Below are 144,179 nucleotides of genomic sequence, written 5' to 3'. Positions count from 1 at the left end.
CAAACTAAACACTCAATAAGTGGTTATTGTAGTTCCATAAATTTGAAGTAAAAGATGAGTACATTTGCATTGATTACACTCGTAACATAAGTGAATTGATTTGATCTATACCAAGTTTTGACAAAGTTCTATGCTACTAACCTATGATGAAACCAATTTGCTCCAAATGAAGCTACTCGTGCACTTGTCTCAAAGCTCTTGTGGTCAATGATGATGGGATCTAATGGTGTAAATACTTATTTCATTAGGAATATTTGATAATTTAAATTTTAGCTTTTAATTGCATTTACTAGTTTATATTTGGTGTAAAATATATTTTGATTAGCATTGATTATTTGTGTAAGTAAAGTTATTGTACACAATAAGAAGTCTTTCATCAAGAAAAGCAAGGATATAGTTTTATTCTAAATTTTTTTATTTAATTTTAAAATTAGATTTGGTGTAAATATGTTTTGATTTAGCATTGAACATTTGTGTACGTTTACAATAAAAACACTACATAGGAGCAAGGACACCCTTTACAAATGGGTATTTACAACTTGCTTTTTCATGCACGCAATCCAAAGCTTGTCAAATGTACTTTTGATTAAAACAAATTTACTATACGTAACCACCATGATGATATAGCATGGTCTAAAGAGGTTGATAATTTTGACCTGCCTTGTAGTCGACAAAACTAAACACGCATCCATGCAAACATAATAATAGATAAGCAAATAAGCCAACATAGTGTGTCTTCCATGTTGATAATAAAGCCTTTCCATAGCTACTTTACAATTTGGTCCCTTTCTTCTGTGAAAAAAAGCATTTCAATTTGGCATTAGAGTAATCATTATCCTACCAGAGAAAAGTAATGCGTTGAACATTATCATGAAGGTGACATTTTGAACCATATTTTTAAGAATAATCCCTAGTCAAAAGATTTCAAAAACGTGGCATCAAGCCCTTGCGTATTACTTTTTAAACCCTTGACTTCCTCGTCTTCATGTGGAGCCAACAAGTTAAAAGATAAATATATAGACTTGTACTTCCGTTGCATCGGATATTATGATATCTTACCTTGAGTATTAGTTTCTTATTTTTCTTGATTCTCTTAAGAAACACATTTTTTAAACATGTTTTGTAAAAGAATTATGATTTTTTATTGTAATGAAAGTTACCTTGCATTGCTGGTGTTATGTCTTGTGTGAATCTTATAAGAGAAATCCTTAAATACACCATTAGTGGTTTGAGTTTTCTTAAACCATGACCTTGGTGTGTATCTCATAAGGAGATGTTTGTAGGGACTTATGGCTTGTTTCATTTGATATGCACAAGTTCCTAGATTTCCAAGTTTTAGTTCTCATGTTTAGAAATATTATTTTTGAACACTCTATGACGTTCAACATAGTTGTGGACTTACCTCTTGCATGTCTCAAAATTACAAACAAGGATTCATTACTTTCGCCATTCCCTAAAGAATATTTATAATGCTCAATTGCTCAAACAAATGTTTAAAAGCTAAGATGCGTGAGGGGCCAAAAGAGGTGAACCTTGATGGGGAGAAGAGAGATCCACGATTTAAACACAAACCTAGGAAATCAATAAATGCCACCTCATGAAAAAGCATTCTTCTATAGGCTCCTTGTTGCCAGCTTGCACATAGTCTAATTGTGAGGGGTTGGTTAAGCGTGGCTTTAGATGTTGCCCACTTCTTGGCCCCTCTGTCCTAAGGGCTTGAGTAGGTGATAAGGTGTTTGAGAGTAAGAATGAGCTTATTCTTAAAGTCTCATTAGCAATCATGTATCCTTGTATTGATGATATAGAACTACAAATAATATCCTTTTTTCATAGTTTATATACTTTACATACAAAAAGAATGCAATGGCTTTTTCATAATTGATAGAAGTTGGGCCACCCTTAAAAGCATTGACAAATGCCACCTCATGAAAAAGCATTCTTCTATGGTCTCTTTATTGCCATAATGTTAGATTACACATAGTCTAATTGTGAGGGGTGGGTTAAGCATGGCTTTAGATGCTGCCCACTTCTTGGCCCCTCTATCCTAAGGGCTTGAATAGTTGATAAGGTGTTTGATGGTTTCTTTATTGCCATAATGTTAGATTACACATAGTCTAATTGTGAGGGGTGGGTTAAGCATGGCTTTAGATGTTGCCCACTTCTTGGCCCCTCTATCCTAAGGGCTTGAATAGCTGATAGGGTGTTTGAGAGTAAGAATGGTCTCCTTATTGCCATAATGCTAGATTACACATAGTCTAGTCACTCATGCAAGGAGACACGTCAAAAGTAGCCCAAGAAGGACAATTGATAATGACATCTGACCTTATGTCACATAGGGTTAAAGATTTCTATTGTTGTAAGTTGTAAGGTGAGAGATGGCCACTTTCCATCTATAAAACGAGCCTTTCTCTGCCTTTTAAATAAAGAAAGAAGCAATGAAGGTGTCGTGTAGCCTGTAATGGCATGTGGGAGCTCAATAGGATGCGGAACCCGAACGCCGGAGTGCATCCAGGGTCTAGGGGTGAGGGCACCCAAGTCATAGCATTTGGGTGGCTGGGCAAGCTTATGGGTGGGCAGGCCCCTATAAGTGCATGATAGTGTGGAGTTATCCACACTATCCTTAAGGTTGGGTGGTGACCAGAGATTGGAGCCCTTCTCGGCTATGGCAGAGGCTATGGGAATGTGACATTGGTATGAGAGTTGGCATAGTCCTCTCTCTTGCTCTCCTTCGCACATGATCGAGGTCCGAAAGAGGCACCTGAGTTAGAGCATTTGGGCGGTCGGTTAAGCTTATGGGTGGGTAGGCCCCTATAAGTGCATGAGAGTGTGGAGTTATCCACACTATCCTCTACGATTGGGCGGTGACTAGAGCTCGGAGCCCTTCTCGGCTATGGCACAGGCTATGGGAATGTGACATTGGTATAAGAGCCAGTGTAGTCCTTTCTCTCGCTCTCCTTTGCACATGATTGAGCTCTACAAGAGATAAGCCTTATCTTATCTTGTTTTTGAATGGTTCCTTCTCTCTCATATTCTTCTCCTCTGCAGGCTGTGTGTGGGATATGTAATGGAAACTACAGGTAGCATGGGACCTTATCAGAGTTGTGAACGGCTCCCTCTCACCCTTTGTAGACATCGCCATGTACAAAATGCCCCTCCAGGAGGCTGAATCACCAACCTCTTTGCATGGATTGTTTCTTCTTGCTACACATGGCTGGGGCCAACACAACTCCACTGGTGTCTAATGTCCACCACTATCGGCAACTTCAATCACTTTACCAAACGACGACGACGGATGAGGTGCCTGATATCAATGAATGGTACTTTGGTAGAATAGCGCTATGAAAGTGCGTTCACAAACGACTTCAATCCATGGATTGTGTGAATTCACAACTAAGATACTTGGATCACCATGATTTGTAGCTCAAATGCAAAAGTCAATGCAATTTATGGATACAATCAATGTACACGATCCATTGAGCTTGATGCAGAGCAGCAAGTTCAGCCATGCTAGGCAAAGCAAGGTGCGGGCCAGGGTAGTAGGGGCTGAATGCCCATGTGCAGGGGCACTATCACTCTGGCTTATGTAGAGCTTTCTTGAGAAGCAATGGCCAAATCACCACCTATAATTGTGCTGAACTAAGAGCTTCTAGAAAGATCCTTGCAAGTGCAAATGATATTGATGTATGCATCGTCTGAAATGAGACAATAGGAGGCTAGAGCTATGTTACACCGTTAGGCTTGTGGTATTTCATGCATCGTAGTTTGTTGATTACCAGTCTGCTATGGTTATGTTTGTGAACGTTGTTTTTACAAACATATGTTCGCATAATTGCATTGGGCATACATCAACAAGTTGTCCTATTTAAGGTAAACCACTTGCGAAGTTGCCATTGCTCTTTGGTGTTCGGTGAATCTACTCTGTAAGCTAACTTGGAGATGTTAGGTTAGTGATTTAAAAGTTTTGTAACTTTTTATAAGTTATAGGAGTTGTAGGACTCCACTAACTTTTTTTATTAGGAGTTGTAGGACTCCACTAACTTTTTATGTTATAGGAGTTGTATAACTTTTTATAAGTTATAGGAGTTGTATAACATTTTATAAGTTATAGGAGTTGTAGGACTCCACTAACTTTTTATGTTGGCACACACGGGTATCAATCTCTACTACTCGAGTTGATTGATATGGTTTGTCGGGCCCAAGAAATGTGCTCTCGTTAGGTCTAATTTATGGTTCTTTTTAACCATACTTGTTTGGAGATGATTCTCTAACAAGTTTATCCATCTTGACTAGTTGGTTAAGACAATAGTTGACGCAACTAAAATGTGCTTTGTATCTGTTTACAAAATTCATTGTAATGTGATTGAGACCAAAGTGGCCCATGGTTTTTGTCTCCCCAGTTAACAAGAAAGCATCTCTGGGTACATTAACAATAGTGGCATTGTGTCATTTAGCAACTGTGGTGTTATGCTAATTGACAACCAGAGTGTTCTTCGCTTGGTCCGTAGAGATGTAAGCCCTCATGCATGGTGTAGGACGCATGCCCTTGTGCATGGGTTCTCTTGGCAAGAATTCCATTTCTCCATTTGTACATGCTTTAGAGATTCTTAATAGAGCTCGAGATATATCTAGCATGGTTGTGTGTATGCATGGGTACATGCATACAATTCTCCTGTGAATATATAGAATGTGATGTTGTAATTACCGAGTATATATGGATGCACATGCTTGTAGATACGTGTTTGCACATTACTTGTGGGTAGTCATAGTACTACTAAACACATGTGCACACGCTCAGATTGGATTCATGGCAGTAGCTACCATAAACTTGGTGCTCATAGTGGTCTTATGCTTGTTAGAGATATCTTATATCTAGACAACAAATAAGCATCTTCGGAGTATAGCACAGTGTTTTGTTGTTTGACAACCGTAGTGTTGTGTTAATTAACAACCAGAGTGTTGTAAACTTGGCCCATAGAGATGCAAGCGCTGGTGCCTGTGGTCCATAGAGACTCATGCCCTCTTGCATGGCTTCTCACACACCAAACAGTTTATGTTTCACAAGAAACGTGAAATATGTTCAAAATTTGAACATGGACCCAATGTGGAACAAATCTTTTTTTACAAGGATGTCTGGGTCAAGTAGATTTAAAGATTCATGGTGATCTTAAATTCGGGGGTTCATAGTAATCCCAGGATCGAAATCAGAGGATTTTAAGTATATATAACCCAAATATCAGGACATTAACTATTTGGGGTTCATTGTGCTTAAGTTGAGTATGTAGTTTCTTCAGTTTAGGTGAAACACGGTTAGATTCTATCTGTTTGATAAATTTGGGAATTACATAACATGTAATGTCATCTTGGGAAATATCAGTGAATTTCCTCGTGTTTGTTTTGGAACTCCATAAAATTTCCTCGTGTTCGTTTTGGAACTCCATAAAATTTCCTCGTGTTCGTTTTGGAACTCCATAAAATTTGGAATCCAAGTGGTTGGAGTTACATGTAGCCCAAGATTTATCAGATTAATCTATAAATATACTCTGGAGTGAGAATTGTAGAATTTAGAGATTATAATTTTAATCTCCTAAACGGTGAACACATGGTTAAAATTTGTGCCTTATACAAATGGTGATATTTTGCATCACTCTTGGGTCTGGGGATGTGGAATCATCCAACCAAAAGAAAGAAGGTTCATTTTTTTTGTGTCACAATAGTTTTTGTGATCATTTAGTGGTATGGGACATTAATTGCTCTATGTAAAGCCTTGAGACCTTGGTGGTATGGGACCCCAAGGCAAACACTAGAAATAGACTTTCTTGGCTTTTGATTTTTGTAGTGTGTACTCACTTTTTGTAGTGTGTAGTCACTTTTTGTAGGTTATGTCTGCACAATCTACATTATGTTGGTAGGATTGGCGAGCCATTATTGGTTGTAGTCATTGTCTACTATGTCTAGGTTTTGTGAGAAGAAGAGTGAGCATGGATCCGGAGTGATCAAATGAATCTCTTAGGTTATATACTGAGATGGAGTGCTTAGGGGTGGACCCTTCATGCCCACTTGACCTTGTGTCGAATGGGGGTGATCAAAATTATCGACGGGGAAAAAAGTGATAGTATATTTTAACCGATATTGGGTGTTGACTTCCATAGATAAAGCCTATGCTCAAGTATGCCAGGTCGCCATGAGGTGAATCTACAAAATATTTGAGGCACATTCTTGAGGGACTTTGCTATTTTTATTCACACTGAAAGTTGAGTCTACAGCTACTATCATGACCTTGGAAGACTCATAGCTAGATACTGAATCGTAGAGTTCAGAGATTGACATGGTTATTAATTCGATGTCATTGAATCCACAAGGATTGGGTGCTAAAATGCCCCTAACTTTGTGTCGTAGAGCCAAAGGTTTTAATTCAATTGAGGTGAGCACTTCATAGTAGTAAGTGGCTCAAAACCAGTCTTGACACAAGAGAGTATATCCATATAGTACAGAATTACTCAACCAAATCGAGGGAAAGTTTTGGCATTTTGATTAGACAAAGTAAAGTGTATGTCATTCCTCTTTATTTGTCCAAGAAAAGCAAACTTGTACATGTTTATGTTTTGTGATATGTTTATGAAGTGTGTACGAGGAACATTATTCTTTGTTGGTCATCAATTTACAGTTGGGTAGTATATTGCCACCTACTAGTAGGTAGTGCATTGCCTTTGTAATGAAGAGAAAACAAATAAATTTTATACGTCAAAATTCATATTGGTATTGACTGGATTGAAACGATGTAGGGGAGAAGAAAGCTTGAGCTCTGGCAAGCACACACACACTCACAAAACCCTAAAAGAGAACACACAAGGTGAGAGGCTGAAATCTTCTTTTTCTTCACACAACACTCAACACACCATATACAAAGATAAGAGTACACACAATATGAAAAGGTACTCAACCAAATACATACTAGGGTTCTCTATAGTGTGAACCCAACTAAATGAGCTAGCGCTATAACTATGCTAGTCTCTAGAATGGCTGTCACACAGCGTGTCATCCCACTGGCCGCATATCACCCATAATCTCACCAACCATGCCAGTGGTGTCAAAACCTTCTCTCTGACAAAATGGTAGTGGACCTCTATATGCTTCGTGCAAGCATGAAAAACTGGGTTCCTGTATACTACTAATGTTGTCAGCAGAAAATGACAACTTATCTATCCACTGATAGACCCAAATCTGCAACAAGTAGCTTTCTCAACCAAGCTACCTCACATGCTGCCATAGCAGCACCTATGTACTCGGCCTCTGTACTGGATAGAGCAACCCCATAGGCTGCTTCTTGCTGCTCCAAGTCACAGCAGCACTCCCCAAAGAAAACATGAAGCCACTAGTAGATCTTCTATATGAGATACTACCAGCCCAATCAGCATTTGTGTACCCATGTACACATATCTCTGTCCCAGTTTCATAAAATAGTCCACAATGCAAAGGAGACCTCACATACCTCAGTATGCGTCTCAATGCATCCAAATGCGGCTTTCGAGGAACCTGTATAAACTGACTCACCAACCCAACAGCATAGCTCAAATATGGCCTGGTGATCGTCATGTAGATCAAGCTTCCTATTATGCACCTATACATAGTAGGATCCTCCAAAATCTCTCATGAATCTGCACTCAACTTGCCATTCTGATCCAATGGCACTGAGATAGGCTTACAGCCTGTCATACCATACTTGGACACAACATGTCCAAGCCATACTGTCTCTGCAGTAATCCAATACCATGTGGTGACCTAATCACCTCAATGCCCAAGAAATATCTGAGCTCCCCCAGATCCTTCATCTCAAACTTCTGTCTAAGCAAGATCTTTACATCAAAGATCTCTGCATCATGGTCCCCCGTAATAATGATCAGGTCATCTACATAGATGACAACAAGCACAACCCCTCTATCACTGTGTCTCACATACAACGAGAAATCTGCATTGGCTACATGAAAGCCAATAGTGACAATATATTCAGAAATCTTGTCAGACCATGCTCTTGGTGCTTGTTTTAAGCCATACAAGGTTTTCTTCAACCTGCAAATATGCTCGGGGTGACTCAACTAGGTGGCTGCAACATATACACCTCATCCTGCAAAATCCCCATGCAAGAATGCATTCTTTACATCCATCTAATGTAAAGACCATTGCTTTGACGCAGCCACTGCTATCACAACTCTCACTGTTGCCATCTTGGCAACTCGCCTGAAAGTTTCCTCATAATCAATGCCATATGTCTACGCATATCCTTTGGCTACCAATCTAGCCTTGTACCTGCTTATGCTTCCATCACTGTTATGTTTTACTTTGTACACCCACTTGCATCCAATGGCTTTCTTGCCTTCAAGCAATTGCACTAAATCCCAAGTCTCATTTCCATGTAGTGCATCCATCTCCTCATCCATAGCTTTCTCCTAACACACATTTCCAATAGCCTCATCAATGCATGTGGGCTCTACAAGCTATATAACTTTTGCCATGTATGCATAGTGATGTGCCACATAACCATCATAGGTAAACCTCTGCACAGGATTCTTCACTCTCCCATTGCAACTTTGCATTCATGGCTTCCATAGCCTTCTTTACACCAGGTGTTCTCATAGCTAGTATCCCAAGGTCCTCATCAAGGCTCATATCTGAGCCACTAGACTCTCCATCAACATGAGAATGCCCTGTAGAAATGTTAGGCATACTAAGGGGCTCAACCACTTTCTCTTTGCCTTTATGCGATGTACTAATCACATTTGCAGGACTGGTATTATGACGCAGCCTGCCACTCCATGGTCTAAAAACTGAACCACTAGATGAGGACTCTCCTGGTCCCCACACTCAAAGACTGTGATTGCTGACTTGCATTCTGTGCAACCACATTTCCACTCACATCATCCCCAACAGCTTCTTTTTCAATAGCATACCAGCTGATCATCTCATAAAAAACAACATCCCTGCTTACCCTCAACTCACGTGTAGCAGGGTTATAACACCTTTATCCCTTTTGCTCAAGGGAATACCCAATAAACACCCATTTTTCAGCTTTTGGATCGAGCTTGGTTCTCAGCTCATCTGGCACATGCACATATGCAATGCATCCAAAGACTTTCAGATGAGACGAATCAGGTTTTTTGCCAGTAAACCTCTCCTCTGGAGTTACATCATGTATGGCTGCAGTTGGAGTCATGTTCATGATGTAAACTGCTGTAGAAACAGGCTTAGCCCAATAGTTATGCGGCATATTCTTCTCTTCCATCAATGCTCGCGTAATCTCAACAATGTGCCTGTTTTTCCGCTCAGCAACTCCATTTTGCTACGGAGTGTATTTGCATGTAAACTGTCTCTGAATACCATTCTTCTGTACAAATTCAGAGAACTCATTGGAGAAGTACTCTCCCCCTCCATATGACCTTAAGCACTTTACATGTTTCCTTGTTTGCTTTTCAACCATAACTCTGAAATTCTGAAAATGAGTGAACACCTCCCTCTTCTCCTTCATGAAGTATACCCACACTTTCCTTGTGTGGTCTCATCAATAAATGTCACATAATACCTGCAGTCTTCCATAGACATGGTCTTCGTAGGACCCCATACATCTGAATGCACAACATCTAGTGCATTTCTCACATTTTTGTCACGTGGAAACACATGCTTTGTTTGCTTTCCAAATTGGCATGCTTCACATATTTTCTGCATACCTTCACCTTTATTTAAACTTTGGCAGCCCTGTCACAATTCCTTTATTCTGCATAGACTTCATTCTTTGCACATTCACATGTCCAATTGCAGCACTCACTTCAGGCATGTTTACATTCAATGTAAACATTCTGCCCACTCTGTTGCCTTTTGCAACCAACCTGCACTTGTCTTTAAAGTCTTCAACATAATAACCATCAGGGTTAAACCGAACCTGCAAACCCTTATCAATCATCTGGCCAACTGAAACCAGATTCTTTGTTATGTTCGGAACATGAAGTACATCTACAGGGTACTTCACTTTGCCATCCTACATAGACAATGGCACATCTCCAACATGGGCAATTGGATGAGTAGTGTCATCCCTTGTTTCCACAAAACCTGGTCTTTCAAGGTTTTTTATCTCCTTGAACCACTCCCCATGACTTGTCATGTGGTTCAAAGCACCTGAATCAACGTACCATACATCATCGTTATGTGCCGCTTTAACATTTTCAGACATGGCATTAACGACATGTTGCATAACAAACAACCTTTCATTATCCTGATTGTTTCTGCTCGAGGATGCATAGTTATTTTCAATTTTCCATTTTGCATGTTAGCCTGCTTCTTATAACAATCTGCCTGCACATGTCCAGGCTTACCACAATAAAAGCATCCACGTGTATCATTATATTGCCTTTGCCAATTTCCACGATCTCTTTGACTCCCCCTGCCTCTGAATTGGCCTCTTCCACCTGCGTGTTGTTGTTGTGAATTCTGGGACTGTTGTTGTTGCTGCTGTCTGCTGGCCATAATTCTGATTACCTGCTCGACCACCTCCTTGGCCGCGTCCATGGCCTCCTCTACCTCATCCTCTTCCTGAACTTGTGTAGAAGGCCTATTGCTCTGAATTGTTTTTGATTTGTGGTGGGTAAAGACTGTTGGTCTTCACCCAAGCTCTTCTCTTCTATAATCAACATAGACACCAAATCTGTGAAATTGGGAATGTTTTCCCGAGTCTGAATAGAGGTCTTGAACACCTTGTATTGTGGCGCGAGACCACGTAGACAGACTTCCACCTTATCACCGTCATCATCTACTGAAACGCCAATAGATGCAAGGGATTCCACAATACCCTTGATTTAGTCATTCACATACATACTCTTTTTCTCCACAGTATGAAGTTCATTCTTCAACTGTATCTTTCATGCCTTGGTATTCGTTTAATGAAGTTTTACCAAGGTGTCCCACACCTCCTTGGGGGACTTGGCATCCTGTATGTGCCCAATCATGGTGTCATGTGTATACTGATAGAGAGCCAATACATAACTTTTCTAGCTCCTTGGTTCCAATCCTTGAACTCTTTCACATCTGCAGTTGGATCGATCTCTGGTATCTCTGGTGCCTCTTCATGCACATTCTATGTAGTCCCAGCAGTAACCCTTTTCCATCAGGAAATTTGTCAACCTGAACCTCCAAGCATGGAAATTGTTCTTGTCAAGCTTCTCAGCAACAATCTGGTTTATGCCATCATTTGACATCTTGCCAAACACACAAATTTACCAGAAACATCACTCTGGTTTGTCCTGCACAAATTGCTGTATTTTCTGCTGCGGTATTGTACTACACTCAAATGTCAGAACTAGTGGCCTCAATGTGCATACATACACCCAATGGCAACTCTTTGACCTCCTTGCAGCACACACAATGTCTGCACAACCAATCTATCTTCCTGCAGTTCTTAAAACAGAGTTCTGCATAGAATCAATGACTTACCCACAGTGCCTGCTTTCCGAAAAACGGAGGTCCTAACGCGCCCGAAACGTGTTTTTGGCTCGAAAATTTTTACCTGATAGGACCTTATAGTTTCCCTATAGCTTTACTCCCGCGAAGAAAGCTCCTCAATCAGAGATTGTTTGCCGGTGCCTCCTGTAGAGCTCCCGACAAGGGTGTAGTCTCGCCAACACAAATAGGGAAGAGTAGATGAAGCTCTTACCCTCGTACCGCTTCTTGTACTTCTCTTGCTTGCAGCTCAGCCCATAGCTTGAACCAGGCTCTGATACCATGAAAAGATGCAGGGGAGAAGAGAGCTTGAGCTCTTGCAAGCACACACACACTCACAAAACCCTAAAAGAGAACACACAAGGTGAGAGGCTAAAAATCTTCTTTTTCTTCACACAACGCTCAACACACCATATACAAAGAAGAGTACACACAATATGAAAAGGTACTCAACCAAATATATACTAGGGTTCTCTATAGTGTGAACCCAACTAAATGAGCTGGCGCTATAACTATGCCAGTCTCTAGAATGGCTGTCACACAGCCTGTCATCCCACTAGCTGCATATCGCCCATGATCTCACCAACCATGCTAGTGGTGTAAGTGTGGGGCCTACTCCCCAGGCGGGTCATTAGTGTCCACCGCCTCACTAGATGAGCTCGATATCTCAACATGGATGTCGTGTTATTTATGTCAGAGCAGTCTCAAAGTACAGAGATTGATTTTGTTTATCTATCAGTGTAAGGTGTGTTGGAGGCATACCTAATCCACATATCATAGCATATGTGGATTAGGTACAATATTGTTTCACCTAGTAGAAGTGTCGAGTGCGATCACACTTGTAGAGGTGTGTCTGGATGGTGCTATTAGCTTTTGGATGTGACCATAGATAGCCCATAAACATGTCCGTAGAGACATGGTTGGCCGTAGAGACATAGATATGTATTTCCAAGTAAGCAAGGTAGTTGCAGGAGTAAACATGTGGATAGACATGTATCTACGTGTGGGCTAGGAGTGGTACTCTCATTGGTGCACATCTCTTGATTTTCTAGTAGTGCTAGACATTATACATCACATAGACACTGCCTATGTGAAAGTCATCTTCATTTGCAAGATGTGTAAATTGTTCTTGGAAGAACGCAATAACTTTTGTAGAGAGGAAAGTGTAGATTTCCTTAGACTATGTGTAAGGTCAATTGTACTTTATGACATTATAGAAAATTTTACTAAAGACTTGTAACAATTACGTAAATTTGTTGAATTAAAGTTCGTGTGGTTTTTAACCCACAAGAGAAAAACATATTTGATGTCGTAGAATATGCAAAGGATTCCTTGAATGTTAGAGCACATTCATTATGAAGTTCTTGAGGATTTGAGAACTTCTTGTGTATACTATAGGCATGTTGTTATTCAATGCCTTAGTAACAATTTTTGTTTTATTGATATCTTTTATAGTTGCAAGTGGCAACTATGGTTTGTTGTTCCAGATAAAACATGAGTGTTTCATGTTTCCTTGGTCATAGTACTTAAGGAAAATATGTGTCGCTTGTCTTTCTTTCCTTGTCGACTTTCAGATTTTTTTTCACATACAAAAACTCTTCTTGAAGTGAAAAGTAAATAGGTTGACAAAGATTCTTTTTCGAACTAAAAAGATGTGAAAACATCTGAGCTCACTAGGCTCTTTATCAAACATCTCTAGTACAAATTATATGGCCTCAGATATAGTGTTGGATGGAGATAAGAGGTTTGATATTCTTTTTTGAAGGGAAATCTTCAAAATTTGGATATTACTTTGAGTATATGGCCGATGATCCGGAGTTTGCTGGTCAAGTCAACCAAGTTCTAGAGAATATTCTTGTGCATATGGCAGTAAAAGAAATCAGGTTGAGAGGAGTACCTGTTACCTGTTGAATTTGGTTTTTGCTATTCAAACTAGATTTATTCCATTCAGGTTGTTGCATGGATTCTAGTCTACATCTCCTGTATCTGTAGAGCTATAAAAGGAGAACATTCAACTCTTTGGTAGCATAACCTAGTAGCATAGTCTACAAAATTAAGTTACCAAAGAGCTCTTGAGTATATCTAGTTTTTCATGTCAGTGGTATGTGAAAACAATGTATCACCAAGGCAATGTAGTTCGTCTTAAAGTTGTAGTTGAGTCCTTGGAGTTACCACACTTCCACATGAACCAAGGAGAATTCTTAGGTTCAAAGATTGGAACACGAGGTTTACGATGTACTGATAAGAAATTGTTAAGTTGAAGGATAGGTTAGAAAAGGTCTCAAGTGAGAACATAAAAGATTTATTTTTATTTTAAAAGTGTTGTTCTCCTTAAAATTGAATTTATGCATAAATAGATGCATAAATGGATTTTTATAAAAGTGTTATTTCTCACTGAAGTTGTTCTTATGCATAAATAGATGCGTAAAGAATCTTTCTATAAAAAATAAGAATTCTCTTACATTCTATAAATAGATGTGATATGAATCAGATAGATGAGAATTAATAGAGAATGGATGTGATGAGAATAGAAGTGATGAGAATGAGAGGTAAATAGATGTGATGAGATGTGATGTGAATCAGATAAATGTGAATAAATAGATGAGATGTGATGTCATGTGAATCAGGATTTAGTCAACGCAAGGCCACCTAGGGTTCCACGAGTTGAGGATAAACCTAGGGATAGAAGTAGTGTCACATGCTATGAATGTCAAGAGAAGGGGCACTATCACACTGAGTGTCCAAAATTGAGGAAAAGAGAGGATAAAAGTTTAGCACTTTTAGAGGAAACATGCTCAGAAGAAGAAGAGGAAACATTGATGCCATTAATGGCAAAAAGGGGTCGTAAAACTAGAGCCAAGAAGAAGAAGAACAAGAAGATAAATCTGAAGAAGAGGAGAAAAATAAGACGAAGAAGAAGTCGTCTAGGAGAAAAATTGGACAATCTGACTTTCCTCTTGGACAAGGATCTCTTAGTTATGACCTCTTAACAGATCTTAGGGAGAAAACGGCAAAAATCACATTTGGGCAGCTTTTGGCACTCTCTCCAAGGCTCAGAAAGGAATGGGGTAAGTTGGCTAGCACAAGGGAATCTAAGAAAAAGAAGAAGAGGGATAATGGGACTCCTATGGCTCAAAAGGTGGATATTGATGTAGGAGATGATGTGCCTGTGATTGATATCATCATTGAGGGGCAAACAATTTCTAATGCATACATTGATGGAGGTTGTGAGGTCCCTCTCCCCACCACGCAAACGAATTCAGGGGTGCTAGCAGCAGAAATAGCACTTCTTGTGTGGGGCAGGGTTCCACACTTGGGGCCTCGCCCAACGGATATCCGGACAAGAGACTAATCCGTCGATTCTTCCAAAACCGAACCCGAAAAAACTTCCCTTGCCCGAAAAGCACGTGCGATTCCTCCAGGATAACTTTTCTCTAACATAGTTAAAAGCCTTAACTAATTGAACTGATCTGACCGAACCCGTAAGTCCCATAATCAAATTAGGGAAAAGATTGTACTTGGATCATAGAGACCAACGCTTTTCTCCTCATTGAGAGGCACAGCCATTGATTCTTTTCCATAGAACAATTTTTGTCCGAGATTTACTTCATCTATCGACCCAGAACAGAATTGAGTCTCAATTTAGGGATCCATCAGTCTAGCCTAACCCCATCCAGTCCCATGGGTTAGCCAACCGCCCAACCACTATAGTGATGGGATCCAATTAAGAATTTGGTTAGGTTATCCCGGGTACCAGGGAAAAGAGTTCCCAGGCCCCCTAGCCAGATATTCATGCAAACTTAAAACTAGTCACACTACTTACACACCCAATATGAAATTGCCTTTTTCACAGATTCAACAGTCTTTAAAACAATCATTTAATGAAACCATAGTGTCACTGATCATAATCCTCTAATTATCCAGTTGAATCCTTATTTCCAAACATTCCTTCATCGGTGTACCTATGGCATCATTGGCAACCAGAACGCTCACCCCCTGTCCACTCAGGGGCCCTTTCGATAGTTCCTAGCTCATAATAACTGGCAAGTATTCACTTTAACAAAAATGGAGTCTCCGTTGAAGATTAGCAAGATCAACCACCAACAGATCCATATAAAAGAGCCATGGACTCATCCGTTTTGAGGACCAGCAAGGTCAATCAACCCGATCCATGCCCGAATTCAAAAAACAACTCTTACTCCTTGTTCCAATATCTTCCCCGACGTACGTGTGGGTATCTTCGGTGACCCAGAGCCCGAGCACCATGGTCAACACCCTCTAGGATCCTTCGCAGGTCACCTAGCGCTTCACTCATAGGAAGGCCGCTTCCTTGGTCCCCCATCCCCACTGTACCGGAAGCTCACCATTTAAATCAAACCGAGGCTGATCAAGACCTCGGCCGACCTTGCTACGCGAGACGTCCTCCGTTGACTCTCCGTCAGCAACTGTAACTTTAACAGATAGGTCTCCACGACCTCGTTCACAAGACGGTCAAAATGCTTCCCCAGCATTCTTGACATAAAACAATCATTTAAAAACAGATTTCACATACAAATACAGTTCTAACAATATTTCCATCTTTTCTCATCACTCCACATCCTTTCACATTAGTCCGCATCTTTTCTCATCTTCCCACAATTTTTTTTTCTTCATCGATCCCTATCACATCACATCATTCCCACATCAAATCACATCCAATCGCATCATCCACACATCAATCCACATCATCCATACATCCATCCACATCAATCCACATTATCCATACATCCATCCACATCAATCCACATCATCCATACATCCATCTACATCAATCCACATTATCCACACATCCATCCACATCTTCCATACATCCATCCACATCAATCCACACGTCAATCCACATCATCCATCCACATCAATCCACATTATCTACACATCAATCCACATCATTCATACATCCATTCACGTCAATCCACATTATCCACACATTAACCCACATCATCCATACATCCATCCACATCAATCCACATCATCCATCCACATCAATTCACATTATCCACACATCAATCCACATCATCCATACATCCATTCACGTCAATCCACATTATCCACACATCAACCCACATCATCCATATATCCATCCACATCAATCCACATCATCCATACATCCATTCACGTCAATCCACATTATCCACACATCAATCCACATCAATCATACATCCATTCACGTCAATCCACATTACCCACACATCAATCCACATTACCCACACATTAATCCACATTATCCACACATAAATCCACATCATCCATGCATCCATTCACGTCAATCCACATTATCCACACATCAATCCACATTCATTTCATAAGTATTTCCATTCTCATCTAATCACATCTTTTTCTATCTCATCACTTATTTTCTTATTTATCCTCATCAGATCTCATCGACTTGCATCTACCCATACATCTCATCACTTCACATACATTAACATCTATCCAGTTTACATCGCATCTTATCACATCCATTTCACATCACATCTCATTCATTCACATCCCGATTCACATGCTAACACATTCATTCACATCCCTTATCGTTCATTCACATCCTGATTCACATCACATCACATCCATTCACATCTCGATTCACATGTTATCACATTCATTCACATCCTATATCATTCATTCACATCCCAATTCACATGCTAATGCATTCATTCACATCCTATATCATTCATTTACATCTTGATTCACATGACATCACATCCCTTATCATTCATTCACATCATGATTCACATGCTATCACATTCATTCACATCCTATATCATTCATTCACATCTCGATTCACATGCTAACACATTCATTCACATCCTATATCATTCATTTACATCCTGATTCACATGCTAACACATTCATTCACATCCTAGATTATCCTTCCTGTTAACATGCACAAATTTACAAAACTCAAAAGCTTCTTTTAACTCCATTGCCCTTTTATACAATTCTTGGAGATTAGGACTCCTTGCCTTATATTCTCCTTTCATTTGTCGGATGACCAATTGAGAATCCCCTTTAACCTCTACCTCTTTAATTCCATCTTTTATGCAATCTTCTAATCCCCAAATTAATGCATTGTACTCAGCCACATTATTTGATATAGCCTTTGGAAATTCCCTACCTTGGCCCATACCTCTTTTCCTTCTGGATCAAATAAAACTATCCCCCCAGCCCCACATTGCATGGAAGGGCTAAAGGCTCCATCAAAATGTATAGTGAAAGCAGTTGGTGGTGTCTCCAAATCTTCATATACTTCTTCCTTTGTTCTTGTTTCTTCTTCCTCTTCCTTCCTTGTAAGCAAATCTGCAAGAGAGGCCCTAGTGGTGTTTTCTATAATAATAAAAGTGAAAGAGAATTCTTGAAGCTCACAAATCCACTTTGCAAACTTCCCTCGTGCAGGATTGGGTTTGCGGACCAAGAATTGTAAAGAAGGTTGAGATGTGAGGAAGAAAAAAGGGTGAGGTAACAAGTATGATGACCTGAACTTCTTTACTACAAAAACAAGAGACAAACCACCTTTCTCCATTTCACCATACCTCTCCTTGGCATCAGTGAGTTGTCGGCTTGCATAATACACTGGTTGCATATGCCCTTGCTCTCCCTTTTGCAAGAGTATAGCACCCACCGAATATGATAAGACACTTGGGCCCACATAAAAGTCCTCCCCCCACCTAGGAGGCTGCACAATTGGACTTTGACTCATGCATTCCTTGAGCAAACAAAAAGATTGAATTTGATCGGGCCCCCATTGGAAAGAAACATTCTTCTTTGCCAACAGATTTATAGGATACATCTTCTCAGAGAACATGTCAACAAAGCGTTGGTAATACTTTGTTTTACCCAAAATCCTCCTTACCTCCCTTACATTGGTAGGTGGTGGGAGGCCCACAATTGCCTGCACCTTCTCAGGATCCATCTCTATGCCTTCTTTTGAGATAACATGTCCCAAGAGAACTACCTTCCTTCATGCCAACAAGCGGCATTTTCCAGGATTAAGACACCCTTTTGCATCATCAATACTTTGCAAGGCCAACCTCAACTTTTCCAAGTGATCCATGTGGCTTGAATAAATGCAAAAATCATCCAAAAAGACCCTTATAAACTTTCCAAAGTGAGGTGCAAATACCTGACTCATGAAGCGTTGAAAAGTTGCTGGTGCATTGTCAAGCCAAATGGCATCACCCTATAGGCATACACTCCCCAAGGGGTTATAAATGAGGTTTTCCTTTGATCTTCTTCACAAATCCGGATTTGAAAGTATCCAGAGTATCCATCACACACTGAATACAACTCATGACCTGCACAAAATCTCATCATGAAAGGGTAGAGAATAATAATCCCTCTTTATGCATGCATTCAGAGGGCAAAAGTCCACACACACACACACAATTTTCCATCCTTTTTGGGAGTGACTACAACTAGGGAAATCCACTCTGAATTCTCTACTGGAAAAATAAATCCAAGCAAATTAGTTACCTCATTCTTAAGCACCTCCACTTGCACTACTCCCAAATGCCTTAGCCGCCGCTGTACCACTGGCTTACTTTGGGGCTTGAGATCAATCTTGTGCTCTACTAGTGAAACTTGGCATACTAGACCACAAAAACTGCACTTCCCTCTCTTTGCATGAAACCTCAATTTTCACATAGCCTCTTGCCTTTCATCTCCTTCATGATTCAAGCTAGAGGGTAAGGGTTAACATTGCTCAGCGGACAATCGTAAAGATTTACCTATGGTCCCCAAAGTATTTCCACATGCTCATTACCGCTAAAACCATTGGTACCTCCAAAGGAGGGCGGCAATAAGGCAAGGGCTACCTTGAGAAGTCACAGGCCTTCCAAGATAATAACTCCTTATCCCGCTTATCATGAATCATCAAAGAGTTCCAAAATTGGGTTAAGCATGAGGAGCTAATGCTAAATGAGACATTCATATGTAAAGAGAGTGTTTGAATAAGGGTTTGAAGATAAGAGAATTGCAATGCTAAATGAGACATTCATATGTAAAGAGAGTGTTTGAATAAGGGTTTGAAGATAAGAGAATTGCAATGACACAAAATGCTCAATTGAGGAGGCTTCATTCATTTTTTTGAAAGGGAGAGGAGGGCTCCTTTTATAGGTGGAGAATCACCCTCTCTTCCATTGTTACAAATTATAACATAAAAATCTTCAACCCTTCAGTGACATAAGGGTAGATGTCACCATCAAATGTCCTCTTAGGCTAAGTCTTCTATTAAATTGAAGACTTTTTGACTTTGAAAGTGTGATGAGATAATAGCCAAGTCTAAGTGGCATGTAGGTAGAGATCCCACTTACACATGGTGGAATTCTCCTCTTCCATGTAGGCATTCTAGAAGAATCTTTCCCAATTATGCACCTACACACACTCCTCCACATGCCTTCCACACTCCCCAACTTGTAGCCTTATGGTGAATACTATATTAATAATACAATTAAAATCCATGTGAGCATGAAGGCCCACTTTTATTTTCCACATCACTAGTCTATCTACCATACGAAAGTATTTATCAAGCATACTTGTGGCATTTACAATGTGTGCACCCTAAATCAAGTAAAACCATTATATTTGAAGATAGAATGCTATTATCAGGGTAGCCGCCAAGCTGCCGCATCACCATACCGTTATTCCATTATGGGCGCCGCAATCTTCTTGGACAAGCTTCCACCTTATTACCATTGAGAAACCATCAAAATATGTACAAAATTGAAAATGAAAGATATCAATTTTTGATGTCACAGTACTGCAGGTTGATGTTAAAGGAAGAGGCCAAAAAAATAAAGCTAGCTTTGAAAATGAAAGGTAGGGTGGTAGAAGAAGTGCAAAGGCTAGAGAAAAAGCATGAAGTTTTCAAGATCGAATTGCACAAGGATGATGCAAACGTTGGAAAATACAATTTGCATGTGAAAGACGAACCGTATGTATGTGTCTAGATTTTTTATATAGAGAATCCAAGAAGAAGCCTTATCTTGCATGCAAGCACTTGTACTTCATATATTTGTGTGTTCTTGGCTTGAGCCAAAAAGAGAATATGTTCATCCACCAACTTATCCTTTCTAACTTGGAGCTCTACAAAGCCTTGTCTCGTAGAAGAACTTACCCTAATTTAGACCATTAAATGCATGGAATTTCACATGCCAATGTTTGACATTTCACGTCCTATAGTATTTTTGGACTTCTGTTAAAGTTATCAGTAATGCATTATTTTTTTTAAACCATTGTTTAGTTGTCTTGGAAGCAACCTCATTGTAGAGGGTTCAACTATATGTAATATCTCGCTTTGTGTTACCATTGTGGTAGGCAATTGAGAAAGTGTAAGAGAGAGAGAGAGAGAGAGAGAGAGAGAGAGAGAGAGAGAGAGAGAGAGAGTTGGAGGGAGGGGATCACTATACATACAATATATACTATTACTCTATAATACTATATAGTGTTATAATTATATAACACTATTTTTATACAACACTATAATATATACCATAATATATATAGCACCATACAACACATATATATTACTCAATATATATAGCACATTATATAGTTATGTAGTACTTTTGCTATATAGCAATGTATAACGGCATTGTACCACTATATAGCATTTTTAATTTAGCACTGAGACAACACTATGTAGTACTATATCGCAATATATGCCACTACACATACAATATTTGCTATTGCTATATAACACTATATATAATGTTATAGTTATATCACTGTTTGTTATATAGAACTATATAGCACATATATGTAACATATATATATATATATTGTTATAGCACTATATAGTTATATAACACTACTACTATGTAGCACATATTTAACACAATATATATAATGTACTTTGTAGTGCCATATATACTATAAAGCACCTTATACCATATAACACCTATATATCAGTATACTGCTCCAGTATAGTAGCAATGTATCATATATACTATTGCTATATAGCATTATATAACATAATTATGTAGATTGCCCAACTCCTTTTGGATCAAGGTTTTCGGGGCAAGGAAATCAGGGATCAAGATTCCAGACTCCAGCTCCTTCCTTCTAGAGTAATCAGGTTTCTATCGCCAAATTCAGGGAAATCCCAGAGGTAGACCCTCTAACCAACCTGTAGTTTCAATCCAAAGTAATGCAAGACCTCTGGCTCAGAATAGGGAAAGTCAAAGAAAGTTGTTCCCAAATCGACTCCAAGGCAATAACGCTGGAAGTGATTGAAGAAGAAGAAGAAGATGAAAGAGATCATACTCCACCTGCGAGATGAGGACATCTCGTCTTTTTTTTAAGTGGGGTAGGATGTCAAAGAAAGTTGTTCCCAAATCGACTCCCAGGCGATAACGCTGGAAGTGATTGAAGAAGAAGAAGAAGATGAAAGAGATCATACTCCACCTGCGAGATGAGGACATCTCGTCTTTTTTTTAAGTGGGGTAGGATGTAAGATTCCTCCCTCAGCCCCTCAAGATGTCCAATCTCTCCCCTTGTAATCATTCCCCTTGTCAGAATATTAACACATCTTGTTTCTACCTATTTTAGCTTAGAGAGAGAAAATATTCTAGAGAGAGATTATTCAATTTTTAGATATTTTTGGATGGAAAAATATATCTTCTTATTAAAATAAATTTTCCTAAAATAGAAGTTCAAAAAGAAATTCTGAAGGTGCATTAGAAATAAATTATAATCTGTTCAAAAGGCCTTAGGCTAAGGGTCCAGATTTTTTATAACTTTTAGATTAAGGTTCTGAGGGGCTAATTAGATTAATCCAAATGTAGGGAGGAGATAAATTAAAGAAATAAAGAAAATACCCCCAAAAATGAGTAAATACTCACATAAGATGAAGAGTTGACTAAGGACAAGGTTATTAGTTAAAAAAGAAGAGATATTTAGAGAAAATTATGCATTTTTGACACCTCAGTGTGGGGGAATTCCCCTCATGAAGGAAGTGCCTATTTCACATGTGTGGTGGAGTTTTAAACTCTTAAATAATGAGATATTTCATCTCTCCTATTTCAATTAGAACCAAAAAGTAAGCTAAACTGACCTAAAAATGGTTAAAAAGTGACCAAACTGATCTCGAAAATTCTAGAATTAGTTTGCTTGGTTAGAGGCTCACTTTTTCCTATAAATAGAAGTCTCCCCCTTTGTAAAAGCTTAATAGTGTTTTATGCACTGTTACTCTACTCCTCCCTAGAGCCAAAAACAATGAATTTATTGATAATTCATTAGTTTTGACCATTTCCTCTTCAAAAGAATTGCTGGCCACTCTTGTTGCAAAACAAGAGTAGATCCCTCAAACCATCAAGCCAAAGGAAAGCTCACAAAAATTCATGTAAGCTAGAAATCCTACTTTTTCTTTATTCCATTTAATGGTTTTCTAATTTTTGTTTTCTTTAAAATGAAAAATGATGTTATGCCTTGTTGGAAAGGCTTTCCCCCTCTCTTCATTCTTGAATTCAACCTTTCTTTATCCTAGATATGTAATCAAATTGTTAGAATTAAACTTTTCATATTGTTTCTCTTTAAAAAGTGGAATTTGATTAGTTTAGAATGTTTTAAACCATTTGGGATAATTTCTAAGTAACTTGAGAATGAAAAAAATTAAAAAACGGTTAGCTATACAAAGGAGGTTATGGCAAAATTTTCTTAAATTTTGTGAAATAAGTTTTATCTTTTATTATTCAAAAAGAGTAATCCCCATCGTTTGTGTATTCTAAAAGTGTTATTTTCATTCTATGCATAGAAAAATGCATATTAGAAATATTTTTATTATAAAAGTGTTATTTCCATTAGAATTAATTTCTATGCATAGAAAGATGCATATTGGAGAATTTTTTTTATTATAAAAGTGTTACTTTCATCAAAATTGATTTTTATGCATAAATAGATGCATAAAAGAATTTTTTATTATAAAAGTGTTACTTTCATCAAAATTAATTTTTATGCATAAAAGAAAATTTTTAATTATAAAAGTGTTACTTTCATCAAAATTAATTTTTATGCATAAATAGATGCATAAAAGATTTTTTTATTATTATGAAAGTGTTAATTTTATCAAAATTGATTTTTATGCATAAATAGATACATAAAAGAATTTTTTTAATTATAAAAGTGTGATTTTTATTAGAATTAATTTATATGCATAGAAAGATGCATATTGGAAATTCTTTTTATTATAAAAGTGTTGTTTTCATTTAATTTTGATTTTATGCATAGAAAGATGCATAAAGGAATTTGCTTTTATTTCAAAAGAGTCATTCTCATTAATTTTGATTTTATGCATATAGAAAGATGCATAAAGGAATTCATTTTTATTTCAAAAGAGTTATTCTCATTAATTTTGATTTTATGCATAGAAAGATGCATAAAGGAATTTATTTTTATTTCAAAAGAGTTATTCCCATTAATTTTAATTTTATGCATAGAAAGATGCATGAAGGAATTTATTTTCAAAAGAGTTATTCTCATTAAATTTTATTTTATGCATAGAAAGATGCATAAAGGAAGTTATTTTTATTTCGAAAGTGTTATTTTTCTTAAAATTGAATTTATGCATAAATAGATGTATAAAAGGATTTTTATAAAAGTGTTATCCTCACAGAAGTTGATTTTTATAAAAGAATGAATGGATGGATAGATGTGATGTGAATCAGATAAATGTGAATGAATGGATGGATAGATGTGATGTGAATCAGATAAATGTGAATGAATGAATGGATGGATGTGATGTGAATAGATGTGATGAGATGTCCTGTAAATTAGGATGTAAATGAATGATATGGGATGGATGTGGATGTATGTATGTGAAAGAATGGATGTGGATGTATGTATGTGAAAGGATGGATGTGGATGTATGTGAAAGGATAGATGTGGATATATGTGAAAGGATGGATGTGGATGTATGTGAAGAATGGATGTGGATGTATGTGAAGAATGGAAGTGGATATATGTGTAAGAATGGATGTGGATGTATGTATGTGAAAGGATGGATGTGGATGTATGTGAAAGGATAGATGTGGATGTGTATGTGATAAGTATGGATGTGGATGTGGATGTATGTGAAAGGATGGAAGTGGATGTATGTGAAAGGATGGATGTGGATGTATGTATGTGAAAGGATGGATGTGGATGTATGTGAAAGGATAGATGTGGATGTGTATGTGATAAGTATGGATGTGGATGTATGTGAAAGGATAGATGTGGATGTGTATGTGACAAGTATGGATGTGGATGTATGTGGAAGAATATATATGGATGTGAATGTGATGGATATGAACGAGAATAGAGGCGATGAGACGTGATGTAAATAGGATAGATATGAATGATAAAGGATGTGAATGAATGATATGGGATGTGAATGGATGTGTTAGCATGTGAATCAGGATGTGAATGAATGATAAGGGATGTGTATGAATGTGATGGCATGTGAATCGGGATGAGAATGAATGGTATGGGATGTGAATGGATGTGATGTGATGTGAATCAAGATGTGAATCAAGATGTGAATGAATGAGATGTGATGTGAAATGGATGTGATAAGATGCGATGTAAACTGGTGGATAGATGTTAATGAATGTGATGAGATGAGATTATGGGTAAATGCGAGTGGATAAGATGTATGGGTAAATGCGAGTGGATGAGATCTGATGAGGTTAATTGAGGAAAGAAGTGTTGAGATGGAAAATGATGTGATTGGATGAGAATGGGAATGCTTATGAAATGAATGTGGATTAAGTAATGCAGATTGATGTGGAAAGACGAGAGATTCGTTATAGAAATTGTATTTACGACCTGTTTTTAAATGACTGTTTTATGTCAAGAATGCTGGGGAAGCATTTTGACCGTCTTGTGAATGAGGTCGTGTGGAGACCTAGCTGATAAAGTTGTAACAGCTGACAGAGAGTCAATGGAGGACGTGAGCTTCCGGTACGGTGGATGAGGGACCAAGGAAGTGGCCTATGAGTGAAGCGCTAGGTCACCTGCGAAGTATCCTAGAGGGTGTTGACCAAGGAAGCGGCCTATGAGTGAAGCGCTAGGTCACCTGCGAAGGATCCTAGAGGGTGCTGACCATACGGTGCTCGGGCTCTAGGTCATCGACGATACCCACACGTGCGTTGTGGAAGATATTGGAACAAGGAGTAAGAGTTGTTTTCTGAATTCGGGCATGGATCTGGTTGATTGACCTTGTTGGTCCTCACAACGGATGAGTCCATGGCTCTTTTATATGGATCCGTTGGTTGATCTTGCTAATCTTCAACGGAGATTCCATTTTGATATGTGAATATATTGCCGGTTACTATGAGCTAGGAATTATCGAAAAGGCCCCTGAGTGGACAAGTGGTGAGCGTTCTGGTTGCCAATGATGCCATAGGTACACCAATGAAGGAATGATTGGAAATAAGGATTCAACCGGAGATTTTGATGATTATGATCAGTGACACAATGGTTTCATTAAAAGATTATTTTTAGAAGATGTTGATTCTGTGAAAAAGGTAATTTCATATTGGGTGTGTAAGTGGTGTGACTAGTTTTAAGTTTGCATGAATTTCCGGCTAGGGGGCATGGGAACTTTTTTCCCCCTAGTACCGAGGACAAAACCTAACCAAATTCCTAATTGGATCCCATCACTACAGTGGTTGGGCGGTTGGCTAACCCATGGGACTGGATGGGGTTAGACTGGACTGATGGATCCCTAAAATGAGACTAAATTTTTGTTGGTACGATAGATGAAGTAAATCTTGGATAAAAATTGTTTTATGGAAAAGAATCAATGGCTGTGCCTCTCAATGAGTAAAAAAGCGTTAGTCTCTATGATCCAAGTGCAATCTTTCCCTTGATCTGACTATGGGACTTACAGGTTCAGTCAGATGAGTTCAGTTAGTTAAGGCTTTTGACTACATTAGAGAAAAGTTATCCTGGAGGAATCGCCCGTGCTTTCCGGGTAAGGGAAGTTTTTCCCAGTTCAAATTTGGAAGAACTGATGGATTAGTCTTTTGTCTAGATATCCGTGGGGACCCTGTCCCGCACAAGAAGTGCTACTTCCGTTGCTAGCACCCCAGAATTCGTTCCGTAGTGGGGTCAGGGATCTTACAATTGCTGTGTTGTTAAAGAGTGTTAACAAAGAACCATTTGAATCACTTGTTGCTACACTTAAAAATGTGCCCACCAACAATAAGATTCAAGACATAGGATCATATTTTCTTGAACATGAATCAAAATTCAAGGATAAAGAACCATTCAAATCACATTCAAGTAAGCAACAAGCACTCTATTATTAAGGGACTAAGGTTATGAAGAAGGGGAAGAGAAGGGTGTGAGTGTGAATCTTAAGGTCCACTTGCTCACCTATTTAAAGGTGGAGCTATGAGGCATTTCGTATTTTGAGCAAGGCCTAGTTGTATTCATAAACAACTTAATAAGCAAGAGTTTGTTCTTGTACTTTGTGAGTCTCTTTTCCTCCACACACTTGATCTAGCATGAGCACCACGTTTTCTCAACATGGTATCTAGAGCTTGGTTGATTAGATCCACTTGTGGTGTAGAATAGGTCAAAAAACTTCATTTTTTCTTATCTTTCCTTGTGTGGAGCTCAACCCCCAGCCATTGGAGGACTTCCAGCAGCTTGTAGAGGGCATATCTCTCAAAGCTTTCTTCATGGGAGATGTTGAGGAGGTCTGGGTGAACGCATTTGTATGGGTAATTGAGTGATTCCTCCCTGCACTGCTGCGGCATTCGTTTCTGAGTGCGCCGCCTGCAGTTTCTGCTCCGCCCACTGGTCGTACAGCCATAGCCCGCCTATGAGCCACCATTAGGCAAGGAGCTTTAGGGCTACGGTAGCCCATTGAGTGGTGACCCCATAGCTCAAGTTTGAGCTTCAACAACACTTCGACGCGCCGGCTGCTCTGCAGACAAAAAACCAGGCGGTGGTTCATCTTCTCCTTCAAGCTTTCCATTAAAGCTTCAACTTGGTGTTTTTTCTTGCTCAAATTATCTACTCCCTTGCTCTAATCACTCAAATGGTGTTGTAAATGTTTTTTGCTGAGCTTTCTCTTGATTTTGAAGAGTGGCCATCCACATGAGGTATTCATAAACCTCATTCCCATCAAGCTTCATCATCAACATCAACTTTCAAGCTTTCAAAGTGTTCAAAGTGTGCTTTTAAGCACTAATTGTGTTGTTTAACACTAATTAATCTTTAATCCAACAAAGAGAATGTGTTCTTAAACACTAATAGTATTATTAAATACTAATGGTGAGTTAATCACACCAAAAAAAGTATCATTTGATACTAAAAATATGCTTTTTAGCACTAATTATATTTTATACACACTAATGGTGATCTTAATCACCAACCAAAGTGTTCATTAACACTAATGAAGCCAATACTCATCAAAATTAGTAATTAAGCACAAACCCTAAGTGCTAAACCATAAAAATTACTATTTTAATCTCCTATTTATGCAACATTCTCAACTTAATTAGGATTGTTGCACTCTCATAAGCCTCTCTCTTTCTAATTAAACCTAAATATCATAAATTTTTGGTTTTTTCTTCTTCATAATCAGCCCATTACTCTCTCATAATCTCTTTCAATACCCAATGTCAAAGGACAATCAAATCAAGAAGTTCTCGGGAGGAGAGGGCTTCCATACTTGGCAAGTCCTTGTTGTCAAGTACAAGATGATGTCCAAAGGCTTTTGGCCATTCATCTCTGGCACCAAGGTTATTGATCGAGCAAAGGCTGAAGATGTTGAAGATGATGAGAGGGCACAAGCCATCATCATGCTTCATCTTGACGAGGCACTCATCCACCATGTGGACCAGCTTCCGATTGCAAAGGAGAAATGGGATGAGCTTGATAAGCTCTATGGAGCTCGTGGTGGTAAGAATTCCAAGATCTCACTCAAAATTAATTTTTTTAGCTTGGAACTCAAAGAGGGAGAAGGCATTGGAGCCTTCATCTCTCACTTGAAGGGCCTTATGGCTCAACTTGCATCAGTGAATGTGAGAATGGATGAAGATGATGCAGTGGGCTGCTATGCTCAAAGCAGCCTCAAGAAGGTGTACCCCACCTTGGTCACCACCGAAGAACATACCTAATCCCACCCTCGAAGGTTTCATCCAATCATGTCTTGATGAAGAAAAGAGGCCAAAGGGAGCAGCTGAATCTTCAAATGCAACCACTTCATCGACTATCAAACAAGCTTTGCCACATCAAGTGGTCAAAGTAAGATGTGCCCATTGCAAAAAGGTGGGTCATTTGGCAAATAATTGTTGGGTCAAATATCCCAACAAAATGAAATGTAACAAGTGTAAACAAACAGGGCATATCACTTCTAAATGTCCTAAACAAAGAGTCAGAGGCCAACTTTGTATCAGCCTCTACCTTTGCTGAGAAATTGTTTTAATTCTCAATGTAATCACACCTATATTCCAAACCTTGTATGCCTAATGTTATAAAGGCATCCTATGTCCAATACCACCTATTCCATCCTTTTATAGTTGGTATTGAGGGGGGGTATTAAGGGACTAAGGTTATGTAGAAGGAGAAGAGAAGGGTGTGAGTGTGAATGGACTTAAGGTCCACTTGCTCACCTATTTAAAGGTGGAGCTATGAGGCATTTTGTATTTTGAGCAAGGCCTAGTTGTATTCATAAACAACTTAATAAGTAAGAGTTTGTTCTTGTACTTTGTGAGTCTCTTTTCCTCCACACACTTGATCTAGCATGAGCGCCACGTTTTCTCAACATCTATGTAAAGGGCTGGGAGATTTCAAAGGAAAAATCAATCAACCCCTCAACTTCCGAGATGCTATGGTTGTGGAAAACTTGATCACATGAAGAATAAATGTCACAATAAAGATAAACCAAAGCTTGTTTGTGACTTCTATGGAAAGATTGGTCACCTCGAAGAAGATTGCTACTATCACAAAAAGAAGCAAGCAAACTACATCGAGGTCAAAGACGCTACAACAGAAGACACACTCTTCTAGAGAAAGAACCATTGTGTTCTTCACCCCTCTTGTCTCTATAAAAAGTGTGATGTAATCACCCTTTGATGCTATATGATTTATGCAAGTTGAAATTTATAGCCAAAGTAGCTATAGTGACGAAGTAGTACAAGGGCCAAAGTAGTCTAGCACAAGGGGCGATAGAGAAAGAGTGAAAGCATAAAAAGTTGTATCCGATTTAGCATCAAGGGGGATAATTGAAATGAGTGATGCTAGAGTGCCAAGTCACCTAATCAAAGTTATCCCACATGAGCTATATCAAAGCCTTGTTGTACCTACCTTATATAAAAGGGACTACTTTCAAGCAATGGAATCAAGCAAGCTCTCATGCCTCTTTATGAGTAGAAGTCTTAATCTTATAACCTAATTTTGCTTGAGTCTAAAGCTTAATTAGTTTAGTTTAGTCGTCATTATGATTGTGCTTAGGTATCATCCACCCTAGCTTAGCTTAGCACTAATTAAATTATAATTAGAATTAACTCACTCTCACATTGTAATTAGTATAGGATTAACTCACTCTCACCATCACCATCTCCATGGTGGGGGCTTGGATCCTCAAGTTTTAACACTAACCACACAAACAACTGTGCAATAATTAAACTAATAATTTAATCCATTTCACAAGGAACGTTGTTGCGTGACGAGTGAAGATCAATGCAAGGATGCAACAAAAAGATGCAAGCAGGAAAACAAGTGACATTCTTATTTAGGGCTCTTGAAAAGAGTTCCAAGTTGTAGATGAGTGTGGGAGTGGGCTTAAGAATAATCCCACATGGGAAGTTTTGGGAGTTTTAGAGTTTTTGTATAAAAAGTGGCTCATTTGAGAGCTTATGTACACTTTGGGCTAAGTTCATGCAAGAGCTCCTTTGAGAGAGCTACTCTCCCTCTTCTCCATAGAGGTGAAGACTCTTCTCTCACCCCATCTACATCATTGTATGAGATAAATCTCTTCATTGAATCAATAGCAATGTCATGAGTCTTTTCTCATCCTCTTCTCTAATCATTTTACTCTTATGCATGCTTTTAGTATTTCATTTTTTAGTATGTGGATTGATTTGAAGCTTTCATGGAAGCTTGATGATTGAGAGTGTGCATGCTTGTAGGAAGATAGGAGTGGAGTGAGGTCTTTCTCTTTGCTTGTGTGCATAGTGAATGTGTTCCTCTTGCTTGTATTTGTGAGTGTGTGCTAAGTCTAGTGTCATCATGTGATGGTAGCCATAAGCATTCTCTCCATCAAATGGATAAGCTTATCCATCAAATGGATAAGCTTTTGTGCACCGGTATGGGTTGAATCCCTAGCTCCGAAAGGGATGCAAATCCCATTGGATTGAGCTACACGTGGATCATACTACTCTTGCTACAAGTGAGAGAGTTTTCCGTCTCTCCATAGGCGCTGCTGCGTCGGGGAGAAGACTCAAATCCGGTTGAGAGTGTGTGGAAACCACCACTATTTCCTCTTTTGGTTGCAAAACCATTGAATGATTAGGTTAAGTTCGGGTGTGCGATCCTGGTGTGAGTGGATAAGGTTAGGATAAGAAAAAACCCATTGAACGGTTGAGGTTTCTCCCGCATTGTTTTTTATGTTTTATCGCTTTTATGCTTTTTCAAGTACCGTTCATTATGCTTACCTTCATTGTTTTTTGTCATTTCATGCTTTCATGCTTTTCGCTAACATGTAATTAGTAAAAAATAATAAAAGAGGTGCTGAAGGCCGGCAACAAGAAACTGGGCGGCTGCAAGATCTTTGGAGGGCGGAAAGAGAAGTGGCCGCCTGGCTGTGAACCTGGCCGAAAATAAAAACAAAGAAGTGGCTGCTGGCTGGCAAGGAGGCAAACCAAGCGTCGACTGGCCGGCGGTTGCACGACCTGCGGGAGAGGTGTGGAAGGCTGCGCAAGAAGAGGTGGCCGGTGTGGAGACTGTGAAGAGTGGCCGGCGAGAGGTTGCAGTTGTGGAGGCGACCGACAGCTGAGGCCGGCGAAGAAGTAGCTGGCCGGCGAGAGGTTGCAGTTGTGGAGGGCGACCGGCAGCTGAGGCCGGCGAAGAAGTAGCTGGCCGGTGAGAGGTTGCAGCTGAGGCCGGCGAAGAAGAAAGAGGAGGACCGGCACAGCTGGCTAAAGAGAAGGCACCGGCAGAGGTGAACGCAAGCAAGTGAAGGCCGCGTGGAAAGAGCGCAGGCACCTGCGAAGGCAGTGCCCGGCACAACTGGCTAGTGAAGAGCGCAAGTGATGGTAGAGGCCGGCTAGCGAGGAGCGCAAGCGGTGGTAGAGAGCTGGCTGAGCGTTCGAAGAGCCGGTGCTAAGTTAGCTGTAGTAGCAGACGAGCGCATGCGAGAGGAGGCGAAAGCTGCAGTGTTGACGGCGGTGAAGAAGTTGGCGGCTTGGGCGACAGCAGCAAAAGAAGCAGAAGGCGACAAGGGCCCAGTGTGGAAGGAGATGCAGACGCCTGCCAGCTGCTCTGCTGGCGGCGGTGAAGAAACCTGAAGAGAGCAGCCGAGTGGAGGCGATGGCAAAGGATTGAAGACAGAGGTGCAGTTGGCTGCAAGCTGTGCTGCAGAGAACGTGCGGCCGACAAAGAAGGCGCACTGGCCGAAGATAAGGTTAGTAATTTTTCATTTTTTTCATTTTTATTTTTTTAATTTCCATTTTTTATATTTTTTTAAAAAAAGAGAAAAAAAATAATAAAATAATTAAAAAACAATAAAGTAAATTTTTTTTAAAAATAATTAAAAAAAGAGAGAAAAGAAAGAAAGAAAGAAAGAAAGAAAAAAAATAATTTTTGTGTTTTTATTTTGAGTCCATATTCTTTGCATAATTTACATTTTTTTTAAAACTTTTGTACTTTTTTTGCATAATTAGTGTAACTTGCATTGTTTTAAATTTTTGTAATTTTATGCATAATTAGTATTTTTGTGTAATTAGTAAGAAATAAAAAAAAATATTAAAAAAAAGAAAAAAAAGAGAAGAAAAGAAATAAAAAAAATAAAAAAATTTATAAATTAGGTGTTTTTTTAAGGAATCCATATTCTTTGCATATTCTGTAATTTTTTATGTTAAAATTTCTGTAATTTTTTGCATGATTAGAGTAACTTGTATTTTTTTTAAAATTTTTATAATTTTATGCATAATTAGTATTTTTGTGTAATTAGTAAGAAATTATATATATATATATATATATAAAGAAAAATAAAAATAAACAAAAAGAGAAGAAAAGAAAAGAAAAGAAATAGAAATAAAAAAATTCTGTAAATTATGTGTTTTTTTAGGAATCCATATTCTTTGCATATTCTGTAATTTTTTATTTTAAAATTTCTATAATTTTTTGCATAATTAGAGTAACTTGCATTTTTTTTAAAATTTTTATAATTTTGTGCATAATTAGTATTTTTGTGTAATTAGGAAAAAAGTAAAAATAATAAAAAAAAACCAAAAAAATTTGACCTTATGCACTTGCGGTTGGGATGTCTTATAGACTCTGCCATAGGGCCTAGGGCACCTTCTAGAGTACCTACGCAGGAAAGTGGGACCCAATCGATAGGAAATTTTACAGATATTGCTGAAACCTTTTCCGAATCCCAATCTGATACCCTTTCCAAAACAACTAGCTCATTGTCCATGGACAATCTAGGGCCGCCAAATAGTCATCCCTTAGCCCCAAATAGGACACCCACAAGATCTTATAATCCATTTGAAGCTGACACCATGGGGTTAACACTCAATGTGAGACTTCAATATGTCTACACGAATGCTCAAGGAGCTGAGATCTTTAGGGATCCACAACAACGGTATCTTGTTAAGATCGCAGACTTTTTCTCAGAACTTGATAGAGCACCTCTAGTCAATGACCAGGGTAACATGTACATGGGTGGAGATGGTGTTCGCTACGAAGTCACCTACCATCCAGAGAATGTAGACAAATTAGGGGAGCTCTCTAAAAGCGAGTTCTTAGACTTATCAAAGCTTTCCAGAGCAAGGGAGTCTAGAGATGATTGGCTCATTGAGCGTGACATGCTTGGACAATCCAATGCCCAGTCCTCAAAGCCATCCATAGATGATTTACTTCTTGTAGATCTAAATTTGGATAGGGATAGGAAAGGCAAGAGTAAAATGGATCAGGGGGTTGAGAACCAATGGGAGTTTGTACGACAAATTCCGATGACAAAGGTCTTACAGGATGACCCACTTCAAGAGGTCTATAAGGACTCTTTAGAGGGATATTATGCCACAACTAGATTGCCAGAGCTAGATCTTCCTCTAGCACTTGTGGTGGTAGTCGAGAAGCTTGCAGGACACATGAACCGAATCGTTGATAAATGGGCCAATGAATACCAAACCTTAGATTGGAAGGAGATTCGGGGCCTCACGTGGAAAGGACAACCATTATTCATGGAGGTGTTCTCAACAAATACAGCTAAACCAGGAGAGACAGCCTTTCTTGGAGAAACTGTTGCTCCTCCCCTAAGAGAGTTCACTAGAGAGGGACCCTCAACATCAAAGTGGACCACTGCAAGTAGCCCAACTCTAGCACCAAGATATTATCCCACACCAAAAGTGCGACCACAGATCATACCACAACAACGTTTCTCTCAGTATGACAATCGAGAAGGGTAGGGGAGCCAACTCGGCCTTCCATAAATGCACCTCCTGAATTGCAGGTAACAAGATCTTTGGAGGGGGTTGGTGAGGCAGGTAATAGGGGACCCACACCAATTTGGGATGTATGTGGACCATCTTACCAAAGAGAGGAACAATTCCCACTGAGAGTGAGAGGCCGTAGGCCCTATGATGAGTATTCAAGACAAGTAAGGCCATCAACTCTTCAGAAACTGGTAAAGAAGTACGAAGAGTCGGGAGATCCATATGACCATGTAGCAGCATTTAGGCAAGCAGTTCGAGCTGAGCAAGTGACTGACAAGCATACTCAAATTGAAGGATTTGGGCTCACTCTTGAGGGAAAGGCCCTTGCTTGGTTTCAGGCACTAGAGGCTTCAGACAAATCTTCTTTACGAGTTTTGGAAGAGAGATTCATTGCTGCTTTTTCCTTGATGGGGATTCAACATGACACGGTAGCAAACATCTACTCTTTCAAGCAAGGCGAGACTGAGAGTGTTAGAGATTGTGTAGATAGGATGAAGCAGTACATTAATCGTTGCCCAGAAGATGAGAAGCCCACCCAGAGTCGATTAATTTCTCTCTTCTTAAAAGGACTCAAAAATTCAACACTACACACACATCTCTATGCAAAGAAGCATACAAATTTCAATGAGTGTTGCCATGATGCTATGGATTTCACAGATAACTTCAAATTCCAAGATGGTACTGGCCCTGAGGTGAAACCTAAAGCTCAGTGGGGTGATGACCAAAGTTCAGGGTCTAGTGCGCTAGTAAATCCAGACCAGATAGCTAACCTAGTACTAAGGAGATTGGGACAAACCTATCGCCCACCCATGCAGCCACAACAACAGCAGCAGCGAATGAGGAGTGTACTACCTACAGGTCCTCATCTTTGTGGAGCATGTGGCGGTAACCATAAAACCAAAGAATGTAATACCTTTTCTTCTCTAGTCACAAACCATCCCACAAAGAATGTAATACCTTTTCTCCTCTAGTCACAAACCATCCCACAAAGAAGTGGTGCCAGGCCTATGCTTGGAACTTTACCCACACCACACAGGAATGTACTCGCATTGCAAGAATGAGACAGGAGCGTGAGCAGTAAAAGAGGTGGAGTGACTCCACAAATGCATCAACAGTATACTAATTTTGAACGTAAGCCACCGATGGCACAAGAGCAAGCACGACCTGTACTTGGAGCTCAACCTCCTGCTCTTGGTACTACTCCTGTGAGGGTTGTTGACTATGACAATTCAAATATGTGTAGAGACTTGGTAAACCCAGGCTATGTGGAGGAGGAATATGCATCATATTCATCCAAGGAAAATCTCTTTGAAAGTCCCGCATATCCAAGCCAAGCACTGGAGGCTCAACCAGGGGAACAAAATTCTTTGATGTTGCTAGGCGGCTACCAACCTAGGACTCCAGGCCCCTCAGGTCAATGGCAGCAAAGGAAAGTAGAAGCCAAACTAATGGGCCCCTGTTATGAGTGCGGAGAACCCCATTGGGCTCGTGATTGTCCACATCGCTCAAGGCAAGCAGCTCGATCCAATACAACAGTACCACAGTTTCCACCAATTGAAAGATATTGTCTAGGGTGTTGTGTAGAGAACACTTCCCAAAGGATTGTTTGCTGAAACCACATGAGGAAGGCACCTCTCAACCAAAGGTCTCACTCAATTTTGTAGGGGCAATTCCATTGCCACCTTCATCTGAGAATGAGGATGTCTTGCCACTTAGAGTCATGACTAGATCATCACAGACACGAAATGCCGAAATGCAGACTGATGAGACACCTCGAACTAGGGATGCAAAGGCAAATCTAGTGGACAAGACCCTACATTCCAATAGAAAAAAGACCACTAGGAGGAAAAAGAACCGCAACAAGCAAACTAAAAGTGCATCCACTAGTTCTCAAGAAGTCTCTAAACAAAACATGAGGGATCAAGCTTTTACATCCCAAGAAGTGCATGAGGAGCATTAACCTCAACCTGGGCCTAGTGCTAAACAAGATGAGGCTAGTACGACCGAGGATAGTTTTGGGGGTTTTGTTTTTGTGGATAAGGTGAACGAGACTCTAGATGCCATCATTGATGCTCATAGAAGTCGCATTGCAGCTTTATCTGAGCTACCCAAGAAGCTTCAAGAATACCCAAACCCTCGTGAGTGAGGAGAAGATCAATCTAGCTGTACATCAGTAATTCATTAGGGAAGCTCAATCAATACTTGAGGGACCACCTCCACCTATCCCTCGGGGCCCAACCTCTCTTAACCCAACATTAGAAACCATACAAGAAGTGTCATCAAGTCGGGAAAGGAAAAGTGAGCTCATCTCACAATCTCATAGCGAGAAGTCTACGCTAGTTGCCACCCCATTGAAAGAAGGTATTCTGCCACCACCTAGCCTTGCCTTCCCATGCAATGATGAAGTTATTGATGCTAACGAGGACATGGCAAATGAGATGTGGGCAGCAATTCATGAGAAAGTTAATGAGAATATGTCCTCTAGTATTTCACCTCCAATTCTCTGAGGTAGATTTTACCAGGGGCACAGAAAACAACTTTAGACGCCCAAGCATCCAGGAGGAAGTTCAAACAATTGTTTCTCCTAGAAGTAAGCATACAATGAAAACCTTACCATCATATTTGGGAGAATATGAGAACTGTTCTCAAACCTTGAGGATACCCTCTATGCATAGAAGGTTGACAAAGGAGATGGATATGGGTATCGTGCAAGCTATTTTGTCAACACCAGTGGCTTGTACCTTACCTTTGCTTGATTTGATAAAGCTTCGACCTGAGTTGTGGAATGATATTGCCACATGTTCGTCAAAGCAGGTATTGCTACAAAAGGGTCACCACATCAGTGTACTATACACCCTGAGACAAAGCATGTTATGCCAGTTCCTATCAACAAAGTAGGAAAATTTTGTGAGGACGATCAGGGAAATGCTACCCTCCCATTAGAAGTGTGAAAAGTAGCTTCAACTGCAATACTTGATAGTGGTGCAGGAGTGAGCATTGTGACAAGGTCCATTTGGGAAAAGTGGGGCAAACCAGCTATTAGGAGTACCAGGATGCGCTTGCAGCTAGCAGATGGAAGCTTAGAACATCCCCTTGGGCTGCTTGAGAACATATTGGTCACCACATGTGGGATTGAATATGAGCACACCTTTGCAGTAGTGGATTTTGGAAAACATCCAAACTATGAAGTGATATTGGGTAGACCGTTCATGCGACAATTTCAAATGATTCAAGATTGGGGATACAATTATTTGTACCTCCGATATGATTCTGTCATCACAAGGATCAACGTAAAGAATCACTCCTATCGTGATGTAACAAGGTCTCCAATAGATGAGTTTGATTCTGCTTCATCTGAGGGCTCAAGAGTTACATTGTCAGATGGGCGAGAAGATCTGTGGATGTGTGGAGCCTCATGTAGGGATTTCAACACTGAGAGACTTAAAGGTAATCGAAGTGTATCAGATGAGGGATTTCAACACTGAGAGACTTAAGGGTAATCGAAGTGTATCAGATGAGGCATACATTCCACAACCCTTCCCTGAGCACTTAATTGATCCACTAGAATGGAGTCATGTCCTTGCAACATTATCGACATGTGCTTTACCTAAGCCAATTCAATTTTGTGACTCAGATGGATATGACATTATTCCTATACGAATGGTACAACCACGTGACCTATACGAATGGTACAACCACGTGACCTTCTAGATATTTTGTACTATAGGGATGCATCCCCAACAGCACTGCATGTAGAGGAAGTCTCAGTGGAGGATTTAACACTCGAATATGCTAATGATGCTGATCAAAAGGGTGGTGTTTCTACCTTACACAACCCACTTTCAAAATCTGCTCTTGAAGCTCCAACACAAATGATGTGGATAATCGATGAGTCCTCAAGTGAGGGCCATGGCTGGCATGTTCCAACTACTTTAGTCACTGCTCAAAGAAGGCCAGGCAAGATGGAATTATCAATTTGGCTACCCAAAGATGCGTACAAACTTGTACCATCTAGCCTAGTCGCTAAGCCTCCTAAAAAGCACATCTTTTCCAAGCCTAAACCTCATATTGTTACTCGTTGGGTCCCAAAGCATGTTCTTAAAGCACAAGGCTATTATGAGGGTGCAACAGCACTTTGGCTTCCCAAATGCCATGGTTTGCTAGAGGTAAAAGAGTGTATCAATAAGAGTCCAAAAGCCACCCTTGGTTTTCCATATCAGTGGTGGGTGCAAAAAGGAAATCAATACAACCTCTTCAAGATAGGATAGGTGGTTGTGATAGCACCTACAAATCTCCTAGTGTTGACCTTCCCAAAACATATATTGAATCACCAGTTGTCCCAATTTCTCCTTGTTACACAATTCCACCATCAACTTGTGTACCTAAGACAAATCCAACTTTCCATGAGGCTCCTTTGAGCATAGATTCTAGCACTTCAATGCCTAAATCATCTTGTCTTGCTCAAATTCCTCGACAATTGCTAACCTTCCCACCTCTTAAGAAGGACATACCCAAAACTAAAGATACGGCATTAACACTACAATTGAAGCTCTTTGGTAGATCAGTGTTTGAATAGTGTGGTTCCTTATGCCTTTAGAGGATTGTGTTCTTTGTGAGATGATCTCCACCACCAGTACAAGGATAAGCTTATCAACTGCACAATAAGATCAACAAGCCAGGGCACTTTTCTCCCACTGGGTTTTTCCCCTCGGCTATATTCGGTGATTGGCACCAATAACAAAATTTTTTCCTTCCTTTTCTTTTCTTGTTTGTTAATAAACATTTTACAGAGATCTCAGCTAAACAAGAGCATACAAACACGTCCCAATAGTCCACCTACCGTGCACACAAATTAGGAAGGGGAGAGACATGCAATGCCTACAAAGAGCAAAGAGAAGCAATCTGCACAACATTAGCAATGCATCAATGCAAACGCACAACATCAACGAGCTCTACAATAGGTGTATTCAAATCATAATCTTTTGTTCTTTATGTGCTTTTAACTTTTGGGTACATTGTTTGCATGTTCACACACAGTTGGCTGGTTTAAGTTTTAGATGAGTTGTTAAAATGTGGTGAGTAATTTCTAGATTCTTAGAGGACTTAGTAGAAGGTATTTCTATTTGAAGACAGTGTAGGATATATACCAACGGAGTATGCCAAGTTCTTATGCTCTCGAAGTATATTAGTTATCCCTAGTGGTAGCTACCTCTTAGGTATGGGCTAGGTGCTAGGATTCATAAAAAATTTACAAAATCATGCCCTAAAAAATATATACAAGTGAATCGAGACATGACGTGTCTACAGCCATGTGGAATGCTTGGTAGGACCTGGGGTTGTCTTAGCACCTTAGGACCGATGCCTTGGTTTCCATGGGGTGAACACTGACGTCTAAAAAAAAAAGGACCTTCAAGGACTCTATCGCCTTGATAGATGTTGGTAGGAATCTGGGATACATTATGGGCCCTCGAGACCGATGCTCTCATCTTCATGGGGTACTCCTTATGACAAAAAAAAAGAAAAGGATCTGTCGTCCTTGAGATACTTAGCGGCCTTTAGATACTCTTGGTGGAGGTCTCTTGGCCATTGCTTGGGTCTCATTGGGATGGAACCTTCCTCTTTATCATCTTTTACACACACACCCAAAAAAAAGAAGAAAAAAAAAGGAAAAAAAGAAAAAAAAGGTCCAATCACCTTTGCTCATATTTAGGAGTAGGTTTGCCACTTAGGAATAACTTAAATACTTGTAGGACATTGAGACTGTGGTCATAACCTGCAGTATACAAGCACACTTGCCTTTACATAGCACTATCTACCACTTAGTCTCACTTTGACTAGTTTTTACTCACCTCTTTTAGCACTCTTTAAAACTCTAATAAGCCTTTCACTTGTATGCTCACGTGTGAAATTGTCATTGCTGGTTTTTTTTCAATAAAAAGGCTTTACTTGGATCCATTGTTTTTGCAGCTTTTGCTTCTACCGCGCTCGAGGACGTGCGCAAAATAGGAAGGGGGGAGTGTTGCGTGACGAGTGAAGATCAATGCAAGGATGCAACAAAAAGATGCAAGCAGGAAAACAAGTGACATTCTTATTTAGGGCTCTTGAAAAGAGTTCCAAGTTGTAGATGAGTGTGGGAGTGGGCTTAAGAATAATCCCACATGGAAAGTTTTGGGAGTTTTAGAGTTTTTGTATAAAAAGTGGCTCATTTGAGAGCTTATGTACACTTTGGGCTAAGTTCATGCAAGAGCTCCTTTGAGAGCTTATGTACACTTTGGGCTAAGTTCATGCAAGAGCTCCTTTGAGAGAGCTACTCTCCCTCTTCTCCATAGAGGTGAAGACTCTTCTCTCACCCCATCTACATCATTGTATGAGATAAATCTCTTCATTGAATCAATAGCAATGTCATGAGTCTTTTCTCATCCTCTTCTCTAATCATTTTACTCTTATGCATGCTTTTAGTATTTCATTTTTGAGTATGTGGATTGATTTGGAGCTTTCATGGAAGCTTGATGATTGAGAGTGTGCATGCTTGTAGGAAGATAGGAGTGGAGTGAGGTCTTTCTCTTTGCTTGTGTGCATAGTGAATGTGTTCCTCTTGCTTATATTTGTGAATGAATGGGTGTGTAAGAAATGAATGAGGGCAAGTTGAGCTTGTGTGTGTGCTAAGTCTAGTGTCATGTGATGGTAGCCATAAGCATTCTCTCCATCAAATGGATAAGCTTTTGTGCACCGGTACGGGTTGAATCCCTAGCTCCGAAAGGGATGCAAATCCCATTGGATTGAGCTACACGTGGATCATACTACTCTTGCTACAAGTGAGAGAGTTTTCCGTCTCTCCAAACGTGTATGCACACACCATGGATGTGACAATGCCACATCCACATCATCACCCCTACATAGGGAGCCTAGAAAGTGGCCTCTACATCTTTCAGATCCAGAGGCCACTCTCAGTCCACCATGGATGCGACGATGCCACATCCACCATCACCACTGCATAGGGAGCCTAGAAAGTGGCCTATGGATCTTTTAGATCCATTTGCCAAAGTGTCCCTCACCATAAGGGATGATTCCTACTCTCTAGATCCCAACATGCTTTGCACCATCTGAGGATGCTTGATTCATGCCCAAGTTAAAACCCCCCTTGGCAACATCTTTAGGATCCCCTACCCATCACCACATCCACATCATCACCCCTATGTAGGGAGCTTAGGAAACGGCCTGTAGATCTTTTGGATCCATTTTTTGCCACAGTGTCCCTCACCATAAGGGACGTACCTACTCCTTAGATCCTGGCATTCTCTATACTGCCTTATTCATGCCCAAGTCAAAACCCCCTTGGCAACATCTTTAGGGTCGTCTAATTGTCATGCCATGTTTCATATACCCAAAGTAGCCCCTTACCTCGACAAGGTCAGCCTTACGGCCTTCTGGGACCAATCACCATGGGGGGTGCTCACCAAAGATCTCATGTAAAAGAGCCCTACACTCGACCACCACTGCATCTAAATTCCATAGTGGGAAGGGAGCCATGGCCAAATTTTGGCACCACCTAATCACCCCAATGACGAGTAATGGGGCTAAATTTGATGACATCATAGTCCCCTGGTGGGTGCCACAAGCTCATGTGTTGACCATCCTCACTCACTCTAGAAGGCCTAGGAGACTGACACAAAGAGAGTCACCAAGTGACCCATGAGGAGGCTCCCACCACCCTCTCCAAATCCATCACCAACTCCTCCTTCATCCCAACCCTACCACATCTGCTTCCATTAGCCTTCCAGCCTTGGGAAAATCCCATACCCACTTCCACAATAAGGATGCCATAGATTGGTCTCTCACAAACTATCTCATTCCACTAGAACTAGGTACTTCAAAAATCAGAATGGTCAAGCTTATTGGCCATGTAGCCTCATATCCTTTGACAATGCTAAGAGGCAGGATGCATACATCTAGGAGAAGTGCTGGGAGGCTTAGCCATTTTACAACACTTGCTTTATGCTTCCCATGAGAAGACTGCCAAGCTCAAGAAAGAAACATGCAAAATCTATTGAATTCAAATTGAGCTCGTCGTGGACTGAAGCCACCCAAGAGGAGCTAGCACACACTCATAAGCAAGACATGGATTCCCTCCACTGTAATACCAAGCCCTAGAGACCACCAAGATTGTGACAGTTGAGACCAACTCCTAGATGAGACTAAGTAAGCTAGAGGCCCAAGCAGTCTGTGCGGTTAATAAATTTGCAAAGGAGTGTGTGACCTTGCTCTTAAAACAAGGATACACCCTTTGACATGGCCAAAATCCATTTCGTAAACCAAAAAATAAACAACCTATTTACCTAATGGAAGATCGACCACCCGTAGCACACCAAAAGAGGATGGCATTTGTTGATCCCAAGGACTACTACCGAGCCCCATAGGTCACATAGGAGTCCAACCCACGGGGACTTCCTAGCCTCAAGTCACATAGGCGTCCATGTTATGGAAATATATTTTAAATGATTATTTGGATCTATTTTTATGGTGAACGCTATGTGCATATATTACATGTGATTATTTTTTATAAGTAGATCAATGGCAGGGCTAGCGCGAGTGCTTAGTGACTCTCCTCCAATTTTTGCATGATGGCCGCACACCCATTTTGGCATTGTGGGTGGCCATCAACTATTTAGAGCATTTACTTGGACACCCTTTTATTTAATTTATTTTGATTCTTGTAGTGTAGTCAATTTATTTGATTCATTGTAATACCTTAGCCTAGTAAATATATGAGGTCAATAATTAAAGCATGCAACTTTCCTATTCTTAAGGGAAAAGGAATGGCTTTTCTATTTTTTATGAGAAAATGAATGGTTAAGGCCCAAATTGGAATGTACGTTCATGGTTCATGCAACCTATTCTTGAATATATATAAATACATTTGTTTGAGGAGAGAGCCATCAAACAAGTGGGGGAGAAAAGGAATGGTTAAGGCCCAAATTGGAATGTACGTTCATGGCTCATGCAAGCTATTCTTGAATATATATAAATACACTTGTTTGAGGAGAGAGCCATCAAACAAGTGGGGGAAATTTAGCCCATTGTGGTGTCGTGCATCCCTCTCTCTCTTTATTCTCTATTTGTTGTTGATGAAAGCTACACAATATTTTATGTCATGTTCCTTGCTTAGTCTATGTGTTTAATCTTGTAAGAAAGAGAGTGATGGTGATGGAAATAATTTTCTTGTAAGAGGTTGTCACCATCTTAATAGCCCTTCTTAGTGGTATCAAAGTAACCCATTGTGGTGTCGTGCATCTCTCTCTCTTTACTCTCTATTTATTGTTGATGAAAGCTACACAGTATCTTATGTTATGTTCCTTGCTTAGTATATGTGTTTAATCTTGCAAGAAAGAGAGTGATGAGGATGTAAATTGTTGAGAATCATTGATCAAGCTCTCCTAAAACAAAACATTAAACTAATTTTATACTAATCACAATACTAATCTACTCTAATAGCATTGCTAATCTAAGGTGGATAGAAATGAAGGAGACTCATTGCTAATCTAAGGTGGATAGAAATGAACGAGACTCATTGTGATGAGTGTGTGCTAATTAATATTTGACTCAAGTTCAATTAGGTCACAAGATGGAAACTTGTACTCATAAAAAGACTTGAGATGTTGTGCTTGTATTCCATTGCTTGAAATGTCCTCCTTTTATATGAGGAGAGTACAACTTAGCTTTTCTCTTGTATGTGGGATAATTCTCACTTAGTGATATGCCTTCTCACACTCACTCCATACTCTTGTTCTCCATGGCACCATATTTCTCAACACCCCCCCCTTGGTGCCAAATCTTTGGGCTACTCAAGGTGGTTGGATGTCGGTTACAAAGTCTTGTTTGACTTTTTACTTTCTACATTCCCTTGTGTGCTATGAGCAACTTTGGCTCATGTGCTACTTTGGCACTTCCCCCCCTTAATGCTACTTTGGCACTTCCCCCCTTAATGCTACTTTGGCTCTTAGTGAGGGATGATTTTCTAGCTTGGGTACATCATTGGTCCTAGAGACTATATACAAGCACTTTTTGTAGGAAGTAAAATTATTTTTTTAACAAATTTTTATTTAAGAGATGGATAGTAAGAGGATTTTTGATCGCGTGCTCAGTTGGCCCCTTTTACAAAGATTTTTACTCGGGCATTTTTGGAGTAATGCTCCTTCTTGGTCACAATATGTGATGATAAATTTTTTAAATGATAAGTCCTTTGATAATGATCTGGTTAAGGACTTATGTATCGATGCACACTTTGATGAAGATGTATTTGATGCAAACATGCTATAAGTTTTACAATATGAAGATTTTGACACATGTGATGATGCCCAAACTGCACATGTTGGTGACAAGAACCAAGACGATGAAGTGTAAACAACCTTTTTTGGGCCCCACATATTTGCATGTGAACCACCCTTTAACGATAAGGTTTATTAAACCTTTAGATGGCTTTTTTAAAATTAAAATTAAAATTTTAAAAAAGTTTTTTCAACCTTCTCTTCCACGTGGACGACTTGGGCTGTGGCTTTTCTTCAATCTGCACACTGACGGTCGTTTTGATGAAGGAGCCACCTGAGATATGATGTTGCCATTTTGTTGCTGAGCTGGGACGTTAAAGATGGGCTGATGATGTTGCCTCTCTTCTTCTTGTGTGCAAATTTTCACAACGCCCATGCATGATTTTATACAATTGCAAATGTCGTCTGCTTTGCTTGAAGCTGCCTCTGTTACAAATGCCATCTACTACAGCCTTGCTGATATTTTGGCCTGTTGTGTGCTACTTGAGCTGGCTGAGATATTGAAGTAGTTGTGAGACTGCCTGCTGCTCTACTGCTTGGTGTGATGTGATGGCTGTTGACTCTGGCGAGATGACGTCTATGTAGCAATCACCTATTGTGGGCTAGAAGTGATGAAGACGTGCTATAGTTTGCCTACGGTGATTGTTGAATTCATTGTTCATGGTGGTGAACTGTAGGGTTATTTTGCACAGGAGCTGACTTGGAGCTGCCTATAAGATTGCTTTTACAAAGCCCCTTGATGGTCTTCTTTCTCTCTAAACTCGATAGCTTTACTTTAGAGATAAACAAATTTAGCTTTTTTCACTTTCCACAATCTCTCTCTTTCAAGATGAGAATAAGGAATAAAATGAACAATTTGAAAGGGACAAGAATGAATTTGAGAAACCCTACTATTAATAAGAACACTAATCACTTGCTAATGAAATCTCTAATCTCTTCTTAATAAATTGAACCTAAACTAAGAGAGCTAGACCTAGGCTCTGATACCGTGTTGAGAATCATGGATCAAGCTCTCCTAAAACAAAACATTTACCTAATGATAAACTAATTTTATACTAATCACAATACTAATCGACTCTAATAGCATTGCTAATCTAAGGTGGATAGAAATGAAGGAGACTCATTGTGTGATGAGTGTGTGCTAGAATCAAGTTCAGTTAGGTCACAAGATGGAAACTTGTACTCATAAAGGACTTGAGATGTGCTTGTATTCTATTGCTTGAAATGTCCTCCTTCTATATGAGGAGAGTATAACTTAGCTTTTCTCTTGTATTTGGGATTAGTAATGTGCCTTCTCACACTCACTCCATACTCTTGTTCTCCATGGCACCATATTTCTCAACAGAAATCATATGCTTGTAAGAGGTTGTCACCATCTTGATAGCCCTCCTTATAATAGAGGTATTAGAGCTAGGCCTGCAAAACATTGCTTGGAACAGAGAAAACAAGTTTGTAGACCTCGAGAAGCATGCAACCTGCATAAGTAGCCAACTTACATGGAGGAGTGCGCCTACTGATTGCGAAAGTAGGCGTTCCGTGTGGCAAGCCACCCAAGACCCCAAGACCCAATCAGTGAACTAAGAAATTAAAGAAGAGAAGGTAAGCATAAGTCCACTCTCTTCTCCACTCTCATCTCTTGATACTAAAGGGAGTGAATCACTTTTCCCTATATATCGTTCACTCCCCTTTCCAAACCTTGCATGTGGGATATATCTAGCTCCTTTAGCCTCATTTAATTCACCCTCTCCTTTTGCACAAACCCTCTTGCCCACAAAAATTTACCAAAATTTTCACTATTTTCCTCACATTTCCTTTTTCTTCCACCCAAATTAAGGTCTATAAATTTCCTCTTATCCTTTGTTTTGACCCCATTGTTTTTCACACCTACATGCCATACTTCTCAACCAAATCTCTTTCTCTTCCATGAATTATCTATTTCACTAATCATTTAAAGCCTTAAAAACAACTATCAAATCCAACTTTTTTTTAAAGTCTTCATTGTATTCCCCCCTTGTTTATGTATCAAGTCACTTGCAAGATGCATGCACAATGCTCTTGCTAGTGTAGGACTCTAAATTACCAATCTTGCCATCCCATAACCCCCTTTACTCTACCAAACTCGACAACCGCTTCTTCATCGTCACCCATCTACAAGTTGAAGGCATTTGAAGGCATTTGTTTGGCAATACAAATTGTAATCTCTCATCTACTCCAAGAATGGTGAGCCCCTACCCACCTATGATGATAAACCTTATCCTTTCTATCCACCTCAAGATCTACAAAATCAACAACAAATCAAGTGATCAACTTTCCCATTTTTCATTCATATCATAATGAATCCTGATGATAAGCCTCATCCTCTCCTCAACACCAACTCTCGCACCACTTTTGATGAAACCAATGGTTTTAATTCAAATTCACTACTCCCTGACCCTTCTTTCGAGCAATGTTACGTTCTACTCCAACAAGAATTTGAAGCTGAAATGCATCATCGTCTTGCGAAGCTACTGAAGATCTCCTTGCTTGTGAAAAGCGTCCTCGTGAGCTTGAACTAGAGGACATTTGCTTTCCCAAAGCACTCAAGCTTGTTTTTGATGCCTAGTAGACTCGTTAAAGAGTCCAAGATAAGTCATCTTTCTTTTACTTTTTTCAAATTTGATGTAAGAAGAACGGTCACACTATTTTATCATGGTTAAGTCAATTATTCGATGACTATTTTGCCAATGAGACATTTTTTGAAAGTGATAAAATTAAGCGTGCAACCAATCACTTGATTGATAAAGCATCTTAATGGTGGAATGTCATGCACAACTCTAGTGATCAGCCTACCACATGGGTCGACTTCCAGGAAAAAGTTAAAGAATGTTTTCTTCCACCACAATTTGACCTTCAAGTACATCGTGCTTGAAGTAAGTTTGCATGGATTGATCGTGATATAATTTTCCAATGCACTGAGCATTTTTGGCAATCACTATTACAACTTCGCATGCTTGAAGACACTCTACAATGAAAGTATGAAGACGGTTTAGGCGAAGGCATCCAAATGGAGGTAAACATGTTTAAACCTTCATCTCTCGCTATATGAAGCTATTTCTCTTGCTCATGATGCAAAGACAAAAATTTATCCTCTTACAAAGAGTGTTCGTCCTTCAGAAATCTTTTCCCCATTCAATAGGAAAGATTCACTTGCGAGCACTAATCAACACCATAAGAAGTTCTCTCGTCCTCCTTTCACAATTTCACCATACACAAGCAATTTAAATGGCACATGTGCACCCACTTTTTCTCCCAAAAATGTATCTAATGTGGCTAATTCTAAGCCAAGTAATGTAAATTTTAATCCCAAGCCTAGATTTGGTGCATAACATTAAAGAAGATGCTCACAATGATGACTACGAATTTAACCCTGACTAGAATGAAGATGATCTTCAACAAGAAGCCAATCAAGATTCAATGAACACTCTAGGTATTCCAAAATCTTTTGATTCATTATTACACACAAAGGGTTGTGTGCATGATAATCAAGTTGTGTGTGTTGCATGATGATCTGTGACTTTATTTCAGAGAAATTACTCAAGAAATTTTCCCTTATTGCTTTACCTTTGACCTTGCTTCTCAAGAAGCGCATAGTTTTTTGTTGGGGTGATACTTAGCAGATGTCTTTTGATCGTCTTAAATGTCTCTTGACTACTGCTCTTGTCTCTAGCTCCTTGACTTCTCTCAACCTTTCTTCCAGCGGCTAGTGGATTGGGCATAGGAGCAATTTTAGTGCAAGATGACCACCCCATAGCTTTTGAAAGTAGAAAGTTAAAACCTACTAAGCTTAATTATAACACCTATGACAAAGAGCTTCTGGTGGTTGTGCATGCACTTCGCATTTGGAAGCACTACCATGGGTTCTGAATTTTTGATCAAGGCTGACAAGCAAAGCATTAAGCATTTTCTTAGTCACCCTATGCTCCAGTACCAACTTGGCCGTGCTAAGGTTGTTGCCGATGCTTTGAGTCATAAGCCTGTTGTTAATAATATTTCTATTGTTCAAATTGTTGAAATATACAAGTGAATAGGGTGTGTGCAGGAACAAGCCCTTGGTTAGAGGCTGTAAAAGAGAATGTGTAAATGTGAGAGAACCTGTGAAAAGGTGAGAAGGATCTATTGGGAGAGAATAAAGGGTAGCATGAGAAGATTTAGGAAGTGTGGAGATATTTTGGGAGAGGTGGAGAGAATCAAGCAAAAGAGGTGGAGTGAATCAAGGAGAAATCAGTGGGATTAGATGCTTGGATGTAAACTCTATAAATTGAGGCATTGGCCTAATGAGAATTTGCTGGTTTTTGATTATCCATGCCTACATTAAGCTATTAGTTAATTACTCATTAATTACGTCTTAATTATCATCTAATCACTTTGTTAATGATGTTGATTCTAGCATTTAATCCACCATAGCTCATCACATTGCTGTAATTTCAACACAAATTACTCCTTAATTACGTCTTAATTATCATCTAATCACTTTGTTAATGATGTTGATTCTAGCATTTGATCCACCATAGCTCATCACATTGCTGTAATTTCAACACAAATCACTTCTTTTGATGAGATGCGTGATAGTTATCATGATGATCTTGATTTCTCTACTTCGTGGATTGCTTTGATGTATAATAACTAGTTCCCGTTGAATCATTATTCTTACGCTGATGGTTTCCTATATCTTGGCACTCAATTATGCATAACTGCACCATTTAGGCAAATAGCTTTGCAAGAAATGCATGCACCTGCATACATGGGACATCATGGCATTGCATCCATGCTAGTGGCTTGTCAAGAGTACTTCTTTTGGCCCACACTTCAAAAGGATGTCACGTACTTTGTTTCCACTTGCATTGTATGTCAACGCATTAAGCGTCAACATGGTAAAGCACAAGGTTTATTGATGCTCCTGCCAATTCCAAATGGTCCTTGTTGGGAGGATATCTCAATGGATTTCATCACGTGATTGCCCACTATCTCATCACATAATGACATGATTTGGACAATTGCGGATAGATTTAGCAAGTAAGCACACTTTATCGCATGTAAGAAGACCTTGATTGGTGCCAAATTATTTATAAAAACTGTTTTCGCTCACCATGGCTTTCCAAAAGTTATCATTTGTGATAGAGACTCTTGCTTTTGTAATTATTTTTGGGTAGCATTATTTTTAAATCTTGGTCGTAAAATGGACTTTAGTTCTACATTTCATCCTGAGACCAATGGCCAAAAACAGAGGCTACCCATAGCACTATCATAGATCTTTTAAGATCTTATACTATGGACAAAACCTTTAAATTGGGATGTGCATTTGCATATTTTACAATTTGCTTACAACAACACTCCTCATTCGACCACATGCAAAGCTCCATTTGTTGAGATTGCCTATGGTAAGAAGTTGCCTACCCCTGTCTCTAGAATTGGTAGTGAAGTTCTAGCGGCTAATGCCTTTGCTTGAAACCACACACAAATACTTATTGAAGTAACTACTTCTATTCAATGGGCTCAAGAAAGATACACGAAGTAAGCCAACAAAAAACTTCAACCAATGCAATTTAAGGAGAATGATTTTGTTCTATTAAGAGTTGAAAAACAAAGACTAAAGAATGTTGAAAAACACCCCAAAGTCAAGCTTGCTCCACGCTTTTATGAGCCTTTCAAGCTAGTACATAAGATCAATGATAATGCCTTTTGATTAGACCTAGCCGTCCATTGGCGTATACATAATTCCTTCCATATCAATTATTGCACTCCTTCAAGGGCACCCCCCTACTTCACCTATTATAGATGACCCTCTTCTTCTTGAGGAAGACTTCGAAATTTTAATTCCAGAAAAAATCATTGACCATGACCAAATCACCACTCAGCAAGGACATGTTTACCGTCGATATTTACTCAAGTACAAGAATCACTCAGTTGAAGAATCACAATGGATGCTTGAGTTATTGCTAGTTGCCTACCCTACCTTGATTGCTGCATATCATAATCATTAACATTGATTTTATTCATAATTATTTACTACATAAGGTGATATATGGTGTGTAGATTCGCTGCTTGAGGTAATACACAATCCTTACTACGGTGTATATTTGTTGCTTGAGGCAACACCCAAACAGTTTGTGCGGATCGCCGCTTGAAGCAGCACACTTCTACTTCATGTCGATTCGTTTTGCTTGAGGCAACATGATTGCTTATATCATTAGTATGTGCCCGATCATCACTTGAGGTAGCACACTTCTACTTCGTGTCGATTCACCGCCTGAGGCAACATGATTGCTTATATCATTAGTATGTGCCCGATCATCACTTGAGGTAGCACACTTCTACTTCGTGTCGATTCACCGCCTGAGGCAATACGATTGCTTATATCATTAGTATGTGCTGATCGTCGCTTGAGGTAGCAACACGATCTTTGAAATTTATGAACAATTGAGGGCAATTGCGTCTTAACCCCAGGGCATGTTATGGAAATATATGTTAAATGATTATTTGGATTTATTTTTATGGTGAACACTATGTGCATATAATGTATGTGATTGTTTTTGATAAGCAAATCAGTGGAAGGGCTAGCGCGAGTGCTCAGTGACTCTCCTCCCATTTTTATGTGATGGGGCTGCGTCTATTTTGGCATTGAGGGCGGCCATCAACTATTTAGACCATTCACTTGGACACCCTTTTATTTAATTAAAGCATGCAAATTTCCTATTCTTAAGGGAAAAGGAATGGCTTTCCTATTTTTTTTAATGAGAAATGGAATGGTTAAGGCCCAAAGTGGAATGTACGCTCATGGCTCATGCAATTTATTCTTGAATAAATATAAATACACTTGTTTGAGGAGAGAGCCATCAAACAAGTGGGGGAGATTTAACCCATTGTGGTGTTGTGCATCTCTCTCTCTCTCTCTCTCTCTCTCTCTCTCTCTCTCTCTCTCTCTCTCTCTCTCTCTCTCGTCTCTATTTGTTGTTGATGAAAGCGACACAATATTTTATGTTATGTTCCTTGCTTAGTCTATGTGTTTAATCTTGAAAGAAAGAGAGTGATGGTGATGGAAATCATTTGCTTGTAAGAGGTTGTCACCATCTTGATAGCCCTCCTTACAACAGTCCAACCCAAGGGACTTTCCAGCCGTAGGTCACATAGGCATCTAATCCCAGTGTCACATGCCCTATCTCCTTTTTAGTGATCGCCAAATGTGGTGGGAATACATGGCCGTACGCCAAAGAAGTCCACCTCAAGTACATGCCAATCAAAAGAAGCTACAAAGTTCCTATGCATGGAAGGAAAAGGGGATGCCTAGAACTGCCCATACATTGATGCCCCCACTCCCCTTACCACCATGGAAATGCAACTCTGAATGAAGAACTTTAATGACCTCTACTACACCAAGGTCCTTGACCTTGCTATTGTTGCCACATGATGGTCCTTTCAACTCATCATCCTCATCCTTGAGGAGGTGTCCAAGAACCAATGGACAAGCAAAGAGAGCGACTTTGATCTCAATGAAGGTCCCAACTTCCGCTAGCTGATAGATTTACAACATGGTCCAATAATTCCACGGCCATATGTCTTTACGGAATGGTCAAATACTTTCATAGCTGTAGATCTTTATAGCATAGTCAAATACTTTCACAACCATAGATTGGTCACTTTTGAAGATATGCCAGACATTGGGGTTTGGAAGCCCTTTGAGATCATACATTGATTTAGTCAATGGCTTTCCCATAAGCCCTTCATCGCCATGTGTTTCTATGAGACCGGTGATATCTTTGGAATCAATGCGGGTTGGTTAGTCTCACCCCATGCCGGGCCTTGAATACTACTTTTCACATTCTTTATGGGCCCACATTTAGTATAAAGCCTTATCCACGGTTCCGCATACGAGCTGCATGCAAAAATGAGTCAAAGAAAGTGGAATTAAAAGTGCCAAAGAAAGCAGTGTGTTGGAGTTTTCACTACACGGGCTCTGCATCAATAGACACATAGGAATCACTCTTCCAAAACTTGCATTAATCCTCCTCGTTAACAGAGTAAGTTTCTAGATGGGGGACCATGACAGGTCCAAGCATGGCCCATGGTACAACCCATGACCTAGACCTTCCTAAAACTGGAATGAACATCTCATGGCCTTGTCTTCGACTGCACCAACCTATTGATCCAGATTGCCTCTATCTGCAATGCGCGATAATGCAAAAATTCCATGGCCTTATCTTCGAATGTACACCAATCCATTGATCCATATTGCCTCTATCCCTGCTCGATAATGCAAAATCCCTCAAGCCACACAGATTGCCCAACTCCATTGCTGCTAGAGCGATGTAGGGTAGCTATGCGCAAAGCTAGCCAATTGTCCTACATTACCAATGATCTTGGCACCACAAGGAAAGGCATGTTGAGTAAATGTCAAAGAAAACAACAAAGAGAGTCGAAGAAAGCAATTGAACCGAAGAAATCTTCCAAATTAGCCCATAGCTAAGGCACCACAACAAAAGGAGTCGAGGATACTTCTTGGGAGTATTAATGTGCACCTCCCTAGCTTCAAGGGGACCACTATGGAGGCTGCAAGGAAGGAGAATTTTCTAGGATTAAAGAAACAAGGGGTTGCAAAGGGAGGATGCCTATTTGATCATCTTTCGAGCTACACCCCTAAAAGGAGCTAACAAGTGGTACATCCTAGTTTTGGAGGGCCAGTTTCCAAATTAGACCACTCAAGGTCCAATTTATGACTACTTTTCAACCAAGAAAAATTGATGATATAGTCATGAATGAGCTCAACAACTTGGAGGGGAGGCCCCATGAAATAGCCTTATGAAACAATGTGAGATCTAGTGACAAGGACAAAAATATTACTGTCCTTAGTTACTATAGCAAGCCTTGAGGAGTTCATGCTAAAACAATGGGTGCTGAAGGCTTTTTCCAACACTACTCAAAAGAAGATTTGTGCATTTCTAGGGTCCAAAGCTACCATGCTAAGGCTTACATTGGTGGGTTCTATAATCAATGAGAGGTGGCACTACTAAGAAAGGGCTTAACTTGAAACTCTAGAAAAGGAAGAGTCCAAAAACTAAGGAAGCGGAGGATTTTAAGAACAAGAAAAGACGTTTCTTTTGAGAAGCCTACTCTAGAATTCTATAAGACCCCTTTTGATATCACCAAATCTAAGCAAGTGTCAAGACATTTCATCCAAATTCCCATGCAAGGAACAAACCAACCAATCCGTGAATGGAGGAATTAACGTTATGCTAAAGCCATAGTCACGCATTCTTTCTTCATCTTGTAGGTTGATACTTTGACTACTCTTTCCTCTAGTTTTGCTTCATCAAGGATAAATGGTGGTAATTAACTCTACCCTAGATAACCTTAGAGCACAAGCTATACAAGTCACATTAATTCTACACACGCAACTAAAGGATCTACCTCGGGATTATGGGCCGGATCTAGCACATGATAACCACACATGCTAAGCCTTAAATAACACTTAAAGCTTCTTCAAATGGGCAAAAGAAGTGTAGTCTCAAGGAATAAGGGAATCAATGTCTCTTAACACAAAACATATGATCAATGGATACATACATGTTTTTTTCAAGACACCCATGTAATCAATAGGGTGGTCTTATAATCTTGGAACATTAGAAATCAGCCTCTTTCCCTATTTAGCTGGTCCCTTAATTTTAGGCTAGAGAATCCAAGACCCTCTAAGGTAGCTATTTGGATAGAATCTCATGTGTTCCATGAGTTCTTGAGTTCCTTTGGTGTAGCTATAGTAAGCTTAAGTGCTAGAAATAGAGGATTCTATTAGCCACATGAGATCCATCCTCAAGCTTATTTATATCTAGATTCCAAACTTGACCACCATCTATTGCTCTCAGAACAATCTAGATTCCAAACTTGACACAACCCCCCCTCCCTGCCTCCCTCCCCTTTCCAAAATCATTTGCCAGCAAGCTCTAGCCTGTTTGATAACGACATTGCTTGCTGAAGTGCAAGTACAGAGTTCATATTCTAGCAGCTACATAAATATTACTTTCCCAAGAAAAGTTAATTATCATTGGACTTTCTCAAGAAAAGAAGCTACAAAAATATTACTTTCCTAAGAAAAGCTAATTATCATTGGAACTAAACATTTTTAATACAATTAAACATGGGACATACAATAATACTCAATACCATGCATAATAATATCTTGTACTTCCATAAAATGGATTGTTAGTGATTTCTCACAATGCACCATGTCAGATGGGGGAGGGTACCGTGACAGTTTATTACACTAATCATGTGCCAACCATACAAGATGGGGGAGGGTACCACGGAGAAGCGAGATTATGAACATTAGTGTAATAAACTGTTCCCAAATGTGAAACAGGAATATGTTTGTGGAAGTTCTTTATAAAAAAAAGAGTAGATCCCAGCTGTCGCCTATGGGTTGACGTCTAGCTGATTCCAAGTGTCATGAGCATCCAGATCAGTTTCCCTAGAGCTTGTAGTGCGTGTGAACACCACCCTTTGATTGTTTTTCAGATGCAGATAGTCTACCTGCGCACAACAATAACAGCATCAACAGAATTACAAATATTCATATGCTTGAACACAAGCCCCACTTGTTGGGCTTTGTTCCAAACACCTCAGAAGGTGCTTGAATCCTTTGAAACACCAAATGCAAAAGGTACCACTTTTAGCAAAGGTCAAAGACCACACCTCTTCAGCATCAAGTGTCACCAGACAAAAGGCATCCACTGGACCTTCTGAGGGGTCCAAATTGGTCTCAGCTCTTGAAGTACTCTGTAATAATGGCAGCCTTGGTACAGGTCCGAGAAATTGCGACCTTGACCTTGTCGAGAGTCCAAACCATGCCTTTTCTCTTAGCTGCATTGATGCATTGAAACCCAAACAGTGTTATGTAATAACCACTAAATCCTTGTTGCACAACACACCAGTTATGGGAAGGCATGTTATGCAAAGCAGCTTCACAAAGTTCTGCAGATTCTTTGGAAACGCCAGATCACTGGTGTATGCAAGATGTATAATTTATTTCTACATTATAAATGCAAGCATGAGAAAGCTCACCCATTAGAATACCAAGACTAAATGTTTGATGATTTTCATGGTTGTATGAGAGGTGAGGATAATCATTTCATACAAATGAGACTGTTAAATTTAGCTGGTGCTCTACATGGCAAAGCTTGGACAAGGCCTCTAAGCCGGTCCGTAAGGCCTACCCATTCCTCCATGTACCCGATGCTAGTAAAACCACACCCAGCTAAGTTGTGTTTCACAATACAGAAGAAGTGTCTACTTCAGTTGGTATCATCCTATATAGCCCATCTGTTGGAGAAACTGTTAAGCTAGATCTTGCGCGGTGACCGATCAAGATGACTGGGTGGTCATTTAGAGCCCCCTGTCCAACTCAGCAGGGCAGCAGACACTACCTTCACAAAGAGCCCAATGAACCACTTCCAGCCAAGCTATTGGCATGGTGGTACATGCAACTTCTGGATGATATGGATGCATCTGTTAGCAATCCACCCCCAAGAGAAACCCCACGGATAAAGAAGGATACATGAATAAAATCAGGCTTGCGTTGAGGAGTTTGAAAGTGAACTATCACCAGCCTGGACATTTCCCACTCTGAAAGGGGTCTGGTGGACTCCAGGATGTTCAAATATTTGGAAAGTATAAGCTTTGGGAATGGGGGATTATCCTAGAATACAAAGGACCACACTCCTAAAATTTAGGAGAGTTGCTATTTTTGGCCCGACAAGTGAGACAAGTGGCCTCACACTTGTCACTTCAGCTATTGTGTGGCTCTCCACTTGTCATTGTAGCCTTCTCTTGCCATTTTAGCTCATGGGAGGCCCAAATCTATAAATTGGAGTCCTCTCTCTTCATTAATAGAGGCTCTCTTGCTGCACACTAGCCTCTACCACCGTTACAGGCTGCCCTAATGATGGCTACTCTCGTTCTCTGTCTCTTGAAGGCTGCCCATGAAGAATACCGGCTGTTGGGGACTGTTTTGGAGGCTTCCATCGCGAAGAAATACTGAAGGCAAGGGTATTTAATCATTTATTATGATTTTTAGCCATTGTACTTGTTGCACCAGCATTTGTACTTGCTGTACCTGTTGTACCAACCATCATACTCAATTGTACCAGCCACTGTACCTGTTGTACCAGCCACCGTACCGACTGTACCAACCACTATACCTGATGTACTAGTCATTGTACCTACTGTACCAGCATTTGTACTTGCTGTACCTACTGTACCAGCCATCATACCGGTTGCACCAACCACTGTACCTGCTGTACCAACCATTGTACTTATTGTACCAACCATTGTACCTACTGTACCGTCTGAATGGAGAGTTGTACTTGCTGTACCAGCTCTATTGCATGAAGACCCGTGGTTTTTGGGGAAGAATCGGTACCCACACGGAGGTATATGGATTATATTGTTGGCTCGGCATTTCTACGCCTATGTTCCAGCTTGGTAGCCTTGTGTTGGGCTGTGTTATGGCATTTGTATAGGGATAATCCGGCATCTCCCGTGGGGAGAGTAAGGCCCTCAAAGCTTGTACATGATATTATTCTCCTTGGGTAAGAAAATACTCCAAGGGGGGGGGGGGGGGGGGGGGGGGGGGGGGGGGGGTTGGCCCATTCTGGCCTCTATGCGGTGTCACACGTGCAAGCTCCATTTTCAGCATTTGTGGATATTTTGTCCAGGTTTATGTTTAATGTTTTAATATGCATTGATGGTATCAACAAGTGTGTCAAAGGCCCTAGTCCCCCGGGCCCCGCCGCGAGTTACATTGGTATCAGAGCATAGGCTTTCTTGGAAGCGGAGGCTTCCTTCTATCAATAAGGAAGAGAAAAGATCTCAAGTGGGAACCACACTTACCATCATTGTTGTTAAGCATGGCCAGCCGCTTCATAGCTTATGAAGCAAGAGCATGAGTAGTAGACAGCTTGTTGATCTAAGGATTTATGAATTCACAGAATTTTATCGTGGAAGTGTGAAGTTGGCTTTATGTGCACACGTTTAGCATTCTTTCCATATGGATATTGTGGATTATATTATCAAGCTTACAGGCAAGCTATATGAAGATATATCTCAGGATATCTAAAGGATATGGTGACGAGATATTTCTTTTGGCTTCATGACCAACCTAGGAAAGAAAAGCTAAGTATACTTTGAGTTTGCAAAGTTGGTGCTTTGGCTATTTACTATGAAGTGTTTTTGATGTTCACTAACCCTTGTATAGCTATGCAAGGAGAAAGGTGTTATTGTTTGCCTTGAGATGGTTTCAAGGAAACATTGTTTATGGCTCCCTTTATTGGGATGGATTATATCTATGGAGATTTCTTTCTTGGACGAGATTTATATAGATATTGGGCTTCACAAGCAATTTCTATGGACGAATCTGTCCGAGTTTATAGAGAAGAAATCTTTGGATATCTCATGGATATGATGCTTTTATGCATATGCCATAAAGTCCACCTCTACACCAACACGGAGTGCAAGTGGTAAAGTGGACATGACGGGACTTATGTCTATGCCAACGGTCATGTGGACAGATGTCTTGTTAGCAGGAGACTTATTTTGTCTCGCCCATTTACTTGGGACATGGATTATGATATCTGGAATTATGCGACTGTTTTGTCTTGCCCATTTACTTGGGACATGGATTATGATATCTGGACTTATGGGACTGATTTGTCTCGCCCATTTACTTGGGACATGGATTATGATATCTGGACTTATGGGACTGATTTGTCTCGCCCATTTACTTGGGACATGATTATGATATCTGGACTTATGGGACATTTTTTGTCTCGCCCATTTCTTTGGGACATGGATTCTTCAGTTATATTGGATTTTTGAGACTGTCTCGTCTCGCCCAATCGATGGGACATGATTATATCTTGAATATATGGCTTGATGCTTAAAGTTGCGGACAACTTTTAAGAAGTTGGGGAGGATGTCACCAGCCTGGACATTTCCCAGTCTCTGAAAGGGATCTGGTGGACTCCATGATGTTTAAATATTTGGAAAGTACAAGCTTTGGGAATGGGGGATTATCCTAGAATACAAAGGACCACACTCCTAAAATTTAGGAGAGTTGCTATTTTTGGCCCGACTCCGATGGAAATTCTGTTCGCGTCATTACATCTGGAATTGAGCAGATACCAAGAGTTGGCAAAGTGCCTATGACAAAATGTCTACCAGTTGGGATATTTTTAGAGATAAAGTTTATGGAAGGACCCATCTCTTAGATTGGGACATGTGGCAAGAAAGTGAACCAAAGTGAGACAAGTGGCCTGACACTTGTTAGAAAGTGGATCAAAGTGAGACAAGTGGCCTCACACTTGTCACTTCAGCTATTGTGTGGCTCTCCACTTGTCATTGTAGCCTTCTCTTGCCATTTTAGCTCATGGGAGGCCCAAATCTATAAATTGGAGTCCTCTCTCTTCATTAATAGAGGCTCTCTTGCTGCACACTAGCCTCTACCACCGTTACAGGCTGCCCTAATGATGGCTACTCTCTTTCTCTCTCTCTTGAAGGCTGCCCGTGAAGAATACCGACTGTTGGGGACTGTTTTGGAGGCTTCCATCGCGAAGAAATACTGCATGCAAGGGTATTTAATCATTTATTGTGATTTCTAGCCATTGTACTTGTTGCACGAGCATTTGTACTTGCTGTACCTGCTGTACCAGCCATCGTACCGATTGTACCAGCCACCGTACCGGTTGTGCCAGCCACTGTATCTACTGTACTAGTCATTGTACCTGCTATACCAGCATTTATACTTGTTGTACCAACCACTGTACCTGTTGTACCAACCATTGTACCTGTTGTACTAGCCATTGTACCTGCTGTGCCGGCTGAATGGAGAGTTGTACTTACTGTACCAGCTCTATTGCATGAAGACCCGTGGTTTTTGGGGAAGAATCAGTACCCACACGGAGGTATATGGATTATATTGTTGGCTCGGCATTTCTCCAGCCTATGTTCCGGCTTGGTAGCCTTGTGTTGGGCTGTGTTATGGCATTTGTATAGGGATAATCCGGCATCTCCCGTGGGGAAAGTAAGGCCCTCAAAGCTTGTACATGATATTATTCTCCTTGGGTAAGAAAATACTCCAAGGGGGGGGGGGGGGGGTCGTCGGGGGCACACAAATCTCAGAATTTTCAGGGACAGTAGCTCTATTACCCTGTGAGCCCTTATGTTCTTCAGGCCCAGGGTGGTGGTTGTACATGGACCTTATTGGACATGCAGGCATAAAAGTGACAGGTTCCACTTGAGTATTCACCACCTAAGCCTAGTGATTTTGAAAACATTATAAGCTAGGCACCAATCATACTTGTAAAACTCAAACCTTTGAATCCAAATGTCCAGCCATCAAGCTTCATGCAAACGTTGTCGTGCCCCCAAGAGTCATAGCAGGAGGGTATGTGGCTTGCTTGATCAAGGTTCATGTAATCGGTGCCCTCCAGAAGTCATAGCAACAGGGCCTTCGGGACTGGCCGAAGACACGATAGGTTTGGTGAAGGATTCTCTGCTTGTTCATGTAACTCGCGGCGGGGCCCGGGGGACTAGGGCCTTTGACACACTTGTTGATACCATCAATGCATATTAAAACATTTAAACATAAACCTAGACAAGACATCCACAAATGCGAAAAATGGAGCTTGCACGTGTGACACCGCATAGCCTGCAATCAATCAATCAAGTGAAAAATTAGGACTCTTCTTCTTTTTTGTTTATTTTCAACAAATTTGGAACTTTTCAATTGCTGATTTTCTTTATTTTTTAGCTATGCACAATTAATTTTATAAGATGAAATCGGAGCTTCTCTACATTTAATTTGAAGGTTTTTATAATTAAATTTGACATTTACGCATTGATTTTGGGACTTTTTCTACTGTTGAAAATTGGGATACATTAACTTTGGGCATTTGATTTTTTGGGACTTTTCAATTGCTGATTTCTGGGCTGGATTACTGCACTCACATTTCTGCATCCCAGATTTTCTCTCAATCGCGATAACATTGACAAAGCCCCTTTCTGCACCCTTTTGCCTCCCATTGCATGTCCAAGACCCCAATTTTCAGCAGTAGAAAAGGGCCCAAATTTCAAATTTTATTATAAAGAAGCCCCAATTAATTGTACAAAAGCCCCAACTTCCAATATTGAATGTAGAAAAGCCCAAATTTTCAGTAGTAGCAAAAGCTCCGATTTCATTGCCCAAGACTAATTATGCATAGTGCAATCATCAATGTCAAGAATCAAGCCCGGAAATCAGCAATTGAAAAGCCCAAATTTCAAAACCCCCAATTTTCAGCGGTCAAAAAAGTCCAAAAATCAATGCCCAAATGTCAAACTTAATTATAAAAAAAGCTTCAAATTAGTTCTAGAAAAGCCCCAATTTCCAGTATTGAATTTAGAAAAGCCCCATGAGAAAAAGACCCAATTTCAATGCATAAAATTACTTGTACACAGCTAAAAAATAAAGCCTGAAAATCAGCAATCAAAAAGCTCCAAATTTGTGGAAAATAAACAATAGGAACAAGAGCCGAATTTTTCACTTACATACAGTATGGGGCACACAAATCTCAAAACTTGCAAGGACAGTAGCTCCATTCAGTGCTCACATAACTCGGTTTGGAATGTAATTTTCCCGACTGATTCAAAAATCCCGGTTAGAATTTCACGTTGCCTTTAATTTTAAGGGATGAAATTTGTACATTGTAGTTACAAATCCCGACATTTGTATGATTTCTAGTGATTTTCAAGTCTAAATCCCGGTTAAGCCTAAGCATTGCCTTTAATTTTAAGGGTTGAAAAAAACATTTTTTTTCGAGCACTGGCTCTGTTACCCTGATGTGCCCGTACGTTCTTCGCTCGTGTCTCGTGAAGGGATGGGACGAGCTAAGTGCTTGGTGGTTACGTAGGCTTGATCAGACATGCAAGTGTGAAAGTGATAGGTGCCACTTGACCATTAACGACCTCAGACTAATGATTTTTAAGACATTATAAATTGCACACCAATCATACCTACAAACTCAAACGTTTGAAAAAATCACCAGCCAGAGAGCGTACAACATTGGTACAAATCATACATCATTATTTCATACGTTTGTAAATGCCTTGCTGAGCAATCAAACACGAATGTTTGGAACTATGTTCAAAGCATGGCACTTGGGTGATTCCAAATATTCCGTGTAGGACACATGAAATTAGGGATAGCTAGAACTAAGTGTGAATTTATTACCTATGTGCTGTCGTGGACTTGTGGCATGTGTTGCTAACTCGTAGTGTGTTTGAATGGACAACCTTGTAGGTTGGTGAGATTGACATGATAGTGACGATAAGGTGCGAGCTATTACCGGGATGGTTCTCATTTTGATATTTTTGCCGTAGTGTTTACTACGAAGTTTTGTATTTGACCGCCCATTTTGATGTATTCGGGCGTGGACCTATTGAGCCATCCACTCTTGCTATATTGGGCGTGGATTTATTTATTTGCATGTGAATTAGCCCTTGGGATTCTAGGAACACTTTAGCTAAGCTTGTGTTAATAGCAACCCCCATTTTTGTAAAGGACAAGCCCATGCATAAGCATGTATCTATTTTTGGCTTATGGACTATTTTTTATTAATAAAGTATAAATACTCAAGAAGTGGAAGAAAGCCAACACTTCTTGAGGGAGGATAGATTGCACCCAATGATTCTCTCTTATGTTTTTATGCTATGTTATGTTTTTATGATATTTATTAATTTTTCGGCTATGGTAATTTGATTGAAGTAATGAACCAGTTGGTATTTGGTTGGACGGCATGTCTCCCCATGATCCTAGTGGTTTCAGTGGTATCAGAGCAAAGAAAAGAGAGGAGGTGAAAAATATTGAGAAAAATCAAAGAGAGGAAGGCTTGCAAAAGAAAGAGAGAAGGTATGTGCAACTTTCTGGTTTCTGAGAAAGAAAAAAAAATTCAGAAAATTGAAGGCTTGGTTGAGGTCTCTTCTTGAAGTTACACATCAAGGAAATATGCAAGAGATAAAGACTTTATCCAAGGCTTTAGACAAATCATAGTACAAAGCTTAAGACAAAGTTTAACTAAAGCTTAAGCTTTCTCAACACGGATATCCGGACAAGAGACTAATCTATCGGTTCTTCCAAAAACGATCCCGAAAAAACTTCCCTTGGCTGGAAAGCACGGGCGATTCCTCCAGGATAACTTTTCTCTAACATAGTCAAAAGCCCTAACTAACTGAATTGATCTGACCAAACTCGTAAGTCCCAAATCAGATTAGGGAAAAGATTGCACTTGGATTATAGAGACCAACGTTTTTTTCCTCATTGAGAGGCATAGCCGTTGATTCTTTTCCATAGAACAATTTTTGTCCGGGATTTACTTCATCTATCGTACCATAATAAAATTGAGTCTCAATTTAAGGATCCATCAATCCAGCCTAACCCCATCTAGTCCCGTGGGCCCAACCACTGTAGTGATAGCATATTCATCCCTTTTATTGCCCATATTTGATCCTTTTTATTACCCTTGGTTGTGGGCTAGCCATCCTTATTTTCTCCTCGTGTTTTTTCTCCATTTTTCTGGTATTTTTCTAGTCGGCCAGATTATTTTGTCCAGTCGGCCAAGTCTGTTGCTCCAATCAGTCTTGTGTGACAGGATCCTTAATTACGAATACTTCGTTGCATGTTACATCACCATTCTGGCCTTTTCACCAGCTTTGATCAGTGTTTTGGGGAAAAGCTCACACACAAAACACAACCAAGATGAGAACGGTATTTTCCACAGAAGAAGGGGTTAAGCTGAAGGATTCACTGGCATTGATAGGCCTGAAAGATCACAAAGCATGAGTATCATGGGATTTTAATCATTTATGTGACTTAGAAGGTTTATGAGTCAATGTGTTCAGACATCATTAAAGTTTGTCCAGTCATCTTATTGTTTGGGCGTGGATTCATGGACATGTGGGACAGTTTGTGGCCCACAAAGACGATAAAAGCTACGCGCTCATTTGTGAGGGATATTTTTAATAGCCTAGACACTAAAGAGGCCTACTTTGGTCATTTATAGAGAAGGTGGCTAAACAAAGCAAAGGTTTTGGACATCTTTAGCAAGGAAGGCCACTTTTGGCAAAAAGGAAAAGCATGGGCTTTATGTTTAGAGCTAGCCAACTCAAAAAGGGCAGGGGCTGAAGCATTAAAGGAGGTGGGAGCTGCTCGTTTGAGGAGATGCGCTCAGGTGGGGCTGCTCGCTTGGAAGATATGCGCACAGGAATCTGACCGTACAGTGCTGATTCTCTCTCTTTGATTTGCTCTCAAATCTGGCCGATTGCAGACTGTTTGCTACTCTTTGCTGGTCGCCCTCAATCGATACCACAGCAGTGCTGTTTTTCCACTGATGGCTGCTCACAGACAGGCCGTACAACAGTGATTCCTTCTCTTTCTCTCAACTGGCTGCCATAGAGGCTAACCGTACAGCAGCTGCAAGTTTCTCTCCCTTCAGGCTGCTCTCTAAGCTGATAGTACAGCAACGTCTATCTCTCCCTCTCTGCTAGTCAACACATATAGGCCAACAACAGTGTGTTGTTTTTTGCCTTTTTCTGGCTACTTGTGAACAGGTCATACTGAGAGTAACTCCAAGTCATGGACGGAATAATTCCTCTCATGTGTTCTAAGTTTTCTGGATTCATAGGCCACTGCATGACCTTTCTGCATTAGAGTACCACCTAAGGTAAATCCACTGGCATTAGTAACTACTTCAAAGGGTTTGGTAAAATCTGATAATTTAAAAACATGGTTGGTTACTAAGGCTGTCTTTAGCTTGTCACTCTAACACATTGCAGTCTACTGAAAAAGTGTACTTTTCTTGAGAAGGTTAGTCAAAGGGGATGCTATCTGAGCATACCTAGGTATAAAGATCCTATACCATCCGGTTAACCTAGGAATCCTCTGACTTCTTTTACTGACTTGGGTTCTGGGGCTATTTTGGGACAGATTTGGAAACTGTTTGGGAAGATTTGTGAGATTGATTTGGTTTGGCTTTTGTGAGGAGGGCTTTGTCAGCATCTCTCATATGAACTTCGTGAAGAGAGCTACTAAGGATATCTGTGGAAAATCCGGTGCAAGTTGCACCCTCACCTTGGATTCTTTGTAAAGAGCTTCTACATAATAAAGAAGTACCTACGGGGGGCTGGCCATTCCAACTTAGCGTGCTGTCTATATAAATATTATGTGGCGTTCTGCTGTTATTCTCTGTTTGTATTTAAAGTGTTCCTCTTCTAGTCCAGGTTTTAGTCAATGCATATCAGTTACACTTGCTGCCTCATGCCACTCTTCATCACAGAACTTCCTTCGCAGAGTTACACTTGCTTCCTCAGGTGCAGATTGGTTTCCAAGGCCTAGTCTATGAAAGACTGTGGCTATGTGCACCATGCACTCAGTGAAAGAATAGATCTTTAAAACTACTTGAAAGCACAAAACCAGGAATACACAGAGGTGAGGAAGGGAAGAATGGCAGTGGCACAGTTGATGGATTTCTCTCAACATGATCTCGTGTTCTCCTAAGACCCTAACTACTTGCTGAACTCTCCATCTCTCAAGGAACATGGCTGTGAACAGAGAAAAATAACCCTCTCAATTGTTAGAATCTGCTCCACTAAGAAGCCCTAGACTGATTCGTGCTCATTGCTGAAGATCCTGCTGCTTCTGATTGGCTGGCTGCTTCAAAAGACTTGTAGAAGATGCATACAATTGGGGAGAGAGAGGCTACATTTACAGGCATACAAAATGTAGTCCAACTTGCCTCAATTTACATGATTTTTCTTTGTATGTGTTGATTGCAATCACTCGTATTACTTTGAAAGGGATCCTACTATTGCTGGATCTGGTCAACGTGCCGACAGAGACACCTCGGGGGGGACCCTCCATTGTCGCCTACGGATTGCGGGCTCTCGAGGGACCAGATTATCCACTTGATCCAGGGAGGAGAGGTGGAGGGGCACGACTTCTTCTACTATTATGGTGCACCTGACAAGGGGGCCCAGCCCTCATGAGTACCTATATGGCATGACATGCTTCTCATGATGTACACTTATAGCATGCTGCATAGCTTTTTGATTTTCATTTCAGTTTCAGTTCTAGTTTCACACATTTCAGTTTCATTATGCTTTCCGATGAGGCTCCCGAGCGCATCGACTTATGTATTCATGTATATTCGACATGTGTCTCATGGACCCGTTATGGTCCTTCGAAGACAATAATAAAATTTCATTTCATCACCTCTCTCAACATGGGTTGAATCCTTTTCTGAACCCAATCCTGAAAGTAGCCCTTGAATGACACACGCATCTAAGCCTTAGAATTGATGTTATGATACCAACAAACCCCTCTGAGGCTGAAGACAACTGTTGGAGCACATCTACAAGAACTTTGAAGTTAAAAAAAAGGAGAGAATGACAATTGGTAGCAAATAGCTCGAGATTATACGATATACATATGCATGAATCTCAGCACTAGTCTATAGTCTTGACAAACGAAAAGAAACAATCAAGCTGATTTGATGTTTTCAAACTGTTTTTATATGTGGGCATGCAATGTCCACTTACATTCAATTTCCTTGTTTCAACCTCTGAGCTGCTTATCACATTTAAAACTCCTTGGATCCGAAACTGTTCCCAAGAGTCCGTGAAGTACCAGCAAATCTGCAGCGCATTCATTTAGCAGCAAGCTTCAGGTAAACCAATCAAAATTGCCAGACTACACACAAAAACAGCTGGTATGATTAAGACGAGTGCAATTTTTTTGAAGAAAGCTCACACTTTCATCATACTACAAGTTAAGAAAAGCCTTAAAAACCTCAATGAAGTTGGAACAAAAGTGAGGGCAAGTGCAAGGATTGGAATGAATTTTGCCTAAAGCCATTGATGTCCATTTGATTAATCTGTACTACCTCTTGCTTGTCCCCAAAAACGATTTTTGTGAAAAATGGTAGTTGATTAAGATTAGTGCCATACTTTTAATGTTCTTCTTGCGTGCATTTTTATGTGAAATTGAGAAATGGAATCTCTTGAAGTGCTCTCTTCAACACCCTTCCAACATCCTCTGACTCTTGATGTGATGCGCCCACACATGCCAGGCAGCATCAGATGGGCGCTGGCGGCACTGGGCAGGATCAGATAAAGGCGCTCAGGCTGGCCAGGCCTGAATGGGTATGCTGGCACGAAATGGGCAGGTCAAGCATGCCTGCAGGTCAGGTAGGCCTGGTCAGGCATCAGGCTGACCAGCACCATGGGGGCCTATAAATAGGTGCCTCAGACCCCCAACTTAATCATCAAAATATTCTTCACCTTACCTCTTCACTGAGCAGTCCACAAGCGATTGGAAGAGCACCAGAAAGGATGGAAAACCAGCATTTGCATCCAAACAGCAGGGTCTACTGTCATGGCCCTGTGAAAATGGAGAAGGACAAGTGTGGGCATGCTGGTTGCAGAGTCAGAATATTTTATGATTCACATGGGGGGTGCCCGGACAGTGTTTAAGATGTGTGGACATCCCTAGGTGTGAAGGGGGGAACTAGAAACATTAAGTTTTAATGTTTATTGGAGTTTGCCCCTAGGCCTTAGTGGCCCTAGGAACTTATTAAAGTTGGGGCCCTAGGGATTAAATTGGGGAGGAGTTTTCTCTCTCTTCTATCTCTCTCTTCCCTTTTTGGGGAGTCGTGTAGCAAAAGAGGAGTTTTCCTTCATGCGCTTGAATACTAGCGTGGAAAAGCATAGAAGCTGAAGGCGGCTGCTGAAGACCAGTCTGGTTGCTGTTTTTCTGAGTGGAATCAGCCGTACAGCACTGTACGGCCAGAACTGGGCAAACACTCTCTCTCTCTTTCTCCTCTGTTGCTGGCTGCGCACAGAATCTGCTGCTGGAAACTCTGCGCACAGGCCAGTACAGGCTGTACCAGCAGGTACCACAGCCCATACCCTACTGTACGACTGCCGTACAGTGTACGGGCAGTCAGATACAGCAAGTACTGGTGCAGGCGGCGCTTTTCAGGGTGCTGGACAGAACTGTGTATGCTGATTCAGGCAGGTACAGAAGCGGACAGCAGGCTGTTTATGCAAGTACAACTCCTGGCACGTATCCCGAGGCGGTACAGACGGGTACAGTGCTGATTTTCAGATCTGTATTTTCAAGGACAGCATAAGAGTGAGCATCAGAAGGAGGATACAGGCAAGTGCAAGCACACGTGTGAAGCAGGGTTGTGGATTCAAGTGCCTGCAGGCACAGATTAGTGCTGTTGCTTCCTCCAGTGCTGTTTTGAAACCGATCCCGTCAAGTGGGAAAGACTCCGCTGGACACCCACACGCTTAATAGCACAACTTTAAAACCACAAATTTGAAATGGACAACTTTAAAACAACTTGAAATTTAAATGAACAGAAATGGAAAGATGGACACCAGCACTGGGGCCGGAACGGGCCGACCCCCCCCTCAATATATGATATATTTATTGGGAGTATTTAAAGAATACAATGCTCCATGGGTTCTGAGAACCAGATAATGTCCATGTACATATGAAAACAGTATTAAACAAATAGCTCGAATTTCGATGTAGAAGCTCGAAGCAGATCGACCACTAGTGTGGTCCAATCGCTACGGTCCTGTGCTTTCACTGGACTCCGCGGAGAGCACCACACTGGTGTTCCGAGACCACGCACAGACAGGCGCTCTCGTACTAACGCCTGGCTCTCCCGATCTCAGCACCTTTGGACCGAGGTTCGCCCATATAGCTTGGACAACCCGGCACCGAACGGGTGTAGGCCGAGCGGGACGAATCTTTTACCAGATTTAAACATTAAATGCTTTACTCAAATCTGAAAATCACTTACTTGTAGTTGGTTGATAGAAGACCAAGACTTGTGGCGTTTGTGTAGACTTTGATACCACCCAAGAGATGTAAAGACTTCTTGTAGCCACCAACGGGAAAGAAGTACAGCCTTTAACCAAACAGAAGATGGAGCTGCCGCCTTAGGAGAGGTAAAGTCCTCTTGTAGGAACACAGTTACCAACAGGAGCCACTACGCATGAAGATACAGCCACCTGAGTAGCTGGAGCGTGGCCTGCTGGTGATGGAACAACAACTGGTTGCTGCAATATGCTGCTGGAGATGGCCTACGTCTGCCTTCAAAGGAGCTAGGCGGCACAGCCTGTGGGTAAACAGCCGCCTATGGAAGCAACGTGCAGTCTGCAGAAGAACTCACGCAGAGGAAAAAGGGCAGCGCCTCTTGCTGGATATTTAGTCGCCTGAAGAGGAGTGGCCACTCTTGAGAGCATGCGCCTGTTGCAAGTGTAGGAGAGGCTAGTGAAGCGCACAACCGCCTGGGAGACAGTATGCGCAGCAGAATAGGGAAAAGATGGCAGCCGCCTGCTGTAAATTCAGTCGCCAGCAGAGATGGGGAAACGCATGCGCCTGGTTGCTGTAGGAGCAGAGGCGTAGGTGACGACTTCTTGGTCTTCACGTGGAAGGAGAACCGGGTGATGAACAAACGCCAGGAAGAAGCGATGGGATCCTTACGCTTGAAGGGGTGAACTTTTTTAATAAAATTAAGGTGTAGTTAACTCTTGATAATACCCACGCATGCATGAAGGTGGGGGAGTTTGGGTAGGTGCCCTTGCCCACCCCCACACTCACTTAAATGGGGCTCCCCACCTTGGCCCCAAAGTGGGTGCCCAAAGTGGTGCCCACATTTAAATGAATGTGAACACTTCACCTTATAAAACAAAGGGTTAGAATTTTAATATTAAAACAACATGTACCATATACTTACCACCTGTTCACATGCACTGAAACTCGTCAGAATACAGGGCAGACTTCACGACTCACTGGCAGGCGTCCCCGCTCAGTAAGTAACACGTCAGGCAGGCAAACACACGAATACATGTCATGCGAAAACAGTTTCAAGCATACAAAATATGTGTGCATGTGCAAAAAGTAACATGGACATATCTCCCGTTCATGGAACATGTACAAAATATCTGTCGGCACAAAACTGGCTCGACATAAAACATAAAAACCTGGTCTTCCTATGGAGTGACAGTCCCATAGGTAAGACACAGTTCCAGGCACGAGTTTCCCTAGGTGTGACAGTCCCATAGGTAAAACACGGCACGAATACTGGCTCTTCCATGGCGTGACAGTCCCATGGATCGAACACAGTCCAGGTCATACACGGGTGGCACTGATCTGGCTCCCGTCCATACGACACCATCCTGCTAACACACGGGTGGCACCAGTCTGGCTCCCGTCCATGTCAGCAAAATACTGGCCTCTTCACACAAGACACTGGCCTGGCCTCAAGTGAACGAGACGCAAAAATGTGGGAATGGACCAAATGGTCGGCCAATTGGTGACATCCCCCCGGGCTTCTAAAGAGTTGACCTCAACTTAAAAGTCTCAAGATATGCCTGCAACAATTGCGGATAATCTGCAAAGTAATCCTCATTTACCCATTTGGCATCAATAGGCAAATAATTTTTAAACTTCACAAGGTATCTCCTGGAAAGCTTTCCTGCAGGTAGCTTTCTCTCCTTGTGAAAAACAATCTGTTCTGGCTGGAGGATCTCCTCAAGCTCTTCAATCTCTGGCGGATCTTCTGTGACAGGCTCATCAGGATCTGGCCCCACATATTTCCGAAATAGACTCACATGAAAAGCATTGTGAATCTTCCAATGATTAGGTAAAGCAAGTCTGTAGGATACTTCATTGATTTTGTGAATCACTTTGAAGGGTCCATAATAGCGAGGAGAAAGCTTAGGATATGATCCTTCTCGTCCTGGCCTCTTCCGAAGCCTAGCCTTCTCAAATTTCAGCAATACCCAATCACCTTCTTTGACTTCCATGTTCCTTCTATGCTTGTCAGCAGCCTTTTTATGCTTATCCTGAGATCTTGCAATGGCTGTCCGCACCTGACCAAAGGCAACATCCAAGTCACGAACATATTCATCAGCTGCAAAAATCTCATCCTTTGTACGAAGGATGGGTGGCAAGACCACTCTGCCATAAATAATCTCAAACGGAGCCTTTCCTGTAGAAGCATGGATTGTATTGTTGTAGGCAAACTCAACAAGTGGAAGATACTTCTCCCATGCACTCTTTTGATCTGCCACATAACATTTCAATAAATCCAACACAGCTGAATTTGCAGCTTCACTTTGGCCATCCGTTTGGGGATGATAAGCTGATGAAAACTCAAGCTTAGTACCCATATTATCAAACAAAGCCCTCCAAAATAAGCTTGTAGTCCTGGGATCTCTATCCCCAACAATGGATTTAGGCATACCATGATGCTTGAAAATATTAGCAAGAAAAAGCTTTACCATATGATCAGCTTTGATGGTTTTCTTGACTGGCAAGAAGTGAGCTTGCTTGCTAAACCTGTCCACAATAGTCCAAATAGCATCATTCCCATGCTGGGATCTAGGCAAATCCATAATAAAATCCATCGTGATACTTTCCCAAGGTTGCGAGGGAATAGGCAATGGCTGAAGCAAACCTGGAGGCTTTTGCCTGTCAAATTTCACCTTTTGGCAAGTGATACATGCACGCACATAAGCCTCAATGTCTTTACGCATGCTTGGCCAAAAGAAATACCTCTGAATCATGCGAGTAGTAGGCATAATACCTCGATGACCAGCATATGGTGGAGCGTGGCATTCGTCCATAACCTTTGGACGCAAATCCTTCACCACACATAGGCAATTATCCTTCATGAGATATCCCTCGTTGATAACATAAGAGGCATGTGAATGACCAGCCATCAAATCAGTCCATACATGGCAAAAATCAGCATCCAAATGATACAAATCTCTCATAGCAGATAGATCTCCATGAGAGGCCACTGAGACTGCAGCAATATAAGGCCTCCTAGATAGTGCATCGGCCACCACATTTTTCTTTCCTGGAGTATGCACAATCTGAAAATGAAACATGGAAAGAAAGTTTGCCATTCTCATTTGCTTCTCTGAAAGCTTGGTTTGAGATAGAAAGTATCTCAAGCTTTGATGATCTGTCTTGACTACGAATTCAGCCCCAAGAAGGTAGTGTTTCCAAATCTTTAAGGCGTGAATTACAGCCAAGAGCTCTTTCTCATAGATATCCATATGAAGCTCAGCATCATGCAAACGACGGCTCTCGTATGCAACTGCATGCCCTTCTTGATTTAGGACAGCTCCTATGCAATCACCACAAGCATCACATTCGACCACGAATGACTTGTGCAAGTCAGGAACAATCAATACTAGACCACATATGATCGCATGCTTGAGCTGCAAGAAAGCATCCTGTTCCTTTGAAGTCCATTTGAAAACAGTTTTCTTCTTCGTGAGATCATGTAGAGGAGTGGCAATCATAGCAAAATGCCTTATGAAACGCTTGTAATACGAACATAATCCCAGAAAACTACGTACTTGATGTACGTTTTGCAATTCGGGCCAATTCCGAATAGTCTCGATCTTTGCAGGATCCATTGTAACTCCATCTTTGGATACGATATGTCCCAAATAATGAATCTCTGAAAGGAAAAACTCACTTTTCTTGGCATTGACGAAAAGTTTATGCTTCCGCAACTCTTCGAACACTGTGACCAAATGAGTTCTGTGTTCCTGCTCATTCTTGGAGAAAACCAAGATATCATCAAAGAAGACTCCTGTAAACTTGCGATGGGTTCGGAATATCCTATCCATCATACGATTAAAAGTAGCAGGAGCATTGGTGAGACCAAAAGGCATTACCAAGAATTCATATAATCCGAAGGCTGTCCTGAATGCAGTCTTATGGACATCTTGTGGCATCACTCGGATCTGGTGATAACCACTCTTCAAATCAAGTCTGCTAAAGCAAGCTGAACCATCAAGCTTATCCAAGATATCATCAATACGTGGAATTGGGAATCTGTTCCTGATGGTAAGCTTGTTCAAAGCTCTATAGTCTACACACATACGGAATGATCCGTCCTTCTTTTGAACTAGAAGCACAGGAGAGCAGTAAGGTGAGGAACTGGGCTGAACCAAACCTTTCTCTAAAAGCTCGTTTACTTGCTTCATAATTTCTTCTTGTTGTGCAGCACTTACTCGGTATGCGGGTTTGTTAGGAGGAGAACTACCTGGCACAAGATCTATACGGTGATCTTCGGGCCTTTGGGGAGGTAATTCACCTGGCAACGAGTCAGCAAAACAGTCTTTGAATGCATTAAGAAAATTCAGCCTATCATTAGACATAGCATCTATATTTTGATGATTTGGCACAAGACTATCACGCACAAAAACCAAGTACGCTGAAAGACTCTTTTTCATTGCTTTATTAATTTGGATGTGTGATACAACTGGGATAGAATCCCCTTCTTTGCCAGCATCAATAAAGTGCATGCGGCCTTTATGCATAAAAGAAATCATATTAGACTTGTAGTCTTTGCGGGGCTCAAGCCTATGATGCCACGGCTTGCCCAACAATACATCACATCCATTCAGAGGAGCAACTAAGAAATGCTCATTGTCAAGGTAGCCCTGTATATGAATACGCAACTTCCCAATCAAAGGGGTAACCTGCACCTCTTTGCCAATAAATGCAGCTTCAGCTTCAATCTGAGGTCCCATGTTTTCAACCTCAATACCCAATGCAGCTGCCATTTGCATAGAGATGAAATTGTCAGTTGCACAGTCATCAAACATAAATAATGCGGGCTGATCCTTGATTTGCCCCCAAGCCTTGCAAACCATTCTCTCTTTAGCATCATGACCTGTATTACCTTGCACATCAGGAACTGCATGAACATTTGCTTTGGTGTGCTTGTCCTCGTGCTTTGGTTTGCGATCTGGGCATTGCCGAAACATGTGGTCTTTGCTACCACAAGAAAAGCATTTTCCATCCTTAGCATATTGCTCTCTTTGCTCCGGGGTTAATCCAAATTTGTTCTTTCTTGGGCCTTGTTCTTTATTTTCAGCTTTACCACCCTTGTAAGGCTCCCGGAAGTTCTTTTTAGATGGCTGTCCGCCCTTTTGCTGATTTGGGACAGCCTTGTCCTTTGCTTTGGAACCTCCTTGATCCTGCTTGATCTTGAGCACCAATTGCTCTGTAGCAAGGGCAGAAGCTGTGAGTTGCTGCAACGTATGTTTTGGGTGCAATTCAATACCCGATCTATAAGCAGGTTGCAATCCAGAACGAAACTTCCTCTTTCTTTCCTCCTCAGAGATTAGCATAAAGGGAGTCACTTCCAGCAACACTTTCCAAAATTTGTTCACATACTGTTGCACACTCTCATTATCTTTTTGTTCCAGCCTATCCCACTTTTGAGTGAGAGTTTGCTCTGCATTGGGTGGCAGGAACTGAGCATAAAATCTATCTTTGAATTCCTTCCAAGTAGAGATGGGATCCTTGGTGATCTTTTCGGTGATCCACCAATGGGCAGCAGTGTCTTTCAGAAACATGCTAGCATGGCGCACCTTCGACTTTTCTGTAAAGTCCTCATCGCTAAAAGCAATGTCGAACTGTGCGACAAACGCTAACACCTTAGAAGCATCATGTTCACCATGAAAGACATCAAATTTGACAGATTTATCACCTGCTTTGAACTCCTTGAGCTTCCTGGCATGAGGCTCATGGTCCTCTCTTTTTCTTTTCCCCTTATCCAACGGGGTAGCCCTGTCTGCATGGGCTCCATGGGCCGTCATAGAAGCTTCATGGGGCACGGTGGCATGTGCTCCACGAACTCGAAGCTCAGATGCATGTGACTTACCTGCATATGGCATGGTCTCTCCATGAGACAACTCAGAAGGCAAAATTTTTCTGGAAGCAGACCTGTCACCATGAGATACATATCTTGCATGCATGTGACTTTCGTGCCCTCCATGAGCACTGGCATACATAAATCTGTCAGGCTTAGTGCCTTGGGGAGAGGATGCATGACGAGAGGTGACAGTCACCTCTTCCTTTTGCATATAAGATTTCAGCCTCTGGGATGCGGGATCTCCATGCTTCAAACGAGGTGGATTTCTGAAAATCAGCTCCCCGTCATCCCCCTCTTTGATATCACCTTTGCGAAGGAGATAGGCAAGTGCCAACTCCCTTGGTTTCTTGCCCACTTCACGAGCCATTGATTCAAAGGTTACATCAACCATAGCATCAGCCTTCCTGGCTTCAATAGCACTTTGTAGATGAGGATCTTCATGCAAAAACTTTAATTCTTGCTCTTGAGCCTGCAAAAGTTTTCTCATATGTTCCATTTCAGCTCTCATAGCATCAGGGTCTTGTTCAAGCATAACTGTCTTTCCTGGAGACAGTTGACCTTTGGATTCACTATCCATAACCCTTTCAAGGGGCTTGTGCCTACCACGCAGGGCATCAGACCCACGAGAAGCACTAGATGGACCCCTCGAATTTGGTACTTCCAAAGGGTTTCCTTGGCTGTCCATTGTGTTTTAAGTTTGCTAAAAGCGGGATGTCCAGTACACAGGTTCGTTTCCCCACTAGGAAGAGGGAAACAACCGTGCTCTGATACCAATGAAACCGATCCCGTCAAGTGGGAAAGACTCCGCTGGACACCCACACGCTTAATAGCACAACTTTAAAACCACAAATTTGAAATGGACAACTTTAAAACAACTTGAAATTTAAATGAACAGAAATGGAAAGATGGACACCAGCACTGGGGCCGGAACGGGCCGACCCCCCCCCTCAATATATGATATATTTATTGGGAGTATTTAAAGAATACAATGCTCCATGGGTTCTGAGAACCAGATAATGTCCATGTACATATGAAAACAGTATTAAACAAATAGCTCGAATTTCGATGTAGAAGCTCGAAGCAGATCGACCACTAGTGTGGTCCAATCGCTACGGTCCTGTGCTTTCACTGGACTCCGCGGAGAGCACCACACTGGTGTTCCGAGACCACGCACAGACAGGCGCTCTCGTACTAACGCCTGGCTCTCCCGATCTCAGCACCTTTGGACCGAGGTTCGCCCATATAGCTTGGACAACCCGGCACCGAACGGGTGTAGGCCGAGCGGGACGAATCTTTTACCAGATTTAAACATTAAATGCTTTACTCAAATCTGAAAATCACTTACTTGTAGTTGGTTGATAGAAGACCAAGACTTGTGGCGTTTGTGTAGACTTTGATACCACCCAAGAGATGTAAAGACTTCTTGTAGCCACCAACGGGAAAGAAGTACAGCCTTTAACCAAACAGAAGATGGAGCTGCCGCCTTAGGAGAGGTAAAGTCCTCTTGTAGGAACACAGTTACCAACAGGAGCCACTACGCATGAAGATACAGCCACCTGAGTAGCTGGAGCGTGGCCTGCTGGTGATGGAACAACAACTGGTTGCTGCAATATGCTGCTGGAGATGGCCTACGTCTGCCTTCAAAGGAGCTAGGCGGCACAGCCTGTGGGTAAACAGCCGCCTATGGAAGCAACGTGCAGTCTGCAGAAGAACTCACGCAGAGGAAAAAGGGCAGCGCCTCTTGCTGGATATTTAGTCGCCTGAAGAGGAGTGGCCACTCTTGAGAGCATGCGCCTGTTGCAAGTGTAGGAGAGGCCTAATACCCACGCATGCATGAAGGTGGGGGAGTTTGGGTAGGTGCCCTTGCCCACCCCCACACTCACTTAAATGGGGCTCCCCACCTTGGCCCCAAAGTGGGTGCCCAAAGTGGTGCCCACATTTAAATGAATGTGAACACTTCACCTTATAAAACAAAGGGTTAGAATTTTAATATTAAAACAACATGTACCATATACTTACCACCTGTTCACATGCACTGAAACTCGTCAGAATACAGGGCAGACTTCACGACTCACTGGCAGGCGTCCCCGCTCAGTAAGTAACACGTCAGGCAGGCAAACACACGAATACATGTCATGCGAAAACAGTTTCAAGCATACAAAATATGTGTGCATGTGCAAAAAGTAACATGGACATATCTCCCGTTCATGGAACATGTACAAAATATCTGTCGGCACAAAACTGGCTCGACATAAAACATAAAAACCTGGTCTTCCTATGGAGTGACAGTCCCATAGGTAAGACACAGTTCCAGGCACGAGTTTCCCTAGGTGTGACAGTCCCATAGGTAAAACACGGCACGAATACTGGCTCTTCCATGGCGTGACAGTCCCATGGATCGAACACAGTCCAGGTCATACACGGGTGGCACTGATCTGGCTCCCGTCCATACGACACCATCCTGCTAACACACGGGTGGCACCAGTCTGGCTCCCGTCCATGTCAGCAAAATACTGGCCTCTTCACACAAGACACTGGCCTGGCCTCAAGTGAACGAGACGCAAAAATGTGGGAATGGACCAAATGGTCGGCCAATTGGTGACATGTTTCACGAGCTGAACTTGGTAAGCTCTGTTTCTGTTCATCCATCTCTCTTTCTATTGCTTGATGTCTGCTGCAGGTATGTGTTATCTGGCTCCTTGTGAGAGGAGGGGTATGGCAGATTGACAAGGGATTAAGACAGAGATTGGACAGCACATGTATGTTTGAGCTGAGAAGATGTATCATGCTCTTGAGTTATGCCAGATGTATGCCCATGGCTGGCCTGCTTAGTGATCTTGGCTGATCAGAGGGAGGCACAGTGTGTTGTTTGAAGACACAGATCTGTGTGCATAGATCCTCTGTGCTGAGAAGGATTTGTGGGCAGTCAGATTGGACTTACAGGTGTAAACTCTTGGCTGGTTTTTGTGTTGTACTCAGCCATACATATTATTTTAATTGAATAAAGAAATACCGCAAGGGGCGCCAAGCTTTGGGGCCAACAGGTGTCGTTGTGTTTTCAGATTTGGGCACTCTAGCTCCAATCTGTGTTTTGTTTCTCATCTAGACTACAAGTGGACGGGTGATTGCTCCTACCGCACTCTGGTTTCTATCAGAGGCCGGTTTCAAGGTTCCGTTGCCGGGTCTTATCCCCAAGGGGGAGGGAGTATCACATGATATTCGGCATTGGAGACCTATTACGATCCTCAATACTGTCTACAAGGTCTTAGCAAAGGCCTTGAGTTTGAGGATCCAGCCCTTTCTGGGGGAGTTGATTCATGCTACCCAGACAGGATTCGTCAAGGAGCGTAGTATCCTTGACAACATTTTCACCTTCTGGGAGGCGATGGCTCGAGCTAGATTTCTCGGTGAGGACTTGGTCGTGATGCTTCTCGATTTTGAGAAGGCATACGATAGAGTCGATTGGGGTTTCTTAGAGGGCACTATGCTTGCCGGGCTTTGAGCCAGTTTGGATTCGAGTGGCGGCAGCTCTATATTCCACAGCTCGTAGCCAGGTGCTGATTGCAGGAGGACGTGGGCCGAGTTTTGAGTTGACCAGATCAGTTCGTCAGGGGTGTCCTCTCACCCCGTTTCTTTTTCTCTTCTTTGCTGAGGCTATGAGCATGTATCTGACGGCAGAGGAGGTTGGTTTGAGAGGACTCCAGCTCCCAGTCCGGGGGGAGGACCTGCTCGATGCTGAGTTTGCTGATGACACGGGTTTATTTTTGCATGGCCAGGAGGCCAATCTTCAGCGGGCAGAGCAGTCGCTCCAGGTTTTTAGTGCAGCTTCGGGAGCATTGATCAATTGGCGCAAGACAATGGCCTTTTGGATCAGTAGCGCTCCCACTCCGGCATGGAGCCCAGACCCGGGTTTTAGATGGATTCCTCCTGGCACAGCAGTGCAGTATTTGGGATGCCAGATTGGACTAGATTTGTCACCTGAGCAGCAGATTGCCCGCTTCTTCTGAGCATTCGGAAGAAGCTTTTGTATTGGAGTACAGCTCGGCTATCCTTGGCTGGGAGGGTGGTGGTGGCAAATCAGGTGCTTTTAGCGACCATGTGGTACATCACGTCTTGCTGGATCTTCTCGAGCTCTTGTATCAGCCAGGTACAGAGGCTGATCAAGAACTTTCTTTGGTCTGGGCGGGATGGCCAGCCAGCCCGGGCTAAGGTTGCTTGGGCAGTTATTACACTTCCGTTGGCCCAGGGAGGCTTGGGCATTATAGATCCAGTTGATTAGAGTAGAGCCCTATTGGGGAAGCTTATTGTTCGGGGGCTGCTTCCAGGCGCTGAGCCTTGGAAAGAGCAGCTTTTTCAGCGGCTGCAGGCTCGGGCTCCCCCAGCAGGGGGCACTTGGGCACCAGAGATACGATGGATCTTCATAGAGATGAGGAGGACAGGCCTCAGTAGAGGATGGGAGGACAGATTTGCCTTGAGCATCCTGAGAGCTTGGGAGTTGCTGAGACCGGGACTCTCTCAGAGACCTCCTTCTTGTGATGAGGAGTGGGCCAGACAGCCGCTCATCTGGAGCCCAACGGTTCGCACAGAGCAGGGTCATATGCTGGGTTCTCGGTCTCGTCTAGCCTGGGGACCATTGGCGGCAGGCCCAGCACGTAGTTTTGGAGACTGGCAGGCCTTCTGCAGTCTCCCAGAGGAGATCCAGGTGGAGAGGTTGAGTCACTTCAGAGGGGGGCTGATTATGAGGGATGACATTCAGGAGGCACTCACAGAGGAGTGGTTCACGCCTCTCGAGCCAGTGGCCCCACGGTGGATGGGAGCCTTTACACAGTTGGAGATCTTGATTGCTGTCAGAGCTTGCACTGAGGATGGCAGATGCCTCTACTATGAGATCCTAGATGAGGGCAGACTTCAGAGAGTGGAGGTGGAGTCGCCTTTGGTTGCAGAGTGCATCTTTCAGAGGATACGGGTAGTGGCCGCCGCTTCTCGGAAGTGGCGTATTGACCCAGACCCTGCAGATGTGGACTCTGATTGGCGCATATGGGCATATGCAGCGCGCCCCTAGGCCCGGCTCCAGTGGGACCCTGGCGAGTACGAGTGGCATGATCCTTATGCATCCCTTGAGGCCACAGAGATCACCTTTTTTCCAGTATACTGTTCGGTTGGGGCGACATATTTTGACGACGAGGAGGATGGTCTCTCCAGCTGCATCGGGGCACTGGCGGCTACAGGGACTCTCACAGGAGTTCCTGGAGGACTTTTGGACCAGGCTCTGGGCTAGTTGACAGGCACGCAGGATCTCGACTTTCTAGTGGCTGGTCGCCCACAGGGGCTCTGCAGTTGGCACCTGGCTTGTCTACAGCGGTCTTCCGGCGGCCTGCATCCGATGCGGCCACCCTATGGAGACACAGAGACATTGCCTAAGGGACTGCCCTCAGGCGCAGCAGATTTGGCTACGGATGCTGCGCATTCTGGCCCCCCTCTCTCCAGAGGGTATGTATACGTGGGGTGCCGCTGCTTGGTCGACTTCGTCAGGGCCTGCTATGGGCTATGAGACGGAGTAGGACAGCCAGGCCATTCGATTCATTAGGGGCCAGCCTCGCCTTGTTCCTTCAACGGATTTCTCGTCCGCCGGCTGGACACAGGAGAGGGATCTACGATGGGAGCTCCTCAGCAGCCTCACCATCTGGTTCACCTCGAGGGCCCGGTGTTTCAGGGCCTTTGAGGGGAGACGGGAGCCACCAGTAGAGACTATTCGGGGGATTTGGCAGGAGTTGATCCACACCCTGCGAGGACAATATGACCGAATCCGGGGTGACTCGGATGAGGCGATCTTGCAGCGCCAGGCCTTTCACACCACTTGGCGCAGCGGCCCCTTCTATACCCTACACGCGGGGTCCCCCCGCTGGCACTACAGGCCACCTGTTTGGCTTTTCCCCCCTCCCATTGTATGATATAGCCCCTCAGTTCTTTGCACTAATACTTGTACTTTGCAGCACCTAGGGAGAGTCTCCTAGGCTGCCTTGCTTGGCTCTCTGCTCTGTTTTCATATGAGCAAGAGAAGATCTTTTGTAGCCCTACGGGCGTTTTTTATATAACTAATGAAAGGATCTTTTCTCGGAAAAAAAAAAAAACAAAAAAAACAAAAGGAAAACACACACAGACTCTCGCATCTAGCTCACTACCCAACCATGGACCACTTGCACTCACCCCCGAGCGCAAGGGGATAGCAGCATCAGAGACATGGCTCCACGTGCAAAGTCCTTGGCATCGCATACCACCAATACACACCCATCGGATGCTAGCACGGAGTAGTCTCAAGGCCCCAAGGTCAAGTTTCATGGAGCTTTAAACTGACTCATAAAGTCACTTATATAGGTCTCCTATAAACTAGGAGCCAAATATAGCACATGTCTCATAATAGCACTTAACCCCACTTAAGATGCCTTACCCCTAGGCTATGGTTAACCTAACCTGAAGGTCTTGGTTAGACCTAGGACGGAACATGCTTTCCCCCTTAAGAATCATTGATGTCCTCAGCAATGAATTGTCAAAGTCACGTAGCAGTAGCACGCACACCACCCCAAAAACCTGGCTGGAGGAGATATCTATGACGAGGTGCCACCACACCCTATATATGGCTCTTCAACTTCCCATGCTCTTGCATATGGGATAATCCACCGCAACTTCTAGTCATGCGATAACCCAAGAGTAGCTATGAGAATTGCCACTTCCAACACCCTCCTTCAATTCGAGCACCTTGATCAAACAGAGGTTAGGACAGTCCAAGACCACACAGGCCGAGCTTTGATACCATGTCAGTCACGTGGCAGTAGCACGCACACCACCCTAGGGCACTGAGCAACGTCAGTGGCTGGGCGCCCATCTCCTAGCCGTTGCTCCCCCCCAAAACACCCGGCCGGAAGAGAGATCTATGACAAGGTGCCACCACACCCTATATATGGCTCTTCGACTTCCCATGCTCTTGCATATGGGATAATCCACCACAACTTCTAGTCACGCAATAACCTGAGAGTAGCTACGAGAATTGCCACCTCCAACATGAATCCAGGGAAGCGACTCTTCAGGCTACGCACTAACTCCCCTATAGCCTCAACCTCATGCCGTCCTTTTCATTTGATCAAGTACTTTGAATAGATGGTATGCCGAGACCACCTTGTGCTTTGATCTAGAACCAACTCGGGCTCCATTGGAATATACCTAGTCATGTCCTCGAGACTAGGGATCCCCTCCATTGGAACAATCTCATCGCCTTCACCCAAACATTCTTTGAACGACTGATGTGAGACACAAGGTGAATCTTGATTCTAGGAGGTAGTGCTAACCAGTAAGCCACATCACTAATCTTCTTTGAGATCTAGTAAGGACCACCACATTGAGAAGATAACTTGTAATGCTTGCCAATCTTCATTGTCCTACTTAGAGTCCTTTGGGACTTTAAGATACACCCACATGCCCTCATGTAAAACTCTCGAGGTCCGTCGTTGGTTAGCATGATACTGAGCACGATCTTGAACACCCTTTATGTTTTCCCTTGCAACTTTCAGCATATCATGCATATCAAGCAAGAAATCCTCTGCTGCTGATTGCAACTTCATAAGCATACATGGGCTAAAACCAGTAGCCACATGCTTATTACTATTATAAGCAAACTCAATCTGTGGAAGATACCTTTCCCACTCAGACTGTCTCTTGGAGACATACGCCCTCAACATATCCTCCATACTCTAGTTCGTACTCTCCGTCTAACCATCGTACTCTCTGTCTAACCATCAGACTTGGGATGATCCGAAGATGACATGCTCAAGCATGCTTCCAATTTGGAAAATACCGATTGCCAGAATTGTGCAATGAATTTGGGATCCCGGTCACTCTCAATCTCCTCAGGCAATCCATAGAGCTTATACAATTGCTCCATGAAGAGCTGAGCCAACTCGTGACTCTTCATCGACAACTTTGTAGAAATAAATCTAGCCATCTTCGTCAATTGGTCAACAACGACCCAGATTGAATCATGGCCCCTACTAGTCCGAGGTAATCCAACTACACAATCCATCGAGACACTTTGCCATTTGTTCTCAAGAATTTGCAAAGGATACAATAACCCTCTCGCTCTAAGCCCCAGAGCTTTATTGAGACGGCCCTAGCTACACTTCCGCACATAATCCTCCACAAAGAATTTTATGCATGGCCAATAGAAATGCCGACCGGCCAAGGCCAAGGTTCTATGTATTGCCCAAGTGCCCCACACCAAGTGCATCATGGCACTCATGCAATATCAAAGCTTGGACATCGAGATCACTGGGCACACAAATCCTTGAATAGTAATCCACCTCTAATGGAATATCTTTCTCTTAGCAGCATTCATCAGTGTCTGGAACACTCCGATCTCGTGGTTTGCAACTGACCTAGACCATTTGCCAGATTTGACCAAAATGGAAATCATGTTGGCAATGCCCTTTGAGAGAGAGATAGAAGTCAATCGTTATCTAGTAAAAGAGATAGCATTGACCTCGGGGATTCTACTAAGGACATTAGCAACCCGATTAGTTGCTCCCTTCTAGTAACAAATCTCAAAGTCGAACTCCTACATGAGCTCAACCCATCTGGCTTCCAACCCTTCAGGCCGAGTTGATCACAAATAAACTTCACAAGTGGTGATCCGTCCAGACAACAAAATGGATAACAACCAAAAGCTTCTTTTCCTTGGTGGGATATGCCACCATTTGGCCGCCCAATTGTTCTTCCCCTATTTCATGCCAAGGTACGGGAGGCCACGGAGCTTCATGTCGCTCCATGCTTATATATATGCTTGAGGTGCTCGTCAGCCTACTCTAGTTACTGTCGGCCAATTCTTGGACAAAATAATCATTAATTATTCCTTTAATTGTTGTTGCGTTTTCTTCTACGCTTTGCTCAAACCTGCTGGCCTTCACATTGATGTTGCCGATTGGCTATCTAGGTGCCCTACTCGTTGCCAACTGTGGTATGGAGGCTGCCGACCAAGTTCCCACGTCCTCCATGATGTTGATGCTGATGATGATGTTGGTGTTGATGATGATGATGATGATGTTGCATAATGCTAAGCCTTAACTGATGTCCTAATTGCTGACCTAATCAAGGCTTATGCTGTTCATGCTAAATATTAGCCATGACACAGGCGTGCACGAGACATTTCCTCCTGCTAAACTTGTCCCTAGACTACTGACTTCTGACTTTGACCTTCTACTTTAACTTTGACTCTGACTTTGACACTATTTGAACACCTTCCACTGCTCATCTCCACTTCCAAGTCTTGCTGAAGAACTAAGCATCTGCTCCACTGTTGTCCCCATGCCTGCTATCCCTTTCCCTTAACACAGCCGTGGGTCACTTGCCAAAATTGATCATGCCTGTTGCTAGGCCTTTGGAACTAATCTGAGTGCTAATGATGTACTGGTTTTGAGTACATACTCCCAGACAATGCTTTCCTCTAGCTTCGCCTATTACAGACCACTCCATTTGCTACCTTGACTGCATTCTTCTGATGGATCTGTGCACCTCCTTGGGACTCTGTTCTAATTTCATTCCATGACTGCATCTGTTCCAATGTTGTCCCCTTACATGTATACCCTTGTCCCTAAACACACTGACTTATGATTGATGACTGAGGTTGATTAAGGCACCTAATTGAGGCTGCTCCTCTTGTTCACGGGAAGACATTGAGGTACTCCTTTGAGGACCTAACTTCCATGGGCTAAATGTTGAGGATTCACCTAATGCATGCCTAACCTTCTTGAATCCTGATGCTTCTTAACTGCTTGCGTGTACCTCGCTTGGACCTGTACACCCCTTAGGACAATGCCCCTAAGAGCTACGACAATGCCCTTGTGGTACAAGTATGACCCCCTGGGGTGGAGGTTGGTCCTCGCGTGACAAAGGTAGGGTGGGTGTGGCTGGTAGTCAAGGTGTCACGTGCACCCTGCATTGGGGTACACAATGACACACTGGCAAGATCCTCAGTGCAGCATTTGTACAGAAGTAGAACCTTTTCTAGGATTATTTGTCGTACGCCATGACCCCATTGTGAACCCTCAGTCTAGGGACAGTCAAGCATGAGCTACGTAAGTTAGTCTCTGAGCCTTAGAGAGGTCAGTCTGATGTCAGTCCTTTTAACCCACTTGGATAAGGCATCAGTCAAAAGCATGTAGTTGTCAACCTTAGCATTAGATGCATGTAGGCATTTTTAGGTTCATTCACATAGAAGGAGCCAGGGCCCAGCCCCAAGGTAGCCCCAACTTGGGCTAGCTTTTGAAAAAGGCATCCAAAGCCTTTGCCAAGCAGTCGACAAAGCCCCTTAGTGGCTTTTGTGCCCAGTCGGCCAGCAGCCAACTAGGCCTACAGCCCGACCAGCATCATATGGGCAGCCGACATGTAATGCAGCACCCGACCAAGCATTTAATGCTGCCAACTCGCATTATCCAGTCGTGGGGGTCTTTTACAGCAGCCGACTGGTCATTCAGTCAATCGTGGGACTTTTGCATCAGCCGACAGCCTTCTAAGGCAGCTGACTGCAGTCTAGAGGTGGTATAAAAGCATGATCTCAGCCCACACAAAAGCTATTCAGGTATTCAGCAAAGTACCTTCAATTTGCAGCATCCAAACACTCCAAGCTAAGAAGGAAGATACTCTTCACATTCAGCCAGCATATGTGCGGTCCTGCAGCTATCTGGACTTGCATCAGTGCCAAGGAGAGTCTTCAGCAAAGCCTCGGGATAGGTGGATACTCACCCGACATACGGTCTTCCTTGTTCATACGTTGGGCAGTCATATCATTTGTACTCAACATTGTACAACATTTCTCCAAAGAATAATATAAGCAAATACTCTTGCTTGCGGGGGGGGGGGGGGGGGGGGGGGGGGGGGGGGCTTCAGTGGGTATTGGGACCCAATACTGTGTCGTCTTCCATATTCTCATTCTCTTCTCTCTCCCTACTCTCTAAAGTTGATGCTAACGATTTCTCACCACATAAAGGTATAAAGAAGGCCCTGTTGTGCGTTATCAGGATCAAGCTCAGTGCATGTAACATTGGTATCAGAGCATCAGGTTGGTAACCCAACTCGGCTACCTAAAGAAGTGAGGGCATCCAGTGGATGGTTAAACTGCGGTCCGAAAAAGAAACCTAGGCCTCCACCATGTCGGGAGAAACATCACATCAAGAAGAAAGCCAGCAAGAAAGGATGGAGGCACAACGCTTCCAAACAGAAAAAACGCTTCAGCCAAGCACATAAGAGCTCTTGAGAACACTGATGGAGCAAATAAATTCTCTAAAGATGTAGGTTGCCGCCGAAAAAGAGAAGCCCAATGAAGGCATCTCAGATTTGGCACAGGTCCTTCTACATATTGAAGAACAAAGAAGAAAAGACAACGAAGCAAAAAGAAATGCAGATGAAGAAAAAGAACTGAGATGTGCTTCGGAACTCACAAATACACCATCGTTCCTTCAGAGAACTCTCTAGGTGTGATAAGGTCAAGTAGTGATTGATAACTAGATTTCACAATAATTCAATAGGTCACCCAAGCTATTAAATGGTAAGGTTTTGTGATGTTCCTTTTCTTTTGCATGGTTTTGATACTTCTAGGGTGGTTATACTTTGGCTTATAAATGTGATTTTCACTAACAAAGAGTCAATAGAGGACCCAAAAAAATAATATAAGTGTAATAATTTCATTATAACGTTTGATCTCAACTTTTGTTTTGAAGTAAAGGTCCCTTTAATCTTGGTTCATAATGGTTTTCTCCTAGGCTAGATGAGTAGTCTCATAGTTTGACCATATTAATATAAAGGGAGACTATTAGAATAAAACCTGTCTCGGTCTTGAGCACTTCTAATAGATTCCTTCGCAACTTGTAACATTTCCTGCATATCTTGCAAAAAATTACGTGCTGCATCATGCTGAAGTCCTGAGAATCCTACTGTAACAGGTGATCTTGGTTGAAAACCATACATAAGCATGAAAGGACTAAACCCTGTACTCGTATGCTTAGTACTGTTATATGCAAATTCTAACATAGGAAGATAATCCTCCCATGAACTCTGTCTTTTGGATACATATGCCCGAAGCATATCCTCCAAAATCTGATTCACTCTTTCAGTCTGGCCATCAGATTGAGGATGATCTGAGGAACTCAAATTCAAAGTTGTTTCCAACTTCTCAAAAACAAGTTTCCAAAAATCACTCGTAAACTTAGAGTCCCTATCACTGACTATGTCCTGCGGTAACCCGTACAGTCTAAACAATTGCTCGATAAACTGCCGAGCTAATTGCGTAGCTGTAATATTCTTTCGGGTCGGTAAAAATCTAGCCATCTTTGTCAAGCGATCTACCACAACCCAAATAGAATCGTGGCCTTGATGTGTTCTTGGCAATCCAGTAATAAAATCCATGGAAATGCTTTCCCATTTATTACCTGGGATTTGCAAAGGATGCAACAACCCAGCCTGTCATTAACTCTGCCCAACGAGCTTTCCTTCCTCTCAAATCATCCGCATCACACACATACTTGATTGACTGATGATCAGTCAATACCACAAACTTGGAGCCATATAAATAATGTCTCCAAACCTTGAGAGCATGAATCACAACATAAAGCTCCTTCTCAAGGGTTGGCCAACGAGATTGAGTGTCGTCTAGCTTTTTACTTTCAAAAGCAACCGGTCTACCATCTTGAAATAAAGCAGCCCCGATAGCAGTCACTGGCATCAGTTTCAAGAACATAAGGCCGACTAGGCTCAGGCAATGCTAAGATAGGTGCTTCCTTGACTTTATCTTTCAAAAGTCTGAAGGCCATATCCAAATCGTTATTCCAAGTGATAGACTGATTTGACTTACGTCCACGACCTTTCAATAAGTCGGTCATCGGTAGTGTGAGCTGAGAGTACTCCCGTACAGATTTCCGAAGAAAAACTACAAAACCGAGAAAAGAACGAAGTTGTTTCACTGTTCGTGGTATAGGCCAGTCCAAAACCTTCTGAACTCAGTCATAGTCAATGCTCAATCCATCTCTAGTGATCTTGTGTCCCAAGTAAATGATGTCGGTCATAAAGAACTCACATTTACTTAACTTAGCATATAGTCGATTCTGTCTTAAAATAGATAAGACAATCGTGAGGTGTCTGACATGATCCTCAAGAGTACGACTATATATCAAAATATCATCCAGGAACACCACCACAAATTTCCCCAAATGTTCACGAAAAAGATCGTTCATCATTTGCTGGAAAGTGGCTGGAGCATTGGTTAACCCAAAAGATAATACGAGAAACTCGTAATGGCCATACCTAGTCCGAAAGGCGGTTCTTTCGACATGCCTTTCATGAATACGTATCTGGTGATAGCCAGTACACAAATCTATCTTCGTGAAATATTTTGCCCCTGCTAACCGGTCAATCAGGTCATCTGATCTAGGGAGAGGATAACGGTTCTTAATGGTCAGCTTGTTCAATCTCTTGTAATCTATACACATTCTCCAGGTATTGTCCTTCTTTCTCCTAAGCAACACAGGTGCACCCCAAGGTGATTTGCTTGGACGGATCTGACCCATCCTCAAATAATCTGCGAGTTGTTTAGCCAACTCATCTTCCTCGGCTTGGCTCATCCTATAAGGTGGAATACTCACAGGATGAGCACCAGGGATCAAGTCAATACGATGATCTACTGCCCGTTCAGGTGGTAAACCCGATGACAGTTCCTTAGGAAATACATCTTGAAATGAATCAAGTATCTTCTGTAATTCTTTGCTTTCAAACACACTTAATTCATTCACATCCATGGAAGGGATGAGAAAAGAAGAAAGTGGAATCAATACACAATGGAAAGCGGTATACAAAGAAGAATTCACTATATTTCCAAAATCAATTGTATTTACAAGAGGTCCCTGAGAGGGATGAATACAATCACTTAAAATACTATACTTGGTGTCCCTATGCTGAAAAGCAAAAATATGACTAGACCAATCTATCTGGACTTCAAGAGTCTTAAACCACTCAATCCCTAATAACAAGTCTACATTTTCCAAATGCATTCCAGAGTATCTTTGTAGTCCTGAATCTGGATTGGAAGCATCTCCACCTTGCGATCCCAAACTTGCCTTCCCGCAGGTAGACGTACCTCATAGGTATGGTCGCTGAGTATCGTATCAAGACTCAATTTCTGCACAAGTTTGTAGTTAACAAAATTATGCGAACTACCAAGGTCTAACAGAATGTGAATCTTATGGCCATTCACTTCTCCATAAACTCGGAGAAGATCATGCAAGCCAAATACCTTAGAATTGAACAGACAATCAGAACAAGTACTAGGACGAGAAAGTACAGTAATTGACGTACCTGTCAAAGACAACTGGTTAGATGCCTTTGGCTTGGGTCCTGCGTTTGTCTTGGTACCCTTTTGCTTCGGGCACTCATTACGCATGTGTCCTTTTTCTTCGCAGATAAAACAACGTCCTTCCTTTTTTTCAAAGCCCTAAGGAGTCGTTTCTTTGTGGCTGGTGTCGAACTTGTATTCTTCGAAGGTTGGTCCGAAGACTTGCCTTCAGTCCTGTTAGCCATAGGTGCAGAGAACCTTCTTTTATGCTTGTTCCCCTGCTCGGTAACGGGTTTCGACTTGGAAGAGACCATCGTATCATCATAGATACGAGCTGAATGAATGGCCTCGTCCAAAGTTTTACATTTGTTATTTTTAACCTGTAATCGGTACGAGTCGGGTAAACCAGCTAGTGGGATCCATCTTTGTAGCTTTCATCTGCAAGTCACGAAACTTCTGGAGGTAGACCTCATAAGTGAGGTGCTGCGAGGTCATGGTCAAAGCTGAAAACCGGGCAACAACATCATAGTCATCCTCTTTCTTGAGGAATTCTTTCTTGAAGATATCTTCAAATTGTGCCCAAGTCGTTGGCTTAGGGTTCAGTTCCTTCCACCAAAGCAAAGCTTTGCCGGACAGGAAACCTGCTGCTAACTGGATCTTCTTTCCATCATCATATGGATGAAAGTGAAAGTGAACTTGCCACTTATGTCGCCAAGTGTCCACGATCTCCTTGGTGCGCTGCTTTTGCTCGCCCCCGAACGATTCCGGAGTAATATTGGGGCCTAAAGCAGAAGCCAAGGTATCCATACCCGAGAAAGTAGAGAGGGTAGTGGTCAATAGAGCGATGGAGTTCTGCAAAGCTTGCATCTGGGCTACGATTTGTGCCTGACGTTCCGTCGAAGAAGCTTCGAGAGCTATTTTTTGAACTCTTGGAAATATGATTTTGACACAAAATCGTCAAAAAGATCAGCATCGGTACCTTCCGTAGCCGGCAAGCCTTCGCGTTCCACGAGGGGCTCCAACTCTGATTCTTGGGTCGACATCGTGAAGAGGGTACGTGGAGAGAAAAGTCGATCTTTGCACAACAAAAGTGCGAGTGAACTTGAGAGCTTGAGAGCTTGAAAACTTGAGAACTTGAGAGATGTGTGGCAAGAAGCCCATGTGAGGGGGTTTATAAAGGTTTCCCAAAAGCCAAAAATCTACAAAAGCTAAGCTTAGCTTTTGCTTTTGCTTTTGTGTTTTTTTTTTCTTGAATATATATATATATATATATATATATATATATATATATATATATATATATATATATATATATATATATATATATATATATTCTAGTCTTTTTTTTAAAAATAAAGACCTTGAAACCTTGGAGAGGAGAGGACTTTTAAACCTTTTTTTAAAAAAAATTTAAACTCCCAAAAAAAAAAACGAAAGTACTAAAAAAAAACGAAATGCTTTCCTTGCGTTTTTTTTTCCGCATCCCTCCTGGATTAGCCCGACGGTGAGCTGCCGGCGCCTTCACGCGTGCGTCACCCATGTGGCTGCTGCCTGCGCTTCTGCGCCTTGCGAGCCTGTTGCGTTACTTGCGCTGGCCGCCTACAGGGCCTGGCTGGGCGCCTACTGGGCGCCGGCCTGGCCTGGGCACCAGCCCGCCGTGCCTAGCCTGGGCGCCTACATGGCTTGGCTGCCTGGCCGCCTGGCTTGGCAGGCCTAAGGTGCCTGCAGAGCCGACTGCAACCCAACGCCAGTAACACCCGTCGGCACACAATCCCGTACTTCTCTCGCTCCCTCTCTCGTACGCCAAAAAACAACGAAAAGCAACATGCTTTTTCTTTTTTTTTCTGTTTCTCTCCCTGCAGTTTATGCGACTGCACACACAAACAAGCCTCTTCTTTGCCAAGCAAAAAAACCCTACTTCTTGCAAAACAATCAACCCTTCTAAGACTACCATCTCCCATCAACATGGGTGTCTTTGATGAAGAAAAATACATACTGTTTTTGAAATCTGCAGTATGCACAGAAAAAACAGCAAGCTTTTTTACACATACCGTTCTTCGACCTCTTCTTCTCTACCTACCGACTTGCTCGTTCACGAGGTATGCTCTGATACCACTGTCAAATCCCCACGGATCCCCTCGTGATCGATCTTGGTTCGAAACTCGAATCCTGCAAACAAACGAACAAACAAACAAGCAAAGGGGGTGCAGGCCTGACTCACCTCCCAACCATGACAGCCGTGGGCAAGCCCACAGTCTTGGCTGTCCCCACCGAGCCACGAGCTGAGCTAACTAGGTTGACATACCAACCAATCACCTCCTCGCGACGTCCCATACCGCCACGAAGCTGCCCTCGCGGGCCTCGAGACTGCTGCCGGCCTTGGCTGCGCAAAGCAGGTGCACGTCTGCACTAGATCCAGACTCCAAGACCATAGAGCTCTCACAAACTCGCGAGACTCTCTATCATCAATAACTAACCTTGGCCACCCTTTTATAGGCTCTTGGCCGGTCATCGGGCGTCCACACTTGGCCGGCCGCCCGTCCATACTTGGGTGCCCGCCCGTTAGTATTTCCCTAACTCAGCTCGTCAATCAGCCTGCCTAGTTCCAAGCTTCCCCAAGCCTCGAAACTAGTCTTGCATGCGTATAGCACACGGTAGATACACACTGTGCACATGACATTCTCAGCCTTAGACAGTCAGTCAGTCAGTCAGTCCAAGTCCCTTAACCCACTTGAAGAGATGCATTCATGCATGTAGAGTCAGTAGAAGCCTTAGAGTTTGCATCAAGACATGTGTGCAAGTCTATGTGGGTGGAGTATGCCTGGCATATACCCACAAAGGATTTGATGTCATATACTGTCTGAGGTACTTCCCAATTGACAATCTCGGCCACTTTTGTCGGATCGAGTCGGATGTCTTCTACACTAATTATGTATCCCAGATAATGTACCTGGAACAAATAAAATTCCGACTTCTTCTCATTGACGTAGAGCTCGTTGCTTTCCAATAATTTAAGGACTTTCTCCACATCAATGTCATGCTGCTCAACCGTAGCTGAAAATACCAGTATGTCGTCCAGAAATATGAACACACACTTTCCAATCAAATCCCGAAAAACACACATCATCATGCGGTTGAATGTAGCTGGGGCGTTCGTCAAGCCAAATGGCATGACCACAAATTCATAGTGGGCCCGTTTCGTACACATAGTTGTTTCTCGTACGCGTACGAACCTGTTCGTACGTACGAGTCGTACGGTACGATACCGTACGAATTCGTACGATATCGTACGGTACGAGTTAGTTTTTTTTTTTCCCAAAAAAATTTTTTTCCTTGAAAAAAAAGTTCCAAATGCTAAAAAAAATAGAAACCCTGCTGTATGAAGATCCCAAATGCTCGCAATACTTCGCAACTTTCGTGTCCACTCAGTATTCCATATGGGGTTGTGGAGAGACCTAAAAAATCTGGCGAGGTAGACTGGTAGTGTACACTTGATTGGTAGGATGAGAGAATCTTGCTACATCACTTGGGGATCCCTGGTATAGGTAGGCTAGACAATTAGATTCTCAAGTTATGCACAAGGGAGAACATTTGGACATGGCCATTTTGATCTAGAGAGGAGTCCCTAAACTTATCACCCTAGATGCACTCCTCGTATTTGTGCAAGGATGGTCCCTTAGTCATAAACGCTACACTGGGAGACCTTTGGTATTGCATTACCCATCCAGGTTCTTTTTTGGAGACAATCGGGAGATCCAACCGGGAGAGACACATATCCATGTACTGGTTTCTCAAGCACTGTAGACTCCTCTCCTCCCAACCTTCCCTCACATTCAAGCTTGAAGCTCCATAGCTTGTAAGTGTAAAAAATAAAAACCGTATTTTATCGTACCGTATCCCAAAATTTCATATCGTACCGAATATTCCCGTACGGTATCGTACCGTACCGTATCGTATTTTCGTACCGTGACAACTATGTTCGTACAGAAGGCTGTCTTGGGGATGTCCCTCTCCACAATCCTCACCTGGTGGTACCCACTCTTTAAATCGAGTTTTGAGAACACCTTCGCTCCATTCAGCCTCTCGAGAATATAATCTATTCAAGGCATCGAGAATCTACTCTTGATAGTCAGCTTATTGAGTGCACGATAATCGACACACAAACGAGAAGACCCATCTTTCTTCTTGACAAACAAGATCGTGCTGCAAATGGCGACACGCTAGGGCGGATGAAGCCAGATTGCAACAATTCTTGGAGTTGGCGGTCCAACTCCGATTCCATGGCCTTGGAAAGGCCATACGGAAACTTGCTCAGGGGTTCCGAGCCTGGGAGGAGGTCACTCTTGTGGTCCTCCAGTCTCGACGAGAGAAGCTAGGGAGGAAGATTGTCCCCAAGAAAAATCTTCTGGAACTTTTCATGGAGAGCCAAGTACTTCTCGGAAGCACTCGCTACCGTCTGGGCTGTCTGGATGTATATCATCGCACAATGTGCGCCTTTCCTGACTGCTCACTTAGCCTGCAAGTGGCATATGAGCAGAAAGTTCAGAATTCCTGGCTCACACTTAATGGTCACTGGGACACATTTCGATTAATCTGGAACATGTGCTTGTCCCACTTGACATCAGGAAGAAACTTGTGAAACCACTGAATGCCCAATATTATGTCTGCTCCTACAAGAGGGGCAACCATAAAATCATGCACAAATTCTATGCCATGAATAACTAAGTTAGCACCTAGAGCTTCATACTTGACGCTCGTTGTCATGCCTATGCTAAAACCCTCAACTTATTCGTCCACCGAAGTCAGGACGAAATGGGCACGCCGAGCGGCCTGTTCCGTGACTACATCCTCCGTGCTGCCGCTGTCAAACAAGACGACGACTCTCTGGCCACCTATGTAGCCAAAGGACTTGAGCAATTCGTTGCGCTCATACTCCTGATCATGGGCGTCCTTTTGCTTATCTTCGAGCTCCCGGCTAATAATTGCTCCAACTGAAGCATCAGGATTTGAAGAACTAGGGGCACCCACTGGGGTCTATGTGGGAGCTGGGCTCACCACGGAAGCTGTGGAGGCTGCGGCTGTCACCAATTGGCCGACCATTTGGTCCATCTCCAGTTTTTGCGTCTCGTTCACTTGAGGCCAGGCCGGTGTCTCATGTGAAGAGGCCAGTATTTTACTGACATGGACGGGAGCCAGACTGGTGCCACCCGTGTGTTAGCAGGATGGTGTCGTATGGACGGGAGCCAGACTTGTGCCACCCGTGTATGACCTGGATTGTGTTCGACCCATGGGATTGTCACGCCATGGAAGAGCCAGTATTTGTGCCGTGTCTTGCCTATGGGACTGTCACACCATAGGGAGGCTCGTGCCTGGAACTGTGTCTTACCTATGGGACTGTCACTCCATAGGAAGACCAGGTTTTATATTTTACGTCGTGCCATTTTTGTGCCGACAGATATTTTGTACTTGTTCCATGAACGGGAGATATGTCCATGATACTATTTGCACATGCACTCATGTTCTGCATGTTTGAAACTGTTTTCGCATGACTTGTATTTTTGTGTTTGCCTGCTTGACGTGTTACTTACTGAGCGGGGACGCCTGCCAGTGAGTCATGAAGTCTGCTCTGTCTTCTGACGAGTTTTGGTGCATGTGAACAGGTGGTAAGTATATTGCACATGTTGGTTTTAACCTTTGTTTTATAAGGTCATTTGTTCACACTCACTTAAAAGTGGGCACCCCCTTTGGGCACCCACTTAGGGGCCAAGGTGGGGAGCCCCACTTAAGTGTGTGTGGGAGTGGGCATGGTCACCTACCACACCCCTTTGGAACTGGCCACCCACATGCAAGCGTGGGGGGGCCAGCCAAATGACTATTTGTTTTCTCCCTCTCCAACCTTAATAAAAGAAGCCCCACGATCACCCTTGGGGATATGTTTTTTTTTTTTGTGCGCCTCCATCACCTTCCGTTTTGCTGCGCTCCATCGCTTGCTGACGGCTGAGCAAAATTCCAAGGCGGCTGTGCTCTGCATTCAGCCGGCGCATGCTCTTGAGTGGCGCTTCCTCCTCCATCGTTGCTGGCGGCTCCACAGGCTACAGGTGGCTGCGCTAGTCCTTCAACGGGCGCTGTACTCTCTGCACCCCAGGCTGCAGCCTCCCAGGCTGCGCAAGCTGCAGCCAGGCGCCTACTGTCCATTAGCCAGCTACACCAACTGACGGCTGTGGCTGTGCGCATGTTCTCCAGCCAGCAAAGTGTTCTATCTTCAGGCGCCTATACTACGCCTAGCTGCAGCAGCTTGCTGTAAATTCATCACCAGCAGGCTGTGGGCGTGTGCTCATCTCCAACAACAGTACTACTACAGCTAGGTGGCCGACGGCTGTACTTTATAAACAAGCGGCCACATCACCATCCTCTGCAGGCTGCTCATCCTTACTCAGGCAGCTGTACCTTTCATGCGTAGCTGCTGTTCCTCCTGTTGATGGTTGGGCTCCTGTAGCTCGAAGGCTATACTTTACTCCGGGCGGCTACTTCTCTCGATGTGCTGCTACATCATGGAGTTTCTCTCAAGTAACTGCATATTGACACCATAAATTTTGGTTTTCGATCTGCCAACCACAAGTAAGTGAATTTTCAGATTTAAATAAAGTACTATGTGTTAAATCTGATAAGGAATTCTCTCCACGGCAACACCCGTTCGGGGCCGGGTAGTCCAAGCTCTATTGGAGAACCTCGGTCCAAAGGTGCTGAGATCGGGAGAACCAGGCGTTAGTACGAGAGCGCCTGTTTGTGCGTGGTCTCGGAACACCAGTGAGGCGCTCTCCGCGGAGTCCAGTGAAAGCACAGGACCGTAGAGATTGGACCACTCAATGGTCGCTCTGCTCCGAATTTCTACTTCGAACGTCGACTTCGAGCTTATTTGTTTGGTACTGTATTCATATGTACATGGACATCATCTGGTTCTTGGAACCCATGGAGCATTGTATTTGTTAAATACTCCCAATAAATATATCATATATTGAGGGGGGGTCGGCCCGTTCCGGCCCTAGTGCTGGTGTCCATCTTTCCATTTCATTTCATTTCAATTTCAAGTTGTATTAAGTTGTCCATTTCAAATTGTGGTTTTAAAGTTGTGCTATTACACGTGTGGGTGTCCAACGGAGTCTTCCCACTTGACGGGATCGGTTTCATTGGTATCAGAGCACGGTTGTTTCCCTCTTCCTAGTGGGGAAACGAACCTGTGTACTGGACACCCCGCTTTTAGCACACTTAAACACAATGGACAGCCAAGGTAACCCTTTGGAAGTGCCAAATTCGAGGGGTCCATCTAGTGCTTCTCGTGGGTCTGATGCTCTGCGAGGAAGGCACAAGCCCCTTGAAAGAGTTAATGATAGTGAATCAAAGGGTCAACTGTCTCTAGGAAAGACAGCCATGCTTGAACAAGAGCCTAATGCAATGAGGACTGAAATGGAACATATGGAACTGAAGTGGATGCAAGGCTGAATATGATGCGCCTGAATGCTCTTTGCTGAATATGAATGAATGAGAGAATGATTATGCAAGGGCTCTATTTATATGGGCTGAATGAGCCAGTCGGCAGGCTACTAAGCTGGCCGACTGCTCATGTCCAATGAATAATGCATAAATGTGTATAAAATGCTGGGAAAAATACCAGAAAAATCCTAGTAAATATCTTGATAAATACTGGATGATATCTGGGGTTCCTGCAATGGTCTAGATGCTATGCATGAATGATGTGCAATATGCAGGATGCTTTCTTATGCAAACCCTAAGGTTTCTACCGATTGTATATGCATGAATGCGTCTCTTTAAGTGGGTTAAGGGACTTAGTGTCATGTGCATCAGCAATGCCATGGACTTTCTCAAGACTAAATCCAGAAGGGGCAAGCAGATAAAGACTATGAACCAATAGAAGATGGACATGGAGCAGGACTTGGAGCAGAGCATGGATCAGAAAGGCTGTCGGCTGCATGGAGGATGACATCAGCAGTACCAAAGGGCTGTCGGCTACAGGACAGAAGGTGCTGGCAGCAGGCGTATCCAGAAGACCCAGTCGGCTGCATTTAATTGATTTTATGAATTAGTAACTGGCCGACCAGCAGTCGGCCAGTTTCCCACATGCTCCAAGGCCTATATAAAGGCACACTTGCTCTTTGTTTGAGTCATTCAACCCACTAGGGGTTTGAGTCAGTAGGGTCCTAGTCTAGGGCAGTATTTTGGTGTGTTATCACCTTTTCAAGAGGGCAGCCCATGGCTGCAAAGATATGTACCTTTTTGTACCATAGTATATACTGAAATTCCAGCACTTCTCACTCTCTCTCTCTACTCTCTCTCTACCTGCGTTTTTGCATCAGATGGTGCGTTTTTGCATCAGAAGGTTTCCAAGAGTGTTTAGGGCTGAAAGAAGACTACCCAGAGCTTCCGCGCGTTACATTGGTATCAGAGCATCAGGCTCAGCAAAGCTAAACACTGATTCAGTCCCAGATGATGGTGTACAGGTCCAAGGTACAGGAAAGTACACGGATTCGAAGCCCAAGGCGGGAACACAGATCGGGAAGAACTCCCAGGAGGTTTGTTGGTGGTGTTCCACAATGCCAGATGGGGATGGCAGTTCCGTGAGCCAGATAGGTTCTAAGGGAACGGTCCCAAGGGAGGTTGATCCTCCAAGGGTGATGTGAGAGTGCCAGACTCAGTTCCAGGAACAAAGACCAAGACGGTGTTTCAGAGCCAGGGCAGGAATGGATTGTGGACTAGAGGAAGACCAGATGCATAGATCTTCATCAGAGACAGAGTGGTTTGGAGAACAGACCGGATTTTCAGAGAAAAAGGTTTGCCGGGGATGGAAGATGACAGAGGGACTTCGGGACAGGAATGGGATGATGACAGTCATCCAAGAGCAGGTTGGATTCCCGTCATCAAGTTTAGCAGAGGGGGATGTCATGTGCATCAGCAATGCCATGGACTTTCTCAAGACTAAATCCAGAAGGGGCAAGCAGATAAAGACTATGAACCAATAGAAGATGGACATGGAGCAGGACTTGGAGCAGAGCATGGATCAGAAAGGCTGTCGGCTGCATGGAGGATGACATCAGCAGTACCAAAGGGCTGTCGGCTACAGGACAGAAGGTGCTGGCAGCAGGCGTATCCAGAAGACCCAGTCGGCTGCATTTAATTGATTTTATGAATTAGTAACTGGCCGACCAGCAGTCGGCCAGTTTCCCACATGCTCCAAGGCCTATATAAAGGCACACTTGCTCTTTGTTTGAGTCATTCAACCCACTAGGGGTTTGAGTCAGTAGGGTCCTAGTCTAGGGCAGTATTTTGGTGTGTTATCACCTTTTCAAGAGGGCAGCCCATGGCTGCAAAGATATGTACCTTTTTGTACCATAGTATATACTGAAATTCCAGCACTTCTCACTCTCTCTCTCTACTCTCTCTCTACCTGCGTTTTTGCATCAGATGGTGCGTTTTTGCATCAGAAGGTTTCCAAGAGTGTTTAGGGCTGAAAGAAGACTACCCAGAGCTTCCGCGCGTTACACTTAGACTGACTGACTGACTTGCTATGGCTGAGAATCACCTACGTAGCTCGTGCCTAACTTATCCTGGATTGAGGATTACAATGGGGTCACGGCGTACGACAAATATCATCCTAAATGGTACTAATATTGTTACAATGTTGCACTGATGATGATGAGCCAGTTTGTCACCATGCACTACAATGCACAGTGCATGTGACATTCCCTCCTGCTTAGCTTGGCGGGAAGTTCATGGCTTCCAAGTAGTCCACCAACAACTGGGGATACTCTTGAAAGAACTCCTCGTCTAGCCATACGCCTTTGTGGGTACCTCAATCTCAAAATTTCGTATAGAACTGACATATCCGTCGACCGAAACCATGCTTCCAACGATGAAGAAGGATCTACTCGGACTCGATGACTTGGGCTTCGTCTACCACATCTGACTGCTGTTCATCTGAAACATCAAACACTTATGGTCCAACATATGGTTTTAGTCAAGAAACATGGAAAACATCATGCATTGTCCAACTGGTAGGCAACTTTAACTTCATGGAGACATCACTTAACTTTTTAACTATTGGAAAAGGTCCAAAACTACGGAATGACAGCTTGGGACAACGTTTGCCCACTTGTTTCAATCTTTGTTTCATGATACGCAAATAGACCCTATCCCCTTACTTGAAGTGGACATCTCGTCTAGACTTATTTGCCTGTCTGGGAACTGAATAATGGCCAAGCTTAAAATTGAGGGCCAGACTGGGTTGAGTACCAACTCTGCGGAATCGACATACTGATCTTCTATGCTATTTAAGTCTTTTCTAGAGATGTTGAGAATGGTAGACTCCGAAATGGCCTGGATGCTGGTCTTTCTACTAAGAACATCTGCTACTGGATTATGCTGACCAGGTATGTACTTGATCATTCCTCCGACCTGGTGAAAGAGCTGACCCTATCTGGTGTACTTATCACTCCACTGGGCACCTGGCATCGTCGGGAGCCACTTAAGTGCTTGGTGGTCTATGGTGACTGTGAAAATGCGTCCATAAGCAACATGTTTCAAATGTTTGAGAACTGACTGCTGTTCTAGCTTGCCCTTGAAAGTCTTGGAAAGACAGGAGGGAAACTTGCTAGGAGATTCTACCCTAGGGACCAAATCGATATGATGATCCACAGGACGAGAGGGTGGGATACTAGGTGGGAGATCATCCTTAAGCATAATGTCCTGATGTCTGGACAGGAGGTCTGCTAACTAAGGGACTGAAGATGAGATGGATGCTACCGATGAGGTAGACGCTATTTGAGCACGAACATAAGGGAGTGCTTCTTCTGCTCCCTTGCGGATAGCTCGTCGGGCCTGGAGATGCAAAATCAATGGGATACCAAGAATGCTTCTATCCCCACAAATCATGACGGGCTCAGGAAAACCTTTACAGATAGTAAAAGTGTCCTGCTCCCAATCGAGAATAGGCTCATACTGACGGAACCACTGAATTCCTAAGATCATGTCACACCCCAATAGAAGCGAGACAATGAAATCTCGTTGGAATGAGGCCTTTTGAACTTCAAAGGCAAATTGTTGTGCCTTCTGAGAAATGTGGGTGCGGAGACCAAGTGTGAACCAGTCCACATCCAGATGATATGGGACTAATGTGCAGTTCATTTTGTTAGCCAACTGGGGAGAGATGGCGTCTTCAGAACTGCCCATATCGAAAAGGACTACAAACTGTCGGCCCTGGACAAAGCCATAAGCTCGGATGAGGCTTTTCTGTGCAACATCGCTCTCACCCTCCTGCTTAGCATCAAATACCATGGATAGCATAGGATGCATAGAAGGTAAAAGTTGAACCGCATTGGTGGTAGTAGACGGGGCTGGAGGAGCTGGGGATGCTATGGCAACTGTGGCAGAAGGAGCATTGGCGGCTTGTTCCGCTTGCTATTCGTGGCAATCCTTCTTACCATGCCCTATGATGTTACAGAAAAAACATCTGTTTTCTGACTGATACTTCTTTTGCTCCTCTGGAGGAAGATAACCTCCAGTAATGCCTGCTTTAGCCTTTTCATCGAGGGTTTTCTTAGGCTTAGATTCTTTATCTTTCTTACCCCCTGAACTGGAGCTATTACTGTTGTCCTTCTTAGCATCTTTAGAAGATGCATTACCTTTCCCTGGCTGTGCAGTGGATTGCTGCTGCTGGGGTTTAGTACTGGACTGAGATGAATGCTTGGGCTTGCCTCCGTTCATCTTCATTTCTTCATTCTAAGCGAGAGTCAAAGCCCGGTCATATGTACCACGAATGAATTGCTCCATCTTGGCCTACACAGATAGCCCTAACCGCTGTGCTAAAATAATAACCTTGCCGGAAAACTAAAGCACTGGCGACCCATTTTGTCTGAGTCCATAGAACAACTTTTAGCTGGGATACCTTTATCCATGACTTGAAGACCAGATTCCTCCCGCCCCAGTACATGACCAGTCTGGCAGATGAGTGGTCTGGTCTGTATAAAGATTAGACCAATGCTGCCACCAAGTGACTGCCTCACCAGTGAGATGGAGAGCCGCTACGTGGACTCTATCCTAGCTAATAGAAAATGAGCAGTAAATTGATGAATAAACTGATTTACTGCTAAATGATCACACTTACCATCATACTTACTGAAATTTGGTTGACTGCGAATGATGGTAGTTGATATTGCGGACTGCTGGCTGGTGGCACCTAAGGCGGGGGATGCTGAAGCGAGGTGCTGGTATCTAAGATGAATGGCCTCCTTTTCCCTTTGGTGATCGAGTAACATACGTTCTCGATCAAGCTCTCGTTGGTGCTCCCGAGCGGCGAGTTAAGCCTGACGCCAGTCTTCGTCGATCCTGCATTGGGTTTCCTCATAGTCTCGTCTTTCTGCTTTTTCTTATTGCTTTCTAGCTTCTGCTTCTGCTTTTTCTTCGCTCCTTCGGGCCTCGTCTTCTCTCCTTTGTTGTTCCATCTGAAAGAAGAGGGAGATGTAGTCGGGGGCTGCTAGAGGCGGAGGAGGGCGTGCTGCTGCTGCTGCTGCCTCCAAGAGTTGGAGATACTCCATGAGCAACTGGTTCTGAGCACTAAGAAGAGCTATGGTGTCTGCTGTAGTCGGAAGAGCAAGGTCTCCTTCGGGGAGACTTCTTCCAACGATGGGTACTCTCCTCTGTAGACATGATGCTGAAGTCGGTGGTCGTGCCAGAACGCAATCTGACCATCCAAGGATGCCCTCACGCTAGGATACGATGTGTGTGGACAAGTTGAATCTGATACCAATGTAACATGCAGCGGAAGTATTTGTATTGGAGGATCCTGTCACACAAATGCTCACACGTCTTCTGTATCCTGAGTTTTGCGAGTTTAGAAATCCACTTTAAGACTTCAAACTTTAAAGAGATATGAGAGAGAAAGATGAGAACTGCACACTGTCTGGGATCCCGAATTACCCAATGAAGGGCCCCCTATCCCGTTACCGAGATGTATTTGCTTTATTATCTTTAAAGAGACTGAGGGCGTGACTTAAGATAAGCCGAGCGCAAGCCTCTGAAGACCAAGTGTTGGGCTACACTGTGCACTGCTGTAGAAACACCAAAGATGTCCAATCTCGAGCCTATGCACTCTTCCCAATGGAATGAGGGAGGGATGCAAAGCTAGGGATAAGAGAGGGGCTGTTTGGGACTGTTCTAGACTGAGTATGAATGCTGTAAATGAATATGAATGCTGCGTTTTACCTTCACCAGGTGGCTGGAGCAAAACGATGATATGATGAATGCTGAAAACTGAATGGATGCAAAAAACGCAAGGTTTACTAATGGTTGAATGCTGAGAACTGATGCGTTTGCTGATGGAGGACTGAATGCATAAGCGTTGATGCTTCTCTTACTGTAGGATGACACATTTCTCCAAAACGCATGGAACTAAAGTGGATGCAAGGCTGAATATGATGCGCCTGAATGCTCTTTGCTGAATATGAATGAATGAGAGAATGATTATGCAAGGGCTCTATTTATATGGGCTGAATGAGCCAGTCGGCTGGCTACTAAGCTGGCCGACTGCTCATGTCCAATGAATAATGCATAAATGTGTATAAAATGTTGGGAAAAATACTAGAAAAATCCTAGTAAATATCCTGATAAATACTGATGATATCTGGGGTTCCTGCAATGGTCTAGATGCTATGCATGAATGATGTGCAATATGCAGGATGCTTTCTGATGCAAACCCTAAGGTTTCTACCAACTGTATATGCATGAATGCGTCTCTTTAGGTGGGTTAAGAGACTTAGTCTGATTGACTGATTTGCTATGGCTGAGAATGATCTATGTAGCTCGTGCGTGACTTATCCAAGACTGAGGATTTCAATGGGGTCACGGCGAACGACAAATATCATCCTAAATGGTACTAATATTGATGATGATGAGCCAGTTTGTCACCATGCACTAGCATGTGACAGTGGATGACTATCATGAGGTTATAAATTGCACATTCTTATAAGGTGAATTTGGGTATGTTCTTGGATTCATCTAGGTATATATATATATATATATATATATATATATATATATATATATATATATATATATATATATATATATATAGAGAGAGAGAGAGAGAGAGAGAGAGAGAGAGAGATTATGTTTCACAAGGAGGTGTCCATTAGGAGGACCAAGCTTTGGCACCTAGCAAAGCAAAGAGATGTTGGTCTCAACGTACAGGTGCCCAGAGGTATCTTAACAAAAGCGTTGTAGCAAAGGCTTGCAACTCCTAGAGTCCACAAGTTTTGGTAAGATACCTCTAGGCACCTATACGCTCATACCAACATCTCTTCGCTTGGTAGATGCCAAAGCTTGGTCCTCCCTATGGACATCCCCCTTTGAAACTGTCAGAATATGCAACGGAAATGAAGAGAAGAACTGAAAACTCCAAGAGCAAGTACACACTGGGAAAGAGAGAGAGAGAGAGAGAGAGAGAGAGAGAGAGAAGCGTGTAACTCAACTATATACACAAGAAAATCCCGGAATACAATGTACAATGTGGGGGGAACAAGGGGCCATTTTATATGGCCCCGGGGCAGCCAGTCGGCCTGCTGTAAACAACCGACAGCAACCGCTTTTGCCCACAACCAGCAATCAGTGCCAATCGGCCAGTAGCAGACACATGTCGGCCAGCACTCTCCAATCGGCCAACATACATGGGAAAGCCGGGGGCAGTAGAGTAATCACACCAAGGAAAAAATATGGAAAGTGGAAAAAATTGAGAAAACCGAGCTTCTTCTCAGAAGACTTGTCTGATGAAGCCTTCCCTTTGTCCTTGTTGTTGTTATTACGGCCTTTCGACCGTTGGCCGGTTAAGGCCTCAGAACCTCCACCCCGTGGTTCGTAAATCTTTTCTCCTGGGTCCAAGACCATGGGCACAAGCTCCTCCCATGTGATGATACTGAGCCTGCCACTGGTGAGCAATGAAGAGTAAAAAGCTAAGTACTGAGAGGGCAAATGTGACAGCAACGTTATGGCCATATCCTCTGACGATATCTCTTTCCTTGCCTGGAGAATTTCCTGCTGAAGAGCCTGCAGCTTGTTGATGTGCTCCCGCATCGTTGACGACTTTGCAAGATTCATCACCCGCATCTGAACTTCTAAGGAGATTCTCTTCATGGATGATACCCTATTGTAGAGAGAAGCCAAATGCTGCCAAATACCTCTGGCCAGCGTCATATGCTTTATATGATTGATCACCTGTGATGTGCAATTGAGGAAGATGAAAGAACGGACTCTGGCAATGACACGATCCCATAATTGTGCTTGTGCCTCCCATTCCTTCCGAATAGAGGGTAACTCCCCTTCCTTAACTCCGGCCGTGAAACCCCAAGAACAATGAAATCAGCAAAGTCATAAGACTCCAAAACAGATTCCATCATTACCTTCCATATGCCGTAGTTGTTCCCGTCCAACTGACGGTCCACCGGGAACGTGGGGAGTGTCGGGATCTTCATGTGCTTCTCAGCCATCTCAAGCAAATCTGCCATTGCGGGGTTTTAACTGAAAAGGGAGGGTAGGTGGAAAAAAATGAAGAACTAAACCTGCAAGTGGCTGTCCAGCAACACGGCCCGCCTTTTCGCTTGCTTCTCCTCTTCCCTTACGGCCCAAAACAGTTCTGAAGTCTTGTGAAAGGATGTGGATGAGATAAGAAATAACAAGAAGTGGCTGTCCAGCACTCAGCCCGCCAAACGCTTGCAATCCTATTTCCTCAAAGCCCAAACAGTCCTCCAAACAGCACTTCAAACTACCCCCCTCTTGCTCACATAGTTCCCGAGATCGTCCAAGAGCCTAGAGCCCTGATACCATGTCAAAATATGCAGCAGAAATGAAGACAAGAACTGAAAACTCCAAGAGCAAGTGCACAGCAAAAAAACGCAGAACTGGGAGAGAGAGAGAGAGAGAAGCGTGTAACTCAACTATATACACAAGAAAATCCTGGAATACAATGTACAATGTGGGGGGGGCAAGGGGCCATTTTATATGGCCCCACAGCAGCCAGTCGGGCCTCCTGTAAACAGCCAACAGCAACCACTACTGCCCACGACCAGCAATCAGTGCCAATCGGCCAATAGTAGACACACGTCGGCCAGCAATCTCCAGTCGGCCAACATACAAGGAAAGCCGGGGGCAGCAGAGCAGTCGGATAGCCCTCCACACCAAGGAAAAAATAGGAAAAAATATGGAAAGTGGAAAAAAATGAGAAAACACCTAAATCGGGCGGGCACACCCACAACAAAGGCCCTGGTGTGGTGTAAATATCCAGACAGGAGATCTGCTAACAAAAACATACTCTAGATAGTACACCCTCTCACACACACACACACACACACACACACGTGTATATGCGCGCGCACACACAAATGTATATATGTGTGTGTGTGTCATAGGGTGTACTCTCTCTCTCTCTGTCTCTCTCTCTCTCTCTCTCTCTCTCTCTCACACACACACACACACATATATATATTAATACTGCATTCTAGTTGAAGGAACGAACTTCAACAAATTCAAACTGTGATGTTTAAACCATACATACTTCGCCTCTTGGGTTGTTTTGTATTTCCTCGATCTGCCAAAAGTAAAAAATAAACATAAATTTACTAAAATAATTTCCATATACAGGCTGCAATGCTGTGTAGATAATTTTATATTATTTAAATATTGTAATATTGTATCAACAACCTTGTTGCTTCGAGAATCGGTGGTGAACTGGAGAGCGTCAGTTCCATCAACGAAACCCCTGCAAAATACACACACACACACACAGATATTAGTATTAGTATTAAAAATTAATGTGATTTTGGAGACAAAGTATGGTGAATTATGTGATGATTAATCACCTGAAGACAACCGTCCGATTAGCCGGCCTCCCGTCCCCCCGCACAGTCGCCTTGACAACAACATTTATCAGATTTTATTTTAATTTTTCAAGGGAAAAAAATTTTACGCCTTGAATCACATACCTACCAGCTGAAAATATGAAGAGTGCTTGAGATGCGCATTGGCTTGTAAGGACGTGGCCAGAAGGTGTCGCCATGGAGCCACCTTCTCGGCCATGTTTTTGTGCTATGTACATTCGATATATTAAAGTCTCGCATTCTTATACTAAATTAAATATAGATTTTGTTTTTTAAAAAAATTACCCAACTAATTCCTAGTTGATGAGACTCCTGCCCCTCTCAGGGCCTCTGCATGCCCTTTTACACCCCACACACACCCATTGATATGCTCGAGATTAGGGGTTCAAACCATGCTGGCTATCCCGAATGATGCTACCTTGTAATTAAATATAGATTTTGGTTTGAGATCTCCCTTTGTATGATTTTTTTTGGGGACCAATAATTGAATATATATATATAAATCAACAAAACAGCAAAAAGCTTTTTACAACAAAATAAAGCCAAGTGTCAACATCCTATCCCTACCCCCACATCTCTATTCACTATTGTTCAGCAATTCACATAACAGATTCCATCTATCCTCCTCCAATACAAAAGAGGATTGTTCCTAAGACACATGATAATTCAACAGAATAGAAGCCTCCATTAATGCTTCAGTGGTACACCCTCTAGGGGTATGTTTTCCCAGTACATCTCCCTTCTGACCAGATCTTAACAGTGGGTCTTGTCCCCACTGGGTTCTCTATGAAGGCCACAAAAGTATGGTCAATCTACTTCTCTTTCAAGTACCATCTTTTAGTCTTGGGACCAAACTTCACTTGTTTAGGCTTCACATCCAAAGAGACCTGCATCAATTCAACTACAAATTAGGTTTCCCTAGTATGCAAGAGGGGTTCCAGGCCAGAACAATAGTCAGTTGATGCCATTTTGCATCCTCTATAACATCAAATTCAAACCATCAATCTCTAATCTGTTCACACAAATCACATATCTACACATAAACATACATTTATGCATCATTCTTGTCACATCCAAGCCAAGATCCAATGCATTCTGAAACACAATACAGCTCCTAGAAATCCAGATTTCCTATAGACAGCAAGCCCTGATTATATTGAATAGCACATCTGCTCCCTCAGTATTAGCAGCCCATTTGCCAGAATCAAGTCCCCCCATTGTTGTTGAAACCCTAAACCATGTTCCACCCATTTCATTATCTTCTCCCATGCTCCTCTGATAGCTGGGTAATTCCAAAAAGCATGTTTGCCATCCTCTAATGCAAATATGCATTTGGGAGGACAACACCCACTAGTGAAGTTCTTCTGCACAAGTTTCACTCCAATAGGAAGAGCCCAAAAAGCATGTTTGCCATCCTCTAATGCAAATATGCATTTGGGAGGACAACACCCACTAGTGAAGTTTTTCTGCACAAGTTTCACTCCAATAGGAAGAGCCCACATGCAGATTCTCCACAAGAACACCTGAAATTTAACAGGAATAGGACACTCCCACAATTCTTTCCATTTCTTTTTCCAACAGCCAGGACTCCAGCTCACCTTCCATATTCTGTTAGTAATCCACATTCAAATCCCCTTTCCTTAGTTCTGCATACAATGCCCTAGTTATACCTTTCATCAATTTGACTCCATTAACCCAAGCCCAGTCCTTGATCCAACAAGACTCATCAAAGGCAGTAGAATTACAAGATGTCATATCAAGAAGTGGTTACAAGAGGGCTAGTGGGGAGTTAGGATCTTGTGGAGGTTATGGGAGCCCAATAGTCACATGGGTAGCCCAAGAGTCACATGGGTATTCCAAGAGTCACATGGTTGGATGGCTATATAAATCCCCTCTTGTATACAAATTGGACATGATATTATATGACATGACTATGGTATGGAAATGATCTTACACATGATTCTTGTACACACAATATGTGATACATGGATATGGAATACACTGAATCAACACCTATCTCATTAGATCCCTTTCCCTTGTAGGATAGATCATATTCCTAATGCAATTGATTAAGTTCTTTCCACCCCACCACTATCTCCCTTTGTATGATTTTATTTATCTATCTCTCTACTCTTTATTAAACATAACTTAGTGTTTCTCAAGGGTTAGTCCTTTTTTGAAATTTGAAATGAATGTATGATTTTATTTATCTACTCTTTATTAAACACAAAATAGTGCTTATTTTATTTATCTACTTTTTATTAAACACAACTTAGTGCCTTTCCACGTGATGGCAAAATGAGAGGGAGAAATGAGGCAAGATTTTTAAACTTTTGAAATTTGAAATGAAAATATTATTTTTCGCTCTTGGTCATGCTTGGGTTCAAGCTTGGGAAAATATTTTTTGTTGTTGAGGCAAGATTTTTAAACTTTTGAAATTTGAAATGAAAATATTATTTTTCGCTCTTGGTCATGCTTGGGTTCAAGCTTGGGAAAATATTTTTTGTTGTATAGCCTTGCCACAGCAACACGCGAGTCACTACTTGTCTTAGTTACTAGAAGTCTTTTTTTCTAAAGGGGAAAAAAAGTCTAGATTTCATTTTTTAATCTATTTTAGGTCTACTCCTATGAGCGTTTGTCATGGTTAGAGGGTTCCATGTGCTACCACTTATAGAATTTTGTGAGGGCTCTTTTTCCCTTAATTGCTCAAATGGGTTACATAAACCTGAGACAAAAGATGAATATGTTTACATTTAGAAAAACATAATTATAGTTTGTAAGGTTTAATATTAATAAATATATAAAATATATATAGCTCCTAAAATAAAATTATGAATTTAGGTGATAAGAGGTCATATTTTGAGTACTTTTATATATATTTAGAGGCCATACATACTAAAAATATACAAAAAGCATGTGTTTTCAAAGATGTCCCATTTTTGTCATATACAAATGTTTTTGCTAATTTTACCCGCATTGGCTTGTGTAACTATGATATCTTATGGGGATAATTATGGTACTTGGACCTCTATATTCTAAGACAAAAGCACAAAGTTGTTTTTGCTAATTATGCCCGCATTGGCTTGTGTAACTATGATATCTTACGGGGATAATTATGGTACTTGGACCTCTATATTCTAAGACAAAAGCACAAAGTTGTGGGCTATCGTTTTGGATCAAAGCACTCTAGTGTTGTGATTAGAGTCTCTCTCTCTCTCTCTCTCTCTCTCTCTCTCTCTCTCTCTCTCTCTCTCTCTCTCTCTCTCTCTCTCTCTCTCTTCAACCACTCTCTCTCCTCTCTCCTCTCCCCTCTTCTTCTCTCTGTCATCTCTCCACTCTCTCCCCTCTTCGTCTTCTTCTCCCTCCCTCTCTCTCTCTCTCTCTCTCTCTCTCTCTCTCTCTCACACACACACACACACACACACACATATTAATGGTATTAATCGCTCCCACTTTGATACACACACTGATGGTATTATATAAATATTTATCTCTTCCACTGTGACACACTCAAATTTCTTTAAATCTTCACTATTTTAAAATCAAGGGAGTAAGGTGTCTTGTTTATTTCAATGTCAACAGTATATCGCAGTACATCTAACACTATCCTTCTGCTCTTTTTTTCCTTCCACCGTTTCCAAGCTCTTATCGAAGGATAGTTTCTTCATTGTCGGTTATGTAGCCATATGCACGCCAAGTTCCTATTGTAGTGCTTACTTTCAAATTCCATTGATAAATGTCTCCATCATTAAACAAGCCTTCTCCATTCATTTTCTCCCATAATGACTTTACTTCTAGAGTTTTGCTTCATGCGATCCAAGATTTTAGGGTCATCATCTTCGTTGCTTTTATTTGCAAGATCATAGAGATGGCATGTTTAATGGTTGTCACATTGTTGCTAAGCTAGACATGATGTTTAGGAGTTTGAGATCAAAGATAGAGAAAGAGCTATAGTGTGATGGTAGGGGGATATAAAAGGAAGCATGGAGCACATGGGATAATGAGAGAGAGAGAGAGAGAGAGAGAGAGAGAGAGAGAGAGGGTACAATCTTTGTATTAATGTTGTGCATGAAAAAGTGCGCACAAAAATTGTAAAACATATAAAGAATATGACATTAATATATGTCATTTTTACCACCCATCTATCTAATGGTTGAAAATTAGTTAATTCATTCCTTTATATGAAGCAAATTATATAATGCCATTTTCATTTGTATCATCCTTGATATTCCTTCTGCCACCACTCTTGCCATTTGTACCATCCTTGATATTCCAATGATTGTACTATTCTACAAAACGTGGAAGAAAAAGTGTCCTCCAACATTTAAAAAAGTAATTATTATCATTTATGCCACCTAACTATATAATGATTAAAGTTCAATCAAGTCATTCTTTATACGAAGGAAAGCATATAATTTCCTTGTAATTTGTACTCTCCTTTTTAAAAAAACTTCTTGCTCTCTCTCCCTCTCCCTCTATCTCTTACTCTCCCTCTATCTCTCTCTCACTCTATCTCTAGTTCCAAGTAAGACGATGTAAATGAGTATTCTTAAAATTTTATTTCAATTTTGGTTGTGGACTAGCATTATAATGGACACACAAAAGACCTATCAAACATAAACATTGACCTATATCCAAACAATATCCTTACAAACTCTTCCTTTTTGAACTGGGGCTAGTGTATAAACATATTGTTGTGTAGGCATCCATGCCAAAAATTTGAAGATACACAAAGTACAAGTGCTTGCATATGCTACAAATGCATGTTTGGCAACAACAAGCCTAATCTAAAAGTCTTGGTCTAAAAGTCTTGGTAAGTGAAATTGGAGTGTCTTGTAATAGCGACATCATATCTTTCACCTCTAATGGCAGAATTACTTGTCTTCATAATAAAGATCTCATGCTCTAGCTTCTTAATCACCCTTTCAACCATAATAGTGCACGACAATGACAAGGCATGGTCGATCCTCTTTGTTGTAGCCTTTGACACCCTACTCCTATACCTTGATGTTTGCACCCATCTAGCATCTTGCTCCCCAGCACTGTCTTCCATCTCCAACATGAAACATACCCTCTCTAGTGTGGTTACATCTATCTCTATTAGATTAGTTCCCTTTAGTACTGGCCACATGGTGTACAACAGCCTCACTAGAGCATTTGTTATCGTTGCATAGATTTTCCATGTGTGGTCTCTATGCTAGTGTTACAGAACCACAGAAACGGCCTCCATTATTCACCACCCCATTCTCGCAAGCTATAGAAGCTTGGTGCTAGAACTCCTTTACTTAACTACTTGATGGGTTTCTTGCACTTACCGGTTTTCCCCCTCTAACCACGCTTGGCATGCAACCCTAATGTCAATACATGTGCATCAGATTGCCCACATAGTATCATGAATCTCGACATCTCTGACCCTTCGGATGCCTTGATCCAAGTCAACAGACTGATTTTCCTCCTCATTATCTTGATGGTTAAACTGTAGACATCTGATCACAAACAATTTGAGGCTGGTTCTCTATTATATACTCTGGATGATGAGAGCTATTATCATCTTCTATTGTGATCATTATCGAGCAAAGTTTTTATGTAGTGTCTTGTTGTCGCCCACTACAATGGGATGAACATGATGCATTAGTGTGTTTGTAACTATTTCTTTGACCAACTTGCTTGTGGCTGGTAGATTGGGAGATGCAGTAGCAGTTGTGGCGATCATGTTCCTCGCAATGAGCTTTGCAATTCTAAGACATGAGCAAGGTGCTTTCCCTCTTAGAATGAATGCTTCTTCATGCTTTGCAAAAGTGCATTTGTGAGATCGATCACTGCTACATCATACAAGGTTAATGTTCCCTTAAATCCTTTGCCAGCCAGCCATTTAGCATATTTTGAATCTATTAGGTTGGTTCATGACAAGGTATCTGGCAAACTCCTACAAGTGAAACAAGTACTTTAATGCGTTGATCATTGTATATCACTGAATAGTCACTAAAATTAAAAGTTGCTTACTCCAACTAGGTGTTGCCTCCAATGAGGAAATCTCACATTCTACCAACTCAACAAGCAATCCATGGCAACAATATTTCCATCGACAACCTTGCCACATTACCCTACCATGCTCTTGTATACATGTGCTTTGTTTTAGTGCATCATCCTCAGTTGATGCATGCTGTCATCTTCTACATAGAATCTTGTGTTGATCTTGAAAAGCCTTAACAACATACTGTGTTGTGTATATGTGTTAGCTCTACTCCCAATGTTCTCTACCCTCAATTCTGTTGTTGGGACCGTTGTTGTACACAGTTCATACTTCCCTTTAATTAACACTTGCCTTGTCACAGCAACCATGAAGCCAAAGAAATCGATGTTGGATATATCTTTCTCTCCACCACGTCATTTAGCATTCTCTAGAATAGAACTTGTACAAACGCATCCTCCTCTTTCATCTTGCATGTTACTTATGTCATGAGCTCCTACACATTGCATCTCCAAATAATATTAGTTTTTTTTAAACATAAACATTGATACCATGTCTTATGCCCCTCACTTGGGATCATACAAGTGAGCGGCCAAAGTGGTCCAGCCTTGAACTCTCTGCACATGCCCATGCCCTCTTCAAATCTCCATTGCCAATTTGATGCATTCCATTGATGTGACCAAATCCACTCTGGAAGCATGCCCAGTTGTGTCGACATATTAAGAAAACATAACATTATTCATGTTCCACGATGCTGCTTGCCCTCGAAAACAGCTACCATGAAAGAACTCATAGGCACATTTCTTCCTTTTTTTTTCCCGAGAAAAGATCCTTTCATTAGTTATAAAAAATGCCCGCTGGGCTACAAAAACTCTCCTGCTCATAAGAAGGCAGAGCAGAGATCCAATCAAGGCAGTTAGGGAGACTCTCCCTAGGTGCAAAAAAGTACAAATATCAGTACAAATAACTGAGAGGCTATATCATACAATAGGAGGGGGAAAATCCAAACAGGTGGCCTGTAATGCCAGCGGGGCAGGGGGTACCCGCGTGTAGGGTATAGAAGGGGCCGCTGCGCCAAGTGGTGTGAAAGGCCTGGCGCCACAAGATCGCCGCATCCGAGTCGCCCCGCGGATGCGGTCATACTGTCCTCGTAGCAAGGTGTGGATCAACTCCTGCCAAATCCCCTGAACAGTCTCTCTTGGTGGCTCCAGTCTCCCCTCAAAGGCCCTGAAACACCGGGCTCTCCAGCTGAACCATATAGTGAGGCTGCTGAGGAGCTCCCATCGTAGATTTCTCTCCTGTGTCCAGCCGGCAGACGAGAAATCCGGTGAAGGAACAAGGCAAGGCTGGCCCATGAATCCAATGGCCTGGCTGTCCTGCTCCGTCTCGTATCCCAGAGCAGGCCCTGACAAAGTCGACCAAGCAACGGCACCCCACATATAATTGCAATCTGGAGAGAGGGGGGCCAAAATGCACAGCATCCTCAGCCAAATCTGCTGCGCCTGTGGACAGTCCCATAGGCAGTGTCTCTGTGTCTCCAATGGGTGGCCGCCGCATCAGACGCAAGCCGCCAAAAGACCACTGTAGACAAGCCAGGTGCCAACTGCAGAGCCCCTGTGGGCAACCAGCCACTGAAAAATCAAGATCCTACGTGCCTGTCGGCTAGCCCAGAGCCTGGTCCAAAAATCCTCCAGGAACTCCTGTGAGAGTCCCTATAGTAGCCGCTAATGCTCCGATGCAGCTGGAGAGACCATCCTCCTTGCCGACAAAATATGCCTCCCCAACCGAACAGTGTATTGGAAAAAGGTGATCTCTGTGGCCTCGTGCATAAGGGTCATGCCACTTGTACTCGCCAGGGTCCCACTGGGAGCCGAGCCAAGGGGCGCGTAGCATATGCCCATATGCGCCAATCAGAGTCCACATCTGCAGGGTGTGGATCAATATGCCACTTCCGAGAAGCGGTGGCCACTACCCGTATCCTCTGAAAGATGCACTCTCCAACCAAAGGCGACTCCGCCTCCACTCTCTAAAGTCTGCCCTCATTCTGGATCTCATAGTAGAGGCATCTACCATCCTCAGTGCAAGCTCTGACAGCAATCAGGATCTCCAACTATGTAAAGGCTCCCATCCACCGTGGGGCCACTGGCTCAAAAGGCGTGAACCACTCCTCAGTGAGTGCCTCCTGAATGTCATCCCTCATAATCGAAGTGACTCAGCCTCTCCACCTGGATCTCCTCTGGGAGACTGCAGAAGGCCTGCCAGTCTCCAAAACTGCGTGCTAGGCCTGCCGCCAATGGTCCCCAGGCTAGACGAGGCTAAGAACCCAGTATATGACCCTGCTCTGTGCGTATCGAGAGGCTCCAGATGAGCGGCTATCTGGCCCGCTCCTCATCACAAGTAGAAGGTCTCTGAGAAAGCCCCGGTCTCAGCAGCTCCCCAGCTTGCAGGATGCTCAAGGCAAATCTATCTTATCCTCTACTGAGGCCTGTCCTCCTCATCTCTATGAAGATCCATTGTATCTCTGGTGCCCAAGTGCCCCCTGTTGGGGGGGAGCCCTAGCTTGAAAAAGAAGCTCCTTCCAAGGCTCAGCGCCTGGAAGCAGTCCCCGAACAATAAGCTTCCCCAATAAGGCTTTACTCTGATCAACTGGATCGATAATGCCCAAGCCCCCCTGGGCCAGCGGAAGAGTAATAAAACTGCCCAAGCAACCTTAGCCCGGGCCGGCTGACCATCCCGCCCAGACCAAAGAAAGTTCATAATCAGCCTCTATACCTGGCTGATGCAAGAACTCGAGAAGATCCAGCAAGACGTGATGTACCACATAATCGCTAAAAGCACCTGATTTGTCACCACCACCCTCCCAGCTAAGGATAGCCGAGCTGTACTCCAATACAAAAGCTTCTTCCGAATGCTCGGAAGAAGCGGGGCGATCTGCTGCTCAGGTGACAAATAAAGAAACGGGGTGAGAGGGCACCCCTAATAGACTGATCTGGTAAACTCAAAACTCGGCCCCCATCCTCCTGCCATCAGCACCTGGCTACGAGCTGTGGAATATAGAGCCATCACTCCTCGAATCGACTAGCTCAAAACCCATGTGAAGCATAGTGCCCTCTAAGAAACCCCAATCGACTCTATCGTATGCCTTCTCAAAATTGAGAAGCATCATGACCAGGTCCTCACCGAGAAATCTAGCTTGGGCCGTCGCCTCCCAGAAGGTGAAAATGTTGTCAAGGATACTGCGCTCCTTGACGAATCCTGTCTGGGTAGCATGAATCAGCTCCCCAAGGAAGGGCTGGATCCTCAAACTCAAGGCCTTTGCCAGGACCTTGTAGACAGTATTGAGGATCATAATAGGTCTCCAATGCCGAATATCATCTGACACTCCCTCCCCCTTGGAGATAAGAAAGATCAAGCCCTCTGAAAAGCTCTGTGGCATCACCCCAATGTCTAAAACATACTGAAAGCCCCTGCGGAGGCCTGGCCCCAAAAGGTCCCAATAGCGCATAAAAAAGGTAGGCGTCAATCCGTTCTCCCCAGGGCAACTATGGCGCGGAAGGACCCTCAAAGCCTCAACAAGCTCATCCTCTGAAAGAGGCTCACCCAGAACTGTGCGCATACGATCTGTGACCCTCCTCTGCACATGGGCCCACACAGGCTGTCTGCAAGCATCGCGTGCCTCCGCCGTTGGCTGGCTCCGCTGAAAACAGGTCTCTATAGAACTCAGTGGCAATGGCTCTAATCTCACCGACCTCAGTATAGCTAACGATCCATCCTGCCTCCTGAGCTGGCGTACTCCTGCTCGAGCATGGCGGGGTTCGGTAATCTCAAAGAACTAAACAGTCCTGCTATCACCAAGCTACGTCCCCACTGAGAGGCCTGGCGATGATAGCAGAACTCATGTCTCTGCTCCTCTGCCTCTCTAACCTCCTGGCGTGCCTGGCTTAGCTGGGACGCCACCCACTCACATGTAGGCTGCTGCTCTTGAAGGTGCTGGAGCGAAGCAAGGCTACGTCTCAAGCGATGCTCCCGCTCTCGTGTCTCTCTCAACCGTGTCAAGGCTACAACGTGCAAAAAAGAGCTGAGCTCGATGAGTCCCTGGGCACACTGGCCTGCTGCATCCAGGTCAGAGCTCTGGCTATCATGCCATATCCTCTCAATGTCCTCAGAAAAACTGGGATCTGTAAGTATCCTCTCTAGGATCCTCAATTGCAAGCTGGTCTCCCTTGTCCTCTCCTCAAGTGTCAAAATAACTGGCACATGGTCTGAAAAAGAGGTGCCAGCGAGAATGCCAACGGAGCCCCCATGCTCCCCGAACTTGTCGCCCACATAGAAGCGATCAATCCGTGATAGATTAGTCCCTCCCTGCCAGTGATCTAACCGCCGAGAAAAACTAAGACTGTCCTGAGAGCGGGAGAAAGCCTCATGCTGCCATGCATCAGTGATCCGCAGTGTCATACAAAATCGCTCCCAAGCTGCAATCTCCATGCCGTGCACTGTAACATGACTACCTCCCACCCTATCGACCGGGTCCTCAAGCATGTTGAAGTCTCCCCTGACACACCAATGTGCGGCCTCGGGCAATGCATTTGTAACAAGGGTCCAGAACTCTACTCTGGCACTAGCATGGTTGGGCGCATAGACATTGAGCACGCCAAAGAGCTCATCGTGCATCCTCAGAATAACATATGTGCTCTACCGAGCACAATGACCCCGCGATCCACAATGGCCTGCCGCCATACATCCGCAATGACCATACATACTCCTCCCTGCCCACCCAAGGGGCCAAACCTCGCAGACCAAAATGTGTCCCATCTACTAGGCATCACCGAACCATATCTCCGAATCCTGCTCTCACTCAAATGGTGCTCCTGCATCATCAGAATATCAATACTGCCCCAACCAAGCATCTCTGAAGCTCCTGCCTCAAGCAACCATGATAACGTACATAGTGTGCGTCGCCAAGGCCCTGTACATTCCATGAGATGATCCTCATGGATGACCTGGTGAGGTGGAGGCTGTCTCAGCCATACGGCAGGCCTTCGTCCCCCAAAGCGGCTCGCATGGAGAATAGTCCCCATCCGAGCGGCTACGAATCTGTCTACCCGCCGGTGTGCCCTCGGCGGATCAGGCGCCAGTGGGCTGTGTCCCATGGCGACTGCCTCCGGCTCAGAGAGAGCAACCTCATGTATGCATACATAACCAGGGTCACGTGCTAGGTCTGCCACTATGCGAACCACCAAATGTCGAATCCCGGAGGCATTCGCACTCCCGATATCAAAGAAATGAGCCAGCTCCCAGAGTCGGCCTATCACGTCTGTCATCTCCAGATCGCTCACATGGTGAGAAAACTCAACTGCCTGAGTCTTCAAAATGCTAAGAGCGAGATCCAGAGTCCACTCCCGGTCGCTAGTGCCACAGAGAGGGAAGGAGAAGGCCACCACTGAATCAAGTGCCTCCTCCCCTCGGGCCGGAGGTATCACCACATGAACTCTGATGTTGGGTGCTGGCTCATGGGGGCCCTCCGCTCCAAAAAGCCATGTGAAGGAGTAGTCAAAAGCCTTCGAGCGCTCTCTAGTGTTGTGACTACTCAGCCGCCCGAATCGGCATGGTAGGTCTCCTCTGCGGTGCTCGAGCAAGGTCGATGCTCAGTGCCTGCCGGGCTGCAGGTGAGCGCCAGGGTACTCTCAGGGAGCTGAGGCGAGCGGAGGCGAAGGAGGGGGGTGAGAAGGGGGTGGGGAAGGAGCTGCTGACAAAACGAGAGCGGGAACGGGAGGAGGCGAAGGTGGAAGCGTGGCGGGAGGGGGGACGAGGGGGGGTGGGGGCGAAGGAGGGGGTGCTGGCATCTCCTGATCCTCAGTCTGCGCTGGGGTCTCCTCCTGGAGGGGAGAAAAGCTGTTCCTCACTGGAACCTAGTGATGTTGAGACTATGACTACTGCTGCATCAGTCTCTGGGAATGCTGCTGTGGCTGTCTCCCTCTACGGTGCCCCTGTCCATGCTGCCAATCTGAGGTCTCTGTGGGCTGAGCAGGTGTCCCGGAGGCTGCCTGTTGCCGAGCCGCATCTGTGGGCAGGCCATCGAGGGCCTGCTGCTGCAGTGAAGGTCGGGGTCTCCTGCGAGGGCAGGCCGACCTGCCTGCCTATAAAACACTGGTTTGGGATCCCCGAAAACTCCACTCTCTGATCGATCCACCCCCCTATCCTAGGTAGCTGAATGACCTTCGGAAGGGAGGAGATGTCAGGAACCAAAACTCTGACCGAAGGCAGGCCAGCTGCTCTAGCCACCACTGAAGCTGTTGTGGGGCCAATCTCAAGCACCGAGCCCACCAATGCTCCTATCCTAGAAAGGAGCGAAAGGTACTCGTGGGCAGAGTCCAATGAAGCAAACTGACATGGAATAGGCACTCTCCCTGCTCGGCCGCTGCTGGGTCGAAGCCATGTTGCCAAGGTTTGAAGAAGGCCCGAGCGCCCCTGATGTCAAGGGGACTCATGGCTAGGACCTGGGCCACGCTCTGGGCTGTCTCGAACTCAATCTGGTATTGTCCGCAGCCTAGTAAAAACTGAACGTCCAGGATCTTGCCCACATCTGCAAGAAGGCGGGCCTGTAGAAGATCCCGGATCTCCCCTCTGCTGGGGCGAGTGTCGACTATATGGCAGATGGTGGAATGTGCCTGGAGGCGTTCCACCTCTGCGGCGAGACTCGCTTCCTCTTCTGGCAAAACAGAAAGCCTGATGGGGGTATCCTTAGGGGCGGGCGAGGGGGCTATATGGAATGTGCCTGGAGGCGTTCCACCTCTGCGGCGAGACTCGCTTCCTCTTCTGGCAAAAGAGAAAGCCTGATGGGGGTATCCTTAGGGGCGGGCGAGGGGGCTGTGGAAGAGTCCCTCTGAGGTGGGGCAGGAGGAAACTCCATCAGTGTCTGAAGCTTAGTCGAGGGCGAAGCGCGAAAAGGGAGTGTCCTGCAAGAACCAAGCAGCACAAAAGGCGAAGCGGGGAGGGGTGGAGGAGGAAAGGCGGAAGCGGGGAGGGGTGGAGGAGGAAAGGCGGAAGACAGAGGGGGAGGGGGGAGACAGAGGGGAAGGGGCTAAAAATAGAGGGGGGTGGGAAAAAAAATAGGAAAATAATAAAAATAATTAAAAAATAATTAAAAATTGAGGGGGAGGGGCATAAGGCAGAGGCGGCGAAAGGCAGGGGGCGGAGGAAACGCGAAAAGGGGGGGGAGAGGGGGCGGAGGCAGGCGGAGGGGGTGGGTCTCACGGAGGAAGGGGAGAGATCAGGGGGGCGCGAAGTAGGCGGGGCAGGCGGGCAGGGGGCGGGGGGCGCAAAAGAGAAGGGGCGGGGGGTACGAGAAAACCAGGCGAGGGGAGCAGGGCCGAGAGGACGAGGCAGGCGGGGGGAGCAATCGCGAAGGCGGGGAGGAGGGTGTGCGAGCAGGCGGCAAGGCGAGCAGGGGGGCAAAGCTTCAGTGAAGAGCGAGTTCACAGATATGCGTTTTGAGTATGAGGCCAGGCCTTCCTAGCCAGACTGGAGGCACATTTCTTCTTCAACTTTAGTATACTTGACTCCGTGGTCCTTGTGCATGTGCCCACCTTGCTTCTACATCTTGACCATTCTCTTGAACCTGTCAGGAAAAACTAGATGCTAAAATTCAACACTAAAGAAAAATAATACTCCCCTTAGATATGTTAAACATTGTGTAACCCGTTTGTTTGAATAAGTGGATGCATATGTGAGACTAGATCAAACAACTCCCTTGAGCTTATTTGCTTTTGTACTTCATTATCTGCTCTAACAATGGCATTAATGACAGGACACTCTTTTGGAATACACATCTCAATCTTTCATGGGCCAAAATTTCATTATCTTTTCTAACAACGGCATCAATAACAAGTCACTTTAGAATACATATCTGAATCTTTCATGAGTCGAAGGAAGATATGTCAAAAATTGCTTCTTCAACGAGCTCCTTGGTTTTCCTGATGGCTTCTCGTGATGTGCCCCTTTGAACCTCATGGCTGTGAAACCCCTCACTCGCATATTGTATGTGCATTTCCCAACATATAATAGTATACACAAACCTCATGATATGCTATGAACTCTATCCTGTGATGTGCCCCTCTGAACCTCATGGCTGTGAAACCCCTCACTCGCATTGAATGTGCATTTCCCGACATATAAGAGTATACACAAGCCTCACGATATGCTATGCAGATGGGAGATGTCTTGCAATAAAGATACCGTAACATTTAGTTGAAATCCTTATGCTAGGAACTCTGTGTGATACCTTGCCTACATAATAAGACAAATTTAAATGATTGCTTATGGTTCACTTATGTTCACTTACCATGATATGATAAACGGTTTTGTTGTGTAGTTACTGTAAAACTACCACAGATAGCATATTAGCACTCAAACACACCAACACAATAGCTCATTTGCAAAACTCCAGGAAACTTTACATGGGTCTCCATTGGTCTTGTCCAACAATGACCATTCTACATTTGTCCCATGCCTATCATTGGTGAAATTTGTTCCATGTCCAACAATGACCATTATGCATTTGTTCTATGCCTATCATTGGTGAAATTTGTTCATTGTTGGTATAAGGCAGTTCAAATGCCACATTTATGTCGTGTACATTTGGGATTTCTTTAAAAAAAAAAACTACTATAAACTATTACCATTTTTAAGGAAGATTTTCATTGCTGGTGTCATTCACGAGTTTAACAATCCTATGCTCATCTTGCTCATCATCATGTAGAGTTTCTTCCTTCAACACTAGACTTACTTCTGTAGTTATATCTATCATTTTAGCTATAGGAGTTTTGTCAATATCAGTGACAATCTTACTCTATGTCATAAGGTATCTACTCCATATTAAGCACAAAAAAATTAGCCTGAGAGGATGTGTTACCGAGGACTAAAGGTACTAGATTGTTCTTTTCTAGCCCTTTGGTTGCAAAAACTAAGAGATTCGATTGGTTGTTAAAAAGCTTGCACTGCAAATCTATCTCTTTGATGCCCATGGGATCTGAAAAGAGTTTCCTCATTTCCTAAACTCGATATGCAAACACATGAAACTATCCATCCTTGAGGAGCGAAAGTGAAGAAAAGAGTGGAGTAAAACATGGTGGAGTGGAGCACCAAGGAGCAAGGAGGGTCACAAAAGGGATGTAAACTTGAATTGCATTTTTTGGTTCAAGATAAAAAAAGCAAATTTTTTTTAGATTCTGCGTTGTGAGACATAGATCTCTAATTGGAAATTCACTAGAAGGCATAAAAGGGGTCTACCGATAAGAATTATGGGCGTCACTAAACCACACGCAACACTTTCAACCATTATTTGAAAAAAAGAGTCGAGTGTTATTTAGTGACATTTTGTGCGTCGCTAACATGACACTGTTAACGATAAGAATCTCATATAATCACACACTTATACTGTAGCTCATTTTAGTTCAACTTTTATTTCTCAGCACCTCCATCCCTTTAACTCCATCTCAACCCTCACCTCATCTCTTCATCTATCATCTCTCTCTTCTCATATCCCTCCTTGGCAAACCCCTCATCTCCCTCCTCTAATCAAAAGGTAATGCTTTTTCCCTCTCTCTTCTCTCCCGCAAGCATGCAACAGATGAAGGTATATGCTTTTTAATATAATGATTATACATGTGATTAGGTTTAAGGTCATCATTACCTCTAGAAGAGTGACATCTTGCTTCTCCTCCACTTGCTTTTCCTCCTCTTGCTTCTCCTCTTTTAAAGCAGTTTTTCCTTCTCTTACTAATAAGTAAGGCATATGTGGGCTTATGTTTTATCTTACCTAATATTTAAATTTTTTAATATTTAAAAGGATATTTTCACATAAGGTGAGCAACCTTCTCCCCCACATACGCCCTCTCTCTTGTTTTTTTGCAGTAAGGCTTTTGTTTATGGTTTATGGTTTATCATTTGTAAGGCTTCATTTTTTTGGTCCAACACCTTACCCTTCCTATTCAAGTAAGCTCTAAACTCTAGATCCTTTCTATTAATTGTACATTCTCAAGTGCTATTAATGGTAAACTCTCAAGTGCTATGGGAGTTTTTTTTCATGTTACTAGTATGCATAGAGGGCTCTATACATAAAGAGGCAAGTATGCATCGATAGACTATGTTACTAGTATGCATAGAGGGCTCTATACATAAAGAGGCTTTTTCAGCTTGGTCGGTCTCCTCAATTTCTCCAAACAAGTTTAAGCTTGTCTTTCATCCATTGATGAACTTCATCCCAAGCTTTCAGCTTGCATGCCAAGTATTTAGCCATGGTTATAGTGATTGGAGTTGAGAGGATTACTCTCAAGGTTCCCATTTCCCTTTCAATATAGGCCTTAGAGATGGTACGCTCGTGATTATCATCAACTCATCATCCATACCCATATAGGATGGCACTGTTGATAACAAGCTAGGCTTCGATTTACGTGGTACCCATAATATATCCTTCCATTAGGGATTCTCTAGGGCATATTGCCTATCTTGGTCAAGCCTTTCTTTTATGATGTGCTCGTGGAGAAACCTCATATGCTCCATTTTTACAAGCTTCCAAAGTTTTTATTTCATTTTCAAGCTCTTTGTGAGGCTTAGCTGTTACTGTGGGAGATTTTTTTCTACCTCCACGTGGTGTTTCCTCTTTCGGTTCCACACTCGAGACACTCCCCTCGTGCAATTCTTCTATTTTCTCTTCTGGTTCCTCACTCAAGATACCCATCGTGTGATTCTTCTATGACTAGCTAGTCCCATCAACCCTTTTATTTCTAATTGGGTTAGTTGTACCAACTCCACCATGTTTATCCTCGAGATTTACTCTCTTGAGTTAGGGTAAGGTTGTAACTTCTTGGGAAGGCGTTATTCTAGTCTTTTGAATTTGCATTTCCTTTCCACAGCTTTCTTGGCCATTTTAAGAAGTTCATCCTTAACAGTCCATTATGGCGAATCCGTCTTCAACTTCCTCACCTTGTTCTTTATCAAGAGTGATTTGAGCTGGCAGTTTGGGGATGATTTCTATTTCCACATAGCTCAGATCATCAATTAGGCTTAACCTCAGGGTTGTTCTTTCCTCCCTATGAGCTTGTGAAGCTCTTTCATCTTTCTCTCAAAGTTTTAGAGTTCTCTCTGATAGGACAAGTCCATGTCCATTCGAGACCATTTAAAAATTTCTCTTCATCCAAGGTTATTTAACTTACTATATTTAAAATATCCTCGACCTCAGTATAACTTGGATGGTCTTTCAGTTTCTTTTCCACTAGGAATTTTTGAGGTCCCTGGTTGATTTAGTAATTTCGTTAGCTTTGAGATGAAAAATTTAGTTTTTCCCCTACCTCATCTCTTGTTTTTAGCGCTCTTGGAAGTTTTCAATGCTTGGGTGATAGACTTAGGACTAGCCTGATCTTGCTTTTGTTGAACCTACACACCCTAGTCAATAATCCTTACAAGTACTTCCTATTCTTCTTTTGAAGATTGGAATAGTGATGGAATTCATGGTGGCATAAGCAAGATCCTAATCAAGAGGATTACGCATGATGAATGTAAATGAAAAGTGATTAGGATTAAGCACACAAAGTGGGGAAACACTTTGTAAACATTCATTGGATAGTAGCCTATTTATAGGCTTGGTACAAACGTAATTAAAATGCGATTTAGAGATAATCACATCCACCTAATGCAAAATTCGCATCAAAAAGAGAACCTATAGAATGGAGTGTAATCTAAGATCCCTTCCACATAAACTATGGCTATCTTGGAGGTGTGGTCATGTCCAGAAACCTTGTGGCCTTTAGACCATAAAACCGATATGCTCATATCCCTTTTTCAACACCCTCCCCTCAATAAAATATCCATGGCTACTATGATGTCAATGCTAGCTCTAGTTATTGTTTACAATAGTAGATATGATAACCATCCAAGTGTTCATAGGTTTTACTCATAGAGGTTTACAATTCCCAGTTATGATGATAGATGCTAGACATCTAGTTATGATTACGTTTCACTTAGGATAGAGGAGTGACCAACAAGTAGGGCTAGACATTTATGTAGAGAGTGGAGAAGTATTTATAAATTGGTAGCCTATTTATAAATATTCATTAGATGGTATCCTCTTTATAAATATCCATTAAATGGTAGAATATCTATAAGCATGGTATAAAAGTAATTAAAAAGTGATTAAGAGATAATCACATCCATCTAATCCAAAAGTTGCATAAAAAAGAGCACATGTTGCCTAGAATGAAGTGCAACCTAAGATCCCTTCCACGTAAACTATGGTTATCCTGGAGAGGTGCTCATGCCCAGAAACCTTATACTAATTAAGGCCTTATAGAACTAATATGCCAATATTCGGAATGTCACAGGATATTTTGTTGTACTATTTCAACACATACAACATTGACTATATGCCAAAACTCTTGTTGGTGGTGGCTATGGTGTGATGGTAGATGAATTTGGAGTTTTAGGCTTATGCGAGCAATTAACTGATCAAGTGATCTATGCTACACTTGATACACCATCTATCCAAAGGTGGCCGGTTTGTTATTACTACACTTGATACACCATCTATCCAAAGGTGGCTGGTTTGTTATTACTACGTCAAGGTTTGCCTTTATGGGGCAAGTTGGCAACTTGCCCTTCTGTGGGGTCCTTGACATCTAAAACAAGCAATAGGAGCTCTCCTCATGCCATTTATATCTCGTGGCATGTAAGCTCCTAAAGCTATTTGCATTAATGTTGTTAGTTATTATATATCCGACATCATTGGTCCTGGTTGTTCTGAATGGCATTCACTTCTCGGGCCATTAATATCTCGTGGCATGTAAGAGGAGCTCTCCTTGGGCCATTAATATCTTGTGGCATGTAAGCTTCCGAAGCTATTTGCATTAATGTTGTTAGTTGTCATATATCCCACATCATTGGTCTTGGTTATTCTGAATGGTATTAACTTCTGGTTGTTATGAATGGTATTCACTTCTGGGTAGGCTCTAAGTGGCCTCCCAAGGAAGACTAAATCTAGATAGTCAACATAAAATTCTGACATGCTAGGAGATTTATTTGGAATGTGTTAGGTATCAACTAGCCTTGTTGGTGTGGTTTTTGTGGTGTTGGTTGTGGTGGTTGTTGAAATATACAAGTGAATAGGGTGTGTGCGGGAACAAGCCCTTGGCTAGAGGCTGTAAAAGAGAATCTGTAAATGTGAGAGAACCTGTGAAAAGGTGATAAGAATCTACTGGGAGAGAATAAAGGGTAGCAGGAGGAAATTTAGGAGGTGTGGAGATATTTTGGAGAGGTGGAGAGAATCAAGCAAAAGAGGTGGAGATTGGGAGAGGTGGAGAGAATCAAGCAAAAGAGGTGGAGTGAATCAAGGAGAAATCAGTGGGATTGGATGCTTGAATGTAGGCATTGGCCTAATGAGAATTTGTTGATTTTTGATTATCCATGCCTACATTAAGCTATCAGTTACTTGCTCACTAATCATGTCTTAATTATCATCTAATCTCTTTGTTAATGATGTTGATTCTGGCATTTGATCCACCATAGCTCATCACATTGCTGTAATTTTAACAGTAGTAACACCAAGGGTGGAACATCCAATGTTCTATATGGGTTTCTTGCTAATGTTGGGTGCATTACTATATGAGCAGCATCTAGTCTATCAATAAATGGGGCTGGTAAAGATAATGGATGAGGAGCTACCGATAATGCAGACACTCTTATCATTCTTAGCATTTGTTGTGCGTGGTAGCAATTAGATGATTCTTGATTTCCATACCTCCTGCAATACTCGTACAACTAGTTCCCTCTCACTCCCAAGATTAGGCACTCATGCATCGTGTGGTTGCTTCTATAGGCACACCAAGTCATTTTGTGTTTGGGAGCTAAATGCAGATGGCCTGTCTCCCTAGGAGTGGCTTTCTGCACTTCTTCTAGCCCTTTAGTCTCTACCTAGCAATGTCTTCTGCACTCGTAGGCTCTTCAACATTTCTAGTGTACTTGCTTTTGACACTCGGTTCCATCTTAACCAATGAGTCTAGTCTTCTACTTTTCGTGGAAGCGATTTTTTGGCATACAATGCACCATGCAATTGTTTGCTTCTCAAACCCTCTAAGAACAATAAGATTAAATTGGTTTGGCTCAATTTTTCCTCAATAGGGCATATGCTGTTTAAGTTCTTAAGGAGATTTATTCAATCCCTTATCGACTGATGTTCAAGCTACTTAAATTGATACAACTACGTAACAGAGTTGTGCTTGATACCAATCTTCGAGGAGCCCATGGTAAATGCTAGCTTGAGGATGTCTCTGGCCCCTCTTTATGAGTCTTCCAATATTTGGAGCCATAACGAAGAATTTCCTTCTAAGGTCAATCTGAAGGCATTGATCTTAGTTATGGAATCAATTACTCTCTTAGTCGTATAATTTTTTTTGAATGTAGGGATCTCTTGATCCATTAAACAACCAGATGGCTGTAGGGATCCCCCAATTTATCAAACTTTGACATTAACTTTAATATACGAGAGGCTCTAATTCTCATATGGCTATGATCATACTTGTCTCTCATTCCTCTAGGCGGTATGACCATCATGGGAATGCCATCTAGCGCTCTTCTTTATGACCATCATGGGAATGCCATCTAGCACTCTTCTTGCTTCACTAAGAATAGGAGCTTATGCTCTAAGTTCTAGAGCCATTAGGGCTACATATCTTGGTACAACTTTGGGAGGTATTGGTGTGTAGGCTAGTACTCTAACTGATGCTTTTGGTAAAGGGTTTGAGAGCACATTAAGACCGTATGTCATTGGGTATCCCACTACCAGTATCCAAGTAGCTACTAGTAGGCTCATAGCTCAACATTTGTGACTACATGTGGTCTTTCAGTTTTCCATGCCCTTGGAGCTTATATTCTGTGTCTAAGATGATAGTGTAGATGTTGCCTGAGGCATCCTTGTATTGCAATATTCCCTCATTATCGACTCTAAGACACCTTACAAGAATCTGTCAAGCTGAGTCCTCTCATTAACTCTAATTAAGCTTTGGTAGCTTCCTACACTCTCGTGGGCCTTTTTATTTTAGCGACCATGGCTAAAGGTCTAACCTTTTGGACGTCCCTAGTTGGGATGTACATAGTCCCGTCGAAGTCCAAATAGAACTCCTGGTTCCCACTAATTGCCAATACCACTCGCGCGGGTTATCCAAGAGGTCTAGATCAATTCCATACAACGAGGATATTGGCCATCTCTCCAAGAGAATCCCATTCGCATCAATGAAGAACGGAACTTGGTTAGTTGTATGGAAGCCATAACGTTGTAAAAGATATGCTTCACTGGTCCCTGTATTATTGCTAGCCTCAATCATGGCCCTTCTCTCATATGTTATTCTTATAGCTTGGGGCCTTTTGGCTTCTTCCGAGATGACTCTCCTATAAACGCTTCATGCTCTTGATCGATCATTTTTGTGTTTGGACATTGACTTAGGCTAATGCCCTACAATCTTGATCTGGTATCCTCCGCTAAAGGATTCATGTTTTGCTCCTGAATTAGAATTTGGAACTACTAGCATAGTTAGATCATTGGTCTTGTTCCACTCCCTAGTGTTGGCACATACGATAAAGTTTCGTGCTCAAAAATTGGGTTTGAGAATAAAGTTACAATGATTCAGTCTAAATGCAAATGCATAAGCACTTGGTCCAATGCGAATCACTTGCTAAGATTCTTTTTTATGATTTTTTGGGTTTTGGTGACTTTTTATTTTTTTATATCCTTTTTAGTAAAAAAAATTATATTTCTTGGTAATTTTCTTGATTTTCCAATGTTTCTTGGTATTTTTAAAAGTTTTTATATTTTTCTCGAGAATCTAACAAGTCAAAGTTTGAGGTTATGGTCAAATTCCTTACACTGACAAGTTTTTTTGAATTTTTTTAATGCTTCTAGAATTTTATCCTAGTAGGATTGACGATCCTACTCGAATGATCGCTCTCTAAACGATTCATCTCTAAATGACCCTACTAGAAAACAATTCCAATAAAAAATGGTCCCATTAAAAATGGTACTAGATGGAGTGATCCTGGTTGGAACAATTCCAATGAAAACAATTATGCTAAAAAACGATCCCGATCGAGAATGATTCTACTAAAAATGATCCTTGTTGAAATGATTCGAGCCAAATGATTCTAGTTAGAACGATTCCTAATTTGACGATCTTGCTTTTGGGATCATAGAGATCAAATTCGGATGAACAATTCAAGAATTGGGTGAGCGTGCCTTTGGGATCATAATAATTATACTTTTTAGGATCGATTGATTCAATTATCTACCTACAACTATCAGTGTCAGTTAGGTAGTGCCTTGACTATTGTGCAATTATTGCACGTTTACCAAATATTCCTTGTAAATTTTATAGATATTGAGGTACTGATACACCCACATTCAATGATTATTTCCAATTTAAGGCTAATTATGGCACTTGCACACGATTCTCCCTTTCTATTAATGATTGTATCTACCTAGTCACAACAATTTGACTCTAGGGGTTGGATCAGACGATTCTACCCTGAATGATCCCACTTCTAGGATCAAAATGATCCATAATTCCATAAAATAGAGAGTTTTTTTTAATAACTTTTCTTTTGGTTTTTCACGCTTAGCTTAGCAATGATGCCAATCTAATTATTCTACCCCTTAAACAACAAAGTGAATCATTTGCTTTTTTTTAGTGTTTTTTTTTGTCTTTCTTGCTTACCTTAGCTTAGCAATGATGCTAATTTAATTATTCTACCCCTTAAGCAACAAAACAAATCATTATTGTGGGATTAATTTAGTGAATGGGCCAATTTATACCCTTTAAAAATAGTGAAAATTGCTAAATTGATCTTAATTAGCCTAATTAATCTAATGTAATGCTTATGATATCAATGGAGAAACCTAAGAAGAGAGATTTCTAACCTCAATCTGGCAAGGGGAGCTCAACTCAACCATCCATCTTCACCTATGAAGCAAAATCAACAAAAAGCACAAAAGAAGGGTTATGGGTTAGGAAAAGCTTATTCTACTCATAGAAAACACACCATTACACTCCAAGTCACACACCAAACTCAACATACATGAAAAATAAATAATGGATCATTAGAATGTCCCAACTTCAGTCTAGCACTAGCTCTACTCCTCGGCAATGGCACCTCTTGTGTAGAGAAGTTAAAGTCTCTCAAACAAGCACGTCAATACCAAGGAGTACTAACTCATCTAGAGTCATGATAACACATTGCTCGTGGGAATAAAGACCTAAAGGGTTGTCAAGCCTTTAAGCTCTTCTAATCCAATAATGCTTGGACCCTTATAATCCAATCACACAAGAGGGAGAAGCTATCAAGATTCATCTCTACTTCACCTCTCTCAGTCACACTCCATACCTAGCTATTCTCAAATCAAGAATCAAGCAACCAAGCTCACCTCATACACACACGCATGCTCAAGTACTCACACATGCAAGCAAGAAAGCTCTACAAGACCCCATAGTCGAACATACATAGACATGGAAGCATACAAGAAACAAGAAGATAACAAGACAAGCAAGAATAGAGGAGCTCTCAAACTTGAGCTCAATTGCAGATTGTATTACCTTCCCACACCCTAATAAGTCACTTACCTACATGTGGCCTTTCTTGGCCCATCCACACTTATGGGATGCCCAAAACATGTTCTCTTCATATGTATAAGCCTTATATGGCCATCTTCCATTACAAAGGTGGGCGCTTGGCCATATGTAATGTGAAATACCTAAGCTAGAGGGGATTACAAAATGTGTATGGGAAAGGAGCAACATCACGATTAGATAGGTTTTATGTGGATGATTGCAGCCTAGATGGGGGAGGCACCATTGCTATCATGCCTGACACCACACTTAGTTAGACCATGGTTGCCTAGTTTTTTGTGCCTTAGGGAGTTGGTGACTTAGATGGCATCCCCCCCGTGTCAATATCCCTAATTCTCTCTATTTGGATGTAGACATTTCACACAAGGTCACAGAGATTTGGAGAGAGAGATTATCTCTATTTGGATGTAGACATTTCACACAAGGTCAGAGAGATTTGGAGGTCATGTGATGATCCTGGCCCTTGAGACAAAGAGGTGCTTTGGCCCTAGAGAGGACCAACTAGTATTATCATAGTGTTACTTTTGCCAAGAAACATGATGCCCTAGACAAGGAGAAAGCTATCACACGTAGGATTGTTGTGCTTCAAAGGGAACACAAGAAACATCCACAATCTCCATGGATCCTAGATGTTGGGGTTCATCAACACAAACACAAATACAACAAGCAGACACAATTTCTCTACAAGAAACATGTTGATTAGGCAAAAACAGAAATTTAGACACAGCAGAAACTTAATGCGCAGACAGAAATTCGACAGAGCAAGGTCACAAGAGATAAAACACCCTGAAATCTGCTTCATTTTTTTTTTAACATTGCAGTACTTCCCTTCTTTTGTACCTTGCCCAAAAACGTGACTCTTTTCCCCAAAACGTTATTCTTGAATAACCGTTACATATCTTAACTTCTAAGATCCCAAGAAATTCATCATACATTCCTACCACCTTATAATTCCGACTTAGCACGTATCCGACTTACTACATACCCGACTTACTTACTACATATCCGACTAAGCAATATTCAACCTAAGAGAACTATGCCTTCAACACATGGCACGTCCCGGTGGTAGATTTCAAAGAAATCTGACTCGGATCCACATATCCCTTGATCAGCTCAAAATGTCAGACAAAAGTAAAATCATGCTGCTTCATCAAATAGTCTGGTCCACCTCCTTTATAACATCAGGTTCAGCAACCTCAACATCCTTGTCTGTTGCTGCTACATCCACACTTTGTAATGAAATTGGTTCCTTGAACTGCTCAGCAACCTGTATCTGCTCTGCACCATGCATCTCTACATCAGGCACTTGGTGTGCAACTATCTCAACTGATTCTGCTAGCAAACCTGCAACTTGTATCTTGAAACTCTTGTTCTTCTCTAGGTCCTGCATTTTCTACACTGAAGGTGCTCTCCATAAAGTAATCATCACTCTTAGTGGGCATGCAGTCCCCAACTTAAAAACTCCGAGCCAGTAAAGTCCGACTAAGCAACTTCCAACATAGCACAATTTAGTCAAACAAACCCTGACAAAAGCTTTAGCAAATTTCAAGCTCTGCAACAACTGATCAAAACACCCTGTGCCAACAATTAAGCTTCTTGCCATCATCTCAACACCTATGTTCTACCTTAAGAACATCCATCTCTGTGCTGTGTTAACTGTTGAAATATACAAGTGAAAAGGGTGTGTGTGGGAACAAGCTCTTGGATAGAGGCTGTAAAAGAGGAGATGTAATTGTGAAAGAACCTGTGAAAAGGTTAGAAGAATCTACTGGGAGAGAATAATGGGTAGCATGAGGGAATTTAGGAGTGTGGAGTTATTCTGGGAGATAATCAGGGAAAAGAGAAGAGGTGGAGAGAATCAGGCAAGAGGTGGAGATATTCAGGGAGTGAATCATGGAGAAATCAAAGGGATTTGATGCTTGATGTAAACTCTATAAATTGAGGCATAGCCCTAATGAGAATTTGCTGGTTTTTGAGTATCCATGCCTACATTAATCTATCTGCTAATTATTCACTAATTACGTCTTAATCATTTCTTAATCACTTTGTTAATCATGTTGATTCTAGTGTATGATCCACCATAGCTCATCATTTAGCTCAAATTTCAACATGGTATCAGAGCCATGCCTAGAATCAACCAGATTTATGAGCTCATTAGTGAATTAATCAGGATTAGTAGAAAATTAGCAAAATAATCAATTTTTAGTGAGTTTTTTCATTTCCCCTTCACCCCCAGCCAGTGGAGGGTCTCTAGCACTTAGCACACTACAAATTAGGTCACAAGCTTCTAGGTCAAGGTAGCTAACATCTCCATCTTCAAGCTCAGCAAGACGGCGAAGCAAACGGCGCAAAAACGAAGCAGAAATCAGTAATTTCGCCGGCGCGTTTTTTCTGCAGAAGAATGAAGATTGCTACTTGCTCCAATCAAATTGCTTCAATTCCCTTTAGCACAAGGGGTAATCAAGCATGGTCTACAAGCTGGTGAAGACAGAAATCAATTTCATCAAGTCTACAGAGAGATCAAAGCTCTTCATCAAATCTGCAGGTGACTTTGGTAAAACAGAGATTAAGCTTTCATTATTTGGTCAAAACTTGTGTTTCTTGGCTTAATCCTCTACTAGACTCATTGCTATTGATGCCTTTGAAAGCATTTGAGCTCATTTGAAGTGGAAGGCACCAGATCTGGACTCCCCGCATACTCTGTTTTCTGCACACAAACCAGAGCATTAATTTGCTAATCAGTGATTAATCAGTGCTAATCACTGTACTTTGGTGCAATTGAGGGTTCAAATTAACCATTAGGTATCTGATACAGATCCCTATAACTTCAGATTTCAAATCGGAGTTGGTTTGATACTCCAACCATCCCGTACAAATTGGTTACTCTCAATTTAGTATAATTTCTGGGAAAATTGTGCTGATAAAATTGTGAAAATCAACATTTTGCATTTAACCCTTGGTTAATGCCTGTAAATCTCACTCAAATTCAAGATTATTCACAGCCAGAATTGCATTTGGAATGTGCATGAGAATGAATGCTATACGCATTATGTATTGGGCACATTTTATCAGTGTAAAAATGGGAACAGACACTGCCCTTGTCCAGATTAAGGCAAGAGGTAAGACCTCCCGCATAAATTTGGGTTTGCATTGCATAATGATACAAGATAAACATAAAAAGCCCAAAGGAACTGTCAGCAAAACATTGAAACATGTTGCTCACATGGAGCAAAAAGACTTGACGGACGAGCTCATGGCCCCAGCCATGAAAGAAGAAGAATATCTCTTCCCAAGAAGAGGATCCACACCGAGAAGAAGACCTGAAGGAAGACATGGACACGAGAAGAGAAGCTGCCACAAGAAGAGAAGCTGCCCCGAGAAGACTGGAAGAAGAGACGGACGCGTGGAGAGATGCTGCCACGAGAAGAAGACTGAAGACAAGAGAAGATGTGAGGCTCCAAAGAGTGAGGAGCCATGTAAAAATCTCTGAGAGAGAGAGAGAGAGAGCCCACAACCCAATGTAACCTGCCCCAATAAAGTAAAACCACCTCTGAGCCACCGATGATGTAGGCCACGTGGTAGATGTATGTGTGAGCACTTTAGTCAAGGTCGCGGGCACTTATAGTAGCCTTGGACACATAGAGAGAGAGAGTGTCAAGGACTATGGAGTTTAGGGACTTGAGGCATTGGTCGCGGACTGTCAAGTAAGAAAGAAACTTGATACAGGGTCCAGGTGTGCTGAGATAACTTGAGGGGAGGAGTAGACACTGGTCGCGGACTTCCAAGTAAGGGGAGGCAAACTTGGTATAGGGTCTAGGTGTACTAGGAGTATTCACTTGAGGGGAGGTGTTGAAATATACAAGTGAAAAGGGTGTGTGTGGGAACAAGCTCTTGGATAGAGGCTGTAAAAGAGGAGATGTAATTGTGAAAGAACCTGTGAAAAGGTTAGAAGAATCTACTGGGAGAGAATAATGGGTAGCATGAGGGAATTTAGGAGTGTGGAGTTATTCTGGGAGATAATCAGGGAAAAGAGAAGAGGTGGAGAGAATCAGGCAAGAGGTGGAGATATTCAGGGAGTGAATCATGGAGAAATCAAAGGGATTTGATGCTTGATGTAAACTCTATAAATTGAGGCATAGCCCTAATGAGAATTTGCTGGTTTTTGAGTATCCATGCCTACATTAATCTATCTGCTAATTATTCACTAATTACGTCTTAATCATTTCTTAATCACTTTGTTAATCATGTTGATTCTAGTGTATGATCCACCATAGCTCATCATTTAGCTCAAATTTCAACATTAACTTCTGGTGAGTTAGATCTGACTTCCTCAACATGCACCAAAGCTGAAACTGCCAATCAAGATGTGGTGGTTTCCCTTGAAACTTCTTCAGCCTAAAACCATTGATTGGCTTCTCTACCCTTGTTCCAAAGACATCTACCACAATAAAGGTTCCTTGACCCAAATCCTCCACAATCTGATAAGGTCCTTTATATCTAAGTGTCAAATTCGCTGGATGAGGTCCCAATCTAGAGTTGTACACCATCACCCAGTCACCAACGTGAAACACTTTAAATTTGACATTCATACTCACCCATGCATGTCGTCTCTTCTGGATCACCTCAGTGATATATGAACTGACCAACCTATCTTCTTCCAACTGCATCAGATATTTACTCCTGTGCTAAATTGACAATTTAGAAGACATCTTCTCAGCTGTGATTCTAAGACTTGGCACCACAAACTCCATAGGCACCATAGTTTCTAATCCATACACCAATCTAAATGGTGTCATCCATGTTGTTACCTTAAAGGCTGTTCTAAAAGACCATAATGCTGAGTCCGATTTGTCATCCCAATCCTTATGAGATCTTCTTCAAAATTCCAACCAATGTTTTGTTAGTACTTTCAGCCTGCCCATTAGCTTGAGGATGGTAAGTTGTAGATTTTTTATGCATAATCATATGGGTTTTAGTCAATTCATCTATCACCTCATTTAAGAAATGAGATCCCCTATCACTCACAAGCTCCACAGGACACCCAAACCTGGTCATTATGTTGTGATACAAGAACCTTGCAACACTTGAAGCTTTATTATCCTTCAAAGCTACAGCTTCTACCCATTTAGTACAATAGTCTGTTGCAACCAAAATATACCTGCATCCTTGTTGTAGGCTTAACAGGTCCCATTTAGTACAATAGTCTGTTGCAATCAAAATATACCTGCATCCTTTCCTTGCTGTAGGCTTAACAGGTCAGGTCCCACAAAATCCATCCCCCACTTCTGGAAAGGCTCTAGTGGCAGAATAGGATGATCTGACATTCTATCCTTATTATCTGGCTGACCAGTCTTTTGACATATTACACACCTCTTAGCATACTCATGTGCATCCTTCAAAACTCTGGGCCACCACAATCCAGCCTGGAGAATTTTCTTTCCTGTTATATCTCCTGATAAATGTCCACCTGTTGCACCAGAATGTGCTTCTTGAATAACAGCATTCTGTTCAAAATCTGGAACACACCTTCTGATGACTTGATCAATGCCCTTCCTATATAATGCCCCTGCAATCGCCAAAAGAGGTCTACTCTTCAAAGCAAACTTCCTCCTCTGATCTGCAGCAGTAAACTCACCTGGGATAGTGCCTTCAGTCAGAAACGTCAATAATTGGTCATACCAAGAATCCGACATAGCAGCTTGAACTTCAAATAATGAAGCATCTGGTAAATCATCATTCACTCCCACTAGTTCTTCACCTGTCTCTAACCTACTCAAGCAATCAGCAATGGCATGTTCTTTTCCTGGAGTATGAACAATAACAAAATCAAACTCCTGTAATAACAACATCCACCTAGCCAACCATCCTGTCAGCAATGGCTTCTTGATTAGGTACAACAAAGCTTGGTGGTCAACATGGAAAATTACCCTATTTTCCAACAAATAGTGCCTAAATTTGTTCAAAGCATATACCATGCCCAATGCTTCTCTCACAGCATAATTCCTCTCAGCTGATGTGAGTATTCTGCCTGCATAATACACTGGCCTAAACCAACCTCTGACTTTTTCTTGCATCAACACTGCTCCTATGGCCACATCAGACGCATCCACAAAGACATGAAAAGGTAAAGACCAATCCGGAGACTGTAGAACTGGCGCAACAAAGATCATCTTCTTTAAAAGTTGGAATGATCTTTCCTGAGGATCAGCCTAAACAAAAGCCACTTCTTTCTTAGTTAAGTGTGTTAGTGGTAAACACACATTAGCTAAATATCTTGAATGCCACTTAATTTGACCCACATATCTCATCAACTCTTTAACATTGACTGGAGCCTTTGCAGATTGGATGGCTTCATTCTTCTTTACATCAATGGCCATCCCTTCACTTGAAACCACATGACCAAGTAGTACCCCACTTCTAATAGCTATGATACTCTTGTACGGATTCAGTGCCATTCTGAACTGTCTACATCTCTCCAAACATAACTTCAGATACAGTAAATGCAAGTCTTTCTTGCCAAAAACCGAAAAATCATCCACAAAAAGGATGGGTTTTGCAACATCAGAGGGCTCTCCGACATCAAAGAGATCATCACATCCCTCATCAATTGAAAGTAAAAACTTCTCAATGTCATCATGCTCATCACAATCATGCATTTGATGCATATGATTATCATCATGAACAAGATACCCACTTTTGGTATCAACATCATCACAAAATGAAGAAAACTATGTATGACATCATCTTCATCCATGAACATCAACCTCAACATCAAAAACAACATCAAACATTTCATTAACATGCACATCCACCTTGTCATGATCTACTGATTTGCATAAAATTTGAATTCTGGGACATTCAGAGTTCTTTGATTTGAAATTTGATGCATTTGAGCCCCATCTTCATGATCTTGGGCATCATTTGAGACCCACATCTTCATCATCTTGCAGCACTAGGTGAAGGAAACTTGCAAAAAACATGGACTTCTCAAATTCAAAGTACTCTCTTTGAGAGCTTTGAACTTAAATTTGATTTGATTCCATTTTTGAAAATTCAGAGTTGGAGTTTTGTGATGCAAAAACATTGCTCATGCACATGATTTCATCATCATCTTGGTTGTTGGGATGCGTGTGGTGAAGAATTTCCCCATTTGGTTGAATGTCTGATGTTGGCTTGGGGGTATCTATGGGTTCTTGGTGGCATCTTTGGCTCACTCCCACTTGTACTCCCTTTCCCTCAATCATCGACACTCCCATTGGGTATCCCCACTCATCATCGTCATCACTTGATTCACTCTCAAACTCATCTTCATAACTCTCATGCAATGCTTCACATGCTTTTTGCAATCTAGCTACCCATTTAAGGCTTGAACAAGTTTTCTTCTTCCTACCCTCATGCTTTTCACAATATACGTATGCATCATCAAGAACCTCTTCAAAGGCTTCTAGCTTCTCTCTAGCTCTCTCCATCTTCTCACAAGACCCATTTTTGGATGCATATTTGAACTTTGAAATGATTTTGTGAAGTTTGGTACTCAAACCAACCATGCAAAATTTCATGCATTGATCTCCTTTTGAACATGGCTCACACATGTATGAGCATTCATTTGTGGCATGGTTATGCCTCATGCAAATCAAACACTTCTTTTTCTTCTTTTTACCCATATTTGAAGTTAGAAATTAGATAGCTATGTGAGCTCCCATATTCAATGCACCACACCAAATAGAGCCCATAGGTATGCTTGGAATGGAGAGCTGTGGTGCTATACCGAGATCCACCTCACTCATGAGACAAATAGGTGCTCACATTGCTAAAAACTTTCTAAAATCAGAATTTGAGGTGTTTATTATGCAAAATCTGAATGATGGCTTACTTGGAACACGTCAACCTCCAATGTGAAGTAGCACTTTGAATGAGGAATTCCACCATCCCATCCAAGGATATGCAGATTCTAATTCTGCTGCACCTACAGATGCTGATTCTGGTGCACTTACAGATTCTAATTCTGTTCAACCTCCTGCAGGTTCTGATTCTGCTGCACTTGCATATTCTGATTCTACTCCACCTGTAGGTTCTGAGTAGTCTGCTATGCAAGATCAGAGCAGTCTGCTACAAGATCAGAGCAGTTTGCAACAGGTTCTGAGTAGTCTGCTACAAGATCAGAGCAGTCTGCTGCAAGATCAGAGCAGTTTGCAATAGGTTGTTCAAAGCAATCTGGAGCAGGTTCAGAGGTGGAACTCTGATTTCTGGAATGGCTTAAACTACACCATTGTTGGGCCCGCTCCAAGCGACCACGTAGATCGCAGCCTAACAAGGTTGAAAACGCAGCAGCAGCAGCAGGAATCGCCAATTGTGTTAGGGTTCATCAACACAAACACAAATACAACAAGCAGACACAATTTCTCTACAAGAAACATGTTGATTAGGCGAAAACAAAAATTCAGACACAACAGAAACTTAATGTGCAGACAGAAATTCGACAGAGCAATGTCACACAAGAGATAAAACACCTTAAAATCTGCTTCATTCTCTTTTTTTTTACATTACAGTACTTCCCTTCTTTTGTACCTTGCCCAAAAACGTTACTCTTTTCTCCAAAATGTTATTCTTGAATAACCGTTACATATCTTAACTTCCAAGATCCCAAGAAATTCATCATACATTCCTACCACCTTATAATTCTGACTTAGCACATATCCGACTTAGCATATATCCGACTTACTACATATCCGACTAAGCAATATTCAACCTAAGAGAACTATGCCTTCAACACTAGACCTATTGTCTACTATCAGAGAAGAGTTATAGATGGCTCTGGATAGGAAGCCTCAATTTTCATTTCATGATAACAAGGCCTTTTAGGCATAGATTGGTGGTGACAGATGTAATAAGAACTTTTTCTCAACACATGGGCCTACAATAGTAGGGAATGTGATACTTGCAAAACTCACAAGAAGAGAGTCAAATTGAGCCAAATAAGGTGAGGAGTATTGCATCAAAATTTTATTGAGTTTTTCTTTTTGCAGAGGCCCCCTCTTCACAAAGAGATACTATGCAATAAAAAGTTTGGGAGTGCATACCCAAACTTATTATAGATGATATGTGTCTCTCATTGAGTGCCCCTTTCTCAAAAGATAAGCTAAGACATGTATTGTAGGCTCTTTCAAAAGGAAAATGCTTAGGGAATGATGGTCTCTCCCCATTCTCTTTCATATAGTTTTGGGACCATATCAGGGATGGGACACTATTGCTTTACAGGGCAATGTGGCGTTCATGTATGATTCCCCCCTTTCACATGGATGGTCTTATCCACCTTATCCCAAAAGGTGGGGATAAGGCCAACGTCAAGCAATGGATGTCCACCATCACTTTACTTTGATTTGCATATAAAATCTTAGCTGAGAGATCCGCCTATTCTTCAAAAAGGATTATGTATGACACACAAAATGGGTTTCTCCAAGGAAGGACTATATTTGGATAACATCTTCTCATTCCGGGAAGCTGTGGAGTGGGCTAAATCAACCAGCTTGCCATCCTCCTATTGGACTTTGAAAAAGCATATGACAGGGTGGATTGGGACTTCTTAGAAAGCATGATGGCACGAATGGGATTTTCCTATGAATGGATCAGAGGGATATCATACCTGTATAAGGAGGCCCATAGCACAGTTTTGGCATGCGGGGGACATGTGGTGAGAATTTTCAAATTTCCCACTCGATGCAACGATGTTCTCTAGCTCCCTAACTATACCTCATAGTAGCGGAGGCTATCAGAAGGTTCATTCGGGCTACCCTATCAGACCTCAATTTGCCTCTATGCGTAGAGAAAGAGCTATTGGACTCAGAGCTAGTAAATGATATCACAATGTTTTTGGAGGTCTCACACACGTCTTTGTGCCTTCTTCCGGATAGCCTTGGAGGTTTTTTATTTCATAGCAAGAGTCACCATTCATTGGCACACAAGTCTGTGGGATTTTAGATCAATGATTATCTACATGCATATTAGGGTTTGGATATGGGGCTCACTTGTTGGATTGAGAGAGTATGTAGTGCTAGATACCTTGACTATCAAGTTGGCATTGACATCTCCCCAGCACAATAGTTTGTGCATGTGCTCATGAGAAAACTTCAACATTGGAATAGCAAGAAGCTTGATTTAGCATCTAAAGCCTTGGTGGTGGGGTTAACCAAGTGATGCTATCCCTGCTTGGTTTATCCCTTCTTGTTAGGTTCTTCATAGGGGATGCATTAGCCAGTTACATCACCTTATTTAGAATTTCCTTGTTCTCAAGATTAGATGGCACAATTACACGCCAGGGCTAGAGTTGCTTCGGAAGCCATCATCCTACCCAAGCAAGAGGGATCGTAGACCCAGAGGTGTAGTGTAAGGTGTTGCTTTGTAAGATGAATGTTCTTCTTTGCACTGAGCCACGGAAAGAATTTCTCATGCAGTAGGTTATGAGGTGTACTTCGGTTAGGGGAGGTGACTAGATATGCAGCCCACATTTTGTCTTCTTAGAGGTAGAGAATCGGCCCCCACCATCCTCCCCCTTAGTAGATCCCTTCTTCGGGCTTGGGATTGCATGAAGAGGTTATGGGTTCACATACCTCCATGGTGAGCTGAGGAGGCTAACAAACAACCCATTATGTGGAATGACTTGACCATGGATGAGTATAGCAGACCTCTTGGGGTAGCTACACATATTCAGTGGGATGGCTGGGAGAATATCTTTCCCATAGTGTTGGGTTGGTAGAGGCTTAAAATCAAAGTGGGTTGCTTATATAGCATTAGAGGGGCACTAGTAAGAGCATTATGTAGATTGATGCTACCATACCCAACCAGTGGATTGCTTCATCACTTGTGTTTTCTTTGGGACAACAAGTGTACCTCTTCAGGTTATGGGCCTCCCCACTTTGGGGGAGGATGATACACTAGTATTTTTCTCTATACTATAGGATGGATGATATTTGTAGAGAGATGATGTGCAAGATATTATCGAGGGTCCAGTGGTGCATCCTACAAGAGTGTTGACAAAGCGGGGAAGTTCTTTTATATTGATCCCACCCTAGGGATAATCACAGATGCTTGGAGCCTTTGGTTGTTATATGGTCTACCTTATCACGTACTTGCACTGGGAGCATGTCTTTCTTTAGTTATACTCTGCGGTGTGCCAGACATCTTGTTCTAGGACACATTCAGAGAATTCCTATACTTAGACCTTATTTGGGAGGATTATGGTATCACACAAGATATTCATAGGACTTTTTGGAGGAGGTTGTGGCAATATTATAGGACATAGATATCCTCCTTTATTTGGCTTTATCTTCTTGGTGACCTTGCCACCACCAACTAGTGGAGATCAGTTGTCGGTGTTAGCCCAACATGCTTGAGATGTGTAGGAGCTTTTGAGATGGTTTAACATTTCTTATATGGGAGTGCAGAAAAGCACAAAGGATTTGAACTACGATAGCACATCTCCTTGGACGAATGAGAAAGGATGACTACATGTCTTTTGGTGCTATCATTTGGCTAACACAATCGAGCCCACAACTCAGGTATGAAAGGGAACGTCATGGATCTGGTCATTATGATTAGTCAGGGAGTTGCTTGAAGGTGCCTTTAGGACATACTGGAGTCAGAATACACCCCCCCACCATAGAGGTTGGTGGATAGTGCACGAGAGATTATTGACAGTGTATTACAACCTTGCACATTTGGTAGGCTAGTGTATTGAGGCCATTGAGGGCAATTTGGTATATGAGTCACAATGCATTTATAAGATTTGGAGTGATATCATCCACACCCTCATGTCCACTTGGTCAAGAATCTAGGGATGTTCGAGGGTTGCAAAGAGAAAGTGTAGCCAATTGATGATGAGAAAATGGGATTATGGCATCTTTTTCACTCCCACTCATATGGGACAAGCACAAGGTGCTCGCCTGGTTGAGATTTCCACCTTGTTTGGTTGAAATCTTCCTCTTGTATACTTTTTCATAACTAATAGAAGTCTCTTCTTTGAGCCAAAAAAAAACCAACCTAACAAGAAAAAATCAAATGATTAAACAAATGCAACTCAAAGATTATCAAAACCCTCTTCTTGTTACCTACTCATGCATCAAATACATTCAATTTTTAGCCTTTTGCTAATCAATGGCAACTCTTGACCCCAAAATAAAGCACAAAATGAAAGCATAAACATAAAAAACAACACAAGATCAACACCAAAAACATAAACCCCAATTTTTAGCCTTTTGCCAATCAAATCAACTCTTAACCGAAAATAAAGCACAAAATGAAAGCATAAACACCAAAAACAACACAAAATCAACATGAAAAACAAGCAAACAACTCCCAAATTTGAATGTCTATCAATGAAACCCTATGATCTTAGAAATTTCTTATAAGCTCGTTTTTCTACTCATCAATGCCATGTGCCTTCAATCACAAATGAACTTTATTAAGACAAAGTCATTCCCAATTCACATGTTGGGCCATAAAGCAAGTTACTAAACTTAGAAGCTTTCTAATCAACATCTTATTTGATTTTTTCATAATCCTAAAAGAAAGCATATTTTTATAGATTTGAGAGCTTTCTTTCCAGAAAAATTGTAGCTTAGTGCATAATTCTATTAATCCTTTTTTTAGGTCTCAATAAGAAACCGATGAGAATCCATAGCATCATTAATTGCCTTCAAGTTCAAAATTCAATAAGTTTAAAATTGTGATATATGTGAAAATTACCCTTAGGATTGACTCCGAAGCTCTGGGATGTCAAGACACATGGGTGGTAGTTAAGACCTCAAGGAGCACACATTTTGTGTTCTTAGCGTATGGATAGTTGGTCTAGTAAAGACCTCAAGGCGCACACATTTGTGTTCTTAGCCTTGCACTTTTCATATGCACATACACATGGCAATCATCTCTTTAGGTTGGATTCACAAAGGGCCATTGGACTCTATTTTGTGGGAGGTCTAGCCAATGGGCATAGTCGCTTGCTTGCTACACATTCACATAGGGCGCATGATGGAAGGCAGTCCAGGTGATGTGTCGAGCATATCATGGCCGTCTATCTAGAATTCTCGTTCACCAAACCTTCCAATATTGCACCAATCATAGATAGGATGATGGTGGTGCTTTGACACGCCTACTTTCGGTTTAACATTGTTCTTTACTAATAACTTCTACACACTTTGTAATGGGCATCTTACTTATATGGTAATTCCTAGTAATTAACGTTGTAAGCACACTTAAGACGTTCCCGAGTCATGTATGTCATGGTTATAACATGAGAAACCCGACCATGGGCATCTAGGGTCACTTACTGCCAAGCGATCTAGTGGAAAAAGGCTCTTGCAACTCTAATCTAGCAAGTGTAGATGTGAGTAGCATTAGGGTTTGCGGCATGCTTTCCTCTCGCATTGACTCCTCTTATTTCTTCTTCTTCTCTTCTCTTTCCTCTCTCTTGATGAGCGAAAATTAGGCATTGCATAGCAATCAGCTTCACTCGATGATCACCCACTCCGACTGCCGCGAGGAGGGGTTGCACCACCCATTGGAGGACAATCCACATCTGTGTGAGAGTGAGTGTGAGAGAAGTGCGGCACCAAGCAACTCTCTACATGCGAGGGAAAAGCTCTCGAGCTTGGCAATTTGGCCATAGGAAAAGGATTAGCATTGTTGTCGAGGAGCACCTTATCGCTTCCAATTGTTGGCAAGATTCTACCGTTACCTTGTGTTGAGCAAAGAAACAAGCTACTATTAGTACAGTGTTTCCATAGATCCTAGATTTAAATGCTAAAGGTCCCTATAAAGATTAGTTTGGTTGATCAAACAATTTTTAGATTAAAAGTAGATCATTGCCAAACATCTTCAAAAACATTATCTTAGAAGACAAGTGCTAATAAATTTAAAGAGGTTGTTTCAATTCGCCAAAGGAGAGAGTCCAACAATAAGACAACTAATTATAAAAGAGACTTTGAAGTTCTAGAGTTTTATATTGGGTTATTTGGTTCAATAGTTCCTAATTCAAAGAAAAGGCTATGGGCTCAATTTTGTCTTACTACATTGGTTGAATTACTGCAAAAACATGAGGCAAGGGCAAGAGACAAAGAGCAAGGTGGTGAAATGAAGACCAAGAGGGGGGAATTGTGTCTATATGTGAGAGTTCGAGTACCCTATCATACCCCTTCTGTAAACCAATCTACTACCCCTTCTGTAAACCAATCTACAACCCTCCAGTCTTGCTGCCCTCAATCCACAAGTTCTGCACCTAATACATGCTCCATTGTCCTAAGCAATTCATACTATATCTGCCTTATAAAAAAAGACCATGACCCTTGGAAGCCAGAAGACTAGTGCATGAAAGTACGTGACTTGCGCATTGCTGCAACCAAGCCATACAACAAAAAATACTTTCCCAAGTGTTACCCAAGCATAAAAACTTATACCTTAATTTTAAATTTCAAAAATCCAAAAATCCTCCTTTTTCCATGGTCCCTTTTCTCCCTCTTGCATGGCCATGTGGAGAGGGAGTAAGTTGTGTTTAATAGAGAGTAGATAATTGTTTTTGTGGAGGTGCACGCTTAAGGAGGTAAGACTAGCAGGTGAGCTCTTAATTGCTTCTATGAAGGTGCACGCTTAAAGAGGCAAGACTGGCAGGTGAGCTCTTAATTGCTTCTATGAAGGTGCACGGTTAAGGGGGGAAGACTTTAGCATGCCAAACTACAATTGTTTCTCAAAAGGTGATTCAAGAAGAAAACATGCTCATTTTTATTAGATTGTCCACTTCCATTACATAGGTGTTGCAGCTTATGATACTCACATGTGCACCATGGCTCCTTTACTATTCAAATACTTGAGCCAACAATGTCATAATTTGACATTTTGTGTGTTTGATGAGGTATCATTAATAAGTGAACAAAATTTAGAGTTTGCAA

General features: G+C 42.4%; 1 protein-coding gene across 1 annotated transcript; it reads right to left on the bottom strand.

Moving 5' to 3' along the window:
* Positions 1–54,684: 54,684 nt before the first annotated feature.
* Positions 54,685–105,865, bottom strand: LOC147607002 (Pyridoxamine 5'-phosphate oxidase family protein). Its single transcript, XM_086791071.1, has 7 exons — positions 105,719–105,865; positions 105,592–105,641; positions 105,434–105,491; positions 105,288–105,320; positions 66,143–66,238; positions 55,211–55,378; positions 54,685–55,048 (listed from the first exon to the last, which is right to left on the bottom strand). The coding sequence occupies exons 1-7, from the start codon at positions 105,806–105,808 to the stop codon at positions 54,932–54,934; spliced, it is 612 nt and encodes a 203-aa protein (XP_086647197.1). The 5' UTR covers positions 105,809–105,865; the 3' UTR covers positions 54,685–54,931.
* Positions 105,866–144,179: the final 38,314 nt, after the last annotated feature.

This window comes from Cibotium barometz, chromosome 56 (assembly GCF_041138505.1).
Source record: "Cibotium barometz isolate CiBa-2024 chromosome 56, ASM4113850v1, whole genome shotgun sequence".
NCBI classification, from domain to species: domain Eukaryota; kingdom Viridiplantae; phylum Streptophyta; class Polypodiopsida; order Cyatheales; family Cibotiaceae; genus Cibotium; species Cibotium barometz.
This window is presented reverse-complemented; position numbering and strand designations above follow the sequence as displayed.

Excerpts from the sequence above, each read along its gene's own strand:
- LOC147607002 (XM_086791071.1), bottom strand. The coding sequence starts at position 105,808 with ATGGCCGAGAAGGTGGCTCCATGGCGACACCTTCTGGCCACGTCCTTA. Across the intron at positions 105,642-105,718 it reads ACTCTTCATATTTTCAGCTG|GCGACTGTGCGGGGGGACGG; the intron begins GTAGGTATGTGA and ends GTTGTTGTCAAG. Across the intron at positions 105,321-105,433 it reads CCGATTCTCGAAGCAACAAG|ATCGAGGAAATACAAAACAA; the intron begins GTTGTTGATACA and ends TACTTTTGGCAG.